The following is a 118,515-nucleotide window of genomic DNA, read 5'->3' as shown; positions in this document are numbered from 1 at the left end:
CATTCACGTTGGGATCCCCAGTGCTGAGACGGTAATTACTGTCAGTCATTACGGTGAGCAATGTTATTATAAATCGTCCGTACGTTGAATGCCCACCTGGCAAACCGATTTGGGCTCACCGTGTCTGTCAATGCACGGCTTAAGAGGGAGGACTTGTTAGTAATAACATCATTGCAGTATCTGCATTCGTAAGGCGAACGTGAAATATACTACTTTTTACAAAATGGAAGAAAAAAACCCTAGCTAATGGACTAAATTTGTTAATGTTGAGGTTAAATAATAAGCATTTGTACTGCGATAAATGTAAACTTGTTTCGAATCTTAATTTTGACATTCGTGGAATTACACTGAACGATATCACGGGGGCACATACTGTGGATCAGATAACATCATCAAGTTGGAGAGACTTCACATTGAGCGTTAATAAAGTTAAGCAGGCGAGGGCAAAACACATTTACAGGAGGTATTTTCTTTTATTTTAAACTAAACTGCTTTTTTTATTTGACCAGGTAAGGCCCAATGAGCTGTATAGCTCTTTTTCAGAAGCGACCTGGCCACAAATGACAGCTCAACGAAGTGGCTTATCACGTGGAAATGTATAGCAGCGAAACACTCTAATCGCGTTATGTTGATGCTAAATGTGGAGGGAAAGACTGGAGGACCCGGATAAAAATCCACGCGACCACAGGGAAAGAGAAAACGCACACTTCAAATATACAGCAGGTGTCAGGGTCGGGATCGAACCCACGACCTCCTGTATACCGGGTGAGATAGTTAACATCTCCTAGCCACCGTGGCACTCCAAATGATGGCCAGCAGGAGATATTGGTGATCTGAATTGGCAACCGAAGGAGAGAACATGCCAGAGAGAGAACGACCACTACAGGGATAGAAGGATTAGAACAGTTCCTTTGAAGGACACCTTGAGGGATGGTGAAGACGTGCGGGAGACCATCATCCAGCAGTGGATGAACCATGGCTGATTCATGATATTCAGCCCTTTGTGAATCTACTACTGGATGAAAGCCTCCTGGGCGCCTTATGTTTGTGTTTAGTTTGTTGTCCTTCCCCCGCATCTCCGATTAGCACGATTGGCTACGTACGGTGTGAAAGAAGTTCACCATACGTACAATTTAACATGCATGAATTATCAGTCGCGGGAGTTGTTTGACCATACTTAATCGTACTATCTAGCGTGGGTTGGTGAAGGTCCAGATATCAAGACCGGTTAAATTTGAATTTGCCACAATGTAAGTATTTTCACTCAACCCTATGTCATCGACTCACTCCGTCTCTCTGGCCTCTCCGTGTGCTATGAAGAAGGCTCCCATTGCCCAATATGTCACCTGCATTTATGTTTTAATTTTTAGGGCCACAGTGCTGTTGAGAAATACTGAAGTGGCATTGTTCACTCTTGATTGTTCCGAGGCTCTGGTGAAAAATCCCAGATAAGCATGATGGGTACTCAAATTTGTTAAGATTTTGTTGTCGTTATGTATTAATTAGGTGGGGAAAATACATTGCATTACTTTAAGTTAACGAGGTGAACACACAACGCCTTGGTATCATTGTTTAATCTACGAGCTGGCGAGGTATTTAATCTACGAGCTGACGAGGTGATTCATCACCGGAATGCCAAATGTCTCATCAGTTCGCTTGAAGGGCATTGCAAGCGGATAGCAGCCGAGTTGCGAGGAGGCGGCACGTGGATTCCACAGAACCCAATTCGGTAATAACCGGCACCAGGTGAGGTTCCTCTCCGAACCCTCCGACTCCCTCCTCCTCCACCCCCACGTCACCCCCTGCCCTCCCCACCTTGCCTCCTCCCCCACCCTCCCTCCCACCGGCCAGGTAATAAAACCCTTCCGTTTACCCGACCACCTTGGGTCAGGCTCGTGACAGCTGAGCGGTGCTCCGAGACAAAGGGGCTCGAGGCGATAATGGGAGGCCGCACGCAGCTCTATCTCCTGCTGTGGAAGAACTTCGCCCTTCGCAAACGCCAGAAGGTACCACGGCGCGCGCTGCTGATGTGGTACGCAGCCACTTGCTGTTGCTGTCCAGCAAGTCCACCGTGGGCTCGTGTGTAACGATGGTCCCGTGTGTGGGGCCGGTAAAACCTGCGGCTCTTTGGCGTCTTCATCCCCCCCCCCCCTCCTCTTTCGGCACTTTGGAAGCCGTTGTTTTTGTTGTTGTTGTTTAAACTGAAATCTCAAAACCATAATTTGAACGGGAAGTGCAACAGATTTTAAATATGGCAGGCAAATGGTTCGCGACGGAATGTCTCGGTGACGACAAACCGTACAGTGTTGTTTGAAAGAATAACTAAATGGGGGACGCACAAACTAAAGTGACCGCACTTCATTCCATCGCCGAGTCTCAATGTGCGTCGTCACCTGCTCGCTGTGTCCGTGTACAAGTGGCTCTCCGCGTGTGTCTTGCGGCTCTCGGCACTGTGTTTGGCCAAAAAACACACGGACCCAACGCAAAAAAAAATGCACCTGCTCCTTCTCCTTCTTCTTGGAAGGTTTCCCCCAAACCCTAAGTGCAGTGCAATCCGCGGAACAATTCGGACGTTGGTTCCGACCGAGGTAGAGGAGCTTAAGTCGTAGCCGTAGTTTTAAAGGTTTAACAAGCAGTAGGCTGCCAGGACCAATATTACTACTAATAAAGGCTTTATGGGTGAGGTCGCGTCAGCATAAATCTGTCGTTAACCCACCACCACCCGGCACAGCCAATCAGTAAGATTTGTCACGTAAACGAAACGTGTCAATTAGTTGCTACTGCAGCACACCGTTGTGTTTCCGTAAAGCTCGCTAACAGCAGCGAGTGGCTTGATAGCCCGACTCATTCTGTGATGGTTATCACAGAAGTCACGATTATTGGCCACATCATAGACATTAGAACCAAACTGCAGTTCTAGCCACCCCGAGTGATGTTGACAATTGATACAGCGTAGGGCTTGTGGATTATTGTCATAAAACATACAAAAGCTCAGCGGGTGGGTGGGTGGATGTGGGGGGGGTCACGCTGTCCTTGTTTAACAAACTCTAAACAAACGCGAATCTTGCCGCAGGATGAGTTGCCGAGATGACGCCGCCGTCTCGCGTTTTGCTGCGTGCATCTGACAAAACTGCCGAAAGAAAGCCCCCTCACTTCGTGTGGGATGGAGATTGTACCAACATGTTCTTGGCTTGATTACAAAAATATAGAGGGGAGGGGGGGTGTGAAGGGTGGCTACAGCCCCCTCCCTTCTCAACAGGGCTGCTATTGCCCCTCTGATCCCCTCATTACCGGCGGTTAATTTAGTCAGCATCCTCACTCCTGCCTTTTTCGTGTCGGTATAGTTGACGTTAGCCTGTGGAATATTCAGCGCGGCGCCGGCGTCTGGATGTCATGTGGCCATTCTCCGAGTGCGTGTGCGCGTGTACGTGGGAACTTCTTTCGAGGTGGACGATCAATTAGTCGCCCACTCTTTTGTCCGCGGAACGCTCAAATACGACCGGGCGGCGGGCGGAGGAGGAGGATAGTTTTGCAGCGATGGAAATCCCGTCCCGTGTGATCACGGTCGCGCATTGGGGAAACCTCAACGCCTCCCAATTTCAGACTCGGAATTTGTTTTATTTAGACCGCAGCAGGGGGGGGGGGAGGTGGAAATCCGATGAGCTGTGAAGCTCTTTTCGTTCACAGATGTCCGGTAGGGGGACACACGGGCGTCGCTCGGGCATTTCTCACGGCATTGAAGTCAGCACGTGGGAGCCCCCCCCCCCCCCCCCCTTTCTGCACACTTTCCGTGTGTGTGTGTTTTTAATAATAAGTTTACACTTTTAAAGCGCCGTTCACCCAGCGTCTAGCTTTTCAATGATTTGATAATAGGTAAATTAATTTCTTTTTTTATTATTTTAGCTCACAAGGCTACTTGGGGGTGAGTAAGGCGGCACCTGCCCAGCTGATGTTAGGCCGTGGCCAGGAATCCAACTCGGGTTTACCGGTTTTGTAACACAGTGCGCCATAACCACTGCGCAACCGCTCCACCAGCTCCCCACAATTAATTGGTAATACATAACAATTGTGACCACCGTATCAATATAATTAAAATAACAGTTACCTCCACCTATATGTGAAAAGAAGGATACCTCTGTAGCCGTGACTGTATATGGAGATGGGAGTGCCCGATGATCCATAGCTCTCTGTGCACAAACCTCCGCGCCAGCCACTCGCTTCTCTCTCTCTCTCCTCCCCGTCTTGTTATTAAAAGTTAAAGGCGCAGCCCTGCAATCCGCTTGCTCACACCACTGCTGGTGGAGGAGCTTCCACTCGAGGGGAGTTCTGTTGGGGGGGGGGGGTAATTGGTCTATGCTTCCTTCAAAGAGGTACCCACAATTTACCCCACCGCACGCGGCTCGCCAATCATCGACTAACTGCGGTGAACCCGTTTGATCCGCTTCCATCATGATACATGGTCAATGTTTTTTCGTGCTTTTAGTTTCTTGTCCTTCCCCCGCACCTGTGACGGGCGCTCTTGGCTACGTACGGCGCGAAAGAAGTCCAGGGTGCATAACAGTGCCAATCTGGATCCTTGTCCCCGTGATAATGATGCTAATAATTGCGGTGTTGATGATTATTTACTGCTAAAATACGTGGATATTCGGCGTCCCGTGGGATTGACCTGGGCTCCAGCAACTGAACCCTTGGATACAAACACCACTGCTCTGGTAACTGTCAGAGGAGAGTGGTGGGGGAGGGGTCTACATCTCGCATAGACCGCGTGCACAGTTCCATTAACACGACGGGCGTGGTGTAATGGTTAGCACCACGGTGGTGAGATGTTAACTTCCTCGCCTGATTTGCAGGAGGCGGTGGGTTCGAACTCAAGCCTGACGCCTGCTGCTGCTGTATATTTGTGGTTTGCGGTTTGCGGTGTCTCTCTCCCCGTGGATTTTTCTCCGGATGACCCTCCAACCCACCCCCCCCCCCCGGGTTTTTTTACTCAACATTTTATAAAGAACGTCACGCGTTTAGCGTATTTGGCTGCTATGCATTTCCATACGATCAGCCACTTTGTTGAGCTATCATTTGTGGCCTGATCGCTTTGGAAAAAATAATAATTTATCTCCGTGGGCCTTAATTTACCCGTTGAATAAAACAAAAGTTGAAAAGTTGTAATAGATTTAAAAACACTGGCCATGGTTATCCAATTGAAATAATAGCGCAAGTTTATTAAATCCCTCCGTCCTTCCCAGCAGTATATACGTAATCGACGTAGGTGGAGTTTGACTTACACGGGACTATCGTTTTTAACGGAAGAGCGGATAATACACTATAACATGAGAACAAATGTATGTTTAATGGATTCAAAAAGTCAAAGAGTCTCCCACTCGTTCGCCATCGTTGTCAACGCGTGCCTGAATCTTCTCCAGGTGGGCTCCAGAGCCTGGAAGGCAGCAACACTTCGCGTGGTGTTGTTGCAAATTCTCTTGAAGTGTTAACATTTTTTTCGAAGCACCCCTGTATTTGGGAGGGCCAGGGGTTTGCTTTGTCCCTCCGCATTAGGAATCGCGGGTGCACACAATTAATTTATTTTGTAAATCTTAATTGTAAACTACTGAAAATAAATGTAATAAAAGTGCTCACTTTGCACACTGACGCCCATGTTGATTGGGCAGACAGTCAATCGCCAGGTCGCGCGTGGTGGAGCAAAGTGTGGGTACTCCCACCTCGGCGAGAACATCGTCTCGAGGAGGGCTTCTCTCTGCAGAGCGCCCTCTATTGGTGCCCTACAGCCAGCAGTGGAGCGAGGCACAGCAATCGCAGGCCTGCGCCTTTGGCTTCCTTTCCAGTTGTACAACTTACGAGAAAGAACACGAGAACAGAAACGCCGTCAAAGAAAACAACGACTTTATACTCTTTGGTTCTCTTCGGTAAAGTCACGTAGGTAAAAAAATAAAATAACAAAAATCACGACGTTTCGGCCACAACACAAGTGGCCTTCATCAGGTGAAGGGACCACGCTGTCATGAGGACAAGGGACCGTGCTGTCATGAGGTCAGCACGGTCCCTTCACCTGATGAAGGCCACTTGTGTTGTGGCCGAAACGTCGTGAATTTTGTTATTTAATTTTTTACCTACGTGACTTTACCGAATAGAACCAAAGAGTATGGATCCTTGCAGTCACGAAAGCTTCAAATCTAGAAGAAAAAAAAACAACGACTTGTCAAGTGAGAGGAGCCGGTGGGGGCAGCGGTTAGCGCAACTTCCTTTACGAACCCGGCGTCCTGAGTTCGACTTCCCTGGGTCACGGCTATCATCGGTAGTGAGTTCTTGACCGGTTTGGGCCCACCTTTGCCAACGGATACCGACCAGTGTGGTGAAGTATGGTCAAACAACCTGACCGACAGAGCACGGGGTGGACGTGGGCCTCTATAAAGCAGTGGATTGATTCTCAAGAGCCTTTTCGGGAGGTTCTGCTTGCATTGTACAGAATAATAAAGAGGGCACCATTCGAGAGCGTACAGCATAACCGTGTGTGCTGTTCCCATGACATTGATGTACTCAACAGCCCAAATGAGCACTCTACGTCTACTGTGCAGCCTCTTTTGTCACTGCTGGATGAGGCCTTCCCCATGCCGTGCGGGTCGTGGCGGATTGTTTGACCATACTTCACCGGTCAGTGCCACGGTGGCTAGGATATGTTAAATAGCTCGCCTGGTACACAGGAGGTCGTGGGATCGATCCCGACCCTGACGCCTGCTGCTGTATATCTGGAGTTTGCGTGTCTCTCTCTCTCTCATCATCATCATCATCACGGTGGCTAAGAGATGTTAACTACCTCGCCTGGTACACAGGAGGTCGTGGGTTCGATCCCGACCCTGACGCCTGCTGTATATCTGGAGTTTGCATGTCTCTCTCTCATCATCATCACGGTGGCTAGGAGATGTTAACTACCTCACCTGGTACACAGGAGGTCGTGGGTTCGATCCCGACCCTGACGCCTGCTGTATATCTGGATTTGCGTGTCTCTCTCTCTCTCGCATCATCATCACGGTGGCTAGGAGATGTTAACTACCTCGCCTTGTACACAGGAGGTCGTGGGTTCCATCCCGACCCTGACACCTGCTATATATCTGGAGTTTGCGTGTCTCTCTCTCATTATCATCACGGTGGCTAGGTGATGTTAACTACCTCGCCTGGTACACAGCAGGTCGTGGGTTCGATCCCGACCCTGACGCCTGCTGTATATCTGGAGTTTGCGTGTCTCTCTCTCATCATCATCATCACGGTAGCTAGGAGATGTTAACTACCTCGCCTGGTACACAGGAGGTCGTGGGTTCGATCCCGACCCTGACGCCTGCTGCTGTATATCTGGAGTTTGCGTGTTCTCCCCATGGTCGTGTGGATTTTTTCCCCTCCGCATTTAGAATGAACATCACGCGTTTTAAAGATGAAATGCCTGCCATAAATGTCCACGCGATGATAGGCCACCACTTCGTTTGGAGCTATCACTTGCGATGGCCAGCCAGGTCGCTTCTGAGAAAGAGCCACACATCTCGGTGGGCCTTACCTGGCAAAACAAAACAACAAAAATAGTCAAAAGTTTCGTTTAAAAAGTCTCCCCGGGTGGAAACGGGGATGGTGGCAGTGTGACTCAGCTGGCTGCCTGTTGCGCTGCGTTGCAGGTGCGGGTTCTCGTGGAGCTGCTGTGGCCCCTGTTCCTGTTCCTCATCCTCGTGTGGGTCCGGACAACGACGCCTCCAAGCGCCAACGGGGAATGTGAGTGCGGCCGATGATGAGCGGAGAGCGCTGTCCCACGGGTTACCCGTGTTTTCGTTCGTAATGCAGGTTTTTTTCTTCTTCTTCTTCTCCAATTGTGACTTAGATCGCGTAAATATATAACTGTGTCGTTAAACCCGCCACCACCCGACACGGCCAATTAGTCAGGTGCGTCACGTAAACAAAAGCCGCCAATTAGTGACTACTGCAACACACCGCTGTGTTGGGGAGTAAACGCGCAACATTTGACAATTTGAGAACGACGTTTCGCTGGTGATTACAACCAGCTTCAATCAGGCGAGCTAACCCCCAAAAAAACCTCTCAGGGATACATACATAGCGCACCTCCGATTTGCACGGTCGGCTGCGTCCGGCGTGAAAGAGGTTCAACACACACACACGCACACGTGCGTGTAACTGTCTTCATAAGGAGCTCTGGGCACCTCCAACACAACCGTCTTGGCCAACAGCAGGCGGTACACGTTTTGGCTTAAAACTTTCGTGACTGCAGGAATGAATATTCTTTGGTTCTTTCGGTAAAGTCACGTAGATAGAAAAATAAAAATAAAGTGAATAAAAATAATACAAAATAAAAACAAAAAAACCACTAATGTAGACTGTAGCCTGGTTCTTAATCGGAGTGAGTGTACTAGCAGTCTATAATGTAGACTGTAGCCTGGTTCATATTCTTGGTTCTTTCGGTAAAGTCACGTAGAAGGGAAACAATGAAATAATAAAATAATAATTTATATTAAACAATTAAATTATCTCGACGTTTCGACTGCAACACAAGCAATCTTCATCTGGTGTGAAAACCACAGCAAGAAAATTTAAAAATTTTAAAAAAATGTTCTTGCTGTGGTTTTCACTCCTAATGACGATTGCTTGTGTTGCAGTCGAAACGTCGTGAGAATTTTATTGTTTTATATATGTTTTATTGTATTTTTTTATTATTTTATTGTTTCCCTTCTACGTGACTTTACCGAAAGAACCAAGAATATGAATCCCTGCAGTCACGAAGGCTTTAAATAAAAAATGTAGCCCGGTTATTAAGTTTGGTGAGTGTACTGGCAGTCTATGATGTAGACTGTATCAATGGTTATTAAGTTTGGTGAGTGTACTGGCAGTCTATGATGTAGACTGTATCAATGGTTATTAAGTTTGGTGAGTGTACTGGCAGTCTATAATGTAGACTGTATCAATGGTTATTAAGTTTGGTGAGTGTACGGGCAGTCTATAATGTAGACTGTATCAATGGTTATTAAGTTTGGTGAGTGTACGGGCAGTCTATAATGCAGACTGTATCAATGGTTATTAAGTTTGGTGAGTGTACTGGCAGTCTATAATGTAGACTGTATCAATGGTTATTAAGTTTGGTGAGTGTACAGGCAGTCTATAATGCAGACTGTATCAATGGTTACAAATCGTTAAACCCGAAAACTCATCGGACAATTGAACAGGGCATAGTTCAAGTTCAACAAACACGCAACGGCAAACCTGGTTTACATGTCGTCCCACACTCCATCCCAGGGTTCTAACGCTCATTTTTCAGAGCGGTGGTACACTTTCGCCGATAATTAATAAGACATCACCAGCGTTGGAGGGCCACTGCGTTGAAATGCGGTGGGTTTGTTTCTGGGTTTTTTTTTACTGGATTTTTCTGTTGCGTGCACGCGTAGTCGTATTTAAGACGTTTTCTTTGTTCGTGTTTTTGTTTTTGTTGCGGTTGCACCCGAGTCAAGAGCCACACGGCTCGCAGGGTTATACCTAGCAAATGAAACTGAAAACTGAAAAACTTATATTTGGTGGGGGGGGGGGGTGTTTTCACATTTTGTGTATGCGGCGGTGGGGGGGTGGCCACATGCCAGGGGCCCGCGAGGCCTCACAGTGACCAACCACCCTCGCAGCCCCATCGTCACCCTCTCCGTCCCATCGTCACCCTCTCCGCCCCATCGTCACCCTCTCCGCCCCATCGTCACCCTCGCCGCCCCATCGTCACCCTCTCCGTCCCATCGTCACCCTCTCCGCCCCATCGTCACCCTCTCCGCCCCATCGTCACCCTCGCCGCCCCATCGTCACCCTCTCTGCCCCATCGTCACCCTCTCCGCCCCATCGTCACCCTCGCCGCCCCATCGTCACCCTCTCCGCCCCATCGTCACCCTCTCCGCCCCATCGTCACCCTCTCCGTCCCATCGTCACCCTCTCCGCCCCATCGTCACCCTCTCCGCCCCATCGTCACCCTCGCCGCCCCATCGTCACCCTCTCCGCCCCATCGTCACCCTCTCCGCCCCATCGTCACCCTCGCCGCCCCATCGTCACCCTCGCCGCCCCATCGTCACCCTCGCAGCCCCATCGTCACCCTCTCCGCCCCATCGTCACCCTCGCCGCCCCATCGTCACCCTCTCCGCCCCATCGTCACCCTCTCCGCCCCATCGTCACCCTCGCCGCCCCATCGTCACCCTCGCCGCCCCATCGTCACCCTCGCAGCCCCATCGTCACCCTCTCCGCCCCATCGTCACCCTCTCCGCCTGTCGTCCGTGTGTCGCCCAGGCCACTACCGCGTGCGGGCCCTTCCATCAGCGGGGCTGTTGCCATGGCTGCAGGGGACAGTGTGCGAGCTGGGAACCACGTGCGTGACGAGCCACACGCCGGGGGAGGCCCCGGGGGAGGTGAACAACTACCGCGACTCGCTGTAAGAGATGATGATGATAATGATGATGCATCCTCCACTCTTCCTCCTCTCCCCCCCCCTGCCTGCCTGCGTGCGTCCGTGTCGTCTGCACCGACACCGTCTGCTGCGCACGGCACCGTCGATGTCACCGCCGTCATCATCGCAAATCGTCGTCATAAAAATCATAGTCGAAATAATCATCGTCATCATCGAAATTATTATTATCATCGCAATCACTATCATCAATGTCTCCACCTCCCTGCCAGGTCTGTATCATCATTATGGCTGCAATCATATCGCAATCAATATCATCATAATCATCATCATAATTATCGTCACCGTCACTGTCTCCACCAACACTCTTTGCCACGTCCGTATCATCCCGTCGTGTTGTTTTGTGTGTGTGTTGTTGTCGTCACTTGCTGACCCGTCCCTACTGGACATCCGTGAAGAAGAGCTTTGTGGCTCATCGGATTTCTCCTGCAGTCTAAATACAGATTCTGATCGTCGTCATCGTGCGCCCCGTTGCCCCCGTGGCTCTACAGACCGTTTCCCTGCATGCAATTCTTCCTCCCCCCCCAACCGTATCCCACCCACCATAACAAGAAACAACAACAACCGCCATTCGCCAGGCTAGGTGCACGTTGAGGCCACCACGCGAATTGTCGAAGGCTCGCTGGCAGGAGGAGGCCACGGGACAGGCCCGGCAGGTGCCGCGGGTTGATTGCCGTGGTCGCAGTGCCACACAAACTTTGCCAACCCGTTGTCTCTATGCCCCATATCAAAGTAAGCCTTTGATTTGTTAATTATGGCGATGATGCCAATAATGATGCCATTATTGATACACGTGATGATGATTAATAATGATATTGATGACGACGGATTAGAAACATGATTATTGATAATGCCAGTAATGTTGATGACATTGATAATAAATTGCGATGGTGGCGATGGTAATGATTTTCTTTTGAAGAGAGAGTCAACCTAGGAGCAACATCAGACAGGTTATAATTGTATGCTGAGTGGACCTAGAAGAGAGCACACCCCGGGAACATATGGACTGTGTGTGGTTAGCCGTGTCGAGCCACGCTAAGTTTATTTATCTTAACCAGGTGATGACCTGGGGTCACCAAATAGTCAAAAGCAAAACAAATAAAATAAAGAACAATACCCTACAGCAATGCGGCCAATAGAAGTCGGAGTAAAAACAACTTCGTCACGTGAGGACTGAGTGGTTGACTGTGTGATTGGATCTGTGGTTGACTGTGTGATTGGATCTGTGGTTGACTGTGTGATTGGATCTGTGGTTGACTGTGTGATTGGATCTGTGGTTGACTCTGTGATTGGCTCTGTGGTTGACTGTGTGATTGGATCTGTGGTTGACTGTGTGATTGGATCTGTGGTTGACTGTGTGATTGGATCTGTGGTTGACTGTGTGATTGGATCTGTGGTTGACTGTGTGATTGGATCTGTGGTTGACTGTGTGATTGGATCTGTGGTTGACTGTGTGATTGGATCTGTGGTTGACTGTGTGATTGGATCTGTGGTTGACTGTGTGATTGGATCTGTGGTTGACTGTGTGATTGGCTCTGTGGTTGACTGTGTGATTGGATCTGTGGTTGACTGTGTGATTGGATCTGTGGTTGACTGTGTGATTGGATCTGTGGTTGACTGTGTGATTGGATCTGTGGTTGACTGTCTGATTGGATCTGTGGTTGACTGTCTGATTGGATCTGTGGTTGACTGTGTGATTGGATCTGTGGTTGACTGTCTGATTGGATCTGTGCTTGACTGTGTGATTGGATCTGTGCTTGACTGTGTGATTGGATCGGTGGTTGACTGTGTGATTGGATCGGTGGTTGACTGTGTCATTGGATCTGTGGTTGACTGTGTGATTGGATCGGTGGTTGACTGTGTGATTGGATCGGTGGTTGACTGTGTCATTGGATCTGTGCTTGACTGTGTGATTGGATCGGTGGTTGACTGTGTCATTGGATCTGTGCTTGACTGTGTGATTGGATCGATGGTTGACTGTGTCATTGGATCTGTGGTTGACTGTGTGATTGGATCGGTGGTTGACTGTGTGATTGGATCTGTGGTTGACTGTGTGATTGGATCTGTGGTTGACTGTGTGATTGGATCGATGGTTGACTGTGTGTTGGATCTGTGGTTGACTGTGTGATTGGATCTGTGGTTGACTGTGTGATTGGATCGATGGTTGACTGTGTGTTGGATCTGTGGTTGACTGTGTGGTTTGCGTGCTGCTAGGCTGTCCCGGGTGCTGGTGGACACGCAGGGCTTGCTGATGAACGACTCATTCTGGCGCAGCCTTGAGACCGTGTGGGTGAGCAGGGGGCTCGCCAACGTCATCATCACCGACCCAAGGGCTTGGACCGGTGGGTGGTCGCACACACTCGTGTGCGTGAGTATGTTTGGTCCAGTTTTTGGAGACAGACGCCCTTCAGCATAGGAGCAATGCTCACAACGAGCGGAGCGCCCTGCCGCTAAAACACAGCAATTTGGCATAGTAGGGGGCACAGATGGTGCATCGGTTAGTCATCTGAGTCGGTCAAGCCAGAGCACTTGGGTCTGTCCAGTGACCTCTTGCCAGCGGGCGTTTTACATTTTACATGGCCTTAAAGTACACCTTGCCTGGCACAAGCGCCATTGTGACGTCACCGCCACTTCGTGGGGAATGGCGGTTGTTGTTGTTGATGGTCCAGAGTGGGGAGCGGTAGTGCAACAGTTAGCACGCCGCACCACCAGTGACGATTATCTGAACCGGTCCTGGGCCTCTCCTAGGTCAACTCTGCCTCAAATGAGTACCTGGTGCGATGTGTAAAAATAACTTCACCGCTAGGGAGACAAAGGTGGCCCGTCGTGGTGCTGGCCACCCACCCCCTCGTGTGTGCCGTGCCGAACTCCATAGGTGCTCGTGGACAGCACTTGCCCCATCAGCCTGTGTAGGCTATGTGTTTGTATGTACATGAGGCATGTCTAGGTACGTGTATGGTCAAACAATCTCCATGACCAACACATGGCCAAGCCTTCATTCATTGGTGGAAGAATAGAGCTGTGATATATATATTTAGTATAATAAGAAGAAATTAAATTTTCATTTTTTGTAAAGCCATAATCATATATGCAACGCACACAACAGCTGTAGCTTAACATTGGTAAGAAAGTCATCAGCCTGATTCCAACCTAATGTTTTCTAAAGTTCAATAAAATAAAAAAATGTACAGCCCTTGGCAATCCACTGCTGGATGGAGGCTTACCCATGCCATGTCATGTAGTGAAGGTTTGTTTGACCATACTTCACCTACCTGGTCGGTGCACCTCCGATTAGCATGGTTGGCTTTGTACGGTGCGAAAGAAGTTCAACGTACATGCATACGTAAAGTTGTGTGCTCAGCAGCGACTCCGACATCTTTTGCCACTGACGTTGGCAGTCATGAAGTCAGCGGAGTGCGCTAACCGCTGCGCCACCACTCACTCCGTACACAGTCAAATCAGGCATGCAAATATCCATTGGCACTCACCGTTTGTGAATGAGATCGTGCTCCCTGGCCCAGTTACGGCTCTCCCTCTCATGCCCCCTCCGCAACCCCCACCAACTGTCACGCTCTCGGCTTCAGAATCCACAGACTTATTTCCGAACATTCAGGTTTTTCTCTTTTTTTTTTGTCTCGTCAAAGGCAGTCACGCAACCTCGCATGACGTGCTGCCGTGGAGGCACGCAGCTGCCGTGGCCTCGTTATTTTGAAACGACGCGCGACCTTACGCTTGATGTCAAATGCTCTTGTGCCGCATCACGACCCCGCCCCCCGCACCCGCCCAGTTTAACTTTTCCCGTACCCTTAACTCATTTTTCCCTTCTGGCTTCTACGGAGTGATTTGGCGCCATCATGTCAAGCCCCCCCCCCCCACCTTCTCTGTATGTGTGTGTGCGTATTTCTTGCGGAGCAGCAGTGCGGCGGTTAGCACATTGCGCGACCCGGGTTCGATCCCTGCTCGCGACCAATAACAGTGGCGAAATATCTCAAATCGGTTATTGCCCCCCCCCCCCGCCGCCCCCTGAGGTCGACTCAGCCTTAAATGAGTGCCTGGCACGGTGTTTACACATCCACCGCCGGAGAGACAAAGGCGTCCAGGCGTGGTGTCATCCTTCGTCGGTGCTCGCTAACAGCACTTGCTGCGACGGTCCGCGAGGGCTAAGCGGGTGACCTTTGACTTTGTTTCGTCGGCAACAGGTAACATCGTGCTACGGAATGTGCTGGTGGACAGCTCCCCGCTACAAGCCTACATGAAGCAAAACCTGTCGTTTCCGGACTGGGCCGTGTCGGACCTGATGCGCGTGGAGATCCGACCCCAACTGGTCAGAGACGAAGATAATGAACACGCGTACAGCCCGTGATGTCTTCCGTTCAACCGCGTGTGTCCCAATAACAACAGCAGCAGCAGTGGGCTGAGCCGTTCGCACGAAGGGCTACAATTTTGGCAAATCGCCCCCGATGAGGCTGGTTGTAATTGCCAATGAAACGTCACAGTACTCAACACACCGTTGTGCTGAAGTAGTAACTAATTGGCACGTTTTGTTTACGTGACAAACCTTCCTGATTGGCTGTGTCGGGTGGTAGTATATTTATGCGATCTAATCCAAAAAAAACCTTCTATTATGAAGCACTACTTTGATATTTCACCACGGCCTAGGTGTGCGTTCGCCGTTATGCCACTGCTGCCGCTGCTGCTGTGTGTATTTCTCCACCGTGCTTTCGAGTCATACCCCCGCGTTGCTCGGTACGATGTCCGACGTATCGCTCCACGGGCTGGGAAGCTTTTCGGGGACGCTGAACTCGGTTTCTAAAATGCTCGCGTTTCTACAAAAACTGGAAACGCACCGGAGAACTTAGAATCCCGGCACTGGTTCCGTGTTTTTCCAATCTGATGATTGTGAATCCCCTGAGTTACATGCGTCCCTGATGATCGTACAGTGTGTATAAACATAGGGCCATGGGCGGAGTTTGGGGGCACGGTGGGGTGGCAACGCCCCCCCCCCCCCCCCACGAAACTGGACACCTTCATGAATTCATTTTCAGTAGTTTACAAGTAAGATTAAAAAATAAATTAATTTTATGCACCCAGTGAGGGACAAAGCGAACCCTTACCCCCGCACCCACCCTCCTCAAATATAGAAGTAAAACACCGCCTATGTATAGGGCTCTATTTTTCCGGGTCGCTGATAGACTGGTAGTAGGTGGCACGTGACTCATGGCAACAGCCACAGCGAGTGGTCTCCTGGACGTGGTGTGCCGAAATATATTTTCTGGGTCACTGAACCCAGACACACCCGGCTGAACTGAAGCCCTGATTGTGGAGCGCTGTGTCCACGTTTGGTCGGGTGAACATTTTCCTGCTTTTTGGGGAAATTGAAATCTCTTCTTTTACGTGTTTTTTTTATTTTTCGATGTTGAGAATTTTTTTTTTAATACATGTTTCAGCTGCGACGTCGGCGTCGCGCGGTGAGGCGGCGTTGAATTCCGTTCGCAACTCTTACGGCGAGCAGTGTACCACGGCCTGTCAGATAATGGCCCCGCCAAGATGATTGCTGCCAAAGTCACTTCAAGAGACCTGTTTATCCGCACCAGGAAAACAACTTTAATATGGCCTGCCAGTATTGTTGATTGATGAACAGTGAAAGAGTTTTTTTTGTTCTCCTCCTCCTCCTCCTCAAAGGCGGAGTAGATTAAGTAAAAAACAGACTTGGCAGTAGCCACAGTTTGGATTTATACGGTGTCCTACTGTATATGGAATTGAATCTTAAGACACTGTCCAAACATAGTGGAATCATTTCATTTTGGGCAGGGCGAGGAGGGGGGGGGGGAGGAGTTACATCAATTGTGACCAGGCTGAGACCATCAGCTCACGACACTGAGAACCGGTTTAAGCACGAGTGGCCGATACTCAAAATTAGAAACCAAGATTCCAGCAGCCGCCGGCTCGGTGCTCTGACCCCAGAGCCGCCGTCACCTCGACACCTTTGCATCGTAATGCGAGAAACGGTGCTGCTGCGGCTTGGCAGATAAGGCCACGCACATTTGAAAGATGGACAATGATTTGTTGCTTTATTGAGGGTAAGATCTGGGAAAGGCGCAACACTGCAATTTATTATTCGTGCCACTGCTGGCACAAGGGCCTAGAACAGATGGAGCCCTGGTGAGCTCCACCTAGGGCAGTGGCTCTTAACCTGGGGGTGCATGCTGCACCCCCTCGGGGTGCGAGATCCCCTTTCTGGGGGTGCGAGACATGGGCATATTTTTTTTTAGAAGGCAAATCATCGAAAACACAAATTACGCATGGGCATGTAAGTGCAACGACTTTTGTTTTATTAAACCGATGTATTTATTCACGTTATTTAAAACAAAAATAGGACTGAGAACCAAAGGGGTGCAGACTTTAGTGAAGGTAAAAGAACCGCTGATCCAGAGGGTACTTGGCCTGCTCTTTCCCTCTGGCCAGACACCTTGAGATGCGGGGAGGAGCACCCTACGCTTTATCCCACTCCATGTGACCTGCCAAACAACTCGCTGTGGTGAACACAATTACACTCCTGCATTGGCACGGGGGCGATGCAGACTAAAGAAACTTGCCCCATTGTCACGCTTGCCATGTCCCTCAAGTCCAGCGTAGTAGCCATTACACCGGCCCTGCCGCTGGCCCTCTAGCGGATTCCGTCTCTCGCCGTCCCCGGCACGGCATTCGACCCCCGAGACCACCCAGGCGCCACCTTTTCCGTCCTCGTTTTGTAACGAGTCCCGAGGTGGCAGGGCATTTGTGCTTGCCAACCTGTGTACGAACGAGCCAAATGTCAAGAAAAGGAAGCCTTTTGCCCGGGAGGCCTCATCAAGACATGCCGCCGGAGTCGCCCGCTGCCCAACAATTAGCATAACGAGAGAGCCGATTGCCCCCTGTCGTGGTTTCATCGTGCGAGGGAGCCACGTACGATCGATCGAAACGTGCCGTGACTCGGCATCCTTGTTTTTCGAGCCGCCTCCCGCAAGGGTTTTGTTGCTGTGGTTGTTGTTGTTGTTAAGAGTGGCCAAGTGTGGTTTCTAGCTGTGAGTGTCATCGATTCTGACCAGGAGTTCACTCTCGCGGTGGCCTAAAGTGCATCGGGCGGACCAGAGACGCATCGGGGTGACAGCGGAAGAGCGTAATCACGAAGATAGCGTCACCAAGTTAAACCCGTGAAGGGGGAGGCAGGGACGCATGTGGGTGGAGTGGCTCGCCCACTGTGCTATATGAATTGAGCAGTCCTGAGTATATGTCCGACCCGTGGCTAATATCAGCGGCGAGTCATATCTGAACTGATCCTGGGTCGCGCACAATTTCTGGGCGACCCCTTTTGGTCAGTTTGGCCGGGGTTGTCACTTGAAGTGGCTCACTGCAATAGCAAAAGGCAAGTGCTGTGGATGATCCTCGCGAAATGGAATGTCACCCCCACCTCCACCCTTCCCGGTAACAGACGGACGGGATGGGCAGTCAAATCAACCTCCGTTGGAAAGCCTGCAAAATAAAAAAAACGTATTGTTAAACGTGTGGTCCGTTCGGGGGGGGGGAAAATAAATGGCATTATTCCTAAGAAAGCGTACAATAAAAAAACTATAATAATCCACGCGCGAGAGAGTACGTACGGCGGGTCTGCTTTTTATTTTTACATTCGTCCAGCCTCGAGAAGGAGCAGATTGCACAGTGCCACGTCTCTATTGTGACCGCGTAGAGGGAAAGGCGTCTTTGTAATTGAAGATGGGTGCTGGTGGGGAGGTCTAATGGCCACCATTGTGTGAGCAGCTTTAATTAAAGTGGGCTACGACTGACTCGTCGGCTGCTGCTTTTTTTCTCCCGAGCAGGCTTCGTTGTACGCACCTGCTCGAGCTTTCCAATGCAGCCCATTAAGTTAAATCGATAACTCGTCGATCGAGGTGGGTGATCGATCGTGGTGGCTTGTTTGTCTTCCCCCCCCCCATCCCGCACCTCCCGATTTAGTACGCTCGGCTACGTACGGTGGAAAAGAAGTTCAACATACGTGTGTGTGCAGTATGGTGTTTGTAGGGTGGTGCGTGTAGGGTGATGGGCGGTGTGTGTGCATGATGGCGTTCGCAGGATTGTGTATGTAGGGTGGTGTTTATAGCATGGCTCTTGACTAACCGTAACTTTTTTTTGCCGATCCTGAACTCGTGTCCAGCCACTCGTACCCTCGCAGGGCTGATGGCGCAACCAGTGCCGGATTATCCTAGTAGCAAAGTAGCTGCATATTCTACGGGCCCCGCACTTTAGCTTTCAAGCTATCAATTCCGGTTCAGTGATTCTGCACTTGCTCTATTACTATAGTACTATGCCGCCTTCAACTTTTATGAACGACTGGGTGTTTAAGGTTAGCGATTTGTCGTATTATCTGGCTGCATAGCAAGCTAAAAACATACATTTTCTTTACCATGCAAGTTAAAAATTTGTGTTTTCATATTTCAGCGTTTTATTTATTTATTTAGGGCCCCTGTATAACATTTGCTACAGGCCCCGCACTAGCTTGATCTGGCACTGGGCGCGATACCGCCGTTAGAAAGTCATACTTAACATGGCGCACGCGCGTTGAAGGGTGTCACAGAATCCGTGCGGAATGAGCGATTTTGTTTTTTGGTACAATTAAATGTCTCGCCGTCTCGTGTCGTTCACCGTCACAGTTCCTGGCACTGTCGCTGGCGCAACGGCTGAGTCCGCGCGCGCTCGCGTGCAACGCCTCCCTGCAGAACCTGGTGCTCTTCTCCCGCTCGAGCAACTGGAGCTCGCTCAACAACCTCACATGCTCGCTTTCCGATGAGCAGCTCCAGGGTTTCGCGGCCGCCGTGGCCACAAGCGTCAACGCGAGTCGCCTCTCCACGCAGGTGAACCGGCCCCGGGGGGGGGGGGGGGGGCGGTATTCGAGTGCATTTAAAATACATTGTATACTACATAACGGCATAAAATACATTATATGATACATAGCATGATTGTAGTTGTATTCGCTTGGTGTACGACGCTTTTTTCATGAATATTTTGCTGTTTTTTTCATGGATTTTCTGTTTGCGCAAAGTCACATAGTCGCTTTAAGATGTTTTCTTGTTCGTGTTTTTTGTGTTTTTGTTTGTTGTGGTTGCACCCGATTCACGAGCCGAAGGGCTCACAGGGCTATACCAAATAAATAAACTGAAACTGAATTTTCGTGCATTTAAAATACATTATTTACTTAGTAACAATATTCTCGTGGTATTATAGTGCGTCTAAAATACATTATGTACTACATAACGGTATTCTAGTGCGTTCCCCATGCATTATGTACTGCTCGAATTCAACGTGACGTTCTTGTGTGCTTTTATATATACGTTCACGGCAGCCTGGTTAGCATTGGTCCTGTTACAAGAATTTAAATGGTCATCAATCTCCTCCTCCGCCCAAATGAACTTCCATTTCCTAGCCCAGCATCAGAGCCCTCCGACCCGGTGCAGTTGCACCGCCTGCACTACACCAACTTATCCTTTATCGCGATTCAACGCCTTGCCCCCCGCCCGTTTGTGTTGCAGGTGATAACGTCGCTGAACATGACGGTGAGTAGGCAGCTCCTGGGCCTGGGCTCGAGTCTCGGGATTCTTCAGCAGCAGGTATAGTACAAACAAAACCTCTTCGGTGAGCCACACATCCGAATCCGAATATTTTATTGTTACACTGGAGGAGGAATGCAATGAGCTACATCGTTCTTTTATCACAGATGTCCAGTCGGGGGCACGGGGTAAGAACTTCACAACAACAAACAAAACCAAAAACATAATAGGAGTGCACAGTACAAGAAAGGTAAGCAATACAAATGAAGCTAAACCATTCTAATCCTATATTATTCTAATACTATCAGAAAAAGCCCACTGAGGCATTAACTTACTTTTCAAAATCAACCTGGCCACAAATGATAGGTCAACAAAGTGGCGTATCATTTGGACATTTATAGCAGCGAAATAAACACACACCTCGGCGTAAAAGGCATTGAATAACAAAAATAACATGCGCCATGAGAATAATAATGATTTAAATGTATAATGAGACCATCATTCTGAATGATTTTTGCCATTGTTTTGGTTATTACACCCACAGCTTTAACCGGTTCCCATTTGCGTGGGTTTTGAAAACTAAGAATAGGTTTTACCATTTCTGGCAATGAAACAGGAGGTGTGTTCAGATGTTCAAACACCAAATAGGTACCTTTTGCAAAGTCCGCATTAATCACACGTACTTGTGGTGAACACGCAAAAAAACTCTGAGAATGTATGGCATTGTCTTTGAAACTGATTTGACCTACACCAGAGACAGCAGCCTTCTTTATGGCCTAGTCTATCCACCAGTGTCAGACCAGAGAACGCCAAAAGGCGGACAGTAAAAGAGACAATGCACGTATCACAGCATGTATAGCTCAGGGTGCCAGCATCAATCCTGCTTCCGACAATATTGATACTGGCAAAAAGGTCCTGTGATACATGCATGGGTTTTGTTTTGTGTTTTTAATGCCCGAAACAGGTGATGGGTCTTGGCAGTTTGAAGACGGTCATGGCCGGACTGGGCGGCTCTACTGGCTTCTCACTGTCACAGCTGCTGTGCGGCAGCAGTGGGGGGCTAAGCTTCCTGGACAACTTGGGGTCCTCAAACACCTCCAGCTCGGGAACACCCGGAGCAACGACCGCCACAACCACCAAGAGCCAGAACTCGAGTTCCACAGCCGGCGCCGGCAGTACGAACGTTGCAGTAACTTCGTAATGCACACGTTCACTCGCCGGCAGTCACCGTGCTGTCACTCTTCCATCGCTACTGTCACGGTTCTTGCTGTTCTCGTGAGCTTCACTCATCGACTACTCCACCCATGCTGAGGACTCGGTCTTCTAGACAGGCTGTTACATGCCATCCACGCTGCGTTCAACCACCACTGCCACCGCCACCCTGCAGGTCACGACGCTTCCCTTACCCCTTCTTTTGTCTTCCCTCGCAGTGCCCAACTTTGGAATTATCTCCAACTGTTGCTTTCCCCAAGTTAAAAATAAATAAATTTCAAGTCTTATCTACATAATTACAACTTTAACATTTAATAGTGCTGATTAATGTATCGTGGATAGACCTAGTTTAGGCTTAGTTTAGGCCTAATAACCACTACAGGTCTGACCTATAGAACCACTCGGAGAGCTTGAACCCCAACGTGCTAAGAAGCTCTACCGCAGTGGTACGAATGCGTTGGGCGTAGCGTAAGGCAAGTTGGGACGTCAACTGAACACAAGCCTCAATAATCCCCTGCGAAACCCGGTCTCCTAAAGTAGCCCCACTTCCTGTTCCTCGGTCCCTTGGTGTTCACGACTATTGGCACACATCTGCTCCTGCCCTTCCTGCCTTCAAGCTGTGCTGTGCTGCTCTGTACTACTCCTCTCTTCTACTCTGGGGCTGTTCCCCCCGTGAGCTCCCTTAACCCTTTCCCGTTTCTGAGATGACTGCAAGTGGCAGGGTGTGGGCGTCCCGTTCGCCGTCGAATCTCGGAAACGAGCAAGTGGCTCGGCGTTCATTTTATTTGGAGACGCATAACACCGCTGCTTTTAAAGGCATTGTATGCACCGCAAAGAACCGAAGCAACATGACCGCCGCACTCTACGATAGCTGGCGCCAAACTGTGCCACATGCCCTCCCGCATGGCTTTGTGCGAACCTCGGTACCGATATTATTTTATTTCCAGAATCGGAAGAAGAAAAACGATTATGTAGACGTATGTCATGGGAAGGGGAAAGGGTTATGGTCGCGGTTTGTCTTCCACAGACTCGTTGTGCACAAACCTCATTAGCATGGCCGGGTCTTCGGCGACCACCAACATGCTGTGGAAGATGTTCAAGCCCTTCCTGCTCGGCAAGATCCCCTACACGCCGGACACCCCCGCCGTGCGTGCCATCCTCCAGCAGGTAGGCATCGTGGTGGCGAGGATGTTAACTCCCTCGCCTGGTATACAGGTTGTCGTGAGTTCGATCCCGACCCTGACACCTTTTGTATATTTGGAGTTGCGTGTTTTCTCTCTCTATCCGTAATCGTGTGGATTTTTCTCCCGGGTCCTCCAGTTTTTCCTCCCACATTTAGAATCAACGTGTGTTTTAGAGTATGTGGCTAATCTACACCTCCACATGATGATAATCCACTTTGTTGAGCTATTATTTGTGGTCACGTCACTTCTGAAAAAGAGCTGTATAGCTCAGTGGGCCTTAGCTGTTAAATAAAAATTGTTTAGTTTTAGGTAGACACCCCAGATGAGGTGGTGGCTTTTATTTTTATTTCATATATTTTTTTCGTCTTAATTTTTTTGAACGTTCTAAAATGTGTACACAGAATTTTTTATAGTTTTTTTGTTTAAGGGCCCCAATACCAGATTTATTATTTCGTACATTTTCTAACATTCGAGACACCGGCTGCCGCCTCGGCATGTGTCCTTGGTTGAGTCTCCCAAACATTGGGCAGCTTCGATTGGTCTAGGTTGTTGGATTTGATCTGCTTTGATCGATCGGTTGGGGCCTCTTGCAGGCGAACACGACGTTCGAGGCTCTTGCCATGCTGGGGAGAATGGGCGTCGCCTGGGACACGGTGTCGCCTGCCCTCTTCAACTTCTTCACCAACAGCTCCGAGATGCAACTGCTTCGGGTAACTCGGCTTCATTCGCAAGATTCTCACGGCCGTCCCCGGCCAACTCTCCGATGTGTTATTCGGCCCATGCCGCGTCTTGTTTGGCATGACGTTCTTGAAAAGAATGCCTGCTGCACACCATAACACCATACTATGCTCACACCGACAAAAATACAAAGGTCCCCCCGACAGCCTGAACAGACTGTTGGGGCAAGTGCCGTTAGTGAGCACCTAATGGAGGCAGTCACGGCACAGAAAGGGGTGGATGGCCAGCACCACGCCCGGTCGCCTTTGTCTCCCCAAGTGGCGATATTCACACACCACAACAGGTACTCAATTTGAGGCTGAGTCGACCTAGGGGAGATCCATGACCGCTTCAGATAATCGTCACTGGTGTTGTTGGCTGTTAGCGGGAATCGAGCTTGGGTTGCCGGGTTTCTAGCGCAAGCGCGCTAACCGCTACACTAACGCTCCGCTCCCCACACGCTCGCACTCACGCGCTCGTACTCGAACAACGTTTGTCCACCGCAGGGTGCCCTTGCCTCGCCGATGCTGGCCAGCATGCTGGACCCCGTACTGAGCGGCTCCGGCTTCACGGCCGCCGGCCTCTCCGCTTTCTTATCGGGCCGCAACGGGACGACGTGGAGGAGCCTCATGGGCAGCGTGGGCAGCGTCCTGCACACGGTGTCCGGCTACGTGCAGGTGCCCACCGCTACGGCCGCCACGGCCACCACCGTGCCCACTGCGATAACAGACGCACGTTTAAAGGCATTTGGCCGCTATACATTTCCACACGTTTACAGGCCAGGTGGCGAGTCATCTCATATCTACAGGGGCAGCTGCCAATGGGGGTGCCCTTTCATTATTTAGATTTATTTGGCTGCTTTAAATTTACACGCGATAAGCCACTTCGTTGAATTATAATAATTTGTGATAGCCAGGTCGCTTCTGAAAAAAGAGCTACATACAGTAGCTCACTGGGCCTTACCTGGTAAAATAAAAACATAGTGTAGTTTGAAATCGTTTTAGATCAGAATATTTATTTATACTGCAGGAAGAATCCGATGAGCTGTGAAGCTCTTTGTCACAGATGCACCATTACGTCGCCGGTCAGCGTGGCTTGGTGAAGGAGGTGGGAGACCGGGACCAGCTCGGACATCGCTCATGTAGGGGCACGGGGTAAAAAAGTTCAAACAACAATCGATATGAAAAGCATGATAGGAGTGCAAAGTGTAGGGAAGGTAAGCAAATAACTTCAAAATAATGAAAATAAACTCTTTTTTTATTTTACCAGGTAAGGCCCACTCAGCTATCAGCTTCTTTTTCAGAAGCGACCTGGCTATAACAAACGATAGCTCAACGAAGTGGCTTATCATGTTCACATTTATAGCAGCCAAATACTTTAAATAATGAAAGGGCAGCTCAGTGGCAGCTGCCCCTGTGGGTACGCGATGACTCGCCACCTGGCCGCAAACGGGCATTAGTCTATCGACGGAAGATCTTAACGCCTGTTTTACTGCCGGAAAGGGTAAAACCTATTCCTTTTTGTGCCTTAGTCCGCCACCAGTAAAGGGTGACGATTTCTACGTGTCATCCCAGTGGAGTAACCCTTGCATAGTAAGCGTTTAAGGATTTGCATTCATGGGGCGCTTTCATTTCATCTCAATCATTGCAACCATGCCAGGTCGCTTGCAAGCCACGCGCCAGTCTGTTAGGGCTGGCCCAAGGCAATCCGGACCGCCGGTGCCCCGTGCACACATCGTGATTGATGAGCAGCGGAGTGTGGTCGATATGCAAGGCAGTACTGATCTGAGTCCAAGGACTACTGCCACCATGGTGTACGTAACAAGCCGACTGGACAGGGGGCAGTTGATGAGCTGAGAGCGACAATTATCATTGTTATCATTCAAGTCTGTCTTGAAAACTCGCCTCTCTAAACTGGCCTTCACCCCCCACCCCACCCCCACTAGTTCTGGCCATTCACCCTGCAGGTTCTGTTTATTTGCTGCTTTCCATAACACGGTGGCGCATTGGTGGGATCTGCGGACGAAATGCGAGACTTCACGGATGTAAATTGTTCTTGTTATAATTGAAACGCGTTTTGCCGCCGCTGTTGTTGTCGCCGCTTGCCGACCGCCACCGCCGGGCTGCGCTCAGTGTCTGGAGCTGAACAAGTTTGAGGGCCACGCGAACGAGGGCAGCCTCGTGAACCGCTCGCTGGAGCTGCTGGCCAGCAGCCAGCTGTGGGCCGCTCTCGTTTTCCCCGAGCTGGGCCCCACCGACCCCGTGCCACGCCACCTCAAGTACAAAATCCGCATGGACATCGACTCGGTGGAGGTCACCAACAAGGTCAAAGACAGGTGCTGTCCCCCTCTCCCATCCCCTCCACATTCCCTCCCGTCCCGTCCCCTACTATCCCCTACCATCCCCTCCCCTACTATCCCCTGACAATGGCAATCATGATGAGGGTGACGACGACGTCGACAATGGCGGCGACGATGATCGTGACGATGACAATGGCGGCGACGATGATCATGACGATGACAACGGCGGCGACGATGGTCGTGACGATGACAACGGCGGCGACGGTGATCATGACGATGACAATGGCGGCGACGATGATCGTGACGATGACAATGGCGGCGACGATGATCGTGACGATGACAATGGCGGCGACGATGATCGTGACGATGACAACGGCGGCGACGATGATCGTGACGATGACAATGGCGGCGACGATGATCGTGACGATGACAACGGCGGCGACGATGATCGTGACGATGACAATGGCGGCGACGATGATCATGACGATGACAATGGCGGCGACGATGATCGTGACGATGACAATGGCGGCGACGATGATCATGACGATGACAATGGCGGCGACGATGATCATGACGATGACAATGGCGGCGACGATGATCATGACGATGACAATGGCGGCGACGATGATCATGACGATCACATTGCGGCGACGATGACAATGGCGGCGACGATGATCGTGACGATGACAATGGCGGCGACGATGACAATGGCGGCGACGATGATCGTGACGATGACAATGGCGGCGACGATGATCATGACGATCACATTGCGGCGACGATGACAATGGCGGCGACGATGATCGTGACGATGACAATGGCGGCGATGTCGTGTGCAGGGTGTACAGCCCGGGACCGCGCAACGAGTCGCGCTACCTCAAGTTCGGCTTCGCCTTCGTGCAGGACATGGTGGAGCGGGCAGCGGCGCGCCTCTTCGCCGGCGGGCAGCCTGCCACCGGCATCTTCCTGCAGCAGATGCCCTACCCCTGCTACGTGCAGGACTCGTGCGTGTGCCCTCGCGCCTTGCCCAACACCCTCGATCACTGTCGCTCGCTCGCCCGTTCGTCCGTTCATTCGTTCGCCTGCCGATTTGTTCTTTTTATTTTGTCACTCGCTCGTTCATTGTTCGTTCGTTCACCTGCTCGTTTGTTCATTTGCACGCTCATTCATTCACCTGCGATGCATTCGTTAATTCACCTGCCGATTCGTTTATTCGTTCACCCGCTCATTTGTTAATTTTCACACTCAATTGGTCGGTCCTTCACCTGCTGATCCATTCGCATTGCAACTCCCTGGCGCCACCAACAAGCTAAAACCAGGCCTACCCCAACTCCTACCACTACCTCTTTCACCACCACAACCCACTGCCACTATCATCTTATGTACAATTTTACGATTAGCTGTGGAGCACCTCCTTGGAATAAGGCACTACATAAGGCGCTGCTATAAAAAATAAGGCAAGATATGATTGCGTGGCTTGACCTTGTCCCCTGTCGACCCCCTCATCGCCCTTCCCCTGGCCCATCGCCATGGCAGGTTCCTGCAGATGATGACGAGCTCGCTGCCGCTCTTCATGACGCTTGCGTGGATCTACTCCGTGGCCATGATCCTCAAGGGCGTGGTGCACGAAAAGGAGGCGCGGCTCAAGGAGACGATGCGCATGATGGGCCTCACCAACGGGCTGCACTGGCTCGGCTGGTTCATCTCCTGCTTCGTTCCGTTTATCGTCAGCGCCATCTGCCTCATCCTCATCCTCAAGGCATGCTGGCCCGCGCGGGATGTCCGGGCCGGTGGGGGGGGGGGGGGGGAGGTTTTTTACCCTTTCCCATTTCGATGACGTACGTCATCAGTTTGTCCTCTGATCCCATTCCGATAACTTAGACGATGACGCACACGTACTCCTGGCCCAGGGCTGCAGTAATCGTGGAGATGAGGAGCGCAGCACACGCTCGTTTAAGGAGGAAAACCACCTTGATGTTGGCCCCGCCCACTACTCGACAAGCTCCGCCCACTACCCGCCAAGCCCCGACCACTAATCGACAAAACCCCCTCCCAGGAGCATGAGGCCAGAAATTTTATAAAGGATGGAGGAGGCGGTGGGGGGGGGACACCAGGAGACAGACAGTCTTACTGAGAGGACTCAGGGACGCATGGCAGATTTAACCACCGCCACACGATTTAGCTTTGGGCCCGTAAAAATGTCCGACCTTCACACCGATCTCACGTCCGCGTCTTCCCCTCCGCTCCCGACCCTCCGCCGCCAGTTTGGGAACGTGTTCCCCAACAGCAACTTCCTCATCCTGCTCCTGTACTTCCTGGCATTCACCGTGGCGACCATCATGCAGTGCTTCCTGGTCAGCACGTTCTTCGCGCGAGCGAACCTGGCGGCGGCCTGTGGGGGCATCCTCTACTTCCTGCTCTACCTCCCCTATGTGCTGTGCAACGTCTGGCAAGACCGCCTCACCTTCCCCATGAAGATACTCGCCGTGAGTCGCCCCTTCCCTCCCCTCCCCCTCCTCCTCCTCGTCCGCACGGGTGGTCTTGGCGAGTGGTCGATTTTCGCCTAAACACATCCATTGCGTTATGTAACTTCACGGTCGTGTACATTTTCGCCCCTTGCTGGGCTGTCATGCGATGCGCTTTTAAATCTTGATTGAAAACTCATTTATTTTAGAACTGCTTTTTGTGTTTTAGTTTGTTGTCAATTCCTCCGCACCTCCGATTTAGCACGGCCGCCTGCATATGGTGTGAAAGAAGCTCAACATACGTACACAACAATAATATTTCTCACCATCTGTCAGAGCGCTGCCAGATTAAGGCTTTCCTCCACACACCACGACGGTATATTTAACCATCCTTTTATCACAATCATCAAAATATTTATTGATACTGGAGGAATCCGATGAGCTAAAAAGCTCTTTTTCACAGATGCACCATTACGTCGCCGGTCAGCGTGGCTTGGTGAAGGAGCTGGGAGACCGGGACCAGCTCGGACATCGCTCACCACCGCTATTTTTTGCCGTGGCCGGGAACGGTCGAAATCAAAGTCATTTACCGTCATCTATATGACGCGTGCCTGTGCCACTCCCAACCCCCCCCCCCCTCCACCCCATCCCCTCGTCGCCGGCATCTCCGCTTCCTACCAGAGCCTCTTGTCCACGGTGTCGTTCGGCTTCGGCTCCGAGTACATCTCCCAGTACGAGCAGCTCGGCGTGGGCTCGCAGCCCAGCAACCTGCGCGTCAGCCCCGTGGACGGAGACCGCTACTCGCTCGTCACCTCCATCATCATGATGTTCTTCGACGCGCTCCTCTACGGCGTGCTCACGTGGTACATCGAGAACGTCTTCCCAGGTAGGCGCCCGAGAACGGAACGCCGGGTCTGGCTCGCCACGTCTTTGCCCAGCCGCACGAAGCCGAAGGCGGGGAGAGCAAAAGGTCTGGGTGTGGGCAGGAGGCAGAGGGATACTCGGCCGACCTCTCGCACAGATGAACAAGCTTCGGTGTACGTTGTGCGTCTGCTATTGGGGACTGTTGAAAACCGGCCAAAATTGACCGAAGCGTTGCCCAAAGCTTGGAGAGACGAGCAAAGCAAAGAGAACACGAAGTCCGACACCTCCGATTGACACGGTCGGCTACGTATGGCGTGAAAGAAGTTCAACATACATATAATGCACATGTACGTGACGTTTTCAATGATTGTGACATTTGTGATTATTGTGACGTTTGTGACGACTGTGACGACTGTGACGATTGTGACGACTGTGACGATCGTGACGACTGTGACGACTGTGACGACTGTGACGATTGTGACGACTGTGACGACTGTGACGACTGTGACGATCGTGACGATTGTGACGACTGTGACGACTGTGACGATTGTGACGATCGTGACGACTGTGACGACTGTGACGACTGTGACGATTGTGACGACTGTGACGACTGTGACGACTGTGACGATCGTGACGACTGTGACGATTGTGACGACTGTGACGACTGTGACGACTGTGACGACTGTGACGACTGTGACGATTGTGTCGACTGTGACGATTGTGACGATTGTGACGACTGTGACGATTGTGACGACTGTGACGACTGTGACGACTGTGACGACTGTGACGACTGTGACGATTGTGACGATTGTGACGACTGTGACGATTGTGACGATTGTGACGACTGTGACGACTGTGACGACTGTGACGATCGTGACGACTGTGACGATTGTGACGACTGTGACGACTGTGACGACTGTGACGATTGTGACGACTGTGACGATTGTGACGACTGTGACGACTGTGACGACTGTGACGATTGTGTCGACTGTGACGATTGTGACGATTGTGACGATTGTGACGATTGTGACGACTGTGACGACTGTGACGACTGTGACGATCGTGACGATTGTGACGACTGTGACGATTGTGACGATTGTGACGACTGTGACGACTGTGACGACTGTGACGATTGTGACGATTGTGACGATTGTGACGACTGTGACGATTGTGACGACTGTGACGACTGTGACGATTGTGACGACTGTGACGATTGTGACGACTGTGACGACTGTGACGACTGTGACGACTGTGACGATTGTGACGACTGTGACGATTGTGACGACTGTGACGACTGTGACGACTGTGACGATTGTGACGATTGTGACGATTGTGACGTGTCTCCCCCCCCACCACCACCACCGTGCACGCCCCAGGCCAGTACGGTGTGCCACGGCGCTGGTACTTCCTCTTCACGAGGTCGTACTGGTGCGGGGCTTCATCGTCCGACGGTCAGACGCTGCCGCACTCCTACAAGCCCCCGAGCTCCAGTAGGTCACACCGACACCCCCCGCCGTTATCGTCACCATCGCTTTTGTGTATTTTATATATATATATTTCCAATGTTTTTTTTTTTTTTCCCCCCACCCACAAATTTTTCCCGAAATTTGTGTTTCTTTATTTCGCTATCGGCATCTTTTCATTGGACGTGAAATCCATTTTGAGTCTCGAACGGAGCAGTGCGGTATATTTTGGCCGTCTACGGTGAAAAGAAAAGCCAGCCTGTTAAAACGTTGAAAGATAATGTCTCCAGTAAGTGAAAACATCGATATGTTTCGATTTAAAGCTCTCGTGACTGCAGGGATTAATTTTCTTGTAGACTGTAGCCTGGTTCTTAATCGGGAGTGAGTGTACTAGCAGTCTATAATGTAGACTGTAGCCTGGTTCATATTCTTGGTTCTTTCGGTAAAGTCACGTAGAAGGGGAAACAATAACATAATAAAATAAAAATATTAAACAATTAAATTATCTCGACGTTTCGACTGCAACACAAGCAATCATCATCAGGTGTGAAAACCACAGCAAGAAAATGTATTGTTTTATATATTTTTATAATTTTATTGTTTCTCTTCTACGTGGCTTTACCGAAAGAACCAAGAATGTCGATATGTTTCTTACTTTTAAGTGGTTCAGAGTGCTGAACTGGCACGGATGAGATCCCGATTTCAGCCAGCCATCAATGACTGCGCTCGCCACAAACGAACCACAACACCTCGCTGATCTGGTCCAGGAGCATAAACCATCATCACGTGAACTCCCCCGGTCATCCTCGCAGCCAACGACTTTTGTTTAGCGATTGAACAAAGACGGTCACCGCATCGCGCGCTTTCAGATGCGCTTCTGCCACCATTTGGAATGCTCTTCCATCCGATATTAGGAAACAACTGGAGCTATGCACTTTTAAATCTCGATTGGAAACTAGTTTCTTATCGAACTGCTTTTTGTGTTTAGTTTGTTATCCTTCCCCCGCACCTCCCATTAGCACAACATGCATACATTGACTGCACGCAAAAAAAGGCAACACTTAAAAATCGGCTCTGGACTTAATGCGGCTAAATTCCAGCTTCGGAGGATTAAATAATTAACAGGATCTCAGCGGTAGCTCTGTGATGTCCGCTTCCAATGTGCCGTTCTTTAACACACAATAGCCGCGCTGCTGTGCGTGCGATCCGAAAAAAAAATTTCGTGCCGGGATGCCAATCGCGAAATCGGTAGGAAGTTTGAGAAGAATGACTTAAAACAGGTTCCTTGTTTATTGACCCATTAGATCGCTTACAGATCACTTGATTGAATAATTTATCGCTTGATTTGAACTGAACGATGCGGACGATCATTGCCCCGCTTACTCCATCGCCGCGTTCAGAATCGGAATATTTGTTTACACCAGAGGAGGAATCCGATGAGCTATAAAGCTCTTTTTCACAGATGTCCAGTAGGGACACGGCGTCAGAACGTTTACAACATGATCGGAGTGCAAAGTATAGGAAAGGTAAGCAAATTTACAAAAAAAATGTTTTTACCAGCTCAGGCCCACTGAGCAACCTGGCCACCAATTATAGCTCAATGAAAGTGGCTTATCCTCATGTGGACATTTATAGCAGCCAAATAATCAAAATATATATTTTTTAAAGATACGTAAAGTGTTTTTTTTTATTGAGGAATGCAAACAAGTTCGGTACAACGCGCCGGAGATTTCTGCGGGAAAGGTGGGGGGCAGAAAAACCGCGAGGGGGGAAAGGGGGAGCGACCCAGCGCTCGAGCGAGTCGAGGAGTGGGGAGAACGACAGCCGCCGTGTGCCCCCCACTTACGGGGGGCGGTGGTTGGTGGGGAAACGGTAGCCAACATTCTCGAGGTAGATCGGGTGTAGGGATGGCGGGGGTGACAAGAATCTAAATGATCTCAAGCGTTCTCTTGGCCGCTCGGACCGCTCAAGGCGACAAGGAGATCCTGGAGGAGGAGCCGGGCAAGCTGCCCGTGGGCGTCTCCATCCAGGGCCTGGTGAAGGTCTACGACGAGGGCAAGAAGCTCGCCGTCGACGGCCTGAGCCTCAACTTCTACCAGGGCCAGATCACCTCCTTCCTGGGACACAACGGGGCCGGCAAGACCACCACCATGTACGTCACGCCGGCCTGGCGCCGGCCACCGTGCCACGCCGCACCACCTACCACCACCCGACCCCACGGCGCCGTGGCCTCTTCGGCGCGGACGATGAGGGCGGCCGGATTTGGTCCGTCTCTTGCCGTGACGTTGGTAGCAAACGATATTGATACATATACTGGCAGTCCACGTATCTTTTTGGATGTGACATTTCCACCCTTCTCTCCATCCCTTCCTCTCTCCTTCCAGCCGGCCAGCCAGTGAGCAAAACTTTTTTCGAATTTAGGGGTACACTGCGTGGGTGGGTGGAGGAGTGGGAGTGGTGGTGAGAGGGGGGGTTGGAGGGGGGAGTGGGATGGCGGGGGGGGGGCGTGACGTGAATGTGTTCATGGGGCACTTAAAATAAAAAATGTCAGATTTTCAGACTTTTCCTGTTGTTTGTGTCCTCAAAGCCACCCATGTACCACGTTTCAGCTTTCTACCTTGTCGGGAAGTACCCCGGAGGTTTTTGAGACATACGTACACAGATTCAGGTATTTATTTATATAGATACTACAATATGATGCACTAATAGAATTTGAATACGCTCTTACGTTTCTTCCTAACCCCTTCTGTACCCCCACCTCGCCCGGACAGGTCCATCCTGACGGGGCTGTTCCCTCCCACGTCCGGCACGGCGTACATGTGCGGAAAGGACATCCGCACCGACATGGACTCGATCCGCAAGAGCCTTGGAATGTGTCCGCAGCACAACGTCCTGTTTGAGAAGTACGTGGGGCAGCCCTGTCCCCCCCATCCCACCGTACCGCTGTCCCACCATCCCACATTCTGTACTCAATACCCTGTACCTCATAGCCGACACCCTGTACCCCACACCCTGTCCCCCACATCCCACCGTACCGCTGTCCCACCATCCCACATTCAGTACTCAATACCCTGTACCTCATAGCCGACACCCTGTACCCCACAACCTGTACCCCACATCCCACACCCTGTACCCCACACCCCGTACCCTATTCCACATACCCTGACGATGCCCACCGCCATCCTTCACCGCCGTGTTGACGCAGCCTCACGGTGGAGGAGCACATTTGGTTCTACGCGCGCATGAAGGGCTGCTCGGAGGAGCAGGTGAAGCAGGAGATGCCGCAAATGATCCTGGACGTGGGACTTCCGCACAAGAAGAACGAGCTCTCCAAGAACCTCTCCGGTACGCGTGCCCGCCCGTGCCCGCTCCTGCCCGCCCGTGCCAGCCCGTGTCTGCCCGTGTCGGCCCGTGCGTGCCCATGCCAACCAATGCCCGTGCCTGCCCATGCATACCCACCCGCATCCACGTGCCCGCCCCGGGTCGTCGACTTTGCAAAAAATATATAAAGTTGATTAATTTGCTCGCGGTAAAAATGTAATTGTTGTTGAATGCAGTTCGGTACGGTGTTGGCCGTTGAGACTACAAATGAGATTATTATTTTTTTTTAACGAGACTGATATGGTACAGTTGAGTGGCACAATAGAAATGAGGCAGATTAAAATGGACGGAATCAAGGCTATAATGAGGGATCATTGTTTTTGTTGGTCGTCATGATTGAGGTTTTGGGGATAGTGATGATAGTGTTGGTGATTATGGTGATAATGACAGTGACACTGGTATTGACAATGACCCCCCAACTTAGCCTTTATCAGACTTTGGTCGCGAAAGCCTACATTTTAACGTCGTGATTTATTATTTATTTTTCTGCCTACGTGACTTTACCGAAAGAACCAAGGAGTATACTTTATCAGACTGTTGGGGCAAGTGTTAGCGGGCACCTGTGCAGACTGGCACGACGCACGAGGGGGTGGGTGGCCAGCACCACGCCTGGCCGCCTTTGTCTCCCCAGTGCCGATGTTTACACATCGCATCAGGCGTTAATTGAAGGCTGAGTGTGTCCTAGAGGAGGACCAGGACCGGTTCAGATAATGGTCACTGGCGTTGGTGGCCATGAGTGGGAATCGAACTCGCGCACACAAAAAGACAAAGATCCCCCCTGTAGACTTAACACGCTGTTGGGGCAAGTGCTATTAGCAAGTAGCCAAGCACTCATTTGCGGCCGAGTCGACCTCAAAATTACGCGCGCTCACACGTGCGTGCCTGTGCGTGCGTGTGCGTGCATGTGCGTGCGTGCGTGTGCGTGCCTGTGCGTGCCTGTGCGTGTGCGTGCCTGTGCGTGCGAGTGCAGGCGGCATGCAGAGGAAGCTCTCCGTCGCCATCGCGTTCGTGGGCGGCTCGCAGATCGTCATCCTGGACGAGCCCACGGCCGGCGTCGACCCCTACGCCCGCCGCGGCATCTGGAACCTCCTGCTCAAGTACCGGCACGGTACGGCGCTCCCGCTGCACCCACACCACGGACAAAGATCCCCCCTATAGCCTTGAACGGGCCGTTGGGGGGGGGGCGAGTACCGTTAGCGAGCAGCGCCTATGAAGGCTGGCACGTGCGGCACACGAGGGGGTTTTGGGTGGCCAGCACCACGCCCGGCCGCCTTTGGTTCCCGAGTCCTCATCAAGGCTGAGTCAACCGACGTGGAGCCCAGGGCCGGGAATCCAACTCAGGTCGCCGAGTTTGCCACCGCTCCCGACGCACGCGCACCGTGTCCCCCGCGCGTCCCTCCCAACTGCCGCTCGCCCCACGTCTCTCTTGCCGCTGATTTAAAAGTGGCTTTTAAAACGGTGCCGGCAACGAGAATGTCTCCATGCCCCAGTATCTGCCACACGACTGTCCGCTGCTTCGCCACCCCGTTGTCCCGTGTCCCCTCCGTGTCTCCCCCGTGGTCCCCCCATCCCCCCCCCCCACACCCCGTGTCTCTCTCCCTCTCTCATGTCTCCCATTGTCCTCTTTCCCCTCACCGTGCCCCTTGCCCACCGTGCCCCCTTCGGTGTGTCCCGCGTCTCCACCCCATGCCCCCCCCTCCCCCGCGCCCCCCACGCAGGCCGCACCATCATCCTGTCCACGCACCACATGGACGAGGCGGACCTCCTGGGCGACCGCGTGGCCATCATCTCCCACGGCCGCCTGCGCTGCTGCGGTTCGTCGCTCTTCCTGAAGAACGCCTTCGGCGCCGGCTACTACCTCACCATGGTGAAGAGCGAGCCGGGGTCGCGCCGACCTTCCACGGGAGCCGCCCATCTCTACCAAAACCTCGATCAGGTCCGTCCCCTGTGGTTACGTTGTAGCGGCGGCGGCGGCGGCGGCGGCGGTGATAACGATGGTGGGTTCGACCCCGACCCTTACGCCCGCTGTATATTTGGAGTTTGCGGTGTCTCTTTCTCTCTCCCAGCGGTCGCGTGGATTTTTCTCCCGGGTCCACCAGGTTTTTCCCTTCCGCGGTTTAGAATCGACGTCACGCGTTTGGGGTGTTTGGCTGCTGCTGTCCATTTCCACGTGATAAGCCACTTAGTTGAGCTGTCATTTGTGGCCAGCTCGGTGGGCCTTACCTGGTACAATAAAAATAGTTGGTTGAAATTAGTGGTGTTGGTTTTAGCGGCAGTTAAGATGTTGACATCCATAATAGAGGTTTTTTTTTTGGGGTTGGATCTCGTAAATATATAAATGTGTCGTTAAAACCCGCGACCACCCGACACAGCCAATTAGTAAGGGTTGTCACGTAAACAGAACATGACAGTTCGTCGCAAATTGGCACGTTCTGTTTACGTAACAACCCTTACTAGTTGGCTGTGTCGGCTGGTGGCGGGTTTTAACGACACAACATTTATATATTTACGTGATCTAACCCCAGAAAAAAACTCTCTTATGGATGATATTGGTCGCGAAAGCCGTGTTAAAGATGTTGACAGTGACGGTAGTGATCGTTGCTGTGGCAGAGATAATCCCAGCGGCTGTCAGTGGTCGTAGTGCTAACTTTTGAGTTATTTGAGCCCAAGCCCTGCGGCCTCCTATATATATTAAAATGTTTTCGGGCTATTAATGAGTGTTTGCACGTATGGGGTTAAGTGTGGGAAGAGTTCGGCAATGTTTTTGTCACCACCAGGTGCGTTTTTAGGCGAGAGAAACGCTGAATGAGGACAAAGGAGAGCAGGGTGGGGAAAACGGTTCTCGATGGGATCGGAGTTTGGCATTCCCCCAGACGAGTTGTGTTATCGGAGTTTGCCGTTTGTGTTTACACCCTAGACGGACGGTCAGTCGCTGAGCTCGGACGAAGGACTGGGCAGCGAGTCGGGCAGCCATGGAGACATTGCCGGTAAGCGCTAATGGGGAGAGCATTTATTGCTGATGAATGCGATGATGGTGATGATGATCGTGATGGTGGTGATTGTTACGAACATGCTTATTACAGCGGGGACAGTGACTGAAGATGGTGATAATCGTAACGACGATGATGATGATGATGACAATGGTGATTATGAAATATGATGATAACGATTAGAAATGTCGTGATGGCGATGATGATGACATTGACGATAATAATAATAATCATGATGGTGGCAACAATTATGATGATAACAGTGATGATGAAGATGATCGTGATGATGATGATGCTGATGCTGGCGACATTGGTGACAAAAGTGATGATGAACCTGATGAAAGTAATGATCATTACACTCATCAAGTTGGCAAATCGTGCTCACCTCTGATTAGCACGGTTGGCTACATACGGTGTGAAAGAAGTTCAACATACGTACATACACGATGTTCACAGCAATGATGACGGCTATACGACAGCGATGGCAATGATCGTGATGATGTCGACAATGGCAATGATGACAACGATGACAAAAACAATGACGACGATGATGACCATGACGATGATCGTGACGATGGCGGTGATGACGACGATGATCTCGACGATTGGCGACAATGACGATGAACAAAGCGAGGAAGGCGATGACGGTGATGATGACGACGACGACATGCCGCGTGGTGTGCAGACGTGAGCGCGGTGACGCAGCTGCTGCAGCAGCACGTGCCCGACGCCCGGCTCGTGGAGAACTTTGGACAGGAGCTGACCTACGTGCTGCCCTACCACGGCGCCAAGGACGGCGCCTTCGCGCTGCTCTTCAAGGAGCTCGACGAGAAGCTGGCGGAGCTCGGCGTCTCGAGCTACGGCGTCTCGGACACCACCCTCGAGGAAGTGCGGCACCCAACGCACGCACGGACGCGTACAGACGCGCGCACGTGCAGACACACACACACACAGCGGTTAGCGCGCTCTGCTTTGAACACGGCGAACTGAGTTCGATTCCCGCTCACGGCCAACACCAGCGAAGATTATCTGAATCGATCCTGGGCCTCCCCTAGGTCGACTCGGCCTCAAATCAGTGCCTGATGTGATATGTGAACATCGCCACCAGGAAAACAAAGGCGGCCGGGAGTGGTGCTGGCCGCTCACCCCCTCGTGTGCCGTGCCGACCTTCATAGGTGCTGCTGCTCGCTAACAGCACTTGCCCCTACAGCCTGTTGTGACTATACGGGGGATCTTTGTCTTTGTTTTTCCACTGCCAGTGCAAAGCTGAGCCTGACCCAGACGGAGGTGGAGTTTTGGGGTAGCTCTGTTGCGAAATCACAACAACAAACCTTGCATCTGTTTTGTTCCATCAGATCTTCCTGAAAGTTGCTGAAGAGACTGGAGTAGACACAGAAATTATAGGTGAGGCATTGGACGGTTGTTATAAACTGTTTTATTATAATTGTTTAAGTTTACAGCCCTTTGTCAATCCACTGCTGGGTGGAGGCCTTTCCACGCCGTGCCGGTCGTGCGGCTTGTTTGACCATACTTCTCCACCCTGGTCGGTGGAGGGGGTGGGGTTGGTGAAAGGCGTGCCCAGGAAATGGGCCGGTTCAGATGTCAGTTGCCGCTGATTTTAGCCACAGTCAAGAAGCGGACTCAAGTTGCCAGTTTTATAGTACAGCTTAAGCCACTGCAATGCTGTTCCCCTCCCACCTCATTTTAATACGCTACAGCCATCCTGAGCGGTACAATATAATTGATAGATGTACTGTATTGTGAACGGAGCAATCAATTAATCAACAAATCCTCGTACTTAAACATCTGCTGCTGAGCTGTTTCACACATTAGGTGCGATCTTCATCTAGAGTTACGCACCTTAGAGGCCACGGTCATCTATGCCCATTAAATATTGTGCACCTTATGAAACTGCATTATTATTCTTCAGTTCGTACCCCGTGCACCGACTCCCATTGCAACGGTATTGCTAGCCAATCGCAGGCAGCCACGAGTATCATCATGTGACCATGTAGGCGCACGCTCCAGTCATGTGACTGCGGGAGGCCAATCGAACTGAGCCTGTGACATCACTTCGCTGCCCCCGCCCCCCTTAACTGAATATCAGTGAATGTGACGCACGTGTTGGATCAGAAAGTAAATACGAATTCAAAGATACGTCTCGATAAAAGGAGTTCTCGAACCTCTTGCTTTCCTTGTCGCTCGAACGGATCGCCAACATTGTGTTGCGGAGCGAGCGGCTCACTCGGTTTGTCCTCCCCTGGCGCACAGAGCCGGTGGTGGTGCCGCCGCCGAAGGAGGTGCCGCGAACGCCCGAGGATTCCAACTGGGAACGTCGCTCCCTGCGCAGGAAGTCGAGCGGCCGGGCGGAACGAGCTCTGAAAAAGACTCCGGAAGGAGGTTCGTTTTTTTCTCTCCGCTCGGCACCCCCCGGGCGCCCCCCCCCCCCCCCCCGGTTTTTTAAACGACGCCAACGCGCCGTAGCTCTCTCTCGTTGTCGGCAGATCGTAATGATAGTGATGATTTCAGCTTTGTAAGACGCTCACACATGTAGGATGGACAACAACGGGAAGATTTTAAGTGTGTTGTTCGGAAAAATGGACGGAACCGCAAAGACAGCAAGACCTAACGGAGTATGGCTTGATGATGACACAAGAGACTGGTGCCAGAAAGACGTGCGCACTACTTGAGCATGTTGGCACAAGACAGAGGAAAGTGGAAACAAATGACGAAATGTGAAGTGAACACCTACAGGCTATCTGCCCATGGATCGTGATGATGATGAACACGCTCACCCTCGAGGAGAGAGGGCAACTCGGAGGCGCGAGGAACCACACGGGATTAGCAGGAAGGCGGCCGGGCAGTGAGATGGCACCAAATTCTCCCCGATCCAAGCTCTGCAGTCCTCTAGATATTAAGATGTTATCGGCCAATGAACAAGTGTTTTACATGTGGGACACAACTGGAGCGCCCGGGTAAAACCCACACGTGCGAGGGGGCAACACTGTATCCCATACAGGTAGAGTCCACATTTTATTTGTATCGAGCTTCTAGCGAGTCAGGGTTACGGCTCCTCCTCCTCCTAGATGTTCATGGGCAGAGGTACCTTCTCAACATCTGTGCGGTGATCCACGAACCATCACTGCTGCCTCCGCACGGTGCTGGGAGAGTAAATCAATAGGATAACCATTGTTGTTGACTTCCCCCCCCCCACAAAGTGGTATAATATTTTATTGACCCCGGAGAGATGATGGGCTGAGTCAACCCAATTGCGGTAATTAATCATTTCCCATTCTGATGACGCACACGAACGTGTGCATTATTAACGCTATATATTAGTTGCACCGATTAGAAGAATGTTGTACAAAGAACTTTCAAGCCATGATCTATAATCACACACTGTAAGTGGAGAAGAAAGTAAAAATATAGTACAGTAGAAATACTAACTAACTTTACTAACTTTTTACATTACCAGGTAAGATGCACTGAGCGATGTAGCTCTTTTTCAGAAGTGACCAGGCCGAAAATGATAGCTCACCGAAGTGGCTTATCATGTGGAAATTGATATCAGCCAAATACTCTAAACGCACGTTGATTCTAAATGTGGAGGGAAAATCCAGAGGACCCAGAGAAAAATCCACGCGACCACGGGGAGAGAGAGACACGCAAACTCCAAATATACAGCAGCAGCAGGCGTCACGGTCGGGATCGAACTCACGACCTCCTGCATACCTGGCGAGGTAGTTAACATCTCCTAGCCACCGTGATGATGATGAGAGAGAGACACACAAACTCCAAATATACAGCAGCAGGCGTTAGGGTCTGGATCGAACTCACGACCTCCTGCATACCAGGCGAGGTAGTTAACATCTCCAAGCCACCGTGATGATGATGAGAGAGAGACACGCAAAATCCAAATATACAGCAGCAGGCCTGAAGGTCTGGATCGAACCCACGACCTCCTGTAGACCAGGCGAGGTAGTTAACATCTCCTAGCCACCGTGGCACCCCAGACAAAATGCAGACAGGAGGTTATGGAAATCTGACATCGTGTTCTTCATCATGTGATAATTGATGTCGTATTGTAACAAAAAATGTACCTCACGGTTTCCCCTCTTAATAACGTCCGCCGCCATTATCGCCGCCGCCATTTTACCCACGGTGGGCGCGTTACCGCCCGTGCAGAGAAGAAACCGGCGTTTCGTACAAGAGGTACCCACGGAAATCTATGTAGCCATGCTTCCGTCTCGTGGTCCCGTGTCCTGGTGTCCCGCTTGGCGATGTTTGATTGTACGTCGTGTCGTCGTCAGCCGTGATCTATCGGCTGCTGGATGTAGGCCTCTGAGAGCTTGATTGTTGCACATGCCCCTCACACACACACACACACACTTGCAGACTCATAAATCAGATGCCGTGTGGGTAATTGATGAACAGGGTGGCTACGTGTCTTTTAGGGGATGGGGGTGGTTGGGTGTGTGTGGGGCTTGTGGGGTGGGTGCTGACGATGCGTATGTCAGGGCAATCCGTCATCACCACGTGAAGGCTAAATTCGATTCTGGCTTCAACACAAACTGGACCGCAGCGCACCTCCTAATTTATGCTACATTTTATTATGTGCTTTCGTGACTGCAGGAATTACTCTCTGGTTTTTTTGCTTTATATAGTTTCCAAATTTTTGCTAAACCCTGTTTGATTTAGTGTGCTCCTCCGTCTCTCTCTGTGTCCCCTGGTGTGTCTGTGTTAATTCCCTCTACTTAGGGTCCGTATATATATATCTGCGGTTATGTGTTTCCTCTCGCTCTTAAATTTAGCTCTTCTGTACCTGATGATGATTGCTTGTGTTGCAATCGAAACGTCGTATGCTATTATATAATTTTATTTTTTTTATTATTTCTACGTGACTTTACCGAAAAAAACAAAGAGTTATGCTACATTCCCAAGCGCCTGTTTTTCCGGGCCGTTCCTGGAGTGTTCACGATGATGGTACGGTGGTGGTACGATGGTGGTACGCGATAAAACGGCCCCGATCCTGGGATCCACGGTGGGCTTGGCCGTTTTGAAGTTGACCAAAAAAATTCGACAAAATTATTCCGTTAACATTCCACGTGCCCTCCTCCACCGTTGGCCGCGCGACGCCAACGACTGTTTCCGCAAAGGGAGCTACCGCGGCATGGACGCAGCTCGCAGGCTGCCGTGGGAATCCGGCCTAGGAACCCAGCGTCGTCACTCAAACCCTTGGCCCTGCTCTCAACCCAACCCATCCCACTCTCTATGGCCGATTGCATCAAACTCCGTCACCCTTTGCCGTTCCGATGACGTGCACGTACACGTACGTCATCGGAACGGAACCGGATGAAAAACTAAAATAAAATGACTTTATCGTTACCGAGGCTTCCACAGTTTTGGCGCCATCTATCGTAGAGTGCGGTCACGTCACTACGGCTCTCTGCGGTGAGTACAACGGCGCTATGCCTCCTCTAAATAAAATGAACGCTGAGCCGCTCGCACGTTCCGAGATCCCGCGGTGGACGGGACACCCACTCCCTGCGTCTCGGAAACGGAAAAAGGGCTTAGTGGGAATGTCCCCGAATGTATCCCCCTTTTTTATTCGGACGGACAACTACGGGGAATTCGAACTCGCGTGGTCTTTTCACGGGACCGATCGCAGGTCGCATGATGGGAGACGCGATGCCACGTCGGAATTAACGCTTTGAAGCCTTGAAAAATCGCGGCGGCCGCCTTTATTTTTAATTTGCTTTTATGCCGCCGTGGGTCCCCGTCGCATGTGAATGTGCAGCTGTGCGTCGCGTGAGTATAGCCCAGCAGGTTCACATCGATGATATCATCTTGCTCGATTTAAGACCGGAAGCCGGTGGATTGCTTCACTATTCCGGCAAATCACCCGATGATGCCGGTTGTAATTACGAGCGAAACGTCACGGTGCTCAAATTGTAAACGTTGTGGATTTACCCTCCAACACACCGGTGGGCTGAAGTAGTAAACTATTTGGCGCGTCGTGCTTGCGTGACAAATCCCTTACTCGCTGTGTCGGGTGGTGGGGGGTTACGACACATTTACGCTTACGCGATCTAACCCCCCCCCCCCCCCAAAACAAAAATTTGTTCGTCAATAATATTTGGTCGCGAAAGCCTGCTACGTGTTGAACTGAGGAGCCCTGTCGTGTCGCTTCACCGTGCGCTTGGTGTTGTGTTGTGTGTAATGTGCGCGTCGCGTTTGTCTCTCGGTTTGGGGGAATCTGCCAAGGGCCCCAGGTTTAGTTTCCGGCCTCTGAAACGGAAGGGACGAAAATGGGCTTCCAATCTGGCGTCCTTGGACGCGCGTACGTGTTGGTGTAAAAAAATAGTAATCAATTATGTTAATAATTAGTCGCTCCACTGCTGGATGGAGGCCTCCGCCACACCTTACGGGGCAGTTTGAGCCTCCTCCTTCACCTGCCCCCACACCTCCGATGAGCACGATTGCCTAAGAAGTGCAACATGCATGCGTATACACGTCACGGTCAGTGATGTGGGTCAGTGGCAGGGTAAGGGATCGAATCTGATTTTAACCGGGTGGCCCTCAGTCCAGGGGTGGAGTGACAAACGACGGCCCCGGTGTGTTGGAATGACGTCGTGTTTGGCACGGCGTGCGTGTGTGCGTGTGTGCGCGTGTGCGCGTGTGTGCGCGTGTGTGCGCGCGTGTGCGCGTGTGTGCGCGTGTGTGTGTGTGTGCGTGTGTGTGCGTGTGTGTGCGCGTGCGTGTGCGCGCGTGTGCGTGTGTGTGCGCGTGTGTGTGCGCGTGTGTGTGCGTGTGTGTGTGCGCGTGTGTGTGTGCGTGTGTGTGCGCGTGCGTGTGCGCGTGTGTGTGTGTGCGTGTGTGTGCGCGTGCGTGTGCGCGCGTGTGCGTGTGTGTGTGCGTGTGTGTGCGTGTGTGTGTGCGTGTGTGTGCGCGTGTGTGTGTGCGTGTGTGTGTGCGTGTGTGTGATCCTCCCGCGTGCAGTGAAACCCACCGGTGACGCCGTGGACAACGGACGGGGATCCTGCCAGATCACGGGACAGGCGTTCCTGCGGCAGCAGTTCCGAGCGCTCTTCATCAAACGCTTTCACTTCGCCAGGCGCAGCCGCAAGGGCTTCGTGGCTCAGGTCGGGTTTAACAAACAAACAAAAAACCGCTCTCTCATCACCTCTGTCCGTCCGTGTTTTTGTCTGCCTGTCTGTCTGTCTGTAACGCAAGGTCACGACAACACTGTAAAGATTACCCCCCCCCCCCTGCCCGCTCGGCGTGAGCGGAAACTTTTGGTGTCAAGTTGCGTCGCCGTTAGGGATTTGCCTCCTCCTCCGCCCCCACCCTCCCCGATCTTTAAAAAAAACCCGGGCTACATTCGTTAAAAGGGTCGCCCAGAGACCCGAACCGGATCGAAGAAGAGGATCGATCCCCGCCTCGGCGCCCTCGCAGCCGAGAGGCGTCTCCTCCCGTGGCGTTTGTCCGACCCGCCATTGCCTCGTCAGGGACTCCGGCCTCCTGCGCCGTTGTCGTCGTCGCTGCTGATAAAAAATTCGCCGGGTGCAAATGCGCGTTGGAGAGCGTCGCGCTAGAATCCGTGCGTGCGCGTGAATTTTTTTTTATTCCTCTTCGTCCCCTCTGTCTCAAACCGGCATGGAACATTTTTAAAACCCAGACAGAATAAACATTTTCAGGAAATGTTGCAGTACACTGGGGGACATTTTATAATCCTAACTCATTGGCGGTCTTGTCAGAAGTGATGGGCTCAGCGGAGTGTACTGCGCTACGAACCCGGCGACCCGAGTTCGATTCCCGCTCACGGCTAACACCAGTGACGAACCGGTCCTGGTCCTCCCCTAGGTCGACACAGCCTCAAATGAGTACCTGGTGTTGTGTGTAAACATCGCCACTAGGGAGACAAAGGCGGCCGGGCTTAGTGTTGGCCACCCAACCCCTCGTGTGCCGTGCCGGCCTTCATTGGTGCTCGCTAAAGGCACTTGCCTGTTAACGGCTATATGGAGGATCTTTGTTGTGCCAGTCATCTCAATCAAACCATGGCACCTGCGTCTATTCCGTATCCTGGCACAAGCGCCATGGTGACGTCTCCGCCACTTAGTGGTGAATGGCGGTTATTGTGGTGTGTGTATGCATGTGGGAAGCAGTAGTGCAGCAGTGAGCGCCCTGCGCTGTGAACCCAGCGACCCGAGTTCGATATTCGCTCACAGTCGTGGGTCTCCCCTAGGTCTACTCGGCCTCAAAATGAGTGTGTAGACATTGCCAGGGGAGATGAAAGCGGCCGGGCAGGCGTGGTTGCTGGCCACCCACCCCCTCGTGTGCCGTGCCGGCCTTCATAGGCACCGCTGCTGCTGCACTCGAACAGCGCTCGCCCCAACAGTCCGTGAAGGCTGCGTAACGTCCTTTGCCCCCCTCGTGTCTGCAGATCGTTTTGCCGGCGGCTTTCGTGTGCCTCGCGCTCATCTTCAGCAGCGTCGTGCCTCCGTTCGCGGAGTACCCCAGCCTGGAGCTGCACCAGTGGCTCTACGGAACGCAGTTCACCTTCGTCAGGTGAGGCGGCCTCCATGTGGCCCTCGCGTCCGCACTCCCCGTGCGCCTCGAGGTCGGGGCGGGGGGGGGAAGAGGGGCGGCAGTGGCCACCACTGACGCTGAAATCATCCCTTGCTTTGAGTCGCAGGTTCTTGTATGTGTAGTGAGTTCCGGAGACACTTTGTAGAGGCGACGCGTTTATTTTAATGCACAACAGCCACAGACCTTCGTATACAGACTAGGGACTCTGCCTACGTCTAGCGTGCCTGACACCGGCCACGCTCTCAGGTCCTCCGGCTACGGATTACCTAGGGGAGGTTATCCTGACCCGACCCAACCAAGGTGCGGGTCTAGACCACTGGCTTCCCCGGGCCTGGCCCTTACCAGGACGTCAGGCCGGGAGTCCCAGGGTCTCGCCGCTGGCCCGCACAGAGCCCCGGCCCTTACAAGGACAGCGGGGCTAGGGGGTCCAGGGTCCTAAGCTGGCTGGTCTTCTGGCTTCTGCCTTCGACTGGCCCCGAACCTCTGGAGAGGTCCGCTTATATACACCTTCCCTACTGAGGGGCGGGGCTGCGTGGGATCCTGGAACACCCCGCAGCCCCTCCCGTGGGGAGGGGCAGTGGGGGATCCCAGAAGACCCCACAGCCTCTCCTGCCTTTGGGCTGGGCAATGCAGCAACTCTCCTGCCGGTACGAGGTACCGCCCTTGATGGGCCCTGTCGTCCACTGCAGGCAAGTGTGGCCCATCTCCGGCGCTACATACGTATGGGTGTTGAACTTCTTTCGCGCCGTACGTGGCCAACCGTGCTAATTGAAGGTACGGGGGGATTGACAACAAACTAAACACAAAAAGCAGTTCTAAAGAAATGAGTTTTCAATCGAGGTGTAAAAGTGCATCGCTCCAGGTGGCTTCTTAATATCGGAAGGAAGAGCGTTCCAGACGGAATTGAATCGGAATAAAAGCTAATGACGTGCACGAACTTGTGATCGTACGTCATCGGAATGGGAAAGTGTTAAGTGGTGTGATTTTGAATGGCGTGGTGGTTTTAAGTTTGTTTATTTGTTTGCCATCATTCCCCACCCCCCCCTCCCCCGTCTCGTCCAACCCCAGCAACGACGCCCCCGGCGAGAGCCACGTGAACGCCCTGGCACGGTCCCTGACGGAGTCTCCCGGGTTCGGCACCCGCTGCATGAACACCAACCCCATCCCGTGAGTGTTGCCGGCCCGCCTGCTGGAGCTGGCGACCTTTTCTGGGAGGCTCAGCAGGGACAACGTGGTGCGGGCCGTCTTAGCGGCGTGCCCACGCTGACCTCCTTGAAGCATAAATGACTCAAACATTTGTCGATAACACTTGCATAGGCAAAGTATACGAGAGGGGACTGTCTGGGCAATGGGCCTTTGTCACAGCACGTGGCGAGATAGATTTTATTTTAATGATCAGTGCTTGCCGACCACTGCCAACGCAGCACTCGCGCCACGCCCGAGTTCACTCTCGTGGCGGAGGGACACTCGCGTGACGTGTTAATCGGATCCTTGCTCCCCCGTGTAGCGATTTTTTTTTATATATATAACGTGCCATTTTATTTATTGAGGGGGGACTGTGTGTTGTCTTGGTGTGGTCTGGGACTGTGTTTGTTGTTGTACTGCCTTGCCCAAGCTTGGCATTGAGTGTTGAAAAATCTGACTTGTGCACTTTATCCATGAACATTTGGTGACTTTTGCTTACCCATTTTGCACTCCCTTTTCCGTTGTTTTGTCTCGCGTTTGTTTCTTGTTACTTTCTGACCCCGTGACATTTGCGACGTAAAAAGAGCTTCATAGCTCATCGGATTCCTCCTCCAGTCCAAACACAAAGATTCTGATTCTGTGCACACACAGAGCGCTTCACTGTCCCTGCACTGCCCCTCTCTCTGGGTTCAAAACCTGGTGAAAAGTTTTTTTTTTAAAAAGGATTAAAAAAAAATTCTAAAAAACTGCCACTCTCCGTGTGCCCCCCCCCACCCTCCGCAGCTTGTACCCATGCCCAGGCGGCGGGAGCCCAGACTGGACTCAGCCGGCCATGAGCGCCGATGCCTCCAGCGTCCTGCAAAGCGGCAACTGGAGCATGAGCAACCCGTCACCCGCGTGCCAGTGCAGCACCCAGAAGCACCGCGTCATGTTTCCCGAGTGCCCCGAGGGGGCGGGCGGCGCCCCCCCCATGCAGGTGATTTGCCGCGGTCCCTTACCCGTTGTTTATTATTATTATTAATATTCGTTTTTAATATTCAAAATTTTCCCTCGCTGGTGCATCTGAGCTGCGCCCCCGCCCCCCCCCCCCCCCCCCAACTGGACGTTTCCCGTTGCCGAGCCGGAAGAAGCCGAACCGTGACGGCACGCCGGGCCTGGCCGGACGGCGTTTTTTTGTTTGTCTCATCTCCACGAGCGGCGTTCGTTCGAACGCGGGAGGTTTCGCAGTCGCTCTGCGGGCGATCCGAACGGATTTCCGCGCTCGCGCGAACAAATCGCTGTCACTCGGAGGTGGGCCAAGCATCCCGCTGTGGAACCTTCCAACAAAAAAAATAGGCGTTGGGACATTATTAAAGTCTTGCTTGGGCAGCAAATGGAGCAATATCGTTGTGATTGATAATACAGTAAAACCTTGGATTCCGAGCATGATTCGTTCCGGAAACGTGTTTGTAATCCAAAGCACTCGTATATCAAAGCACTCGTATACATCAGTTGTGATCACGTAACGCTCGGCAGACAAAGCGTCTACGTACTACTACTCGTATTGCAAGACCCTCACTCGTTTATCAAATTAATATTTATAAAAAAAATTTACTCGTCTTGCAAAACACTCGCAGACCAAGTTACTCGCAATCCAAGGTTTTACTGTATCCATCTGGGGGGATGGCTTAGTTTTATTTGTACGCGTTTGGGTGAATTGTTTACCTTTCCTGTACTTTGCTCTCCTATCGTGTTTTTGTCCTGTTTGTTTGTTGTAACGTTCTTACCCGCCCCGATTGGACATCTGTGAAAAAGAGCTTTATAGCTCATCGGATTCCTCCAGTATAAAGAAATATTATGATTCTGAATAAATATATATATACCTCATCGCCGTAACGCAATGCCAGCAGCAACGATCGGGGATACGATAAAAAGCAGAAGAGGAGAGCAGTTTCCTAGCGTGTCCTGCGTCCTTGACATTTTCAGAGACTGCAAAACAACACGGACACCCTGCAGAATCTGACGGCATTCAACATCACCGACCACATCCTGAAAACGCTGCCGAAATACTACAAAACCAGGTGCCGCGGAACGCGTGCCCACACAAAAATAAAACAAAGATCCCCCCGTGTAGCCTTAACAGACTGTTGGGGCAAGTGATGTTAGCGAGCAGCTATGAAGGCCGGCACGGCACACGAGGGGGTGGGTGGCCAGCACCACGCCCGGCCGCCTTTGTCTCCCCTGTGGCGATGTTTTTACACACCGCAGCAGGTACTCATTTGAGGCTGAGTCGACCTAGGTGCGGCCCAGGACCGGTTGAAATAATCGTCACCGGTGTTGGCCGTGAGCGGGAATCGAAATCGGGTCGCTGGGTTCGTAGCGCAGCGCGCTAACCGCTACACCACCGCTCCCCGTATGCACGCACACACACACACACACGCGTGCGTGCACGTGCAGATGGGCACCCGGGGTGATTTATGCGGTCCGAAAATATTTCCACGTTTAATTTAAATTTATTTTTTTAATCTCCAAGCATTCTCTGTGTCCGTAGAGAGGGAGACAAATCGCAAGTGATGTCCTCGGGAACTGACTGGCAAAAATTTCGTGGTTTAAATGACTTTAAAAAAAAAACACGCTTTGACAGTTAAGAAAGCGGAGTGGGCTTGAGCAGAACTCGTCACGAGATGGAATGATGACCAAGAATCTTCCGCGTCAATCGAAAACCAAATGTTTTTACGCGATGAGGTTTTCTTGTTTTTCGTTTATTGTTGACCAACCTGCCACCATCGACCTGCCGCGGTTTTCAAGAGGTCGTGGGTTCGATCCTGACCCCGACGCCTGCTGTATATTTGGAGTTTGCGTGTTTCTCTCCCCGTGGTCGAGTGGATTTTTCTCCGGGTCCTCCGATTTTTCCCTCCACATTTAGAATGAACATCACGCGTTTGCAGTATTTGGCTGCTATACATTGCCACGTGATAAACCACTTTTTTGAGCTATCATTTGTGGCCAGGTCGCTTCTGAAAAAGAGCTACGAGGCTCAGTTGGGCCTCATCTGGTTAAATAAAAATAGTTTTCTGGCCAAACTAAGTGCAAAAGCGACTGTAACAATGGTTTATTTTGTGGATTCATCAGTGACCAGGCTGAGACCATTAAACCCTTCCACACGTGAGAGGCCAGCTCATCTACAAGCGACTGATGCCCAGGATTAAAACTCAGGATCTCGCGTGGGGTTGTGTGGGGGTAGGGTGCGGTGTTGATTGTAACGAACAGCTGTCCCACCCCCCCCCCCCCCCCCGCGGTGTGGTGCAGACACGGCGGGATTTCTGTCGGAGACAAGAACGGCGTCGTTCGGATGACGGCCGCCGACCAGTCGCTCCTCCTCACGCGCTTCGGCAAGATGTTCAACTTGAGCGTGGTGCGTTCACCTCTCCCGCTCGCTCTCTCGCTCGCCCTCTCGCTCGCTCTCTCGCTCTTGTGCGGGGTGCGCATCGAGGTCAAGGTTGAGAGGTCATCTCGGCCAGTGCCGCTGATGCCACCGACACTTTGCCTTCGCCGCCTTGGGTGCGTGTCGATACGTGTCTGTCTGTGTGTGCGTGTGCGCACCGGTGGGGAGCGGTGGTGTAGCGGTTAGCGCGCTGCGCTATGAACCCGGCGACACGGGTTCGATTCCCGCTCACGGCCAGCACCAGTGACGATTATCTGAACCGGTCCCGGGCCTCCCCTAGGTCGACTCAGCCTCGAATGAGTACCTGGTGCAGTGTGTAAACGTCGCCACTAGGGAGACAAAGGCGGTCGGGCGTGGTGCTCGCCACCCACCTCCTCGTGTACCGTTACCGGCCTTCGTAGGTGCTCGCTAACAGCACTTGCCCCTACAGTCTGTTACAGGCTATATGGGGGATCTTTGGATCTTTGTGCGCACCGGTGCTGACCTTCATAGGTGCTGCTCGCCAACAGGATTTTCCCCAACAGTCTGTTAAGGCTATACGGGGGCGATCTTTTGTCTTTGTTGCGGTGGTGAGCGGTGGCGCAGTAGTTGGCGCGCTTGCGCTGCGAGCCGAGATCGATTTCCCGATCGCGGCCAACATCGGTGACGAATATCTGAACCGGCGCTGGGCCTCCCCTAGGTCGACTCAGCTGTATATGAACACCTGGTATGGTGTGTAAACATCAGCACTGGCGGAAGTAACGGCGGTCGGGCATTGCCCCAACAGTCTGTTAAAGGCTGTACGGGGATCTTTGTCTTGTATGTGGATGCCGCATGGCGGCTGTCGTTGTGATTGTTGTGTGGAGGTGTGCACCACATTTAGAAGATTGGCGAGTTGTGGTCCACCACCACCACCACCGCAACCACCGTCACTTGACTATCATCGTCACCGTCATCGTCATCATCGTTGTCGTCAATGAACACGGAATGTCTCTTGTGCAGCCTACCGTGGGCTCGTCAGGAGTGACAATCGAAGACTTCATTGGGACACGAAACAACCTGAAGGTACCAACACTACCGTCACCGTTCACGTGAACGGCATCGAATGACTGCTCACACCAAGGGAACGTACCGAAGTAGCAATAATAACACTGGAATCTCTGGACGTTACAAAAACGCGCGTTGGAGGAGAGCGGACTGTACGTGTTAACGGTTAGGTTAATAATATTTTATAACGTGCGGTGCGGAGAGGAGGGGGGGATGGCGGGGGGTGCGGCACGTTACCGTGGCGTCTGAGCGCCCGCGACCCGTGTCCGGCCACAGGTCTGGTTCAACAGCAAGGCCTTCCACGCCCCTGGGGCCTTCACGAGCGTCGCGAGCAACGCGGTGCTGCGCGCGGGCCTTCCCGCGGGGGCCAACCCCTCGGACTACGGCATTACGGCCTTCAACCACCCGCTGAACCTCACCAAGGAGCAGCTCACGGACGTCATCGCGTGAGTGCCCGCATCGTTTGCTCCGCTGTTCTGAGCGGCATTGCGCTCGCCGCGCGGAGAACCGTAGCGGACGCCGACGCTGCGCCATGCGCACTTTCCCGCACGGAGCTTTTACTTCCGATTCCATTCGGAATCGATTTTTTTTATTCCCGTTCCGACGACATGGCACGTACGCAATCGTGACGGGAGAGGGTTCAAAACGGGAGAGGGTTCAAAACGGGAGAGGGCTCAAAACGGGAGAGGGTTCAAAACGGGAGAGGGTTCAAAACGGGAGAGGGTTCAAAACGGGAGAGGGTTCAAAACGGGAGAGGGTTCAAAACGGGAGAGGGTTCAAAACGGGAGAGGGTTCAAAACGGGAGAGGGTTCAAAACGGGAGAGGGTTCAATACGTGCTTTGCGACGGCCGCGCCGTCTCCTTCGGCAGGAGGTCGTCGGGGATCGACGTGGTGGTGGCCATCTGCGTGATCTTCGCCATGTCCTTCGTGCCGGCGAGCTTCGTGCTCTTCCTCATCCAGGAGCGCGTGAGCAAGGCCAAGCACCTGCAGTTCGTGAGCGGAGTCAACCCGGCCATCTACTGGATCTGCAACTTCGTCTGGGATATGGTGAGGGGTGGGTGGGAGGGGGGGTGGAGGGCATTGGGCGGTGGGGACGCGGAGAGGGGGGGGGGCACTGACGTCAGCGCGGTGACGTAAGGGGGCAGCACTAATTTACTTGGAGAATGCTATGACACGTGACCGTCACACATTTACAGCGCCAGACATGTTACGCGTGAGGTGGACGTCAGCCCAACGTAGCCACAGAGTCGCGTTACAGCCGCCTCCTCTAGCACGTGCAGGGCAACAACCGGTCCGTGCCCGGCACGCCCTGACGGACTTCACAGCCGGAGACGACGGTGCGCCATTGGCCTCCTGCTCCCCACCGCATTCGCACAGCGGGGCTGCCGCGCAGTCGTACGATGCCCCATCCATGTTCGGGAGCGGCACACAACGCCATACCCTGGTCACACCGGCAGCGGTTCAACTGAACCCTGGGAGCACGAATGTCACGGTGACACTCAGGAGGGCGCCGGTGAGAGAGGGGAGGCGGCGGTGGTGGTACTAATGTAGCGACAGCGCTCGTGAGGGAGGGAGGGGGTGGGGGGTGGGGGGCGCTCGTGTCACGGGATGTTACCGCCTTAAGAGTAACGTGACAGGGAGGGGGGATGGGGTGGGGGGGGGCGTCCCAAAGTTGTCGGAGCGACATCGTCCAGCACCATTTGAAGGCGTTCGTTACGAGAGCGGACACACACTCGTCGTCGTCGTCATCGAGCGTGCCTCCCTCGTGGCGTCTCACCCCCGCAGTGCAACTACGCGGTCCCCACCGTCATCGTCATCGTCATATTCCTCTGCTTCCAAAAGCAAGCGTACGTGTCTGCGGCGAACCTTCCCGTGCTCATCCTGCTGCTGTTCCTCTACGGGTGAGTCGCCCCCCCACGCGGTCGCCCCCCCCCCCTCGCCTCGCGTCTCCCCAAGTCGCCGTGGTCGTCGTTTGCAACGCGCTGTTTTCCTCCCCAGCGATGTCCGCTCACCGAATGTATGTTGAGCTTCTTTCTAAACTTTTTTTTAGGGTCAGGATCAAACACATGATCCTTCTGCATACAGCGAGGGAAAAAAGTATTTAATCCCCTACTGATTTTGTACGTTTGCCCACTGACAAAGAAATTATCAGTCTAAAATTTTAATGGTAGGTTTATTTGAACAGTGAGAGACAGAATAACAACAACAAAATCCAGAAAAACGCATGTCAAAAATTTTATAAATCGATATGCATTTTAATGAGGGAAATAAGTATTTGACCCCTCTGCAAAACATGACTTAGTACTTGGTGGCAAAACCCTTGTTGGCAATCACAGAGGTCAGACGTTTCTTGTAGTTAGCCATCAGGTTTGCACACATCTCAGGAGGGATTTTGTCCCACTCCTCTTTGCAGATCTTCTCCAAGTCATTAAGGTTTCGAGGGTGACGTTTGGCAACTCCATCGTCCCTTTGATGCGGTGAAGTTGTCCTGTCCCCTTAGCAGAAAAACACCCCCAAAGCATAATGTTTCCACCTCCATGTTTGACGGTGGGGATGGTGTTCTTGGGGTCATAGGCAGCATTCCTCCTCCAAACACGGTGAGTTGAGTTGATGCCAAAGAGCTCAATTTTGGTCTCATCTGACCACAACACTTTCACCCAGTTGTCCTCTGAATCATTCAGATGTTCATTGTAAAACTTCAGACGGGCATGTATATGTGCTTTCTTGAGCAGGGGGGGCCTTGTGGGCGCTGCAGAATTTTAGTCCTTCACGGCATAGTGTGTTACCAATTGTTTTCTTGGTGGCTATGGTCCCAGCTGCCTTGAGATCATTGACAAGATCCTCCCGTGTAGTTCTGGGCTGATTCCTCACCGTTCTCATGATCATTGCAACTCCACGAGGTGAGATCTTGCATGGAGCCCCAGGCCGAGGGAGATTGACAGTTCTTTTGTGTTTCTTCCATTTGCGAATAATCACACCAACTGTTGTCACCTTCTCACCAAGCTGCTTGGCAATGGTCTTGTAGCCCATTCCAGCCTTGTGTAGGTCTCCAATCTTGTCCCTGACATCCTTGGAGAGCTCTTTGGTCTTGGCCATGGTGGAGAGTTTGGAATCTGATTGATTGATTGTTTCTGTGGACAGGTGTCTTTTATACAGGTAACAAGCTGAGATTAGGAGCACTCCCTTTAAGAGTGTGCTCCTAATCTCAGCTCGTTACCTGTATAAAAGACACCTGGGAGCCAGAACTCGTTCTGATTGAGAGGGGGTCAAATACTTATTTCCCTCATTAAAATGCAAATCAATTTATAACATTTTTGACTTGCGTTTTTCTGGATTTTTTTGTTATTCTGTCTCTCACTGTTCAAATAAACCTACCATTAAAATTATAGACTGATCATTTCTTTGTCAGTGGGCAAACGTACAAAATCAGCAGGGGATCAAATACTTTTTTCCCTCACTGTACCAGGCAAGGTAGTTAACATCTCCTAGCCACCGTGATGATGATGAGAGAGACACGCAAACTCCAAATATACAGCAACCGTCAGGGTCAGGATCGAACCCACGACCTCGTGCATACCAGGCGAGGTAGTTAACATCTCCTAGCCACCGTGATGATGATGATGATGAGAGAGACACGCAAACTCCAAATATACATCAAGCGTCAGGGTCAAGATTGAACCCACGACTTCGTGCATACCAGGCGAGGTAGTTAACATCTCCTAGCCACCGTGATGATGATGATGATGATGAGAGAGACACGTAAACTCCAAATATACATCAAGCGTCAGGGTCAGGATCAAACCCACGACTTCCTGCATACCAGGCGAGGTAGTTAACATCTCCTAGCCACCGTGATGATGATGATGATGAGAGAGACACGCAAACTCCAAATATACAGCAACCGTCAGGGTCAGGATCGAACCCACGACCTCGTGCATACCAGGCGAGGTAGTCAACATCTGAGATATTGGCCGTGCGAGAGCCTGCGCTCGTGCGTGGGATCCGCCCGACGTGGACTCACCGTGCGCCGCTCCCCCGTGTGCTGCAGGTGGTCGATTACCCCGCTGATGTACCCGGCGTCGTTCGTCTTCTCGGTGCCCAGCACGGCGTACGTGGTGCTCACCTGCATCAACCTCTTCATTGGCATCAACGGCAGCGTCGCCACCTTCGTCCTGGAGCTCATCAAAGACCAGCCGGTCAGTCCCGCTCGCGTGCCGTCATGGCCTTCATAGGTGCTGCTCGCCAACAGCACTTTCCCCAGCAGCCTGTTGCAGGCTTTACGGGGGACCTTTGTGTCTATATTTATGCTTATTTTTACGTGTGTGTGTGTGTTTGTGTGTGCCCGCGGGAGACGTAGTGTAGCGGTTCGCGCGCTGCGCTACTGAAGCCAACGCCCCGGGTTCGATTCCCGCTCGTGGCCAACACCGGTGACGATTATCTGAATCGGCCCTGGGCCTCCTCCTCTAGGTCGACTCGGCCTCAAATGAGTACTTGGTGCGGTGTCTAGTAAACATCGCCACTCGGGAGACAAAGGCGGCCGGGCGTGGTGATGGACACCCACCCCCTCGTGTGCCGTTTCAGCCTTCATAGGTGCTCGCTAAACAGCACTTGCCCCAACAGTCTGTTGAGGCTATACGGGGGATCCTTGTTTTTTTTGTTGTGTCTTGGACTTGTGTATGTACATCCAAGCACACAGATGTATGTCTGTGTATATATATAGTGTGTGTTTTCATCTCGGTCACGTGGCCTTGGAGTGCACTTGGGCTGGCACGAGCACCGTGTCGTCGTTGTTGTCCCCGTCGCTGCGGCCCGGTGGAGCAGGACCTGCAGAAGGCGAATGACATCCTCCGTGTGGTGCTGCTCATCTTCCCGCACTTCTGCCTCGGCCGTGGCCTCATGGACCTCGCCAAGAACCAGCAGCTGGCCGACATCGGCGCGCGCTTCGGTACGACGCCGTGCGCACGCGCACGCACGCGTACGTACGTACGTACATCACGCGTGCGTGCGTGATGTACGTACGCGTGATGCACGCACGTACGCGTGCTGTGATGTTCTTCTTGTGCCCAAGGACTGCGTGGGGGGCGGGGAGGGACGGTTTGCCCCCCTACGGGTGGTGGCCGTAATCCGTCCGCTGCTATCGCGGAAACGTGCGGAGATGCCCCCCCCCCCCCCCCCCCCCCCATCGTGGACGTCACAGATCATCGGCAGGGCGTGAGCCACACAAGGGAAGGGATTGAATGCGCGGTGGGGGGAGGTGGGGGGGGAGTTCCAAAAAACTATAACAGCCCCGTGCCCCCCCCCCCCCGCCCCTCACAAACTCAATGCAGCCCTGAGCGTATCCCGAAACACAAATCCCGATTTTAATTTGTCTTTGCAATGAGTTTCCTCGTGACCCTATGATCGCGGACAACCCCGTGACCCCGTGACCCCGTGCGACTCCTTCCTCCCCCCCCACCAGGCCAGAACTCGTTCAAGAACCCGTTTGAGTGGGACGTGGTCGGGAAGAACCTCTTCGCTATGGCCGTGGAGGGAGTCGTCTTCTTCACGCTCACGCTGCTCATCCAATACCGCTTCTTCGTAAAGCCCAGGTGAGTGGCACGGCGAGTCCTCCGCCGCTCTCTCCGATCTCTCTCTCCTCTCTCTCGCTCTCCTCTCTCGATGATTTCTCTCTCTCTCTGAGCCATCACCATGGTGCGTGCCGCCACCCCCCCACCCCCCAGGCCCGTGAAGATGGAGCTGCCTGCCACGAAGGATGAGGACGAGGACGTGGCTCGCGAGCGGCAGCGCATCGCGTCCGGTGGCGGCCTCACGGACTCGCTCCGCATCGTTGAGCTCGTCAAGGTGATCGTAAACCCGTCCGTGTGGCTCCCCCCCCCACCCCTTCTTCTCTTCGCCCCCCTCCCCCCCCCACTGCATTATTGCCCCAATTGCCACAGCTCTTTGCCCACCTTTCAAGGGGGGCTCCATTGGCAGAGGTGACAGAGGTAAAGGCGCAGCCCTGCAATTGCTCGCTTGTTCCAACGAGCCTCCCCAACCGGAGGGAAGCTCTGGCTGCCAAGCCCATTGCACCGTAGTAGAATCCCTTGCCGGAGGCGCGGGACACGTAAGACCTGGAATTGAGCGCGGTTGGCTACGCACGGTGCGAACGAAGTTCAATGTCCATACGTACGTGTGGGTCGTGCCTAATCAGAGGGAGGTTAAATCCAGGGGTCACGCCGTGACCCCTGGACAGATCGACGCTCGCTGCGTCCCCGTTGGCGGGGGATCGAAACGGGGACCTTGCACCGTGGCACCACAGCACCATCCAAATGATGTCATTGGTGATGTCACGATGACATCAGATTCTTTCCATTGGTGGTATTACAGTAGAACCCCTGTTAACGACCACCCCTGTTAACGACAAATCGCTTAACGACGGGCCTCCATAGAGCCCAATGTGAAGTGTATAGTAGTGTAGTGTATAGTTGTATATAGTGTAGTGTATAGTAGACGGGCCTCCATAGAGCCCAATGTGTAGTGTATAGTAGTGTAGTGTATAGTGTAGTGTATAGTTGTATATAGTGTAGTGTATAGTAGACGGGCCTCCATAGAGCCCAATGTGGAGTATATAGTAGAGTATAGTGTAGTGTATAGTTGTGTATAGTGTAGTGTATAGTAGTGTAGTGTATAGTAGTATACTGTAGAGTAGAACCCCTGTTAATGACAAATCGATTAACGACGGGCCTCCATAGAGCCCAGTGTATAGTAGTGTAGTGTATAGTGTAGTGTATAGTAGTATAGTGTATAGTTGTGTAGTGTATAGTGTAGTGTATAGTAGTATAGTGTATAGTGTAGTGTATAGTTGTGTAGTGTATAGTGTAGTGTATAGTTGTGTGTAGTGTATAGTTGTGTGTAGTGTAGTGTATAGTAGTGTATAGTAGTGTAATGTATAGTAGTGTATAGTAGTGTAGTGTATAGTTGTGTATAGTGTAGTGTATAGTAGTGTAGTGTATAGTAGTGTAGTGTATAGTGTAGTGTATAGTTGTGTATAGTGGTATAGTGTAGTGTGTAGTGTAGTGTATAGTGTAATATATAGTTGTGTTTAGTGTAGTATGTAGTGTAGTGTATAGTGTAGTGTATAGTAGTGTAGTGTATAGTTGTGTATAGTGTAGTGTATAGTTGTCTAGTGCCTCCAATAGAGCCCAATGTGTTCGCTTACCGACCATTCCCCTGTTAACGAAGGACTGTTGTAGGTACATTAAATATAAATTAATGCAATGATTAACCATGTTTCTTTTAATATTATGTGCTTATAATGTTAGTATATTTTATGTATCAATATTATAAAGTACGTTTTTTGGCTGAAAAAGGGGTAACTTTTGATGCTATCGGAACGAATTAAGCCTTTAGCGTGCATCTGCTATACTCGCTTAATGACCAAATCACCTAACGACCGGTTTCGTGGAATCAATTACCGTCGTTAAGAGGGGGGGGGGCGGGGGCGGGGGCGGGGGGGGGCAGTTCTACTGCATTGCTTTACCGACTGCAGAACTCACGGTCGCTTTGGCGCGCCTCTCCCGCGTGCAGATTTATCGCGGAAAGAAGAAGGCAGCGGTGGATCGCGTCTCCGTGGGCATCCCGCCGGGAGAGGTACGCCATGTAACCAAGCGCACGCCCGTCGGCCGATAGACGCCTCGACCCTTTCCCGCTCCGAGACGTCTGCAAGTCGCAGGGTGGGGGACGTCCCCGTTCACCGCCGAAGCTCGGAACACTCGCAAGCGGCTCGGCGTTAATCTTATTCAGGGAGGCGTAGCGACGTCGTTTTCAGAGACATCGCCTCCGTTACATTTTTCATGAAGTTTTCCTCCGGGACACCCCCCCCCCCCCCCCGTCCCCCTTCTCACAGCGCAAAGCGGCGTGATGTCCAAAATGTAACGTAGAGCCGTTAATGGCGAACCTTGGCGAGCTTCCTTTTTTTTTTACATCTGCGTACCAGCCGTAGGCACGGCCAGGTGGATGACAGGCCTGCGTGCGTACGCGCGAGTAGAGGGAGTCCTCGTTGTAGTGCGCTAGGAGATGCGTGCCTGAAAAGCGGTAAGCGAACAACAGTTTCCCCCATAAATAATGCGGGGGACGGTAAAGTTTAGCGAGATACGACGTACTACTGCGCACGTGCGGTGAGATGGCGGGGACAAATAACTGAGGGTGCGCCGCCTGCGTTGCTGCGTCATTCCGCGTACTGTATCACTCCGCTCAGCCGAGTAGCTCGAGAGAGTACGGTAGTTTGTCTGAAACCACGCGATAATGGGGGGGCGCGTTCTGCATTGTGCAAAAAAAATGCTCCCGGAATAAACCGCGTTATAGCGATAGCGCGTTGCGTGAACACCGGGCGCGATGCGAGGAATTGCCGTACATACTTAAGTGCATGCATACGAGCACACGCACACGCGCGACGGTACGCGTCTGTAAACGGGCGGACGGGCGGGCGGGCGCGTCGTCTCTCTCCCCCGCAGTGCTTCGGCCTGCTAGGCGTAAATGGCGCGGGAAAGACGACGATGTTCAAGATGCTGACGGGCGACACGGACGTCACGAGCGGGGAGGCCTTCCTCACGGGATACAGGTGACGGGCGGATGCACCGTGGCACGTGGCAGAGGCCCAGCGGCTCGAGTGAAACACGAGAAGAGGGTATCGTGGGATGTTCATAAGTCGATTTCCCACCGAGCAAAGCACCGTAGAGCTAAGAAACTGGATTTTTTCAACGGTGACTCGGCCACAAATGAAAGCTCCAAGCGAAGTGGCTCATCACGTGTAAGCTTACAGCAGCCAAATGATCCAAAGGCACGTTGTTGATTCTAAAATGTGGAGGGGAAAAAACCGGAGCACCCGGAGAAAAATCCACACGCCCACAGGGAGAGCATGCAAACTCAAAATATACAGCAGGCGTCAGCGTCGGGATCGAACCCATACCTCCTGTATACCAGGCGAGGGAGTTAACATCTCGCCACCGTGGCAGCATGGAGTCTTTAATTTTCCATTCAGGAAGGAGATTTGATTATTCCACAATTTACAGATTTAAAACACAAACAAGCTTAATCATTGCAATTACGTTGTAATATTGACCTTTACACTTAAGCATGAGTCCGTTTAGAATAAAATAATAATAATAAAGACTCTACCTTTTCTGGCAATAATGCTGGTGTTAAGATGTTAAAACACAAAAATAGACACGCTATTCCAGGAAGGCCCAAAGCCTTGTTTCATCTTAATACAGTACTGGCAAACGGGTCCCATGGTGATAGCAGCACCGTGCCTGCACACAGCTGCTTCCTGCCGTGACCATCATCATTGTTTGTCCTGAGCGTCTTCACAAACGTCGGGGGACTCAGTGCGTGGCTGCCCCCCCCCCGTGTGTTTCTGTTCTCCTCCATGTCCCTCCTTGCTTTGCTTACACTCCTGCCCGGTCACACGGCGGACCTGGGTTCCCGTCATTGTCGCTCGTCCGGTTTGCTGGTCCAGCGAAGTCGTACCGTGAAATGTCAGGGCGCAATTACGATGGAACGGTTCCGCGTGCGTCGCGTCCAAATGCGTCGTCATGTTCGTTGTAGAGAGACCGTCTGAGATCTACTCTGGACCATGATCGTCTTTGTCTCTAGACCTCGATGTTTCCCGTGGGAGGCCAGTCGGCCGAAATTTCGAGATATCCCTTTCGTCCCCAGCGTACCATTGTTCAAAAGTATGTTGTGATTTTTTTATTTTTTGTATTTACGTAACCCGAGTTTGTGTTTTAATTTCACACTCCTGCCCGTGCCGCCCCTGGCGCTGTTCACCCGCCCCCACGTGCCAGCATCCTGACCAACATGCGGGAGGTGCACCAGAACATGGGCTATTGCCCGCAGTTTGACGCCATCAACGACCTCATCACGGGGCGGGAGCACCTGGAGTTCTACGCTCGCCTGCGCGGGGTCCCCGAGAAGGAGGTGTCCACGGTAGGTGCCCAGTTCACGTGCGCAAATCCACCAATCGCGGCCATCAGACCGCAGAACTTGACATCGTCGCCCATTCTATTTCCGTAGCCCCCCCGCGCCCGGCGGTAACCCCTCCCCCCCCCCCCCTCCCCCGTGACCCGTGGGCCACCGGAGGTCGTGGTCGCACCGCCCGCACGCTCGGTAACCACGAGAGCTGTTTAATCCCCAACGCCCCTCCTCCCCCGCCCCCCGCCCCGCGTTTCCATTGCCGGCGGCGCCTCCCTTGCGGCAGGTGGCCGAGTGGGGGATCCGCAAGCTGGGCCTGATCCGCTACGCGGACCGCTCCGCCGGCAGCTACAGCGGTGGCAACAAGCGCAAGCTGTCCACGGCCATGGCACTCATCGGCTGCCCTCCCGTCGTCTTCCTGGTGAGACGCGCCGCGCGCTCGGACACGTGCTCTTCGCGTGCGAGGGGACGATCGTATTGGTTTTATTATTATTATTACATTTCCCCACGCTTGTTGAGCACAGGCCCAAAAGGCCCGCCCATAAAAACGCCGGGCGGCCAGCGATGATAAGAGTTGATACGTTTGGCGAATTTGGTGGGTGTATTGGTGTGTGAGTGGGTGTATTGGTGCGTGATTGAGTGAGTGAGCGGGTGAGTGGGGTGGGGTGAGTGCGTTGTTGAGACCCGCAGTGTGGTGGTGGTGGTTGCACACGGTACAGGTGAGATGAAACGGTCGGTGTCTGGGGCACCGAGTGCTTGCCACGCGCGGAGGGCTCGTCACGTGGAGGCTGTGGGGGCGGACGCTCGAACGGTTTTTGTCTCCGCAGGACGAGCCGACCACCGGGATGGACCCGAAGGCGCGGCGCTTCCTGTGGGACTGCATCCTCAGCGTCATCAAGGAGGGGCGGTGCGTGCTGCTCACCTCGCACAGGTACCGCTCCCTCGCCTCGCTCGGCCGCCCAACCGCCCACTCGATCACTCGCACACCCACTCACTCAATCACTCAGCCACTCACTCACTCACTCAATAACTCACCCACCCACTCACTCAATCACTCATCAGCTCACCCACCCACCCACTCACTCAATCACTCATCAGCTAACTCAACAATTCACCCAACCACCCACCTACTCACCCAATAACCCACCCACTCTCACCAACTCAGCCATTCACTTACCCACTAACCCAATTACCCACCCACTCGCTCACCCGCCCGCTCACTCTCCCGTGTGCCCGTGTGCAGCATGGAGGAGTGTGAGGCGTTGTGCACTCGCATGTCCATCATGGTGAACGGCAGATTCCAGTGCCTGGGCAGCGTACAGCATCTCAAGAACAAGTGAGTGCGACCTGCATGTGACAAAAGACAAAGATCCCCCATATAGCCTTTACAAGTGCTGTTAGCGAACACTTAATGAAGGACGGCACTGCACACGACGTCTACATCGCTGCCCCAGGTACTTATTGTAGGCTAAGTCAACCTAGGGGAGGCCCAGGACCGGCTCAGATATTCGCCACTGGGTGTTGGCCGTGAGTTGTAATCGAGCTCGGGTCGCCGGGTTCGTAGCGCAGTACACGCAGCTTACCGCTACACCACCGCTCCAGCGCACACTCACAAAGACAAAGATCCCCCCCCCGTATAGCCTTAACAGACCGTTGGGGCAAGTGCTGTTAGCGAGCAGCACCTATGAAGGCCGGCACGGCTCACGAGAGGGTGGATGGCCGGCACCGCGCACTCACAGCACCGTTTGGTTTCCCTGATAACGTCGCTGGGCGGCGGCGGCGGTGGTGGTGTTGCCGCTGCAGGTTTGGCGACGGCTACACGGTGACGCTGCGCGTGGCCGGCTCCCCTCCGGTGCTGCCGCCCGTCGAGGAGTTCATCGGCTCGGCGTTCCCCGGCAGCCTCCTCAAGGAGCGCCACCACAACATGCTGCAGTACCAGCTGCCCTCCGCCGAGTCCTCGCTCGCCAAGATCTTCAACCTGCTGGCGCTGCGCAAGGAGGAGCTCAACGTCGAGGACTACTCCGTCTCCCAGACCACGCTCGACGAGGTGAAGCCGGCTCCACTGGCCGTCGCGTTCGCGATCCCCGATGCCCGCCCTGATTAACGGTGGTTGAGATGCTAACTGCCTCGCCTGGTACACAGGGGTCGATCCCGACTCTGATGCCTGCTGTCTTTTTGGAGTTTGCGTGTCTCTCTCTCTCATCATCATCATCACGGTGGCTGGGAGATGTGAACTACCTCGCCTGGTCTCCAGGGTTCAATCCAGACCCTGACGCCTGCTGTATATTTGGAGTTTCCACGTCTCTCTGTCTCCCCGTAGCCACGTGGATTTTTCTCCGGGGTCCCCCAGGCTTTTTCCTCCACATCTTAGGATCAACATCACACGTTTACAGTAGTTGGCTGCTATACATTTCCACGTGGTGATCAGCCACTGCATTGAACTATCGTCTGTAGCCAGGTCACTTCTGAATAAGCGCTATATAGCTCAGTGGGCCTGGTAAAATAAAAATTGTTGATTTTTTTTAGTGGTGACATGGCCGAGCAGTTGCTCGTTTTGCCGCTCCTTGCAGAGGATCGCTGACCGAGTCCCAATGGCCGCCCTGGTTAATACTGCGGGAGTGTTTCCACAATTGGGGCTGTTCAACGGCTCTTCCTTTTTGTTACTTCCGCTTCCTCCAAGGCGCTTTTCCACTGGCACATCTGAGCCGAGCCAGAACCAAACCGTGATGCACTTGGGCTCCACAGAGGTGTCTAAATCTGGCAGCGGGGCCAGGGGCCTTGCTCGAACACCGCTCTCACCGCTCGAGTCGTCCCTTCAGTGCGCACAACTCAAACATGGCGTCAACGACAAAGGTCCCCCGCCCGCCGTGTAGCCTCAACAGACTGTTGGGGCAAGTGCTGCTAGCGAGCAGCTAACGAAAGCCAGCACTGCACACGAGGGGTTAGGGTGGCCGAGTAGCGATGTTATTACGCACCGCCGCACCAGGTACTCGTTTGAGGCCGAGTCGACCAAAGGGAGGAGGCCCAGGACCGCTTCAGATAATCGTCACCGGTGTTGGCCGTGAGCGGGAATCGCCGTGTCCTTCCCACGCGCGACGACTTGCCCGTCGCTCGTGCGGAGCTGCAAGGCCCCTGGTTCTGCAGTGGGGGGGGGGGTGGGGGGGGGGAACAAGAAGCTCACGCCTCCCTGAGCCGCGCCGCGCCACGCCGGGCTGGCTCTGCGCGGGCCTCGCCCGCCGCTCGATCACCCGGCCGCGACAGGGGGACCTCGGTGACGTGCGCTGGAGACCCGCGCGACTGATCGCCGTCCCTCCCCATCCCGCACCCGCCCTCCCCAGGTGTTCGTGAGCTTCGCCAAGCACCAGCACGATGGGGAGGAGTGGGAGTCCCTGATGAACCAAGCAACGATGCAGCAGCAGCCGAAGGTCAAGGAGGTGTGAAGGCGCGCGGCCCTTCCCGACGGCTAACCCGCGAGTCGACCCCCTCCCCACGTTTTTATTTTGTCCCCTGATGCTCTAACCGTGGGTCACCCACGGCGGTCATAACTTCTCACCGCCGTTCACCACCGGTTCGAAGGCGTCCCTGGGGGAGGCATTCCTAGATGTTCGGTGTGAGGTGCGGGTATAGGGTGCCACGGTGGCTAGGAGATGTTAACTCCCTTGCCCGGTATACAGGAGTTCGTGCGTTTGATCCCGACCCTGACGCCTGTATATTTGGAGTTTGCATGTTCCCTCCCTCTCTCTTTTCCCGTAGTCACAAGGACTTTTCTTCGGTATTCCTCCGGTTTTTCCCTCCACATTTTCAACTCAACATCATGCGTTTTAGAGTGTTTGGCTGCTGTAAATTTAAACGCGCTTAATAAGCCGCTTCGTTTGTGGCACTTCTGAAAAGAAGGCTATAGAGCTCAGTGAGCCTTACCTGGTCAAATAAAATAAAAAAAATAGTCGAGTTCATCCGGGTCTGTTTGGGTTGGCGAGCCAGAAGATATTACTTACAACCTGCACACCACATCCAGTATATGTCTCGCTCTCGCTGGAGCTACAGTGCGCGTGCTTTTGCCAGTCTACCAAGTGACCCAGAGCGTAGTCGGTGATAAATTAAAAGCTTCGCTCCCGAGACATCTAGAGTTGGCTTCCAGCTTGTCCGAGATGGATACCAACTCTTTACATGTCCCCCCCCCCTCCACGCCGTCCATACGATTGTTGAATCTCCAGGCCTGGCTCGGGGTTTCAAACAGGAAATGAGAACTGCGCACTCGCCGACCTTAGCGCTAAAACAACGTGGATCCCGAACCTAGCCGCTCCAATTGGTGAAAGTTGACACTGCAGAACCAGAGGCCTTGCAGCTCCACGCACGCGAGCCACGGGCAAGTCGACGCGCGTGGGGAGAACACGGCGATTCCCGCTCACGGCCAACACCGGTGACGATTATCTGAAGCGGTCCTGGGCCTCCTCCCTTTGGTCGACTCGGCCTCAAACGAGTACCCGGTGCGGTGCGTAATAACATCGCTACTCGGGAGACAAAGGCGGCCGGGCGTGGTGCTGGCCACCAACCCCCTCGTGTGCCGTGCAGGCCTTCATAGGTGCTCGCTAACAGCACTTGCTCCAACAGTCTGTTGAGGCTACAAGGGGGGGGGGGGCCTTTAGAAATAGAAATACGGCCTCGTGTGCTGGAGATGTTGTTGCGTGGAGCAGTATAGGCATTCGGTGAGATTAATTGTATTGTTATTGCTTGTGTAGACTTACATGGACTTTCGGTTTAATATAAATATTGTTTATGCTACAAAGTAATGGGCTCTGTTCCTACGCAAATGACTGAGACATTTTAAATGAGCCTCGTCATAACACATAACGCATAAGCAACCAACACCCAATCCACAATTTCAATTGTCGCCACGAGGCGATTCGTTGTTACGTGATCACTGGGCAGTGCCGCTTTTTCAGAAGGGCTGCGTCCTGAAAGATACGAAAAAAAATCCGAGATTTTGTTTCTGGGGGGGGTTCACGCTCGGCTCGCGATAGATAACAAAGTCGCGTGATCGGCAGAGGAGCGGTAGATTGGGTGGCCGTGGCTATGTGCAAGTTGGCGGGGCTGCCAACTCGCCGTGTATCCCGGTTGAGCCTCCCAGGAATGTGGTACTGTGAAACTACTGGCCATCTGTGAAACTACTGGCCACCTGTGAAACTACTGGTCATCTGTGAAACTCCTGACCATCTGTGAAACTCCTGGCCATCTGTGAAACTAGAACTTTGCAGCTAAATCGGATTCCTCCAGTATAAATAAATAGTCTGACTCTGGTACCCTCACGTTGTTCACCACTACCCCCTTTGCAACAGAAACGCAGCCCGTACGCAATAGCACAGTGGAAGAAATACAAAATCCTCTTCCAGTGGAATGTTTTCTGTCACCGGGCAACTTTAATTACGAGAGCGAATGAGGTGTTGCCTTTAGGCAGCGCGAGACTTCAGAAGAAAAAAAACGCCGACTTAAAGAATGTTCTCAAAGCGTCATCATTTTGCACTTTCAGATATTTTACACGTATATATTGGAATTTATGATATAAAATACTGTTATTATAAACGAAACTGATATATGTACGTTGCGTTGTATTTTTTTTATGGTAAATTATTAATCTCTTGGGGGATTTGACCGTTGAAAATCTTGTGAAATGTGAAATGTGTGCAAGGATCTTGAGTCCACGTAGCCTGGGGTTATAACTTGCGCCATAGCTCAGTGGGCCTTACCTGGTAAAATAAATAAGTTTTTAACCACCAATCCATTGCACCAGAGTATAGCACCGGTGATATAATGCCGTCCACATGCAGTCCATCTCTCTATCCACTGCTGGATGAGAGCCTCCCAACGCCATGGCGGGTTTCTTGGGGGCTCTTTGGCCATACTTCACCATGCTGGTCGCTGCAGGTTGATGAAGGCCCGGGAGCATAGACGTGGCAACGTAGGCATACAGTACAACAATGGATTGTGCTACACTGCCCTCTGCTGCCGACGGTGTAACCCCGCAGCAGCCGATAACACCTGTGGTGTGTGGTGGTCGCCTATCGAATTCACGATCGAACAATGATTTGTCCATATTCTTAGCTCTTTCGGTAAAGTCACGTTGACTTTACCGAAAAGAGCTAAGAATATGAATTACTGCAGTCACGAAAGCTTTAAATCAAAAAATGATTTGTCCGTTCCGCGAAGTTGCAAATTTTTTAATGACAATAACGACAAGAGCCGCATTTATAAAGCGCCTCTCATTGGAGGATCTTAAAAGGGCTGCACAAGACACAGCGGCAAATATTCGGCGTACAAGTAACTCGTGAAACAAAAAAGGAAATAAATGTTAATATGTACGGCTACTATTTGATGAGATCTGGTGCATTCTGGGTGATTTGGTTATAGGAGTATCTCTGAATAGCATTACATATTGCTTCGGTTGACACAAAAGTGTCAGCTATTGGTGGTCCCACTTTTAGAATCAATAGCTGATTGTGCTCCAATGTGGCGTTTGTGCATTATCCGTATTTAAATAATAAATATATACGTTGTGTAAAACTTTGTGTGACGCCGTCGTCGTCATCATCATCGTGAGCCATGTTCCATCCACTGCTGGCAGGCCTCTCCATGCCATCGCCCTCCTTTCGCGGTCTTGCCATGCCCCAATCAAGCACTTGCATGGCAGCCCTTCTGAATGAGGGCCTCCCCACGCCGCCGTTCACGTTGTGGGGGCTATTTGACCATACTTCACCACGCTGATCAGTGCGGCATTTGGCAAGGCGGGAAGAGCGAAGACGTGGGAGCACAGAAGTACAACTGCACAGTAATTCCTCGTTGAACGCGGTAGGTGCGTTCCTGAAAAGTGCCACGTTAAGCGAAGACTTGGCCCATAAATAATGTTAACGATAACATTTGGCTGGATTACGATGTGCTACTATGGTGCCACCGCAGTGGGGCAACTCGGCTGGCACTACCCTCTCCTCGCACCACCCCCCCCCCACCCCCCACGAACGCACGCACGCCCCACTAAACACTCGCATGCACCCCCCGTAGGGTCTCGAGGAGGGATCACGTGGTACGATGGGTTTTCACCCGAGGACCCCGCTAGCAGGGACGTTCCACGGTTTCCCCGGACCAGGAAATTGGCTGAGCCCCCCAGACCGGATTACATGGCGCCCCCCCCCAAAAAGGGGGCGTAGAGCTTTCCAGGCCGGCCGCGATGAAGCACACACAACACGGGGGGGGGGGGGGGGGTGGGACCTTCAGCCAGCACCCAGCAGCAGGGTAAACAGTGGGGTGGGAGGGAAAAGCCCCTAGGCAGATAAGAGTTGATTTAAGTTGGAGGAAGCGAGGGGATTATCGGTGAGTCAACAGCGAGGAACGCAGGTACAGAGACAATGGGAAGGGGGGGGGATGACGCGACCCCCCCCCCCCCCCAACGGCCAGAGCGCTCAAAACGGCCGAAAAAGAGGATTCGATTTGATGCGCAGGATGACGTCATATGACCCGGGGGTTAAGGGGCTTTGGGGACATAAGGGAGCCGGAGGGGCGGATTAATTTCCACACTGTTATTGCGCTTGGCACGCGAATGTGGAACTTCCAAGCACTGGCCCTCGGGTGGTGCCCCATTTGCCACCTGGCGGAGCAGAGGCGCGGGGGGCTCATCACGTGGGGGAGAAAGGGGGGTCGACTAATGACCTACGATGTCAGGTTTTGGAAAAGCTGATTTTTTCACCCCCTGGACTGCGGTCACCACCTGCCCTGGTCCCCCCCTCCCCCCCCCCCCCACGTCACCCTCTTCTTGTTGGGGCCAACTGCTGTGCTTGAGAATGTTTCTCCGCTTGTCAATAAAAAAAATGCAATATTTCACCCCCTCCTAGAAGCTCGGCCAACCTTACAGCTACTAAGCTACTACTGGGCAAGATTAATTAGATATTTTTTTGAAATTGAAAGAAATAAAAAAAATGTTTTAACCTTTCGGATCATCAAATAATACATTATTTAAATGCATGCCGATACAGGCCACCATACTTAAATAGGGATTACCGTTGCTACGGTTATTTTAACACACGATGGACAGGAAGGCCAAGATCAAAGGGCTCGCATAATGCGCATGCATCATGTACGTTGACTCAAGAGCGCAGAAGTGTGGTCACCACATCTACGCCTCTATATAAGGAACGAAACAGGAGGACTTCTCCACAAATCTGGCTGTCGCCTGATGAAGCTAGTTGTAAATACTGGCGAAACGTCGTACTCAGATTGTAAATGTTGTGGCTTGGCTCTCCAACACAGCAGTTAGTGCTGTACTAGTGACGAATTGGCCACGTTCTGTTTACGTGACAACCCTTACTAGTTGGCTGTGTCGGGTGGTGGCGGGTTTTAACGACACAACATTTATATATTTACGCGATCTAACCCAAAAAAACTATTTTTAACCTTACGCAATATTTTTTTTTACATCACTGGCTCTCGCTAATGCTTTATCCAATCCTCGGCTGTTCCTGAATTATTTTGATAGAATTTGAACCTTATGGCGGGACCCCGTGGTCCCGAATAGTCAAAATCGAATGTATTTATTTTTAGCGACTCCGTCCCACCGTGCACATCAACGCCGCGACCCGCCTGGCCGCGGATCGTTCTGATCGTTCTGTTGTCGTGTCGTCCAAGCGCAACGGCGAGGACGAATGCGCAGAAGAAACAAAACTTTGAAACTTTGATTAGCGCATCGCGTGGAGCTCGTCGAGAGGAATACATTGCCGCGTCGTTCGCCTTCAACAGACATCAAATGACGTCGCAACGCAGTTTATGAGAGAGCCGGGGGCTTATGGGACCCCGGGGTCTAGCCATAAGGTTCAAATGTCGAGGCCTAGGCCTTGCAACCAATACCTCCTACTACCAATAAACTGTTTCCACCAAAAAACGTTTCCGAGTAACGCAACTCATTTTTGTCTCCCTTGAAATGCAGTCTTTTTTTATGAATAAGCTTGGACAGCGACGGAGAATTCACCTCGCTCCTCCTTGTCGACGAACTCCACTCGCGATATTTGACCTCATCCCGACCCTTGATGGGCCGAGGTCTCTATTTCTTAACCGCGACCCCACGTCTGACATTGTTAAGAAATGAAGTTACGTAGGTAAACGTTCCATTTTCTCGTTATTAAGTTTATTCAATCCTTCAACAACGACAAAAACAATCAAAACATTGAGTAAGTTTGAGTATAAATTGATTGAATGTAAACTTTGGCACGTTAACAAAAAAATTGCGTTTGCGTTTTGGAAGAAATGTATCGCATTATATTTAATTCTGACCGTGCAGGTTGCTATGTTGACATAAATGGACCGCAGGAATGCACTATGGATAGTATTCTTCAGGGTACGGGGGTAGAAGATTAACTGTTCTTTGTAAGGTTACGGTAACCCAAGGTATAGCCAACATATATCATTTAAAGTATTTGTTCAACCTTTCTCTGACTTGAAACCTTCCCTACGTTTGATGCAAATACAAACAAATTTTTTTACATGCGTTAACACAGCATATATATGTAAACCACACAATTTTAGAAAGTAAAATCATTCATCACAGAGAGAACGGTAGTATTTTAAATGGGCCCTTGCTACCACACTACCCTTGCAAAGGCAAACGAAACCCTGAAATGTTATTTGCTAGACCACGCATCTCCTCTCAACAGCGGCCAACTAACCCCTTGGCCAAGTTCACTTCACTTGCCACACGTTTCACGTCGTGCGAGGTGGTTGACACCTGCAATCGTCGTTTTTGTAGTTTTTTTTACGGAGGATCTCTGGAGACGTGACCTCGCGACCCCGACGGCTGTGAAGCTCTTCCAAAGGTGAGGAATAATGCCGAAAAATGAGCGCAAGGACACGGTGGGAAATGCAGCGTTGCCCCCAAACGGGGTCAAGAAAATCAAATGTAATAACTGGAAAGGCTACGGTGACTGCAGCTAGCTAGCACTTTTGTGATTAATGTCTAAATGTCATTATTTAATAGCAAAAAAAGTGTTCTTTTTGAGTCGAACAACTAACGTGATCTTTTATGACATCCTGGGTGTACGAAGGGACCGTCTACAGTGGAAAGTCAAAAAGGAACTGCATTGCTTGGCTTTTTTTGGTGACATTCCAATGTACTGACTTCGTAGCAGCTGGCAAATCCATAAATATAGGTTTTTGGGTTAGATGGCGTAAATATAAATGTGTCGTTAAACCCACCACCACCCAACACAGTCAGTTAGGATTGTCACGTAAACAAAACGTGACAATTCGTTACTCGTACAGCGACGAATTGGCATGTTGAACCCAAAAACCTCTTATGGATAATATTGGTCGAAAGCCTTTGTGTCAAACAGCTGGCAAATGTCTAAAGTCCTTGCATGATGGTCGGCGAGTTTTGTGGTCGATGCGTGGAGCAGTTCTTGACCTTGCGCATTGTAAACGATACATCCACCGTGTCCACGCAGGGGTGTAATGTGACAACAGCCCGCAGTTATTGTTTGTTTCCTGTTCTCTTCTTTAGCAAAGGCGCTACTATATCTGATAGTCATTAATCACCATGCCACCCCGTAAATCTCCAGAGCTTGTACCATATTTAGATGTGAACTCTCGCAAAGGTTTTGTTGAGTTTCACGGTTTAAAATAAGACAATTACATTCGCCTTTCACTTTCTATTTTTGTAATTCTAGGACTCATTCACTGTTTTAAGATACTGTACTGTAATTATAACACTTATTTATTTAAACAGGCTGCGTGGTGATGTGACAGATCACTTTACTCAAATTCAGAGGGTTACATTCAAATCCTGGCCGGGAGCGAAATCGACCAATCATCCCTTCAGGGGGGTCATTAAAATGAGCATCGCTTTTTGCGAGGAAAACTGAAAGTCGTTGTGTCCACGGAAGAGACCTTTAGAAGTGTGGACTTGCCACCACGTGGCTCGGGGCACGAGAAAGGCATTTCCACAGTCACCGAAACAAATGCACACGTTGAATCATCAACCTTTATAAACACTCTCCTTGAATGGCACAAACCAGAGCACGGTGCCTGCGCTGCTAATATCAATGCTAACTTTGGCACCGATGGTCGCTGGCACGTGCCGCGTAGCATATGACGCACAGCATCCCCCACCCCCCACCTCTTGTGTTTAACCCTCTCGTGCATCATGTCCACTATGGTGGACTGCGATGATTTGTTGGAATTTCAGCCGTGGTGACAGCACGCCTCCCAAAGCTCTCGTTTGTGCGTGCGGGTCCTCCTTCCGCAGGACGTAGCGTAAAGCTATTCAGTGTTGCCACCTGGCGGTGGCAAGTGTGATCCTATGGCAGGGAGATTTAGTAAAGAGGTTGGCATTCATGAAGGCGGTGTCCAGAGGAAGCTCAGTGTCTGCTGTAATGTAAATAATCGTAATTTTGTGATAAATTACGTGAAACCTTCCGCACATTTGGAGTCGGTCCCTTTGACAAAAATCACATGAAACCAAAACGCACAGGCTTTGCTTTTAATAATTAGAGAGGGTTAATAATAATCAGCTGTGTTGAAGTGTAAAACAAGAAATACTTAAGTACAAGGGAAATTAGAGGTAGTAGGCAGCGGAGGGTGACCCGCGGGGTCTCTGTGTGTTGTCGTGCGGGGTAGCGAACTTTCCCCAGCGTTGTCTGCCAACGATGTTCGTGGCCGCGCTCGGGGGGGGTGGACTGCGTGCGCGATCGCCCCGTTGCCCGTCAGTGGCTCTCGCGAAAAGTGAGGCGGTGCGGAGACAAACTCCTCCTCTCCAGGACTTCCTTGACCTCCCACTCCGTCGCCCCCTGCAGCACAGAGCATCGTCTTTATGCCTCCTTTTCCACTGCGCAACCGAGCCGCGCCAGGGCCACGCCGAACCAGTGGAAGCAGAGCCGTGCCACTGACGTCACGCACGATGAACGAGTCCGGGGCGTGTGTGTAGAGGTTATGCGGTGATGTGTGTGCGGAGGTGATGCGCTGACGTGTTGTGTGTAGAGGTGATGTGCTGCAAGTTGGCACAGTAGGGGGCACAGTTGGTGCATCTGCCAGTCATCTCAGTCAGTCGATCCATGGCACCTGGGTCTGCCCCGTGACCTCCTGCCGGTGGATGTTCAACACTTCACGTGGCTTTAACGTGCACATAGCCTGGCACAAGCGCCGTGGTGACGTCACCGCCACTTAGTGGTGAATGGCGGTTGTTGTTGTTGCGCTGATGTATGTGTGTGGTGGTGATGCACTTACGTGTGTGTGTGTGGCGATGCGCTGACGCTGCACTAAATTTTTCTGAATGACATGTTTTCTTTGGGGGGGGGGTTCATTGAAGTGTTTTTTTTTTTAACTGAACCAACCGAGTCCCCTGGCGCGGGCGTGCCACTTGTGCGAGCTCTTACCTTCCACAGCCTGTCGCGAGCACGGTGAGTCGTGAGCAAGTTTTTGACCCTCTCGTGAATTTTCTCCCAGGAGTTCACCGGCGAGCTTTCACGCCTGACAAAACCCCACGGCAAGCCGCGTGGGTCAGTGAGAAGAAGACTGCGCGTGGGTGCCTCACGATGAACCCCGTTCCTCAAGCGAACGTAAAAAAAAACACCGCGCAATTTTAAAGCAACGATGTTGCTTAAAACAAAGTTGCTCTAGGTGTCGTGCTACTTTAAAACGTGGACAACGACACGGCAACTTTGTTCAAACCTGAAACGAAATGCCGCAAAAGCAACACGCACTCAACTGGATGAGGTCACAAGGTCATCACAGCCAAGGTGAATCCAACACGGCTGGCTACGTACAGTCTCAACTAGATACATAGCGCGGCTGGCTAGGTACGGTGCGAAAGAAGTTCACCATACACACGTACGTACAAGCGGCGGCACTCACCCATCCAGCAACGGCGTCCGCCGTGACATGGCCGTCGGGGCCGACAGCGGCCGGGCCGCCAGCGCCCCCACCGTGAGGTCATCGTCGTCACCTCCGTCATCGTCATCGTCGTCGTCGTTGTCGCCGTCTTCGTAACTGATTGTGACGTTGTGCACGGTGGCCACCTGTGTGCATGTGCACGCAAGATGACGGTCGCGTGGTCACGTACGGACCGGCCCGGTCACGGTGACAAAGTTTAAAGCAGCGAGGGCGTGTGCGAAAACTTAGGGTAGTGCGGGGTGGGGGGGGGGGCACAGCACTATCAATGTCACGTAAACTTTAAACAAACGTTAAAACGCCAAACGGAAAGAGTTACACATGGCTTGATCTGAGTTTGTCCGCATTCTACTCCAGTTCTCGCACCCCCTCTGTATGTGATCAAAGGCTATGCCAATATTTGTTCACTTAGACTCTAAGAATCTAGGAGGGGGATGAGCCTTTGGCAAAGGGAATTCGGCCCCCTCCAGCCCCCCCCCCCCCCCACCATTAACCATGATCTAACCCTTACTGCATGAAGGCCTCCCCAAGCCGTTTCCACCTCTCAATATTCTGCAGGCAACAGCCTCCAATAATGTATGATCTTTAAGTAGGTTCCAAGTTGCATAGGTCGATAGTTCCGTCCGTCTCATATGCATGAACACTTTCAACCTCAGTTGGAAAGTGTTAAAAAAGGGAATAGCCGACTTCCCAATGCAAAAGCATGCATGAAGCATTCTGAAAACTCAGGGCTTCCTGGATGAATGGCAGTGCGAGCACACCGGCACAAGGGTAGACACACCTTGCCAGACCAATTGCCTTGGCCTCTGTTGGGCGTAGCTGAAAAAAAGACAAACAAAAGTTCCAAGCAATTGTTACACACACACACACACGGACGCAGGAGGGTAAGGGGGCCCAGACTCAGTTCAGATCTCACTCGCTACTAAAGTTAACTGTGGCCAGGAATCAAACTCGGGCCCTGGGTTCATGGCGCAGTGCACTAGACACTTCGCCACTACACCACCCCATTCAAACCCGTGTACGGTTAACCCTTTCCCATTCCGATGACGTATGCGTACGTCATCGGAAACAACTAAAATAAAATGACTTTATTGGTACCGAGGCTCCCAAAAGGCCATGCGAGAGGGCGTGTGGCACAGTTTGGCACCAGCTATCGTAGAGTGTGGTCGTGTCGCCACAATTCTCTGCAGTGAGTACAATGTATTTTAAAACGGGGCTATGCCTCTCTAAAATAAATGCTAAATGCTTTTGCGTTCCGAGATTCAGCGGGTGAACAGAACCCACCCTGCAACCTGCAGATGTCTCGGAATGGAGAAAGGGTTAAATTAACAGAAAATTGGAGGCAATTAAATAGTCAATTCTTTTACGAGGTGCATTATCGCGTGCACATTTTACCCGAAGGCGAGCTTCTGGTCCCTGGGAAGTATCCCTGGCGGGGAGAGGTGCTTCTGGCACGTGATCCCACCTGCGACAATACAACGTTCTCCGCTCAGTGTTGGCAAATGTCAACACAGCACTTGTGCCAGGCCAGGTGTACCGGTACTTTGAGGACATGTGAAGTGACGAAGACACGCTGGCGAGTCACCCAACATTCAGACGTTACGAGCTAACCGACTGTAGCACTACACGAGGCACCAACTCACTGTGTTCTAGCAACTGAAATGCTCCGCTTGTTGTTGTAAGCCCCAGCTCAAAACAACAACAACCGGATCGACAGTGTAGGGCTCTCGGCATACGAGTGTTTTTTTTCCACTGGCTATTTTCCGGGCCTAGCCAAGCCGGAACCAAACTATAAACACCTCTGGCCTCAGAAGGCATCTGAATCCGGCTCGAGGCCAAGCAGGGCTGGCGGCGGTGCTAACGACGCATTCATTGCTCATGGCCATCGGCGGGCACGACTGCAGTACTGCGGCGGTAAAAACCCGGCGCTTCCTTCAGCCGCACTGCAGTGGTGTAGCGGTTGAAGCGCGACGGCGCCAAGAATCCAGTGACCCGAGTTCACGCGGAACAGCACCGATGACGATTATTCGAACCGGTCCTGGGCCTCCCCTAGGTCGAACTCAGCCGCAAATGAGTACCCGGAGCAGTGTGTAAACATCGCCACCAGGGAGAAAAAAGACGGCCAGTGCCGGCCTTCACAGGTGCTACTCGATAACAGCACTTGCACCGACAGTCTGTTACGACTATACGGGGGGATCTATGTCTTTGGTGCCAGGTATTGTAGTCGCCGATGACCTCGAGGTTGTCGACCACTCACGGCAGCGGCGGCTCGCGACACGCTACGTCGCTTCGCCGGCCTCGCAGCACCGCCCGCCGAGGCCCTCTTCGGCGACGTCCTTGCGACTGGCGAGCGCCCGCGTGGCCTCCTCGTCGTCATCGCCGCCGCCTCGTCGGCGTCGTTGCCGTAGCAGCAGAAGGAGCAGGGGCCCCAGTGCGCATCCTCCTCCCCGTCTGCGCGTCGCGACGTCTCCACGATGGAGGTCCGAGTGGAGAACTCCAGCTGAGGAGCGATGCCCTTCACCGCAAACAGTCAAGTTATTATGAGCCAAGTTATTATACGCGCGCACGTGAATCCAATGCCTCCCCAAAGGCGTGCGGCAGGTCGCGGCTGGCTGGCCACGCTTCGCCCGCCAGCTGGGGTACACAACACACGGCAAATGTCTGCAGCAACAGCAGCAGCAACAGCAGCACTAGCAGCAGGCACTATTTTACCAGCCCGTTGTGAGACCGAGGGTGACTGCCAATTATAAACACAGAAGACAATACAATTAAACACGTGTGTACATGTGCAGCCTGTTGTCAATCCACTGCTAGATGAGGGCCTCCCCACGTCACGTGATTTACTTCACCAAGCTGGTTCCAGTGCACGTTGGTGAAGGTGGGGAGTATAACCATGGGAGCAAAAAAGTACCGTACAGTACGAACGGTGAACTTTTTCTGCAATGCCCTCTGCTGCCCACAACATAGCCCTGCATCCTATAACACCTGTGATGCACGATGGTCGCCATTCCAAGCACGATCCAGGGCTCGACACCGCTTCAGCTTCTGAGACCTCACAAGGACGGCGCATTCTGGGTGACGTAGTCAAAAAGCCGTGTATTGTATGATGTCTAAAGCGCACCTGCATTGTTAAGGAGCTTCTGCGTTATGAGAGAATGCATGAATGTGCGAAATCTGTGATTGCCCGTGTGCGTGGCTGCCATGCATAAATTGTGTTTTTAATATGTACAACACAATGGTGAGCCCAGCTGCACTACCACGTTTTCAAAATGCACACGAATGTTAACCAACAAAGCACATCGCGTTTATATTGACCTAGAATCAAATTAGGGTATGGGATTCATAACCGTGCTATCAATTACCATTTCTCAGAAATTAGCCCTCGCTTCCTGGCATTTGCCAAGCAATGATAATTAAAGATGGCCCCGTAAGCTGTGGCCCTCGGCGTGACTGTTAATTCGTCCATACTTTATTTTTAAAATCATCTTTCACGTCAGTTGCAAATCGCTTATAAAATCTCATATATATAAAAAAAAGAGCCAGGTGTGGCGACGCACACCAATAGACCAGCATTTTGGCGGTGGCGTTGAACGATTGAACGAATCGATCGATGCGCGTTAAGACTCAAAAACTGACTGAGCTGCGAGGTGACCAATAAGTAGCAGCACGGCAAGTGCGTTCCTAACCCATCTGTGCTGACTTTAGAATGACATACCTCTGACCTCTGGTTCAGTGATTATTAACCTTCACTGCAGCCTGCACCCCTTTGGTTCTCAGAAAGGGCATCTCGCACCTCCAGGGGGTGCGTGCACCCCAGGTTAACAACCACTGCTCTAGTTGGATACCAAGTTTTGTTATGTATGTTGAACTTCTTTCACACCGTACGTAGCCAACCGTGCTAATTGGAAGTGCGGGGGAAAGGGTAACGAACTAAATGCAAAAAGCAGCTCTGAAGAAATTAGTTTTCAATCGAGATGACTTAAAAGTCCATAATAGCTCCAGTGGCTTCCTAATATCAGAAGAGCGTTCCAGACGGCCGCAGAAGCGCATCATGCCCAAACATGCCAATAGAGGACCCTCTTGAAAAACTGTCTATAAGACTCAGCGAGACTTTTCCTGATTTCAAAAAATATTTAGTTTTTTTCTAATTTGCAACACACATTTCTACGTGTGTTGCAAAATGTGTGAACCATAAATGCAAGATTGAGTTACTTATCAACAGCAGGCCGATGGAAAACAAATACATAAACAATATAAAAAAATTAAACTTCACAATTCAGTGCTATTCCCTGGCATATGCCTCTATCAACAAAACCCCATCGAAGAAATCTTGGGTGAGTCTACACACATGCATTTTTATAGCCAGCTGAAAACCATTTGGGGACTATTTTCTTATTGCAAGGGAGAGTTTGGAGACCTGGCAGGAGACCTGGATTCTATCACACACTCATGAACAGATAAGATGTTCCAATATATCAGTGGCACGAAATTGAAGCAAGCAGTTACAAAATTCACAGTAAATTCAGGGATTTGAAACAAATTTTCCAATGCCGCCTAGATAACTGTGCCTGCACGTGCCCCCGTGGTGTCCGTGTGTGTGGGAGCGGCAGTGTAGCGGTTAGCACATTGCGCTGTGAACCCGGCGACCCGAGTTCGATTCACGCTCACGGCCAACACCAGTGAGGATTATCTGAATCGGTCCTGGGCCTCTCCGAGGTCGCCTCAGCCTCAAATGAGTACCTGGTACGACGTGTAAACATCGCAAACTACGGAGTCAAAGGCGGCCGGGCGTAGTGCTGGCCACCCACCCCCTCGTGTGCCGCTCCAGCCTACATAGGTGCTCGCTAGCAGCACTTGCTCCAACAGTCTGTGCAGGCTACACGGGGGATCTGTCTTTGTGTGCGCGCGTAGGGCGGTGGTTGCGTACAGGGTAGTTGTGCGCACGGTTCAGAAGGATCTGCCCGTCGGAACCGTGGGCTGGTGGGGTGAGGCGAGGCTCCGGGAACAGGAAGCATCGAACGTCGCCTTCGTGGGTGGCCAGGGACTCTCCGCCTGGCCGAGTGAGCCCACACAGACACACGGACATGCATGAACGACTTGAACTCTGCCCGTTCGTTTGTCCGATGAGCTTTCGGGTTGTTACCGCCTGTTGTTGGCCGTGATGTCTGACGGTTTGTTCGAGGTGCTGAGAGCTTCTCGTGAAGAGTTACATGTACGCTTGTATGTATGTTGAACCTCTGTGGCACCGTATGTAGCCAACCATGCAAATCAGAGGTGCGGGGGAAGGACAACAAACTACACACAAAAAGCAGTTCTAAATAAATTAGTTTTCAATTCAGATTTAAAAGTGCATAGCTCGAAGTGGCTTGAAGGAATAAATACCTGAAGGAAGACGGTTCCAGACGGCCGCAGAAGCACATCTGAAAGCATGCGATGCAGTGAACGTCTTTGTTCAACGGTTAGCCATGAAACCTATCTACAACCGCGAAACCTATGCAGTGGCATGCTCATTTGTGTTTCCTGATTTATTTATTTTGCCCATCGTGTGTTTCTGGAGTTATCTGCAACTCTGCTGGTGACGGGCCCCTCCGTTGACTAGACATTGGGTTACATTTGCGCAAATGTCTACTGTGGATTTGGAAATTTACTATTTATGATCAGGGTTAGGGGGTTAGGAAACGTATGAATTAATCATTGCGAGTTGGAGCCAGGGGTCACGTCCGTTCTAGCAATCTGTAATCAGTTAAGAGTCAGTCACTAAATCGAGCGTGTCATATTTTTTGATGTTGCGTCACGCCCCTAGACGTGACATGCACAGCAGCTCCCTTGGGAGTTTTGAATGCTGTCGGAGAGGCCTGCATATACAGGCCGAGTGCAGTCTTTTTTACCTGGCAGAGTAAGCTGTATCAGTTCGATGCGCACACATTCCTCTGCGGATAAACACGCACACACACAGAGTCATCAGGATAGAACCATATAAAGATTACTTACAGATAATGTACATAATATCCTGCATGTGCCGGTATATAAAGCTTATACTGATATTTTTGCGACATGGCACGTTGAGTCTGCTAATAATTACAATCCCAAGCACCGATACATTCATTATAGCCACTTCACTGCAGTTGTTCCGGCCATACTGCACCACGCTGCTCAGTGCAGATTGGTGAATGAGGGCCAAGCACTGGTTCAGATATCACTCACTAGCCGTGGCCTCAGGTCAACTGGTTCATACAGCATTGTCCGATCCGCTGAACCACAAGTCCCTTTTGTTTTAATTAACTTACAGCTATTTAATTTAAATGCAAGTTATTTTGTTCTTCGTGGTGGGTTAAAAACTGTTCCTCATTTTGGTTGTATAGTGATTTACATCTATTGCTTAAAATCAGTGAAAATATCCCGACCTCCTGAACTACATTTTTGATATCTTCTATTTGACTGGAATAAGTTTTGTCTGCTGTTATTCACGCTCGTGACTATAACCGTACCAAGCTGTAATCATCTTCCGTATTAAATTAACAGAGGACAGAGACACCCCTGACATTTTGCTGCTTCTGTGTTAGAAATCAGAATCAAGAAACGTTTGTATTTGCTACATCTGGGATCCTCCACATCCACGTGTTTTCAAAAGGTGTTCACAATGTTCATGTCCCTGCTGGTTGTAAAATCTGGTAGACCGTTCCCTTGTGTTCCTCTTTCCAACGATACATTTACCAATCATCCTTTCATCTGTTTCTCATTACCTTTGCACTTACGTATTCCATTATCATGGTGGAATGTGTATTACCATAATTTTAAAGTTGAATCAGGAGGATACTGAGCAGGTGCATTCATTATTTTCCAAATACAAAGTGTGGCATGCTCTCTTGTTTCCTTCTAACAAAGGGAAATTGCAGGCGAATGGTGATTAGGTTGTGCGAGAATACTTTTTCAACTGGAAGAAAAAAGGAGCAGGTGGCACCTCACTTAGATCTGATTAAGAACACTCCCTTAGTTTGTATTTGTGGCGAGATGTTAAGTACCTTGCAAGGTATACAAGAGGTCCTGGGTTCGATCCCGACCCTGATGCCAGTATATTTGGAGTATTCGTGTTCTCCCCGTGGTCGCGTGGATTTTTATCCGGGTCCTCCGGTTTTTCCCCTCCACATTAATAATCGACGTGCGTTTTGAGTATTTCGCTGCTAAAAATTTCCCCGTGATGAGCCACTTTGTTGAGTTATCATTCGGGGGCCAGGTCGCTTCTGAAAAAACAACTACTGTAAACAGCTAAGTGGGCCTTAACTGGTAAAATAAAATAGTTTATTTTAGCCAGGTAGAGTGGGAAGGCACACAGCCGTGAAGATCTGCATCAGCAGACTTGAGTCACAGGCAGGACTGGAGAGAACAAATTGCTGCTGTGCAGATGTCAGTCACTGCAATCTCCAGACAGGGTGGACACCTGGCCTGATACTCTGGTGTGACTCCAGGCCACGCCACCTCGCTGATCTCGTCAAGGAGCATAAACCATCATCACACGAACTCCGGTTATCCTTGCAGTGGTTTTTGGTTAGCCAATGAACAAAGACGATCACCGCATCGCACGTTTTCAGATGCGCTTCTGCGGCCATCTGGAACGCTCTTCCTTCTGATATTAGGAAGCCACTGAAGCTATGCATTTTAAAATCTAAATTGAAAACCCATTTCATTAGAACTGCTTTTAATATTTAGTTTGTTGTCCTTCCCCCGCACCTCCAAATAGCATGGTTGGCTACGTACGGTGTGAAACAAGTTCAACAGAAGTACAAGATACACACCACACATGGAGTGTGGTATATCTTTGGACAGGTCAAGACGCAAAGATTATTTGAACAGGAACCATGAGGATGGCGTGGTTGAGCGGCCACACCATTCCCTGGTGATGTATATTGAACTTCTTTCGCACCGTACATAGCAAGCTGTGGTCATCGGAGGTGTCAACTCCTTGACAGTAAGAAGTGCATCTTGGGCTGCTACACAACGCTGCTGTAGCAAGGTGCTGTGGCAGCCATTACCCATCAGACACAATGCAGGATTAGAAGAGCAAGACCCCCCCCCGCCCTAATTTATGTAGAGGAGGTGGTTTATCTTCTGACAGTCACCTCAAGAAAGTTAACCCTAGACACCTGTTCCATGACCTCCTTCCATCGAGCCTTTGACACTTCACGTGACCTCAAGAAACCAAACCTGGCACAAGCAGTGTGGTGATGTCACCGTTGCTTAGTGTTTGTAGGACGCGATCAAGTGTGAATGTTGGTTACCAGGTATGTGCCTTTATTTTAAAGAGATAACACCCAAAAGGCTGCAAGGTGTTCACTCAGTTGTATTGCTCCTGTATCCACTCTGCCATAAAATGTTCCCACAGGTAACACCACGTTCCATTCTATGTGGCGACCGAGGTCTGACGAAACTGGGCACATTCCAGGTGTCGTGGTCATGGGCCAAAAGTGCAATAAAATTATTGCTATATGGTGATTAGTAGGTTGTTGGATTGTCACCGTTTATACAACTGCCTCGGATCTTACCTTCCAGGAGCTGAGCAACATCTGCCGGGTCCGTTGCTCTAGGGAAAACCTGGGGCGACATCGCAAATTTCATTGTCATAACCATCACTCCTAAACACATTTCGTGAGCAATTATAACATAGTATCCCGCAAATTACAGATATATATATTTAATTTAATGGGGGAGTGGTAGAGTATTGGTTTGCCCACTGTGTTGTGAGCCCGACGACCCGATTCCAATTCCCAGTCGTGGCTAACATTAGTGGCGAGTGAACATTTAACTGATTCTGGGTTTCCCTTAATGAACCAGCACTGACCAGTGTGGTAGAGTCAAACAGCCCACGTGACCAACATGGCATGCATGTAAAAGCTTTCACCCAGCAGTGGACTGACAAAAGGCTAAAGTAATACGATAGTCAATCTTGATATTAAGCTTTCGTGACTGCAGGAATCCATACTCTTTGGTTCTTTCGGTAAAGTCACGTAGGTATAAAATAAAATAAATCACGACGTTTCGGGCGCAACACAAGCGTCCATCATCAGGTGGGAAAGCATAGTCTGCTGCTGAGAACAGTCTGCCTCAGCAGCAGACCTGAGAACAGTCTGCCTCAGCAGCAGACCATGGCTTTCCCACCTGATGATGGACGCTTGTGTTGCACCCGAAACGTCGTGATTTATTTTATTTTATGCATACCGAAAGAACCAAAGAGTACAATACCATAGTCCTTCATTTGTATAGAAAAGAAAAGCCTTATCGGGTCTCAAGACTTTTAGGAGGTTCCTGCATTGGGATTCTTGAACAGTTTCAATATTGAGTTTATTGCATGTGGAAATCTAAACACACACATGGTGATAATACTCAAAGTATGCAGATGGATTCAAGAATCCACTTTCTGTACTGCAATCTCATGGCCACGTAGCAGCCAGGCAGGTATGAGAGTTGTATAAATGTGTGCTAAATAAACCCTTGCCTCTCACACGCTGCAATAAAGAAAGCTCCGCAACACCCTGGCAAGAAATTTGCCTCCTGTGATTCTCTCTCGCCTTGTTACGTTGGCTCATTTATCTATCGAGCATCTCAGTGCAACAAGAGTGAGGCACAACACTGGCTAAGGAGAGACATAATGGGTGGGGGAACTGAATATGCCGGATGAGGTTAAAAACACGTGGGAGGTGAGGGGAGGGGAGGTTATGGGGAGAGAGCAACACAACAGCATCGCCCAACAAAATAATATTTTGCGGATAGCCTCGGCTACCGTCCAAGAGATGCGAGTAAGTAAATCAATCTTGGGTATTATTGATCCAAACTTTAATCACTTAACTCTAAACCCGACATAAAAAAAACTAAATAAATTACGTCCCGTCATATTTTATCAACTGAAAGATAAAAAAATTGGAAACTGAAAAGGTTTGTTAGTTGCGCAATAACCCTTTGGGGCGCTGTACTCGTCCTCCACAATGTTGACGTTCGTGTCTGTTTTTGTTGTTGCTGCTGCTGCTGTGCTCACTCACCACGGATGTCCCATGTAATACAGCTGGGCAAATGGCCAAACAGGATCATCCGTGTAATGAAGCTATCTGAATGGACATTATCTCACGTATCTGTTATTAGACTAAAATCTGTGGGAATAGAAGTGCCCGTTTCTTTCCCTGTATCTGAGTCGGTCTCTTTGCAGGCTTTCATCCCCACCCCCGTGACGCCACCACCACTGCCACCACCACCACCACCTTCTGGAAGCGCAGACGCTCATGCACAAGCAGAGGGAAGACGGCCGGGATGCAGCGGCACTTGCGGTACTGGCCGAACATGCAAACGCTCAGGTAGATGTCGTCCTTGTTGGGCAGGAACACACCTGGACATGTCACCTGTGCAAAGGCAAGAGAGAGTAAAGTAGATAAAGATACCCCGTGTAGTCTTTTGAACAGGTTGTTTGAATAAAGTTCTGAGCACAAGGGGCTATCACCTCTCCGGGCCATTTTTTTTAATTTGCCCAATGCTATGTTTACAGACCGAAACAGATACCGTGGCCGGGAATCAAGCCCAGGTCGCAAGTTGCATAGTGCAGTGTGCTAACCACCTCACTACGTTACCTGGGCACACGTACACTTTAAATTATACACAAGCGAGTTATAGACAAAAGGCGCAATTGTGACGACAGGATCGGTCCACCGCCTCATGCCGTGCAGGTCAGGCGCATCACGCACGCAGCCGCGTTTTCAAACCGCGAACTCAAAGGAGCAATACATTTGGCCTTAGACAGCGACAGCAGCACGGACAATGCTGATGCGGGTTTTCAATCCTGCTTAGGATTCGTCAAGTACGGTGTTAGGGGCCGTTCATAAATGACGTCACGCGATTTTTGACAATTTTTGACCCCCCCCCCCCCGCCAAAGTCACACGGCGTCACAAAAAAATCAGACCCCACCTCAAATATGACGTCACAAAGCTCTGCCCCCCCCCCCCCCCAAAATATATATAAAACATGCTTCAAATCGCTTTAAACTATTGTCATTGTAGTGAGTATTTAATGTGGGCGCTGCACTCTGATGTAGGAGAAAATATTTATTTAAAAAGTCAATTTAATTTAGTAGAACGTGTTGTCTATATTTATTTAAAGTTGCGCATTTTGATGTGACGCACATTTCTCAACCCCCCCCCCCCCCCCCCGTCGTCACACATCGTCACAAATGTCTAACACCACCCCCCCCCCCTAGGTGCGTGACGTCATTTATGGACGGTCCCTTATAACCATTGCCAGCTGTTGCCTTGCGCCTGAGGGACTTTGGTGCGGGCAATCCTCCCCTAGCCCCTGGGCGGAGGGGAAAGAGTTCTAAACCGCCTCAGAGCGACAACGAACGTATGTCATCACTTTGTGTAAATGATGAGAAACGTGTGAGCACTGTGTACAGTACAGTACATACACCGGCAACGGATCAAAATGCATGAAAATAAATAGCAGTACTTGCGTGCCATTTAGACTCCTAACTGAAGCCACAAGAATACTGTGCCCTACACAGCTATGCATTTTTTTTTTCAAAATGCTGTACACATAGAGTACTACATTTGTAGTAACACGCACAGTAGTCGTGTGCGTGTACCTTATGTTGAACTTCTTTCGCACCGTACGTAGCCAAACCGTGCAAACAGGTGAGTGAACCACAAACTTGCAGCGCCTGCTTCGCCGCTTTGTACACCGAAAACGAGGTGGCGTAAGAGGGGTGATGAGGATGATCGGCGGCAACGAAGATGCGCATATACTGCTCGACTAGTGGCTTAAGCCCTCTCTAAAAACAGAAGCTCCACCCGAATAAAAAATAAAGGTAACGAACAGCTGCTGCGGACGTGAGAACACAAACCCGGTGCAACAGCGGACATGGGAGGGGGGGGGTACCTGGGTTCGAATACGAGTCTTCAGCAGCCCGTGATTATACCGGATCCCCATGTGCGGCGAGGTAAATGATTACTGTTCTTACATCGTTTTTTATAGCTTTATTTTGGGGTTTTATCGAAAGCATATGGTGAAGCCACGTGTTATTGCGGAAGTGCGGAGTTGGCCTGATAACTTTAATCTAAATTGTCTTATGGTTGTTATTGTTTGAATTGCATCACACTGGGATTTTTGCACGCAGCGTTGTGATAGGGTGGTTTGTTTTTTTCTGGAAGATTTGCTGGTTTATCCCAGGATGTTTCTGTTGCGCGCCGTCGCTTTAAGATGTTTCTCTGTTGATATTTTGTCTGTTGCGGATGCACCCGACTCAAGCGCCGCATGGCTCACAGGGCTATACCAAATAAATGAAACTTGAAACTTGACAAGAGGCTGGTGAGGAGTGTGTGGTTGATCGTGGTCACGGTGGAACCGAGTGAAGCAACGTTCTCCATCGCAAGGCCCCGCGGGTCACTGGCGGTCCCTGGTGGCCTTTAGTGCGGCCCCCGACAACACACAACGCGTGAAAACATCCCCCACCACCACCATCATCATCATCGTGCTGCTGTCACAACCCCCCAATGGCTTCAAACGTGTGGCGGCCCTCACACTGATGGTGTCTTATCGGCGAAAGTCAAGGACGCCGGCGTAAATGAACACTTAATTGTTTCGAAGCTGTACGCTACCGCGAAGCTATGCTGTACTTTGTAGGCATTAAATAAACATCAACTCACAAGTTTTTTTAAACAAAAATCATTATTTGGTGATGCTTCGCTGGCAGTGGTCCACAGGCACAATATACAAACTCGGAACACACTCGTCAACAAACGCCGTGGCCTCAAAAGAAAAAAAACCAATCGCCGACGTTTCGGGCAGTGGGCCTTCCTTTCACAGTGCATTCAACACTTCAATAGGCGGTTCATAAAACGAGCTGCACCGATGTTTACAACTATGAAACGTGACAATCATTTTATTTGCGATACATTATTCGATGGCCTCGGGAAACGGAAAACGAAACCTTGGATTCATTTTTAAAAAAAAAAATAAGACTTCAGAAGTAAAGACGCCGCAACATCGTACAGTGCCGAGAGCCTCCGGTACAGGGCCGCGAGCGTCGTTATAAAACGTTATCGTTTAAAGCGAAACAAAATCGCGCGTTGGCAACAACGAAGCGTGTACTCACCGCCTGCACGTCCAACTCCACCGTGCATTTGAACAACTTTCGCGGCATCTTCGCGGTTTAAATTCTTTTTTGTGCCTCAGAAAAAAACTAAAATTCAAAGTCGCGCCTCCGCCAAGCGGCGCTCCTCCATGGGGGCCGCGTCCCGGAACCAACGACGCTCGTCTCCATGGCGACAGCCAATCACGGTTGCCTGGAGCGATCGGACAGCCAATCGGGGCGCGCCGCGGGCGTCTCTGCGGTGACAGCCAACTGGGGGGGGGGGCGTGTCACCGAGCGTGGCCGCGGCAAGGGCCAATCAGCGCGCGCCCCCACCCCCTACACCCCCCCCCACCCGTATCTCCATGGTGATGGATGTCTTAAAGGGACCGTACACGTGGTTTGTGCTGGGAGGGATGCGGGATAACGCCCTACATTCAATATTATGTAGTGAACTGGCTCCCGTCATAGGAATGTGGAATTGTCGTCGCTGGCTAAGGGCCCGCAGCGCAGATGAGCACTGCGAGGAGACTCGACCTTGCCTTTGACAACTGCCATAGTTATTCAAACTTTTAGTTGGTCTGTGATTTGACATTTTCTGACACGCTGGGATGGTGATGGTTCGTTAAGTGTATTGTACGTTGTCAATCAAACCTCATGGTAATATTTGATGATGCTGCTGCGTTGGCAATGGTGCACAAGCACAATTAACAACAAACTCCACGCATTCGTTAATGACACTGTGGCCTTAAAAGTACATATATATCTCATTTCGACGATTATATATTTCTAGAGGCATTTAAATATAGTTCTCCTTCTAGGGTAGTGTCACTGACGAATTCGTTGAACTTTCCACAGTCTCTCAAACAGCAGTCGCCTTCAAAATGACACTGTATGCAACAAAGCCGTAGCCATGGAGTCAACATTGTGGGGACCAAATCTTCCAGGGGTACCCCCCCCCCCCCCAAACAATATAAATTTGAAAACGAATTTCCTGCCATTTCCTGCCTAAAATATAAAAAATATCACTAATACATAGGATGGACTTTTTCTATTTTTTTACAATAATGTCTAATAGTGTATTGTATTACATTGCTCTGTTGTTTTCCTTGTCTTGTTTCACTGTATGTAATAGGGGTTAATAAAGTACAACCATAACCACAATCATATAAACATAAATCTATTTTATTGCAATATATTGGCGGGGGACGTTTTGAGCATATTTGAATATTGGGGGGGGGGATGTGTCCCCCTCAATATATATTATAATTACGGCCTTGGTATGCAATAACAAAAACATCGAGGACCACTTTGAAATTGGGACTGGCGTTGCTTAATTTGTTGAACTGTCCAAGGAACAACTCGCACACCACGTCAATGGTCACACACTCCATGATGTGCAACCCACATGGACAGTAGATGGCAGTCTGATCACCAGTATATTCCTGTGCAAGTGCTTCGCCTTCACGCTGAATGGCTTCCTATCCGCAGCGGCTACGCCGAGGGTCGGCAACCTGGGGCTCCGGAGCTCGCATGCGGTGGCTCTTTAAGAACAGCAGTGGCGGCTCTTGAAATTCGAAAAAAGTGGCTCTTCTTGTTATATTGGTTGCCGACCTCTGACCTTGGAAGTCAAGTTTACCATGGAAATCCAGTTCACCATGGAAGTCCAGTTCACCATGGAAGTCCAGTTCACCATGGAAGTCCAGTTTACCATGGAAGTCCAGTTCACCATGGAAGTCCAGTTTACCATGGAAGTCCAGTTTACAGTGGAAGTCCAGTTCACCATGGAAGTCCAGTTCACCATGGACGTCCAGTTCACCATGGAAGTTCAGTTTAAAGTGGAAGTCCAGTTTACCATGGAAATCCAGTTCACCATGGAAGTCTAGTTCACCATGGAAGTCCAGTTCACCATGGAAGTCCAGTTCACCATGGACGTCCAGTTCACCATGGAAGTCCAGTTCACCATGGACGTCCAGTTCACCATAGAAGTTCAGTTCACCATGGAAGTCCAGTTCACCATGGAAGTCCAGTTCACCATGGAAGTCCAGTTCACCATGGAAGTCCAGTTCACCATGGACGTCCAGTTCACCATGGAAGTCCAGTTCACCATGGAAGTCCAGTTTACCATGGGCAGGCGTCGGCAACCTGCGGCTGGAGCCGCATGCTGCTCACTAAGGACTGTTTCATGACGTTATCTATTAAGGACCACCGTCTCGTATTCACCACACAGTGCACTGCCGCTCTTGAGATATTGAGGAGGGGGGGGGGTGTTTACTGAATTCGAAAAAAATGCCTCTTCTTGTTATTTTGGTTGCCGACCCCTGGGCTAAGCAAGCTTGCCAACAAACCCTTCCCCCCGCGGTACCAGTTTTACGCAGATGATCAACAACAAACTCCATGGCACCTGCGCACACGATCTCATTTCAATCGTGCTCTCGGGACGCGTTCCATCCTTTGGCTGCCACTCCGTTATTAATATTGACCATCGGCGATCACCCCGTCTAGCGAAGCGCCCAGTGACTTTCCTTAATAGCTGACATTATTAGTACTCGCACCTTAATGTCCTCTTAATCTATTATTTTCCCTCTGTCCATCCCTCGGTGTAATTCCAGTCACGCGTCTCTCCATGCTTCTTTGAGCAGTTGTTGTTGTTTCTCTGTGTATGGTTCGTTAATGACCGTGTTATGAAAGCTAATCGTACCGTTTCGTGATAATTTCTTGAGAACATATTTTTACGAAAAATAAGCTCGGGTTCGGTTAAAAAGGGTTTAATAATCAGCTTGCCAGATGTCTTGGAAGAGGTGGTAGTCCCCACACTTTACCCCACCACACACACCTGCTGATGGATGAGGTGTCAGTCCCCACACTTTAGCCCACCACACACACCTGCTGATGAAGAGGTGTCAGTCCCCACACTTTACCCACCACACACACCTGATGATGGAAGAGGTGTCAGCACCCACACTTTACCCCACCACACACCTGCTGATGAAGAGGTGTCAGTCCCCACACTTTACGCCACCACACAGACCTGATGATGGAAGAGGTGTCAGCACCCACACTTTACCCCACCACACACACCTGCTGATGAAGAGGTATCAGCACCCACACTTTACCCACCACACACACCTGCTGATGGAAGAGGTGTCAGCACCCACACTTTATCCCACCACACACACACATGCTGATGGAAGAGGTGTTAGCACCCACACTTTACCCACCACACAGACCTGCTGATGGAAGAGGTGTCAGTCCCCACACTTTACCCCACCACACACACCTGATGATGGAAGAGGTGTCAGTCCCCACACTTTACCCACCACACACACCTGCTGATGGAAGAGGTGTCAGTCCCCACACTTTACGCCACCACACAGACCTGATGATGGAAGAGGTGTCAGTCCCCACACTTTACCCACCACACACACCTGCTGATGGAAGAGGTGTCAGTCCCCACACTTTAACCCACCACGCACACCTGATGATGGAAGAGGTGTCAGTCCCCACACTTTACCCCACCACACACACCTGCTGATGGAAGAGGTGTTAGCACCCACACTTTACCCCACCACACACACCTGATGATGGAAGAGGTGTCAGTCCCCACACTTTACCCCACCACGCACACTTGATGATGGAAGAGGTGTTAGCACCCACACTTTACCCCACCACACACACCTGATGATGGAAGAGGTGTCAGTCCCCACACTTTAACCCACCACGCACACTTGATGATGGAAGAGGTGTCAGTCCCCACACTTTACCCACCACACACACCTGCTGATGGAAGAGGTGTCAGTCCCCACACTTTAACCCACCACGCACACTTGATGATGGAAGAGGTGTTAGCACCCACACTTTACCCCACCACACAGACCTGATGATGGAAGAGGTGTCAGTCCCCACACTTTACCCCACCACACACACCTGCTGATGGAAGAGGTGTCAGTCCCCACACTTTAACCCACCACGCACACTTGATGATGGAAGAGGTGTCAGCACCCACACTTTACCCCACCACACAGACCTGCTGATGGAAGAGGTGTCAGTCCCCACACTTTACCCCACCACACACACCTGCTGATGAAGAGGTGTCAGCACCCACACTTTACCCCACCACACAGACCTGATGATGGATGAGGTGGCAGTCCCCACACTTTACCCCACCACACAGACCTGCTGATGGAAGAGGTGTCAGTCCCCACACTTTACCCCACCACATACACCTGCTGATGAAGAGGTGTCAGCACCCACACTTTACCCCACCACACAGACCTGATGATGGATGAGGTGGCAGTCCCCACACTTTACCCCACCACACACACCTGCTGATGAAGAGGTGTCAGCACCCACACTTTACCCCACCACACAGATCTGCTGATGAAGAGGTGTTAGTCCCCACACTTTATCCCACCACACAGACCTGATGATGGATGAGGTGGCAGTCCCCACAATTTACCCCACCACACAGACCTGATGATGGAAGAGGTGTCAGTCCCCACACTTTACCCCACCACACACACCTGCTGATGAAGAGGTGTCAGCACCCACACTTTACCCCACCACACAGACCTGATGATGGATGAGGTGGCAGTCCCCACACTTTACCCCACCACACACACCTGCTGATGAAGAGGTGTCAGTCCCCACACTTTACCCCACCACACAGACCTGATGATGGATGAGGTGGCATTCCCCACAATTTACCCCACCACACAGACCTGATGATGCACTGGCTGTGGTGAACCCTTTCACACCGCTGGGTGGACAATTACTGAGGGTGCGTGCGTTGATTTACGAAACTTGGCCATTTATTTTCAAACTTCGGCGCCTGGAGATCAATCCGACTACGACGTAAAATGTGCCTGACCATTACACACATTGCAGCGTCCCCTCCTCTAGGTAGACTTGGCCTAAACTCTGAATTTAGTACAGACATAAACATCAACCATGTGGAGGGGTCGTGGCCACACCAGCAGGGCTGACTTGCCCTGCTGATCGAAAAGCCTTAGTAAGTTAAGTGTGTGTGTGCGCACACAGACAACGATGAAGATCCCCCCGTATAGTCTCAACAGACTGTTGGGGCAAGTGCTGTTAGCGAGTAGCAGCAACGCCTATGAAAGCCGGAACGGTACGCAGGGGGGTGCGTAGCCAGCACCACGCCGGACCGCCTTTGTCTCCCCAGTTTCGATGTTTACACACCGCGCAGATTATAATCGGGAATCGAACTCGGGTTCACCGGATTCGTAGCGCAGCTCCCCAAAACTCAGCGCCTTTATTTTCCGTGCACACACGCGCGCGTTTTGGTCACATTTGAGAGTCGAACTTACGCCGTTTTCACTATGGCCAAATGATAACGAACATTCATCAGTGCAACGCGGTCGAGATGAAACTGCTTTCCTGACCGTGAAGTTCCATCATCAGCATTCAACGAACGCGGAGTCCCCTAACTAACACGTCCGATATCCACCCCCACCCCCCCCCCCCCCATTTTTTTTAACGACGCCAATTATGAACAAAACAATTTATACAAATGACGAGAGCGTGGTCGAGCTATTTTTTTAAAATCGTAATTGCCTGGACCAGCAAAGTTGCCCGCTTTTGCCGCTAATGGGTTCGTAACGAGCGCACGTGGTCGTGAATTTATCAAGCAAGGGGGTGGTGGGGTGGGGGTAAGTGTCAAGGGGGGGGGGGCAGGGAAAGGGAATCTCGCCAGCCGCATAAATTGCACTCTCGTGGAACTCTCAAATTAACTCGAGATCCATCTCCTTAGACGGACGACCAATGGCCGGTGTAGGGTTTGAGTCGTCTCCTTTGTATGGCCCATGGCTTCCTCTCTTCTTCGTCTTCTTCTTCTTTCTATATCTTCCTTCTTTATTATTCATTCTTTCTTCCTCATTCGTATTCCTTCTTTTTCAGTCTAATTATTTATTCTTCTTCCTTCTGCCTCCTTCATCTTCCTCCCTCATCTGCTTCGTCTTGTCGTCGCATGGCTGATGATTCAGATGCAGACCAACAACCTTACAATTTTCACATTCAGGTGCGTCAAGCGCAGGCACCCGCGTCACGATCAGTGGAGTGTCCTACCGCCGTGATGATATCCCCTTCGTAGTTGTAGATCGAGGCCATCGCGTCGCTGCACATTCCACGATCCGTCACAGAAATATGTCTTATGGTTGTTACGTGTTCGACTCGCATCCCGTTGGGATTTTTTTTGTTTGTTTAATTTGCAAACAGCGTTGATGTACGGTGATTTTTGTTTCTGGAAAAAAAAAATTTACTGGTTTTTTTTTTTCCCGAGCTGTTTCTGTTAGCGAAACGTCACTTTAAAGATGTTTCTTTGCTCATGATTTGTTTGTTACGGTTGCGCCCGAGTCAAGAGCCTCGTGGCCATACCTAATAAATGAAAGTGAATGAAAAACAAAACCTGAATGTCCCACGGAGAGAGACGGATGCTTTCACGGACACTTTCGCGTTGTCTTTTCGCGCATCCGCCACGCCCCGTGTAGTGGATGCGGCGTTCGAGGTTGTGGCCCAGGAGCTTTGCAAGAAGATCGAAGCCAGGGATCTTTTGCGTCGATGGGGGGGGGAGGGGGGGGGTCGTCTTTCGCGAGGACGCGTTTGTGTTTTGTGATTTCACGTGAACTCCATTCGGCTTTCCAAGCATCATCATCGTCGTCGTCAATCGTCCGGGTGGTAGTTGCATTGCCTTGGCAGCTACCTACTTCGACTGTTCGTAGAAGGTTCGCGTGCGGTGCAGCTCCCCACTCGTACGTAGATCGGAGTGGGGTCGTGTTGCCGCAAAAGGACACGTACAGGGTGTCTCCCTCGCCTCGTACGCAGGAGGTCATGGGAGCGGTGCAGCATGGGGCAGCTGTGCAGGCTGAGGGAGCTGTGTAGCACCTGGGAGCTGTGTAGCACGTGGGAGCTGTGCAGCACGGGGCAGCTGTGTAGCACGTGGGAGCTGTGTAGCACGTGGGAGCTGTGCAGCACGTGGGGGCTGTGCAGCACGTGGGAGCTGTGCAGCACGTGGGAGCTGTGCAGCACGGGGCAGCTGTGTAGCACGTGGGAGCTGTGTAGCACGTGGGAGCTGTGCAGCACGTGGGAGCTGTGCAGCACGTGGGAGCTGTGTAGCACGTGGGAGCTGTGCAGCACGTGGGAGCTGTGCAGGCTGAGGGAGCTGTGCACCACGTGGGAGCTGTGCAGCACGTGGGAGCTGTGTAGCACGTGGGAACTGTGCAGCACGGGGCAGCTGTGCAGCACGTGGCAGCTGTGCAGCACGTGGGAGCTGTGCAGCACGTGGGAGCTGTGCAGCACGTGGGAGCTGTGCAGCACGTGGGAGCTGTGTAGCACGTGGGAGCTGTGCAGCACGGGGCAGCTGTGTAGCACGTGGGAGCTGTGCAGCACGTGGGAGCTGCGTAGCACGTGGGAGCTGTGCAGCACGTGGGAGCTGCGTAGCACGTGGGAGCTGTGCAGCACGTGGGAACTGTGCAGCACGGGGCAGCTGTGCAGCACGTGGGAGCTGTGCAGCACGTGGGAGCTGTGCAGCACGTGGGAGCTGTGCAACACGTGGGAGCGGTGCAGCACGTGGCAGCTGTGCAACACGTTGGAGCTGTGCAGCACGTGGGAGCTGTGCACCACGTGGGAGCTGTGCAGAACGGGGCAGCGGTGCAGCACGTGGGAGCTGTGCAGCACCTGGCAGCTGTGCAGCATGGGGGAGCTGTTCAGCACGGGGTAGCTGCGTAGCACGTGGGAGCTGTGCAACACGTGGGAGCTGTGCAACACGTGGGAGCGGTGCAGCACGTGGCAGCTGTGCAGCACGTGGCAGCTGTGCAGCACGTGGCAGCTGTGCAGCACGTGGCAGCTGTGCAGCACGGGGCAGCTGTGCAGCACGTGGGAGCTGTGCAGGACGTGGGAGCTGTGCAGCACGTGGGAGCTGTGCACCACGTGGCAGCTGTGCAGCACGTGGGAGCTGTGCAGGCTGAGGGAGCTGTGCAGCACGTGGAAACTGTGCACCACGTGGGAGCTGTGCAGCACGTGGGAGCTGTGCACCACGTGGCAGCTGTGCAGCACGTGGGAGCTGTGCAGCACGTGGGAGCTGTGCAGCACGTGGGAGCTGTGCAGGCTGAGGGAGCTGTGCAGCACGTGGAAACTGTGCACCACGTGGGAGCTGTGCAGCACGGGGCAGCTGTGCACCACGTGGGAGCTGTTCAGTACGGGGCAGCGGTGCAGCACGGGGCAGCCGTGCAGCAGTGCGCAGCGGGAGTGGAGGTGCCGCGCTAGGAGGTACCCGTGCCATCCATCTCGCTGTATTACCGCTCGCCCTGCCTTGTGACAACCCATTTCGCACGTGACAGATGGCTCCACTCCTCCACTCGTACGCGAGTTCATTTCAACCACTCAGCTCTGCTGCACCTGCTCTGCCTCGCTAAAACATTAACGCCATCATCATCATCATTGTAGTCATCACCATCATTTGAATGACAGGTTTTGTGCAGTGGCAACACTCGTGCCTTACAGCAAGGAAGGGATAGCGTTCGATTACTGACTCGAGCGCCTTTCTCCCCGTGACAGACAAAGACAAAGATCCCCCGTGTAGCCTTAATAGGCTGTTGGGGCAAGTGCTCTTAGCGAGCACCGATGAAGGCACAACACACGAGGGGGTGATTGACCAGCACCACGCCCGGCCGCCTTTGTCTCCCAAGTGGCGATGTTTACACACAGCACCGGGTACTCATTTGAGGCCGAGTCGACCTAGAGGAGGCCCAGGACCGGTGCAGATAATCGTCACCGGTGGTGGCCGTGAGCGGAAATCGAACTCGGGTCGCCGGGTTCGTAGCGCAGCGTAGCGCTAACCGCACAACACCCTTCCACACAGTCACAACAACGCGTAAGCAATGTCCGTCTAGAGCTCGTGGAGTTTAATGTGGGCAGGGCTAAGGTATAGAGGAAGTCCTCGTTTAACGCGGTAGATGCGTTCCTAAAAGGCGCCGCTCTACAGAAGAAGAAGAAAATAATTCCCCTTGGATAATAATGTAACGATACATTTGGCGAGACACGACCGACTTACGCACACGCTGCGAAATCGCGGGACAGACCACCGAGGCTACGCCACCGCGTGACTGTATCATTCCGCGTACTGTCGACTACCGACGCAGCCCAAGAAAGTAGTCCGACTGCTGGTCTCGCGTTGTAGGGGGCGCGCGTTTGCGCGTTATAACGGGCGCGTTGTGCGAAACGCGTTCCCGATATGGGAGAGCCGCCTCGACCCTGCGACAACGCGTTGCAGCGTGAACACCACCACGCCTCTAGAAGCGACGATAGTGCCGTGTTGTTGTTGTTGTTATTGTTGTTGTTCAACCTCGGTTGTTGCGAAGTGGGGGCGGCAGCGGCGGGATTGGGGGGTCGATATCTCCCCCTGCTCCCCTGTGACACCACCTGTGACTCACAGCAACAACCCACCACTGACACCCACTCAGTCGCTATAAATACGGCAGCGAGTATGCGTGCGCGCAAAGCCAAAACTGCAGCAACACTCGAATGCGTACGACAGACTGCCGTCTACTTTCCAACGGCGTAAACAACAAAGATTCACCACCCCCCCACCACCACCACCACCCAGCCCACAACGTGTAAAGTAGCCTCTAACAAGCTGTTGGGGCAAGTGCTGTGAGCGAGTATCACCATCCATGACGACCTAGCACGGCACACGAACGGCACCACGCCCGGTCGCCTTTGTCTCCCCCGTGGCGATGTTTACACAGCGCACCAGGTACTCATTTGAGGCTGAGTCGACCTAGGCGAGGCTCAGGACAGGTTCAAAATAATCGTCATCGGTGTTGGCCCTGAGCCGGAATCGAACTCGTGTCGCCGGGATCGTAGCAGCGGCAGCGCGCTAACCACTACAACGCCTACCCACAACGCGTACCCACAACCCCTACCCACAACCCCTACCCACAACGCGTACTCACAACGCCTACCCACAACCCCTACCCACAACGCCTACCCACCACGCCTACCCACAACGCCTACCCACAACCCCTACCCACAACCCCTACCCACAACGCCTACCCACAACGCGTACCCACAGCGCCTACCAACAACGCCTACCCTCAACGCGTACCCACAACGCCTACCCACAACCCCTACCCACAACGCCTACCCACAACGCCTACCCACAACGCGTACCCACAACGCCTACCCACAACGCCTACCCTCAACGCGTACCCACAACGCCTACCCACAACGCTTACCAACAACGCGTACCCACAACGCGTACCCACAACGCCTACCCACAACGCCTACCCACCACGCCTACCCACAACGCCTACCCACAACGCCTTCCCAGAACGCCTACCCACAACGCATACCCACAACGCCTACCCACAACGTTTACCCACAACGCGTACCCACAACGCCTACCCACAACGCCTACCCACAACGCCTACCAACAACGCATACCCACAACGCCTACCCACAACGCCTACCAACAACGCATACCCACAACCCCTACCCACAACGCGTACCCACAACCCCTACCCACAACGCGTACCCACAACGCGTACCCACAACGCGTACCCACAACGCGTACCCACAACGCCTACCCACAACGCGTACCCAAAACGTCTACCCACAACGCCTACCCACAACCCCTACCCACAACGCTTACCCACAACGCCTACCCACAACCCCTACCCACAACGCCTACCCACAACGTGTACCCACAACGCCTACCCACCACGCCTATCCACAACCCCTACCCACAACGCCTACCAACAACGCCTACCCACAACGCATACCCACAACGCCTACCCACAACGCCTACCCACAACGCCTACCCACAACGCGTACCCACAACGTCTACCCACAACGCGTACCCACAACGCCTACCCACAACCCCTACCAACAACGCCTACCCACCACGCCTACCCACAACCCCTACCCACAACCCCTACCCACAACGCCTACCCACCACGCCTACCCTCCCACGTATCCAGGCAGTGCACCCATTCACCTGAACCCACCCAACGACCCGCCCCACGCACACATCCGTACAGGCGAGAAGGGAGAGACGTGTGTGGAGGTCAACCCGCTTGCTGTACTCGCCACCTCTAACAACTCACGCCTAACCTCCCTTCCCACTGCTTAAAATTCCCCGTTGTGCGTTCGGAACAAACTCCCCTCCCCTCCCCACCACTGCCACCACCACCCCCCCCACCAATCTCTTCGTGTGTCTGCCTCCCCCGTCTATCGCCCCCCCTCCACCCGCTATCCCGTCTCACTCTCCCGTTCTCTGATTGATGACTTGCTCTTTGAATATTTTTTGTTCGCAGCTTTATGTAAATACCTCTGAGCGGCAAGGCGAACACAAAATCCATACACACGCAGAGAGAGAGAGAGCCCGTCCGCTCGCTCGCTCGCTCGCGTAGAGAGCTTGCATGGCACAATCAATCGGTCATCAATCATCCGAGCTGCCTTCTCGCAACTCACAGGTGTGAGCCGGGTAGCATGCAGTCCGTGTGTGCGTGCCGACGTGTGTGCGTGTGTGCGCGTGTGTGTGTGCGTGTGTGTGTGTGTACGTGTGTGTGTGTACGTGCCAACGTGTGTGTGTATGTGCCAACGTGTGTGTGCGTGTGTGTGTGTGCGTGTGTGTGTGTGCGTGTGTGCGTGTGTGTGTGTGCGTGCCGACGTGTGTGTTTGTGCGTGCGTGTGCGTGTGTGTGTGCGTGTGTGCGTGCGTGTGTGTGTGCGTGTGTGTGTGCACGTGCCAACGTGTGTGTGTGTGTGTGTATACGTGCCAACGTGTGTGTGCGTGTGGGGGGGGGGGAGCGGTAGTGTAGCGGTTAGCGCTACGCTGCGCTACGAACCTGGCGACCCGAGTTCGATTCCCGCTCACGGCTACCAACACCAGTGACGATTATCTGAACCGGTCCTGGGCCTCCCCTAGGTCGACTCAGCCTCAAATGAGTAGCCGGTGCGGTGTGTAAACATCGCGACTGGGGAGACAAAGGCGGCCGGGCGTGGTGTCAGCCACCCACCCTCTCATGTGCCGTGCCGGCCTTCATAGGTGCTCGCTAACGGCACTTGTCCCAAGTCCATTAAGCCTATACGGGGGATCTTTGTCTTTGTGTGTACCTGTGTGTGTGTGCAATGGTTATCGTGCAGCGCTACGCACGCAGTCACACAAGCTCGATTCCGGCTCACGACCAATTACAGCGGTGAATATTTGAACCGTTCTTGGGCTTCTCCTCTAGGTCGACTCAGCCTTTAAATGAGTAACTCCTGCAGTGTGTAAACATGGCCACCCACCCCCTCGTGTACCGTTCCGGCCTTCATAGGTCCTCTCGAACAGCACTTGTCCCAACAGTGTGTTGAGGCTATATGGAGATCTCTGCTTTTGTTTGTGTGCGTTTAATCTCATAATTAATTATGAAGTACGCCTTTTGGCGTCATCTGGTCGAGCACCAATTGGGTCGAGGTTCAAAAGAAAACCGTCCCTTGGTGTGGACCAGTTTAAAGAAAAATGCATATATTATCATAGTATGTTTTTTGTTTGCATTTTGACTGCAGGTATTGTGGTTAATGCAGACATGAATCCTCATAAAAAAAGGTTTCAGTTTTGTTGCCAGAAAAAAGGGGAAACCCCTATTATGATGATTATTATTATTAAATAGTGACTTAAAGCTTTCGTGAGTGTAGGAATTCATATTCTTTGGGTCTTTCGATAAGGTCACGTAGATAGGTTCAAAGTAAAATAACCAAAAATCTACGATGTTTTGATCGAAACACAAGCAATCGTCATCAGAAAAAATAAAAACCTATGTCCGTGACTTTACCGAAAGACCTGCACACCTACCAGCACCCCTACCAGCACACCTACCTCCCTGCACGCCTGTCCACGTGCCAGCACGCCTACCTGCCTGCCTGCCTGCACCCCTGCCTGCCTATCTGCCTGCCAGCACGCCTACCTGCCTGCCTATATGCCAGCCAGCACGCCTATCTGTCTATCTGCCTGCCTGCCAGCACGCCTACCTGCCTGCCTACCTGCCAGCACGCCTACCTGCCTGCCTACCTGCCTGCCTGCCAGCACGTCTACCTGCCTGTCTACCTGCCAGCATGCCTGCACGTCTGCCTGCCTGCACAGGCTGCCTGCACCTCTGTCTGTCTGCACGTGCGTCTGGTCGTTCCGTGCGTTACCATATGTCATCCTGACCACTTGTCCATCTGTCTTTGCGAGCAGGTGGGGAAGACGTGGAGTGCCCAGAGAAAGCCCCCCTTAACAGTGCGAGAGGAGACTATTTCTAAAACTAAAAACTATAAGCCAAATTGGATTGTTATTTCTACCAGGTAAGACACCACCACTAAGCTACGTACATTTTTTTCAGAAGCGACCTGGCTTTCACAAATGCATGGTCAACGAAGTGGCTCAATCACGTGGACATTTATTGCAGCCGAATACTCTAAACGCGTGATGTTGATTCTAAACCGGAGGAACCTGGAGAAAGATCTACGCGACCACGGGGAAAGAGAGAGAGAGAACACGCAAACTCCAAATATACAACAGCAGGCGTCAGGGTCGGGATCGAACCCATAACCTCCTGCATAACAGGCGAGGGCGTCAACATCTCGTCCCACCGCCCCTCCTCTGTCCACCTCCTGACCCGGATAGTCAGAATCGATGCACTGTGCGTCAGTCTGTCCGCTGCGGAGAGATTGATGATGCCGAACCCATGCGTAACCCCGTCTGTGCATCCCCTCCACACACCCCGCCATCAGAGCGCATCAACCCAGAGCCACCACGTCACCATATCCCTGCCCCATCTCTGCTCCACCGTACCAATCCCATCGCCACATCCCATCACGACATCACTATCCTCCTCCGCCCACCAGTACACACATCACCACCCCTATCACCAGATTACCACCCCATCCCCACCCCCATCACCACATCACCACCCCATCACCGCATCACCACCCCCATCACCACCCCATCCCCACATCACCACCCCCATCACCACCCCCATCACTACCCCCATCCCGACATCACCACCCCCATCACCACATCACCATCCCCATCACCACATCACCACATCACCACCCCCATCACCACATCACCACCCCTATCACCACCCCACATCACCACCCCCATCACCACCCCCATCCCCACATCAACACATCACTACCCACATCCCCACATCACCACCCCCATCACCACATCACTATCCCCATCACCACATCACCACCACCATCACCACCCCCATCCCTGCTCCCAGCTCGCGGATCTCTTAACCTCTGTGTCACCTCCGAATGAATGCATCACTCTGGGATCACAAGTACAGTAGCATGGTCAAGTTAATAATAATTATATATTATTCATGATAACACTTTCGTCACAATTGTAATAGATTACTTTATCCAGAAAAGCCTCATTTGGTCTCAAAACCCTTGTAAATGTCTGGTGCAGGATATTTGGATAATTCATTATCGAGTTGCAGTACACATGGACATGTACACCACTCTTGTTAATCCACTGCTGGATGAGAATCTCTCATGCTGGTCACGTGGTATCATTTGACCATACTTCACCACGCCGGTCGGTGCATGTTGGTGAAGGTGGAGGTCATAGTTCTGTGTGGGTGCATTGGGCTGTATACAGTGGGGAGCGGTAGTTGTAGCGGTTAGCGCTACGCTGCGCTACGAACCCGGCGACCCGAGTTCGATTTCTGCTCACGGTCAACACCGGTGACGATTATCTGAACCGTTTCCTGGGCCTCCCCCTCAGTCGACTCAGCCTTAAATGAGTGTCCGGTGCAAAGCATAGTAGACACGGCCACTAGGGAAACAAAGGCGACAGGGCGTGGTGCTGTCCACCCACGCCCACCGTGTGCCCACTCAGCCTACGCAAGTGCTGCTCGCTAACCAGCACTTGCCCCAAACAGTGGCATGAAGGCTATACGGGGGATCTGTGTCTACACATGAATAGGAAGAAAAACATTCCCTATCCGCCAAGGACCAAGCTGAGACCTGCTTAGCTTCGGGTGCAATCCGGGTGAATCGGTCACGGGCTTTAGGAACAGTACGCTATTGATTGTTGTAATTGATGATGAATAATTAATTGCTCATGGGCCTTCTCCACTGGTTTAAATAAGGGGCACGTAGTGGTGAGCGTGGTATGGGGGAGTTGTGGTGCTACGGTGAGAGCGCTTGAGCCCGGCCACCGGAGTTAGATTCCACCACGGCTGCTGACAATCGGCCAACCTGCACTGACCCAGGGTGGTGAAGTATGGTCAAACGATCACCGACACTTCGTGGGGTGGTCTTCATCCAGCAGTAGATTGATAAAGGGGCATGTAAGTAAGCAGAAGTCATGCTTAACACAAAGTGTGTATATATATTTTTTAATGTGGTGATAATTGTGGCTGTAAATTATTGACGAGTAATGTCACGTCGTCACCTTGGACAAGTGTGAAGTTAAAGATGATTTTACAATTAACCACCACTATCACTATCTGCCATCACCACCACCATCACCACTACCATCGCTACCATCCTCACAATCACCACCTGTACAATAACCACCCCTACCATCACCACCATTATCTCCACCTATGTCATCACGATCATCATCACAATCACCATCTGTACATCAACCACCCCTATCATCATCACAATCACCACCTCCACTATGGCCAACACAAGCAATCATTGCCACCACCACCATCACAGCCACCATTACCACCAATACAACCACCACGATCACGACCATTAACCACCACCACCAACTCTACCACCACCAACTCCACCACCGCCGTCACTACCATCACCAAAGACAAAGATCCCCCGTATAACCTGTGGGGGGCAAGTGCCGTTAGCGAGGACCCATGCAGGCCGGCACGGCACGCGAGGTGATGGGTGGCCAGCAACCACGCCCGGCCGTCTTTGTCGGTGTTTATCACGCCGCATCAGGCACTCATCGGAGGCTTGAGTCGGTTCCTGACAATTGATCGCCACCCCTTGTGGCTGTGAGCGGGAGTCGAACTGTGGTCGCCAGGATCGTAGCTACAAATCGCCGACGATGGAAAAAAAAGACAGCCACCATTAACAACCACCACCACCACCACGGCCAGCAACAAGCAGCATCAACCAACTCGGCCGATGACTGCACCACGGTGTACCCATGACCACGGCAACCGTCACCGCACCAAGAGAACAACAACAACAACGAGGCGGCGTATAAACGATGGCCTGCAATTATGATGTATAAACAATCATTGCTCCTTCCCCCATCATCGTCCACCTCACATCGGCGATTCTCAATCCGACGGGCAGTTGTATAATTATTTATTACCCCGCCACCACCACCCACCCACAACCCACCACCACCCACCCCCCACATACCACACACCACCACCACCCACCCCCCACACACCACCACCACCCACCACCACCAACCCACCCCCCACACACCACCACCACCCACCACCACCAACCCACCCCCCACACACCACCACCACCCACCCCCCACACACCACCACCACCCACCACCACCCCACCCACCACACACCACCACTACCCACCCCCCACACACCACCACCAACCCACCCCCCACACACCACCACCACCCACCCCCCACACACCACCACCCACCACCACCAACCCACCCCCCACACACCACCACCACCCACCACCACCAACCCACCCCCCACACACCACCACCACCCACCCCCCACACACCACCACCACCCACCACCACCCCACCCACCACACACCACCACTACCCACCCCCCACACACCACCACCAACCCACCGCCCACACACCACCACCACCCACCCCCCACACACCACCACCACCCACCACCACCAACCCACCCCCCACACACCACCACCACCCACCACCACCAACCCACCCCCCACACACCACCACCACCCACCCCCCACACACCACCACCACCCACCACCACCAATCCACCCCCCACACACCACCACCACCCACCACCACCAACCCACCCCCCACACACCACCACCACCCACCACCCACCACCACCCCCCACAGACCACCACCACCCACCACCACCAACCCACCCCCCACACACCACCACCACCCACCACCACCACACACCACCACCAACCCACCCCCCACACACCACCACCACCCACCACCACCAACCCACCCCCCACACACCACCACCACCCACCCGCCACACACCACCACCACACACCACCACCAACCCACCCCCCACACACCACCACCACCCACCACCACCAACCCACCCCCCACACACCACCACCACACCGCCCCCTTTTCAGTGAGCAACCGGATCTGTAATGTAATTGATTTGGGAGCGATATTATATTTGAAGAGACACGTGATCCTCGCTTCGCCTTGGCTCTGGATGTGATTACTATTGAACGAGTCTCGTCTGAACGTGCGGGAAGGAACCTCACGGTGACCCCCACCACCACCCACCCACAACCACCGGCCCCGTGTTTACCAATCCTTTACACCAGCACCGTTGTCGATCCTTACCAAACACAGTAACCACTCCTTACCAAATACAGTAACCACTCCTTACCTAACACAGTAACCACTCCTTAACAACCACTCCTTACCTAACACAGTAAATACTCCTTACCTAACCGCTCCTTACCAACCACAGTAACCGCTCCTTACCCAACACAGTAACCACTCCTTACCAAACACAATAAACACTCCTTACCAAACACAGTAACCACTCCTTACCAACCACAGTAACCACTCATTAACAACCGCTCCTTACCAACCATAGTAACCACTCCTTACCAAACACAGTAACCACTCCTTACCAAACACAGTAACCACTCCTTGCCAACCATAGTAACCACTCCTTACCAAGCACAGTAACCACTCCTTACCAACCACAGTAACCACTCCTTAACAACCACTCCTTACCAACCATAGTAACCACTCCTTACCAAAAACAGTAACCACTCCTTACCAAACACAGTAACCACTCCTTAACAACCACTCCTTACCAACCATAGTAACCACTCCTTACCAAAAACAGTAACCACTCCTTACCAACCACAGTGACCACTCCTTACCTAACACAGTAACCACTCCTTACCAACCACAGTAACCACTCCTTAACAACCACTCCTTACCAACCATAGTAACCACTCCTTACCAAACACAGTAACCACTCCTTACCAAACACAATAACCACTCCTTAACAACCACTCCTTACCAACCACAGTAACCACTCCTTACCAACCACAGTAACCACTCCTTACCAACCACAGTAACCACTCCTTACCTAACACAGTAACCACTCCTTACCAACAACAGTAACCACTACTTACCAACCAGAGAAACCACTCCTTACCTAACCGCTCCATACCAAACACAGTAACCACTCCTTAACGAACACAATAACCACTCCTTACCTACCACAGTAACCACTCCTTACCAAACACCGTAACCACTCCTTACCAAACACAGTAACCACTCCTTACCAACCACAGTAAGCACTCCTTACCTACCACAGTAACCACTCCTTACCTAACCGCTCCATACCAAACACAGTAACCACTCCTTACTTAACACAGTAACCACTCCTTACCAACCACAATAACCACTCCTTACTTAACACAGTAACCACTCCTTGCCTAACACAGTAACCGCTCCTTACCAACCACAGTAACCACTCCTTCTCTAACCACTCCTTACCAACCATATTAACTACTCCTTACCTAACACAGTAACTGCTCCTTACAAACCACAGTAGCCACTCCTTACCTAACACAGTAACCACTCCTTACCTAACCGCTCCTTACCAACCACAGCAACCACTCCTTAACTAACCGCTCCTTACCAAACACAGTAACCACTCCTTACCGACCACAGTAACCACTCCTTACCAACCACAGTAACCACTCCTTACCTTACCGCTCCATACCAACCAAGTAACCACTCCTTACCAACCACAGTAACCACTCCTTACCTTACCGCTCCATACCAACCACAGTAACCTCTCCTTACCAACCACAGTAATCACTCCTTACCTAACCGCTCCTTACCTAACACAGTAACCACTCATTACCTAACCGCTCCATACCAAACACAGTAACCACTCCTTACCTACCACAGTAACCACTCCTTACTTAACACAGTAACCACTCCTTACCAACCACAGTAACCACTCCTTACCTACCGCAGTAACCACTCCTTACCTAACACATTAACCACTCCTTACCTACCACAGTAACCACTCCTTACCAACCACAGTAACCACTCCTTACCAACCACAGTAACCACTCCTCACCTACCACAGTAACCACTCCTTACCAAACACCGTAACAACTCCTTACCAAACACCGTAACCACTCCTTACTAGCCACAGTAACCACTCCTTACCAACCACAGTAACCACTCCTTGCCAACCACAGTAACCACTCCTTACCAACCACATTAACCACTCCTTACCTGACACAGTAACCACTCCTTACGAACCACAGTAACCACTCCTTACCAACTACAGTAACCACTGCTTACCAACCACAGTAACCACTCCTTACCAACCACAGTAACCACTCATTGCCAACCACAGTAACCACTCCTTACCTAACACAGTAACCACTACTTACCAACCACAGTAACCACTCCTTACCTAACCGCTCCTTACCTAACACAGTAACCACTCCTTACCTTACCACGCCATACCAACTACAGTAACCACTCCTTACCAAACACAGTAACCACTCCTTACCTAACCGCTCCGCTCCTTACCAACCACAGTAACCACTCCTTACCTAACCGCTCCTTACCAACCACAGTAACCACTCCTTACCAACCACAGTAACCACTCCTTACCTAACACAGTAACCACTCCTTACCTAACCGCTCCATACCAAACACAGTAACCACTCCTTAACGAACACAGTAACCACTCCTTACCTACCACAGTAACCACTCCTTGCCAACCACAGTAACCGCTCCTTACCAACCACAGTAACCACTCCTTACCAACCACAGTAACCACTCCTTACCTAACCGCTCCTTACCTAACACAGTAACCACTCCTTACCTAACCGCTCCATACCAAACACAGTAACCACTCCTTACTTAACACAGTAACCACTCCTTACCAACCACAATAACCACTCCTTACTTAACACAGTAACCACTCCTTACCTAACACAGTAACCGCTCCTTACCAACCACAGTAGCCACTTCTTACCTAACACAGTAACCACTCCTTACCTAACCGCTCCTTACCAACCACAGCAACCACTCCTTACCTAACCGCTCCTTACCAAACACAGTAACCACTCCTTACCAACCACAGTAACCACTCCTTACCAACCACAGTAACCACTACTTACCTTACCGCTCCATACCAACCACAGTAACCACTCCTTACCAACCACAGTAACCACTCCTTACCTAACCGCTCCTTACCTAACACAGTAACCACTCCTTACCTAACCGCTCCATACCAAACACAGCAACCACTCCTTACCTACCACAGTAACCACTCCTTACTTAACACAGTAACCACTCCTTACCAACCACAGTAACCACTCCTTACCTACCGCAGTAACCACTCCTTACCTAACACAGTAACCGCTCCTTACCAACCACAGTAGCCACTTCTTACCTAACACAGTAACCACTCCTTACCTAACCGCTCCTTACCAACCACAGCAACCACTCCTTACCTAACCGCTCCTTACCAAACACAGTAACCACTCCTTACCAACCACAGTAACCACTCCTTACCAACCACAGTAACCACTCCTTACCTTACCGCTCCATACCAACCACAGTAACCACTCCTTACCAACCACAGTAACCACTCCTTACCTAACCGCTCCTTACCTAACACAGTAACCACTCCTTACCTAACCGCTCCATACCAAACACAGCAACCACTCCTTACCTACCACAGTAACCACTCCTTACTTAACACAGTAACCACTCCTTACCAACCACAGTAACCACTCCTTACCTACCGCAGTAACCACTCCTTACCTAACACAGTAACCACTCCTTACCTAACCGCTCCTTACCTAACACAATAACCACGCATTACCAACCACAGTAACCACTCCTTACCTAACACACTATCTGCTCCTTACCAACCACAGTAACCACTCCTTACCAATCACTCCTTGCCAACCACAGTAACCACTCCGTACCAACCACAGTAACCACTCCTTACCAAACACAGTAACCACTCCTTACCAACCACAGTAACCACTCCTGACCAACTACAGTAACCACTCCTTACCTAACACAGTAACCACTCCTTACCTAACACAGTAACCGCTCCTTACCAACCACAGTAACCACTCCTTACCTAACCGCTCCATACCAACCACAGTAACCACTCCTTCTCTAAACACTCCTCACCAACCACAGTAACCACTCCTTACCTAACACAGTAACCGCTCCTTACCAACTACAGTAACCACTCCTTACCTAACCGCTCCTTACCAACCGCAGTAACCCCTCCTTACCTAACCACTCCTTACCAACCACAGTAACCACTCCTTACCTAACCGCTCCTTACCAACCACAGTAACCACACCTTACCGCTCCATACCAAACACAGTAACCACTCCTTACCAACCACAGTAACCACTCCTTACCAACTACAGTAACCACTCCTTACCTAACCGCTCCATACCAAACACAGTAACCACTCCTTACCAACCACAGTAACCACTCCTTACCAACCACAGTAACCACTCCTTACCTAACCGCTCCATACCAAACACAGTAACCACTCCTTACCTAACACAGTAACCACTCCTTACCAACCACAGTAACCACTCCTTACCTAACCGCTCCTTACCAACCAAAGTAACCACTCCTTACCTAACCGCTCCTTACCAACCACAGTAACCACTCCTTACCTAACCGCTCCATACCAAACACAGTAACCACTCCTTACCTAACACAGTAACCACTCCTTACCAACCACAGTAACCACTCCTTACCAACCACAGTAACCACTCCTTACCAACTACAGTAACCACTCCTTACCTAACCGCTCCTTACCAAACACAGTAACCACTCCTTACCTAACACAGTAACCACTCCTTACCAACCACAGTAACCACTCCTTACCTAACCGCTCCATACCAAACACAGTAACCGCTCCTTACCAACCACAGTAACCACTCCTTACTTAACCGCTCCTTACCAACCACAGTAACCGCTCCTTACCAACCACAGTAACCACTCCTTACCAACCACAGTAACCACTCCTTACCAACCACAGTAACCACTCCTTGCCTAACCACTCCTTACCAACCACAGTAACCACTCCTTACCAACCACAGTAACCACTCCTTACCAACCACAGTAACCACTCCTTACCAACCACAGTGACCACTGCTTACCAACCACAGTAACCACTCCTTACCAACCACAGTAACCACTCCTTACCTAACACAGTAACCACTCCTTACCTAACACAGTAACCACTCCTTACCAACCACAGTAACCACTCCTTACCAACCACAGTAACCACTCCTTACCAACCACAGTAACCACTCCTTACCAACCACAGTAACCACTCCTTACCAACCACAGTAACCACTCCTTACCTAACACAGTAACCACTCCTTACCTAACCACTCCTTCCCAAACACAGTAACCACTCCTTACCAACCACAGTAACCACTCCTTACCAAACACAGTAACCACTCCTTACCAAACACAATAACCACTCCTTACCTAACACAGTAACCATTCCTTACCTAACACAGTAACCACTCCTTACCTAACACAGTAACCACTCCTTACCAAACACAATAACCACTCCTTACCTAACACAGTAACCACTCCTTACCTAACACAGTAACCACTCCTTACCTAACACAGTAATCCACTCCTTACCAACCACAGTAACCACTCCTTACCAACCACAGTAACCGCTCCATACCAACTACAGTAACCACTCCTTACCAACCACAGTAACCACTCCTTACCAAACACAGTAACCACTCCTTACCAAACACAGTAACCACTCCTTACCAACCACAGTAACCACTCCTTACCAACCACAATAACCACTCCTTACCAACCACGGTGACCACTCCTTACCAACCACAGTAACCACTCCTTACCAACCACAGTAACCACTCCTTACCAACCACAGTAACCACTCCTTACCAACCACAGTAACCACTCCTTACCAACCACGGTGACCACTCCTTACCAACCACAGTAACCACTCCTTACCAACCACAGTAACCACTCCTTACCAACCACGGTGACCACTCCTTACCAACCACAGTAACCACTCCTTACCAACCACAGTAACCACTCCTTACCAACCACAGTAACCACTCCTTACCAACCACAGTAACCACTCCTTACCAACCACGGTGACCACTCCTTACCAACCACAGTAACCACTCCTTACCAACCACAGTAACCACTCCTTACCAACCACAGTAACCACTCCTTACCAACCACAGTAACCACTCCTTACCAAACACAGTAACCACTCCTTACCAACCACTCCTTACCAACCACAGTAACCACTCCTTACCAACCACAGTAACCACTCCTTACCAACCACTCCTTACCAACCACAGTAACCACTCCTTACCTAACCGCTCCATACCAAACACAGTAACCACTCCTTACCAAACACAGTAACCACTCCTTACCAACCACAGTAATCACTCCTTACCAAACACAGTAACCACTCCTTACCAACCACAGTAACCACTCCTTACCTAACCGCTCCTTACTAACCACAGCAACCACTCCTTACCAACCACAGTAACCACTCCTTACCTAACCGCTCCTTACCTAACACAGTAACCACTCCTTACCTAACCACTCCTTACCAACCACAGTAACCACTCCTTACCAACCACAGTAACCACTCCTTACCAACCACAGTAACCACTCCTTACCAAACACAGTAACCACTCCTTACCAACCACAGTAACCACTCCTTACCTAACCGCTCCTTACTAACCACAGTAACCACTCCTTACCAACCACAGTAACCACTCCTTACCTAACCGCTCCTTATCAACCACAGTAACCACTCCTTACCTAACACAGTAACCACTCCTTACCTACCACAGTAACCACTCCTTACCAACCACAGTAACCACTCCTTACCTAACACAGTAACCACTCCTTACCTACCACAGTAACCACTCCTTACCAACCACAGTAACCACTCCTTACCTAACCGCTCCATACCAAACACAGTAACCACTCCTTACCAAACACAGTAACCACTCCTTACCAACCACAGTAATCACTCCTTACCAAACACAGTAACCACTCCTTACCAACCACAGTAACCACTCCTTACCTAACCGCTCCTTACTAACCACAGTAACCACTCCTTACCAACCACAGTAACCACTCCTTACCTAACCGCTCCTTACCTAACACAGTAACCACTCCTTACCTAACCACTCCTTACCAACCACAGTAACCACTCCTTACCAACCACAGTAACCACTCCTTACCAACCACAGTAACCACTCCTTACCAAACACAGTAACCACTCCTTACCAACCACAGTAACCACTCCTTACCTAACCGCTCCTTACTATCCACAGTAACCACTCCTTACCAACCACAGTAACCACTCCTTACCTAACCGCTCCTTACCTAACACAGTAACCACTCCTTACCTAACCGCTCCTTACCAACCACAGTAACCACTCCTTACCAACCACAGTAACCACTCCTTACCAACCACAGTAACCACTCCTTACCAACCACAGTAACCACTCCTTACCTAACACAGTAACCACTCCTTACCTACCACAGTAACCACTCCTTACCAACCACAGTAACCACTCCTTACCAAACACAGTAACCGCTCCATACCAACGACAGTAACCACTCCTTACCTAACACAATAACCACTCCTTACCTAACCGCTCCTTACCAACCACAGTAACCACTCCTTACCAACCACAGTAACCACTCCTTACAAAACACAGTAACCACTCCTTACCAACCAGCGATTTCGCGTGATGGTTGATGCTCCCTGCCAAGACCGGCGTGGTTATGGCGCTTTACTTGTGGCGAGTACAGCAACAATGATCTCGTGTGCACCAGGCGTTGTGTAGTTAGTACATTTGTAGTGTTCGCACTCCACTACACATGTACCGCATTGGGAAGGGTTTTGTTGCAGAACGCTACCGTGGGGCCTTTGTCTGGCTCAGCGGCACGTCAAGTCGGGGGGCCTGAGAAGCGCCACTTGCCATCGTCATTGCAGCGGTCATCATTGCAGCAGCAGCAGCGGCTTTTGGCTGGCCGTCTGGAACGTTCTTCCTTCCGAGATATATGTTAGGAAGCCACTGGGAGCGATGCGCTTTTAAATTTAGATTGAGAACTAATTTCTTTAGAACTGCTTTTTTTGGCTGGCCATTGAACAAAGATGGTCACCGCATCACGCGCTTTCAGATACGCTTCCTGCGGCCGTCTGGAACGCTCTTCCTTCTGACATTATGAAACCACTGGGAGCGATGCGCTTTTAAATTTAGATTGAAAACGAATTTCTTTAGAACTGATATTTTTGGCTGGCCATTGAACAAAGATGGTCACAGCATCGCTCGCTTTCAGAGGCGCTTCCTGCGGCCGTCTGGAACGCTCTTCCTTCTGACATTATGAAACCACTCGGATCAATGCGCTTTTAAATTTAGATTGAAAACTAATTTCCTTAGAACTGCTATTTTGGCTGGCCATTGAACAAAGTTGGTCACAGCATCGCTCGCTTTCAGATGCGCTTGCTGCGGCCGTCTGGAACGCTCTTCCCTTCCGATATTAGGAAGCCACTGGGAGCCTCGCACTTTTAAATCGTCATCTCGATTGACAGCTCATTGTGTCGCACGGTCTCTCCGAGGTTATTACGTCTCGCGGCAATTCTTGCCCAATCACTTCGTCACGCTCACGCAAACGTCACCGCTGTAATTAAATGAAAATAAAATGTGGAACGTAAAGGAAAGCATTTTCATCATAACAAAAATTTAACGGCGTATTAAATAGGTTTTTTGTTACGCTGTTGTTGAAAACACATCTAATGGTGGTTGTCAAGGAAGGTTTAGAGGCAACCCATAGCTTTGGCCACCCCCAACCTCACGCTAAGTTACGCGAACTGCGTGAGAATGAATGAACCTGTGCGCGCCTGCGTCTCCCATTCATTCCCTCTCGGCAGAGAGACCACCTCGCCTCGCCGTGCAGATCGTCGCTCACGACACCAAACTAAATCGTGCTATTACGCCCGGGGTGGGAGAAAGGCAGGCAGGCAAGGAGGGATGGAGGGACTTGTCTGTATCTCTAAGATAAGCCCCTGGAAGAAGCAAGGCGGGGGAGGGGGGAGCGTGAAATGATGGAGAGATGTAGAACGATTGTGTGACACAGGGAGGGGAGGGGAGGAGGGGTTGAGTGTGGAAAGAATTTCAAAGAGTTTGTTTTAATCGCAGAGCTACTTGCACACTGAGCTACTTGTATACTGAGCTATTTGTACACTGAGCTACTTGTACACTGAGCTACTTGTACACTGAGCTACTTGTATACTGAGCTACTTGTACACTGAGCTACTTGTATACAGAGCTATTTGTACACTGAGCTACTTGTACACTGAGCTACTTGTACACTGAGCTACTTGTACACAGAGCTACTTGTACACTGAGCTACTTGTACACTGAGCTACTTGTACGCTGAGCTACTTGTACACTGAGCTACTTGTACACTGAGCTACTTGTACACTGAGCTACTTGCACACTGAGCTACTTGTACACTGAGCTACTTGTACACTGAGCTAATTGTACACAGAGCTACGTGTACACTGAGCTACTTGTACACTGAGCTACTTGTACACAGAGCTACTTGTACACTGAGCTACTTGTACACTGAGCTACTTGTACACAGAGCTACTTGTACACTGAGCTACTTGTACACTGAGCTACTTGTACACTGAGCTACTTGTACACTGAGCTACTTGTACACAGAGCTAATTTTACACTGAGCTACTTGCACACTGAGCTACTTGTACACTGAGCTACTTGTACACTGAGCTACTTGTATACTGAGCTATTTGTACACTGAGCTACTTGTACACTGAGCTACTTGTACACTGAGCTACTTGTAGACTGAGCTATTTGTACACTGAGCTACTTGTACACTGAGCTACTTGTACACTGAGCTACTTGTACACAGAGCTACTTGTACACTGAGCTACTTGTACACTGAGCTACTTGTATACTGAGCTACTTGTACACTGAGCTACTTGTACACTGAGCTACTTGTACACTGAGCTACTTGTACACAGAGCTACTTGTACACTCAGCTACTTGCACACTGAGCTACTTGTGCACTCAGCTACTTGTACACTGAGCTACTTGTACACTGAGCTACTTGTACACTGAGCTACTTGTACGCTGAGCTACTTGTACACAGAGCTACTTGTACACTGAGCTACTTGTACACTGAGCTACTTGTACACTGAGCTACTTGTACACAGAGCTACTTGTACACTGAGCTACTTGTACACTGAGCTACTTGTACACTGAGCTACTTGTACACTGAGCTACTTGTACACAGAGCTACTTGTACACAGAGCTACTTGTACACTGAGCTACTTGTACACTGAGCTACTTGTACACTGAGCTACTTGTACGCTGAGCTACTTGTACACAGAGCTACTTGTACACTGAGCTACTTGTACACTGAGCTACTTGTACACTGAGATACTTGTACATTGAGCTACTTGTACACAGAGCTACTTGTACACTGAGCTACTTGTACACAGAGCTACTTGTACACTGAGCAACTTATACACTGAGCTACTTGTGCACTGAGCTACTTGTACACTGAGCTACTTGTATACTGAGCTACTTGTACACAGAACTACTTGTACACTGAGCTACTTGTACACTGAGCTACTTGTACACTGAGCTACTTGTACACTGAGCTACTTGTACACTGAGCTACTTGTACACTGAGCTACTTGTACACTGAGCTACTTACACACTGAGCTACTTGTACAAAGATCCTGTGGCTTACAATGTGGCCAGGTTCTGGGCTTATGAGGAATCGTGTGGGTGGTGGGGTATGATGGGACGAGAGGGGGTGGGGTGCGTTTCATTCGTTGCACCAACAACAGCAGCAGCCGCCAATGCGCTGCTTGTACCAGGCTAGGTGCACTTTAAGGCCACGGTAAAGTTTGCCGAACGCCGCCTGGCAAGGGAGGTCACGGGATGGACCCAGGCAGGCGCCGTGGGTCGAACCCACTGAGATGATTGGCAAGGAACACGCGCGTCTGGATTGAGATAATTTTTGTTGGGGCTTTAAATGCCCACGTAACACGACGCTTCGCTTGTGGCCAGGTCGCGTCTGAAAAAGAAGCGAATGGCTCAGTGGGCTTTGCCCAGTCAGATGTAAATAGTTTAGGGACCGTCCATAAATGACGTCACGCGATTTTGGACGATTTTTGACCCCCCCCCCTCTATCGTCACACGGCGTCACAAGAAGTCAGACCCCCCCCCCCTCAAATATGACGTCACAAAGCTCTGTACCCCCCCAAAAAAATTAAACATGGTTCAAATCGCTTTAAACTATTGTCATTGTAGTGCATATTTAATGTGACGTCATTTATGGACGGCCCCTTCGTTCGATTTGTGTGCATTTAAGTGACGTATTGACCTTTCTATACTTTCCACTCCTATCGTGTTTTCGTATTGTTCGTTGTCTTGTGAAGACTTGACCTGCCCCCTACTGGGCATCTGTAAATAAAAAGAGCTTTATAGCTCATCAGATTCCTCCAGTGTCAATAAATATTCTGATTCTGAATGCCATCTTTGTTAGGCGCCCGTGATCAAGTTCCGTTCAGCAAATACAGATCAAGAAATACGAGCCATGAATGCAGAATTCTAAGAATCATAAAGTTACTTTCGTGCGACTTCGTCGAGTCTCCGGCACTTAAACAGAACCTGAAGGATCACAAAAGTCCCTCTACCCCACCAACTCCGCTAAACAAAGACAAACATCCCCCGGATAGCTTTGCAAACTTTTGGGGCAAGTGCTGTTAGCGAGCACCTATGAAGGCCGGCACGGCACACGAGGGGGTGGGTGGCCAGCACCACGCCCGGCCGCCTTTGTCTCCCCAGTGGCGAAGTTTACACACCAGGTACTCATTTCAGACTGAATCGACCTAGGGGAAGCCCATGACCGATTTAAAACAATAAAGACCCCCCCATATAGCCTACAGAGGTTGTTGGTACACGTGCTGATAGCGAGTACCTTTGAAGGCCGGCACGGCACGCGAGGGGGTGGGTGACCAGCACCACGCCCGACCGCCTTTGTCTCCCCAGTGGCGATGGTAGTTTTTTACCGCACCAGACACTCATTTGAGGCTGAGAGTCTATCTAGGGCAGCGTTCTTCACACATTTTCAGAGGAGAGAGCCCCTTTCGCCGATAAGACATCATCAGTGTGAGGGCTGCCACACATTTGAAACCATTGGGGGTTTGACAGCAGCACGATGATGATGATGGGGGGGGGGGGGAGGAGGTGTTTTCACTCTTTGTGTATTGAAGGCCACCAGGAGTTCCCAGTGACCTGCGGTCCTTGCAATAAAGAGCACTGATCTAGGGGAAAGCCCAGCACCGGTTCAGACAATCGTCGCTGGTGCTGGTGGTGGCCGTGAGCGGGAATCGAACTTGGGTGACTAGGTCCGTAGCGCAGCGTAGCGCTAACCGCTACACGAGCGCTCCCCCGCTACCAACTCTGTCGCACACAGACCAGAGACACAAACGCAGCCACTCGCTAACGGAATATGATAGTGGAGGCGAGGGTTTAAGCTGCTGGTGAGCAATTGGGAGGCATTAATTATTGAGCGCTCCGATATGTATTGCTCGCAGCTACGGCGAGAGTGACTGCCGTATGTATGCACGTTGAACTTATATTCTTAGCTCTTTCGGTAAAGTCACGTTGAAGGGAAACAATATATTTTATTATTTTATTGTTTCCCTTCAACGTGACTTTACCGAAAGAGCTAAGAATATGAATTACTGCAGTCACGAAAGCTTTAAATCACGTTGAACTTCTTTCGCGCCGTACGTAACCAACCGTGCCGGTCGGAGGCGCCGGGGAAGGACAACAAACTAAACACGAAAAGCGGCGCTCAAGATGTTAGTTTGTCAATCTAGATGATGATTTTAAGGTGCATAGCTCCCAGCGACTTCCTAATGTCAGAAGGAGGAGCATTCCAGACAGCCGTGAGACGCGCATCTGAGGCCGACCCTCTTTGTTTGATGGCCAGGCAGACGCCGCTGCTGCGAAGATGACCAGAGTTCGGGCGAAGGTTTATGCCCCTTGACGAGATCAGCGAGGTGTTGTGTGGTTCATTTGTGGCAAGGGCTTTGTGTGTAACGAGCGCGATCTCACACGGTCAGATCTTGCAGTAACCCCATCACGACACTCACCTGACCTCTTTTCGCACGTTTCTCCATCCCTTTCCCATCGTCTTCCTCTTAGTTTGTTATTTTTATTACGAAATGTCTCACGTCGTTATTTGTTGTTTTATTTATTTTCTTTTTATTTGTATTGTCGTCTTATATTTCCTTATTATTTTCATATTTTCCACCACGTCACCGCTCTTTCCCGTTCAATTTCATATTTTCCCCGTGCATTACATCCTCGACTCCTACTACCCTGTCAGTTTCCCCGCGAAATCATTTGAATAATTTGAAGGATTCATTTGTCCTCGAACCACTGTGCTGTCAATTACTCTGAAAATTTAAAAAAGCCATCTCGCAGACCAGTTGATTTAACGGCTAACAGCTATTTATTGAGAACTCTTAATTATTGCGTGTCAGTAATTTCATAAATTGTTTGTCCGGAAGTAAAATCGTAAATAACAGGAAACGGGCCACCAAAAGTCACGATACAATTATGTTTTGCAAATCGGGCGATACGATTAACTTTGCAACAACATTTTTTTTTGTTTCTGGGTAGTGTTATTTTCTAATTGCTTATGCCTCAGAAGTACAGAAAGTGGATATTATTCCCCACAAACTTTGCTTTTGTAACCAGGACAGTGATACATATTATTGGTTATTTCGGTGAAGTCACGTAGAAGGGAAACAAAATACTAAAAATATAAAACAATAAAATTCTCACGACGTTTCGCCTGCAACACAAGCAATCATCATCAGGTGTGAAAACCACAGCAAGAAAATTTGAAAAAAGTGGCGTTTTTTTAACGTTAGCAACACGGAGAACGATTTGGCAGTTTGGTCAGATGGCTCGAGTCCATCTATGTTCGGAAAAGAGGAGGGGGGAGACGAAAGAACCAAGAATATGAATCCCTGCAGTCACCAAAGCTTTAAATCAAAATTTCAGGAGAGTGATATTTTGAATTGTACCTATTTTCAATGAGAAAACGTGGTGTGCATTTGTGTCATTCCTCCACGTAAAGTCCTGGTCACAAAAGCAACGTTTGTGGAGAATAATAGCTATTTTCTATACTTTTGAGGCATAAGCACTTAGAAAATAACACTTACGACCCAGGAACAAAAATCGTGTTACATAGTGAATTATCATCGATTATCATCGTATCGCCATATTGCAGCAGCAGCAACTGCACACCTAGAATTATTCACACATTCGCCAACAACAGTGTGGCCTTAAAAGGAACAAA

The 118,515-nt window shown here is 51.3% G+C and overlaps 2 protein-coding genes and 2 long non-coding RNA genes across 8 annotated transcripts; 1 reads left to right on the top strand and 3 right to left on the bottom strand.

The window, feature by feature from the left end:
• The first annotated feature begins 1,886 nt into the window (after nucleotides 1–1,886).
• Nucleotides 1,887–67,378, top strand: LOC116951843 (phospholipid-transporting ATPase ABCA1). Of its 2 annotated transcripts, XM_076073982.1 has the most exons (48): nucleotides 1,887–2,006; nucleotides 7,674–7,767; nucleotides 10,318–10,459; nucleotides 12,707–12,834; nucleotides 14,692–14,816; nucleotides 19,180–19,380; nucleotides 20,056–20,133; nucleotides 21,038–21,248; nucleotides 22,313–22,452; nucleotides 23,063–23,179; nucleotides 23,693–23,863; nucleotides 25,319–25,521; nucleotides 26,322–26,486; nucleotides 27,019–27,241; nucleotides 27,747–27,968; nucleotides 28,629–28,833; nucleotides 30,188–30,301; nucleotides 32,246–32,426; nucleotides 33,046–33,177; nucleotides 33,480–33,619; nucleotides 34,626–34,763; nucleotides 35,374–35,591; nucleotides 36,573–36,642; nucleotides 37,331–37,533; nucleotides 38,001–38,049; nucleotides 38,917–39,045; nucleotides 43,645–43,787; nucleotides 45,089–45,213; nucleotides 46,303–46,401; nucleotides 47,203–47,395; nucleotides 48,385–48,479; nucleotides 49,708–49,813; nucleotides 50,825–50,887; nucleotides 51,146–51,315; nucleotides 51,739–51,916; nucleotides 52,655–52,770; nucleotides 54,918–55,065; nucleotides 55,691–55,814; nucleotides 56,328–56,457; nucleotides 56,590–56,710; nucleotides 58,436–58,498; nucleotides 59,362–59,468; nucleotides 60,694–60,835; nucleotides 61,107–61,241; nucleotides 61,648–61,751; nucleotides 62,064–62,156; nucleotides 62,624–62,867; nucleotides 64,159–67,378. In XM_076073982.1, the coding sequence occupies exons 1-48, from the start codon at nucleotides 1,941–1,943 to the stop codon at nucleotides 64,258–64,260; spliced, it is 6,666 nt and encodes a 2,221-aa protein (XP_075930097.1). In that variant the 5' UTR covers nucleotides 1,887–1,940; the 3' UTR covers nucleotides 64,261–67,378. The 2 variants fall into 2 exon arrangements, with proteins under 2 accessions (XP_075930097.1, XP_075930098.1); XM_076073983.1 differs by lacking the exons at nucleotides 1,887–2,006; nucleotides 7,674–7,767; nucleotides 10,318–10,459; nucleotides 12,707–12,834; nucleotides 14,692–14,816 and adding an exon at nucleotides 17,991–18,420.
• On the bottom strand, nucleotides 37,527–43,761 carry LOC142930892 (uncharacterized). Its single transcript, XR_012946868.1, has 3 exons — nucleotides 43,655–43,761; nucleotides 38,829–39,023; nucleotides 37,527–38,025 (listed from the first exon to the last, which is right to left on the bottom strand). It is a non-coding gene; the product is annotated as an uncharacterized LOC142930892 (long non-coding RNA).
• Nucleotides 51,425–59,028, bottom strand: LOC142930891 (uncharacterized). Its single transcript, XR_012946867.1, has 3 exons — nucleotides 58,405–59,028; nucleotides 54,891–55,693; nucleotides 51,425–51,906 (listed from the first exon to the last, which is right to left on the bottom strand). It is a non-coding gene; the product is annotated as an uncharacterized LOC142930891 (long non-coding RNA).
• A 2,586-nt stretch (nucleotides 67,379–69,964) lies between the features above and the next one.
• Nucleotides 69,965–87,057, bottom strand: LOC116951883 (uncharacterized). Of its 4 annotated transcripts, none has more exons than XM_032970694.2 (11): nucleotides 86,866–87,057; nucleotides 83,986–84,123; nucleotides 82,279–82,327; nucleotides 79,627–79,668; nucleotides 78,666–78,790; nucleotides 75,996–76,253; nucleotides 75,134–75,203; nucleotides 74,520–74,557; nucleotides 73,703–73,866; nucleotides 73,225–73,396; nucleotides 72,319–72,639 (listed from the first exon to the last, which is right to left on the bottom strand). In XM_032970694.2, the coding sequence occupies exons 1-11, from the start codon at nucleotides 86,911–86,913 to the stop codon at nucleotides 72,556–72,558; spliced, it is 1,188 nt and encodes a 395-aa protein (XP_032826585.2). In that variant the 5' UTR covers nucleotides 86,914–87,057; the 3' UTR covers nucleotides 72,319–72,555. The 4 variants fall into 4 exon arrangements, with proteins under 4 accessions (XP_075930096.1, XP_032826585.2, XP_032826586.2 ...); XM_032970695.2 differs by having other exon boundaries at nucleotides 73,225–73,318; nucleotides 86,866–87,056; XM_032970696.2 differs by lacking the exon at nucleotides 86,866–87,057 and adding an exon at nucleotides 79,121–79,158 and having other exon boundaries at nucleotides 83,986–84,074.
• Nucleotides 87,058–118,515: the final 31,458 nt, after the last annotated feature.

Source organism: Petromyzon marinus, chromosome 44, assembly GCF_048934315.1.
Source record: "Petromyzon marinus isolate PM22_M1 ecotype Great Lakes invasive population chromosome 44, UKy_Petmar_22M1.pri1.0, whole genome shotgun sequence".
NCBI lineage: Eukaryota > Metazoa > Chordata > Hyperoartia > Petromyzontiformes > Petromyzontidae > Petromyzon > Petromyzon marinus.
The sequence above is the reverse complement of the archived record's forward strand: the minus strand, read 5'-3'. Positions and strand labels throughout refer to the sequence as shown.

Excerpts from the sequence above, each read along its gene's own strand:
- LOC116951883 (XM_032970694.2), bottom strand. The coding sequence starts at position 86,913 with ATGCCGCGAAAGTTGTTCAAATGCACGGTGGAGTTGGACGTGCAGGCG. Across the intron at positions 82,328-83,985 it reads AGCGTCTGCGCTTCCAGAAG|GTTTTCCCTAGAGCAACGGA; the intron begins GTGGTGGTGGTG and ends ATGTCGCCCCAG. Across the intron at positions 73,397-73,702 it reads CGGACGCCGTTGCTGGATGG|GAACGGGGTTCATCGTGAGG; the intron begins GTGAGTGCCGCC and ends CGTTCGCTTGAG.
- LOC116951843 (XM_076073982.1), top strand. The coding sequence starts at position 1,941 with ATGGGAGGCCGCACGCAGCTCTATCTCCTGCTGTGGAAGAACTTCGCC. Across the intron at positions 2,007-7,673 it reads CCCTTCGCAAACGCCAGAAG|GTGCGGGTTCTCGTGGAGCT; the intron begins GTACCACGGCGC and ends GCTGCGTTGCAG. Across the intron at positions 59,469-60,693 it reads GCCTTCCTCACGGGATACAG|CATCCTGACCAACATGCGGG; the intron begins GTGACGGGCGGA and ends CCCACGTGCCAG.